The sequence below is a fragment of the Micrasema longulum genome, unplaced genomic scaffold (assembly GCF_059751315.1).
Source record: "Micrasema longulum isolate JH-2025_06_02 unplaced genomic scaffold, ASM5975131v1 h1tg000964l, whole genome shotgun sequence".
Classification (NCBI taxonomy): Eukaryota; Metazoa; Arthropoda; class Insecta; order Trichoptera; family Brachycentridae; genus Micrasema; species Micrasema longulum.
The window spans coordinates 69,168-213,346 of NW_028278155.1; the positions used below are offsets into that span (position 1 = coordinate 69,168).

Consider the following 144,179-nt stretch of genomic DNA (forward strand, 5'->3'; position numbering starts at 1 on the left):
AATAGAAAGTTTACCAATGTGTTGCATGTTGCGATTGTAGTAAAAGAGTTTTTTTTTTTTTTTTAAAAAAAGAAATATTTGCGTTCTTATGATTTACCCAAATATTTAATTTTGAGGGCCATTTTCAACGAGTTGTAAATAACTCACTATTAGAAAATGGGAATCAAGTTGGGGTAAAGTGGGATTCGAACCACAGACCTTTGGTCCATGAGTCCGAGACACTAGCCACAGGACCACAACCCGATTCAAAGTAATCCTAATATATTAATGTCTCACACACTCTTTACATCTTACTTTCGATAATACGGGTATATTAGGGAGTGAGAGAGACAATTTTTATGCGCCTGTCAGCCGCATTAGTAGCTACCCGACTTTCGTTGGGGGCGGTTCTTTTGCGCGAGAGCATAAGATTTTACTGAGAGCATGAATTAATGTTTTTTTCTTTCATGTTTTTAGCAATTAGATTAAAAATATCATCACTTTTGACTTCAACTATAAATAATTGAAGCAATTGCCGAAGAATATTACACTTTTACGATTTAAAATCTCTCATTTTTTGCATGTGTAGTGACTACACAGCACCGATCGAAAGGTTAACTTATTTTTATAAAACTAAGACGTACTGCAGCAGAAAACAGACAACTTAGCATTATGAGTAGGTATAATTGGAAGATGTGGGGTCATTGAAAGTAGAAAACTATCATTTAGGGAAGACTTAGATGATTCAAATCATGCTACAGAGTGCATTTTAAGGTTAAGTACAAATTTTAATTAATTTTTATAAAATCAATCAAAATTTCGTGATTTTTAATAGTCCAGATCACATTTACACTCATTTTTAGACACAAAAATACTCGCCTCTACATGAGAAAAACATTCCACAGCTGTTTGTACCAGGAGTGTGCGGTGAGGTCTTTAAATAGGGATGCAGTCACTTGGTACTAAATTCATACATAGGTAAAATTTGTGCCTACTACTAACACTGAAATATTTATGAAGTGCTTTGAAATCAACTAAAAAGCTATTTTCTGGGATAATTTCAGCATAAGAGATATATTTTAGAGTTTAATATTATAATGCCATTGTGTCAATCGATTTAAGTGCTAAATTTGTTATATGACTGTCACAATACGTGGAAAATTAACCTGAATGTGTTTGTTAGATTTGGTTCCACAGACACTAAAGATCTCTATTTGCGCATGTGCGGACTCGTGAAATTCTGTACTGAAAGACCGCCTTTAAGGAACGAAAACACTTAAGCAGTTCCATATTCCGGAATCAGATAGAACGCAGTGTATTTTATATCTTATGCCAGTCCTCGCATAACTGCGCAGTCGGAAGGTTGTGTGTAGGGTTGTCGAAACTTTTTTGAAGTTATTAATGAATGAACATCGAATCCATCTCGGATCACTACGATTAAAACAACAAACCAATAATGAAACATTTCTTGTAGTTATTAAAAGATTAGTTAACTTATAGCTGATTTTATTGAATAAAAAAAAAAAGATACTGATTGTTTAAAGGTCAAATTTTTAGGGAAGCATTGTTCTATCCATCAGTTGGTACTCTCCCCAGCCATCCCATTGATAAAGCGTATCCACCCTTCACGGCTCTGTGCCCTCTCCACAGCTCCATATGGGATCACCCGTGACATCGTTTTCACCTGGTCGATTCATCGAGCTGCAGCTCTGCCTCTGCTTCTTCGTCCTGGCACACCGCCTGTGATTATTATTTTCTCCAGATTTTCTGGGTCACGTCTAGCTATGTGTCTAAAGAACTGCAGAATAGGCTGGCAGCATATGGTTGATAGGCGAACTTTCACATTGAGTTCCTCTAGTATGGAGACATTTTGCTGCCAATAGACCATTTAAATTTTTTTTTATTGCGAATGCCAATATGTTTATTATCTTATTACACATTCATGTAGCTAAAGAAATATTATTTTTTCCATTATTAAATAGTATTTTCAGCATTTTTTGAGTGCCAATCTCCACTCACTGATTTGACTTTAAAAACAATGTCTTTTGTACAATTTCCCAAATGGTCTATTGAACATACAAGAACTAGGGCAGCGATTTGTCCTTTTGGCTGTCCATTGGACTCTCAGCATTCGACGCCAACACGTCTCAAAGTCATATATTCTCTCCTGTTCACGTGCTTTAACTGTCCACGTTTCTGCGCCCTATAAGACTATTGTGAACACAATCGTACGCTATGTACATTTTAGTTTCCTTAAAGATGCTCGATCTTGTCAAATTTCGGTGACTTGAGTCATGGCATTTTTTGCAATTACGATGTGTCTTTTAACTTTTAATGCAGGTCCCATAGTGATCACAATAAGCTAATTCCACTGTATTTGAATAATAAATGGACACTCAATATGTCAATCTTGATAAGTCTCTGGAAGGTAAATTACTCCTTGTCTCCAATCATTTGGGTTTACTTAAATTTATATTTGGTCCAGGGAATATAAAACTCAATATTAAGACTTTGGCATTGGCCCAGCGATGTATTCTACTGACACAATAAAATATTTAAATACATTTTTTGAGTGAAGACAGCAAATAGAATCTTAAATCAATCTTATCTCATGTATCTTATTTAGAATAACAGGTTGGTGAACATTTTTGCATAAATTAATATAAAAAATATCACAGCTTCTCGCATACTGAAAAAATGCACAAAGGAATGATTTTAGTAATCATTTTTTAGAAATTGGATACAAAAAATGTTTTCTTACGCGGGGTAAAAATTAGAGCATTAAATTGTAGCAAAGTTTCTTGAAAATGTACAGAAAAAATAATAATAAATATTTTGATAAAAACGCACTACTTTAAATGACGTCACTGGTTCATGTGAATCAACCTATAATCTAAGAGCTATGGAAGATTTCCGGTCTGCTTGACGCTTCTGGACCAATGGGAAGAACTGAATGAGAATAAGCGGAAATGAACCTCTGACGTTACACGCGGAGTTATTTCAGAAATACAAAACTTTGAAAAATCGTAGCGCCGATAATACGATACATAAAAATTTAAAAAAAAAAAATTTGACTTAGTTTAACAGTCTATTAACAAATAATTTTTTTTTAAAAACCACTGTACTTCCTCATTATAAATTACTTGCTGTTACATAATGTCCTTGGATTGAAAGTAAAACTCATCATGTGGCATTTTGTTAGTTTTGAAAGGTTTGAACATATTTTTTGCAATTAAAATTTTGATTTTCTAATCTTTGCTTTTGCCATTTTTTGCATTAAATGTATAAAAGTTAAGAGAAAGCAACAAAAGAAATCGTTTTTTTTTTAATATAAAAACATTTTTTTATTTTAATATTTTGTTACCTTAAGAGTTATACCTGGCACATGTTGGTTAGTAAAATAATGGTGTTTTTTTTTAAGTATCCTAATAGTTTGGTAATTATACGGCAGTTTTTAAACATTACAATAACATATATTAATATTTAAAGCATTAACTTTGTGGTCAAACATTACACTAAATGTTATTAAATATTTGTATAAACCCATTACCGACTTTTCTATGTCTACTGGTTTCGAGACGTACCCGCCGCTTCGTCATGACACCAATTAAACCAACATGCAAAATCCACTATACACCTTCACCATAGTTATTGCACAAAAATTTAAAACCAACACGACATGAATTTTAATAAGCACATGCACTGATTAAATTATGAAAATATTCTATGTTGTTTGAGAAATAGTTGAAAAAAGGTAGAGGGGATGGAGGGAGGGGGTGAGCTTAAAATTTTATATAATATTTTGAATATTGAAATTTTCATAGTCAATATTGCTTAACTTACTATCACACCACGAGACGGTTAAAAAAACGAAACACGGCAATGAAAAACATGAATAATAATACTAATTTATTTTAAATACATAATAACATCATCATCATAAGCTCGACAGCCCTGGGTGGGCCTCGGCTGAATCCGGAGTCTCCCCCACCCTTGCCGGTCTGCTGCCCTTCCTCTCCAGTTCCTCGCTTCCAACATTGTCAAATCTGCACTGATGCAGTCCATCCATTGCATTTTAGGTCTTCCTGGTCTTCGTTGTCCTAGTGACACAGAGTTAGGCGTTTTATGGAGTTTTCGTCGTCCATTCCATGGCCAGCCCACCACAAGCGGCCTACCTAAATACATATATGTATTTAATTTGCACTGTCACTCGACAAAACCGTCTTCACAAGAGCTCTTTAAAAGTAAGTATGATATTAATATCTCATCCACCGCATAATGCTTACAATAGTTTAAACTGATTAATTATTAAATATCACAAACATTATACTATTATTGAATTGAATTGATTGAATTATGTTTTATTTACAGAACAAAAAGGCTGTTGATAATATATCGATATAATAAACCAATACTTTAACCCCAGAGGCTCTTATACTTCACAAAAGTTAACAGACGGAAGAGTTGAGGAAATGAAGATGTTTAAACATAGGCAGAACGCCTTATGTTACACTGTTGTAAAGTGGCCACTTCAACTAGCCAATGACAGTACATAAGCCCAGTAAATACCTAGACCTCCATATTTCCTTCCCAAAATGTTTTCCCTCTGTTGCAACAAATTTTGATTTGAATATCGGATGCTTTTTACCAAAAGAAATCCCGCTAGTCGAAAAGCTAGTAAGTCATAAAACAGTTTTATTTATTTGTTTCAGAGTTGAGAGACAAAAGAATGCACCGGACTCTGATCTCCAGTCAATTGACATGAATTATTTGACATCACATCATCTGACTTTCTTGGCAAAAATAGCCCGTAATTTTTATTATTTTTCAAAATAAATATACTGAGTAATAAGAACAAGATATTTTATTTAATATTAATATTTTTAAGAAGCTTCGTGTTTTTTGTTTTTTTTGGTTTGTGTTTTTTTTTTGTTTTGTTTTTATTTGTTTTTTTCCTGTTTTTTTTTGTATTTTTGATTTGTTTTTTTTTGCTAAATAAATCCAAACTTGCATGTTTGTTTTTTTTGTAAAAAACAAACATCATGCAAGTTTGTTCGATGGTATCTAGGAAGTTTGCTTTAAACTTGCCTCAAGTTTACAGAGTTGCAATCTCAAACTTGGGTCAAGCTTGAACTCTTGATACTTCAAACTTGATACAAGCTTGAGGCAAGTTCAAATTGCTATCTGGGTAATAACAGTCAACTATAATAGAATATGCTTAATTCGGTATATACAAAATTAAGGTAAATTAATTATGTACTTAAAATATAATGCAAAATGAATTGAACTTATCGATAATTAACATATTACAACAGAGATGAAGAACATTTTGGAAAAGGTAATATAGTAGTCTAGGCATCTACAGGGCTTTTGACCTGTCATTATATATACAGGGTGTTCTTTAAACCCTGTCACATCCGAAACCACGATGATCAGTATGAACAAAAATACATAATTAGCATATTTCAAAAAATGTTTAGATCAAAGAAAATTTTAAAAAATTAAATATTAAAAAAAACAAATGGTTGCTTACTTCTGCAGGGGAGAAGTGAGGGGAGCTCGGTTGTCGGGTATCAGGCTCCCCCTCCCCCTCTCGTTTCTCCTCTGCAGAAGTAAGCAACCATTTACTTTTTTGAATTATTTAAAAAAAAAATTGATTCGTTCCAAAAAACTGAGATAATAGCATTTTTGAGAAGAGTGAATTATGAAATCTACACAACAGTTGGAATGTTTTTGACTTTAACAAACGATAAACAATGAATACAAAGGTTTTTTTATATTACAAACAAGAATCTTACGAGTATTATGTATTTGACCAGTTTTAATGATTTTTTTTAAGTACCATACGATTTTTCAAGTACTGTGGGTGTTTTCTGCAAATTGAGAAATGCCGTTTTTGTGATCGATACCCTTTTCAGAAGGTGATTAATATAGTTTTTTGTATGAAAGCGGTCTGGCTGTTTTTAGCAGACCATAGAATTGACCTTACTGCACTCGATAACATCAAAATCTTATTTTTCCAAAATTGTGGACTGGCTGCTTTCTGCATAACTACGTTCAATGAGGAAGTTCAGTGTTTTTTTTTGAATTTTTTATTTGTTAGTAGACTGTAAAACTAAGTCAAAAATTTTTTTTTTAAATTTTTATATATCGTATTATCGGTGCTACGATTTTTCAAAGTTTTGTATTTCTGAAATAACTCCGCGTGTAACGTCAGAGGTTCATTTCCGCTTATTCTCATTCAGTTCTTCCTATTGGTCCAGAAGCGACAAGCAGACCGGAAATCTTCCATAGCTCTCAGATCATAGGTTGATTCACATGAACCAGTGACGTCATTTAAAGTAGTGCGTTTTTATCAAAGTATTTTATATTATTTTTTCTGTACATTTTCAAGAAACTTTGTAGTACAATTTAATGCTCTAATTTTTACCCCGCGTAAGAAAACATTTTTTGTATCCAATTTCCCGTAGGGCTGAAGTTCCTCATTGTCTAAATATTAATTTAAGACTTCATCTGATGCCGGTGCAACAATCTCCCAATTTTCTCCTTCTTTTTGTAACGGTAAATCATTTGAAGAACTTTGTCCTAGACCAATCACGCATTTGCCGACCGCCAGACCGGAATTTTTGGATAAATATTTTTCGCAAACATCGACGAGATCTTTTTCTGCGACATTGAGAACATCGCTCCTGTGTTTTTGCACCAACTCTCTACTGATTCCGTACAGGAAATCGTCAATTCCTTTGTAAAACTCGGCCACTGGCGCATCCAACTGCTGCAGAACTCCTAACTTCGCTTCGAACAACGACTGTTTGTTTAAGATAGATTTGTAGGAGTTCGTGAACCATTCTGCTGTGTTATCAAATGCGTCCAAAGTAACACGGCTGTTAGGATCTCTGTACGAATAAAAACCAAATATTCCGTCGTGCCCCAGCTTAGCCCCCCCGCCGTAGGCGCCATTTTGCTCTCTGACAACAGGATGCAAGTATTTCGAGCTTAAAAACTTAGCGAGTACACGCAGCTTTGCGAAATCCGGATTTGTGAATGGAACTGTTAAGATGGATTTAGCGCAAAAGTTGACGGGGATATTGAGAACGTGATGCAAGCTTTTGACGCCAGCGTAGCGATGAGGCAAGTGTGTATACAATACATTGTTCGAAGAATTTGTTTCATTTTTAGGTAATCTACCGCACATCTCTTCCATTTTTGATACGATTTTGGCTTTGTTTGTTGTGCTTAAATTAAGCGCGGCTCGCAACCTATTTCCATCGAGGAGAGACTTGGCTATCGAAGAAATTTTCTTCATTATATCTTCTGGTGTTTCACTGTTGATCAGGTTCTTCATGTGTTCTATGTGTCTCAATCCTCCGAGGTTTTCTTTGAGCGAAGCGCTGTGCGTTAGTAGGCTGTTGGCACATTGCATGGCGTAAAAATGGCCATTGTCCGCTATGCCAGTTGTCAGATTCGATAGATAATTCTCAAGTAGCATTTTAAAACGATCGACATCTTTGTAAACGGGTTTGTCGAATAACTCCGACCATAAATCGAACATTCCGTCAGAGTTTTGATCGAGACAGTGGCTGGATATAACAACGCCTTCTTCAAATTTAGACGGTTCGTCAATTTTTTCGGATACGTGGAGTCCTAAATGGAAGCCGCCTGTTTTTAAATGCATCTTCTGGTCAAACTCTCTGTACGAATGGTTTTTTGTGTCCATTCTTGTGGCAGTTGCGTTGAACAGTGGGATCAGCATCTTCAGGTCGTTTGAAAGGTCCGCAAAGTTTAAAACACCCTTGAAATAAGTGACGTCATTTGTGTTCGCTTCACAGAGTTGCAAAGGGATTTTGCCGCAGGATATTTTATCGAAATAAACAGGGTCCAATTTCTTTGGGATATCTTCAAGAGCGAGACACGGAAGCGAGTCCAAATTCTCTTGGGCCTTTTGGGATTCAGCGAGTTTTAATCCTTCCTCGTACACATTTCTCTTTTCTGTATCACTTAACTGAGAAATCTTTTTATTGAGTAAATCCGTCTCCATTTTCTGAACGTTCTCTTCGTACTTTTCATCTGGTACCATTGTGAGAGTAAGTTTGTGATTGTTTCTTTTGAAGTAATGCTCCACTCTTTCGGATAAGTATCGAGGATTTTGAAGGTTTTGTTTGAACTTTTCCAGGAACGTACTGACTTGTAGGGCTTCTAAGACGGGACCCTCGTGATTCCACAACGGGACGAGATTGAAAAGAGTATTAAGACCGAATCGGGTGTGTTGGTGCTTGAGAGACAATTCAATACCGTGCAAAACAGAAGCGATATGATTCTTATCGAAACCTTCTTCAATAATCTTATCTAAGGTTTCGTCTATTATCTTTTTGACTTTATCGAACTTATCGACTTCTAAATCTTGCAGACCGATTAAAAACATCGTGTCTTTCATATGAGGATCGAAGCCAGTAACAGAACTATAACCGCCGGATATATTTGGCTCAATTAGACTTTTGTAGAAAGGAGAATTCGGTCCCATAACCATTAATTCACTCAAGAACTGTCCGACGAATGTTTCGTATACATCTGTAATGTCATTCATCAAATATCCGATGGCGATTTGATTTTGTTTTTCAAACGGAGCGCCCATTTTGTCGAAACGACTTGTTATTTGCTGTTCGACAGGTTTGTCCCAGCGGGGTTGAGGAGGTACGCGACTGTACGATGAATCAATACCGATGTAATTCCCTAAATACAATTCATTGCAAATTTCCAAGTTGCGCTCGAGGGGAAAGTTTCCATATGAATATATCCGCGCGTTGCTTGGCGAATAATACTTCTGGTGGAATCCTTTCAATTCTTCGATTGTCAAATTCGGTATAAGGAGCGGATTTCCACCAGATTCATATCCGTACGTGTGATCAGGTAGAATTGTGTTTAAAAATTTCTGTCCAAAAATGGACGCATTTTCCGAAAATACGCCCTTCATTTCGTTGAAAACGACGCCTTTAAAAGTCAAAGGGGAAGAAGCATCGTTTAGATTAGAATGCTCGAGCCTCCAACCCTCTTGTAGGAAATCTTGCCGATTTAAATGTGGTTGAAAAACGGCGTCCAGATAAATATTTTGAAGGTTCCTGTAATCGACTTCGTTTTGGGAAGAAAACGGGTAGAATGTATAATCAGGACCCGTCATCGCGTTCATAAATGTCGCCAGGGATCGGTTTAACATCTTGAAGAAAGGATCTCGTACTGGGTATTTTTTTGAACCGCATAAAACTGTGTGTTCCAAAATATGCGGCAACCCCGTTGAATTAAAAGGAGTCGTTCGGAAATTGATCGAAAACACATTATTCGGATCGTCTCTTTGCAAATGTAGATATTCCGTTTTGGATTTTTCATGTTTTAACATAATGGCTGTCATGTTGAAATCTTTAACAAATTGTATGTCTGTGCACAAAAAGCCATTGTAAATATTTCCTACGCTGAATTGTCCAACATTGTTGTTATTTTTCTCTTTGACTGCGGCTTGCAAACTGAGATGTCTGGAAGATTCCAAATTTAATTTTGTGCAGGCAAGTCTTCCCGCCAAAGTGCGGTGTCCAAAACAACGTAACATTTTGTCTTATCGTATAACTGTGCAACCTGAAAAAAAAAACTTTTTTTAATAGCTGTTTATAGCTGCATAGTACTTCATAACGCATAACGCTTCCACTCCCACCAAGTCTACTGAATACCATTGTGTCTTTGTATTTTCCTTTATAATAATTTTCTATGCATAAATAAACAAACTACCACTCCGTTTCCCTGTAGGGGTAGGCAGAGAGGATAGAACACCATATCACTCAATCTTTGCTTAGACTTCGGTTCCTCTACATTCATACATCTTGTCATGCACGCACGCCGATTATTCCTACTCTTGACATGTCTATCTTCAAGATTAATTAGTAATTTGATGGACTTGATCGTACCATGTCTTTTTCCAAAAATTAGAGGATACTCATATTTTGTAGAGAAAAAAGTTTCTATTTCAACGTTAACAATCAACATTAGTTTTTGGTGGATCACAATCAGGTTCTTTCCTTAACCTTTCTATGACTGTCCTAAAAACACCCACGCGTTACGGTGCTGTGTAGTCACTGCACATTTAAAAAATTAGAAATTTAAATAAGGGAAAAATGGAATATTTATAAAGAATGGCTTTAATTAACCATAATTCAATTCAAAGATGATAATATTTCAAATCTAACTGCTGAAAACATGAAAAAATAATTGGTTATTGCTAACGACTCGGGCGAAACGTGCACCCGCGCCAACTTCCCGAGAGCTACTGAGTAGCTATATAGTACTGGACTACGTGACTGACTGAGAGTATACTTTTGATGATATTTGTAATTTATCCCTGATTTCCGATGTCGAAATGCCTAGACTTCCATATTCCCTTATTTAAGGTATTCTCCATCCCTGTTGTGATTTGTTAATCTTAATGACCCCCGAGGGAGTGAAATCCAGTCTTTTGTCTATGAACATTTGGACAAACTCAAATATTGTAATGAAACCAACTGGTCCAAGAAGAAGTTTAAAGATTGAAAAATTGTTTTCAGGCGTATGTGAAAGCCTAGTATGTGAAATAATTCAGTCAGATGAATCTCTTCACAATAATAAAGGTTTCAGCTCTTTGACTTCACTAAAATCAACAGATGGAAGAATTTAAGAAATATGGATGTTCAAACATAGGCAAAATGGTGAATGTTACACAGTGTGTAAAGTGGCCACTTAAACCAGCCAATGACAGGTCATAAGCCCTGTAAATTCCTTGACTTCCATATTCCCTTAATTAAGGTATTCTCCATCCCTGTTGTAATTTGTTAATTCTTTACTTATTTACTCTGTTGTGTCAATCAATATTTCCGCGAGCACAATAAAATTTTAGAAAAATTAACAGATTGCCCTTTTTTTACCTTACATTTGTGTAATGATTATATTTTTTCCCACCGTACACCATTACACGGCGACATCACGAATGCGCGCGGCGTAAGTGGGGAAATTTTTGGACACAATCCGATGTATTTAAATATGATTCTACGCTCCTTCTGGACTATTCTTAATTCTATGCGCTTGGCTAACAAAGTCAAAAGAATCCAGAGTCAAAAGAAAAACGCTAACAGGACAAAATAGAAACTTTTTTTGTTTACCTTGTGTTTTTAATTTTGCTATTTTTTCATAAATGTGTCAATACTACAAATACCGTAATGAGTATATTACAATTTCAATCATAACATTCTTTGAAATCAGATTAAAGCGCACATAATTCATTGCACAGTTCAAAGACGAAGGAGAATTTTTTACCTTTAGTAAGTTTGATCTTTTACTTTTCACTGAATTTTCAACTATTTTCATAAAATTGTATTTTTGACTATTGCACAATCATATTTAACTTCCCTATAGATTGTTGTAGTTGGTTATATATTTATAGTATTCACGCAATTATGGATTATTACGCTTGACAACTTATTAACCTCAAAATGAAAACGTCAAATTAAAATATTCAATGTCGGCTGTGTTGTCATAGGAAAATAATTGGATCCATGTTTGAACGATGTTTTGAATAAGTACCTGCTTGTAAATTTCTCTTCGACTCTTGTGTGGCTACGAACTATAATGTCACACAAGTCTACATTTAATGCTAGACTTTATATTTATATAATCTCTTTTTAAAAATAATTAACTATAGTCCTTAAAATATAGCTTGATTTGAATGACATTTTTCAGAAAAAGTGACGACATGACTTTGTAGTAACGTCTAAAAAGATATTTATATTGACACACGAAAAATAATTTGTATCTGGCGTGTTAAATAATGTTTTCAATACAATTTTTGACTCATAAATTAACATAAGTATATCAAATCAGCTTTAAAACTAAAAATAAAAACTAAAAGAAACCTAATTATTAACGACGTTCTTAAAAGGTTACATCATTTTGCAAAAACGTAAGAAATGGACAAATTGATAAATGTAAATTAATCGAATAAAAAAATAGTTCATTTGATGTTGTTCATGAAAAAAGTATAAATGTCTTCTTTTTTGGTGAATAATTGTGTTAAACACACTATAATAGGCTTGTTTTTGCGTTTTTATATCAATTTTCGGAAACAGAATCTCATGATTTTGTGAAAAAACTGATAAAACCGATTTGATCAGTGATCAGTATTTTCCATCACTAATGAAATTAGTTTGACAGATGTCATTCTAATCAAGCTATATTTAAAGGACTACTATAATGAAGTCGTTTGCTTGTCGTCTATTTGTTGTATGCTGATGATTCAGTTCTGTTAGCAAGCAGTAATGATGATTTGCAACAAATAGTCTCTAGAATGCATGAAGTATGCCTGGAGAGCGAATTGGTGATGAACGAAAGTAAGTCAAAAGCGATGGTATTTAAAAGTGGAAGTGAGATTATTGACAGCATAATAAATGTTAACAACAAATGTCTTGAACAAGTAGAAGAATTTGTTATTTGTGAACCATGTTTTCAAGAGATGGAGGAGTAGAAAAATATGTTGAAAGCGGGGTGAATGCGGGCAACAAATGAACGGCGCACTAAGCACAGTAATTTTTTTAATATTTTTTTTAAGGAATAATCCGCTAAGCCTCTATTTTGAGGCTTGTCAGCAGGTGGGATAGAGGGGCTATGGAAGAAGGTAATGAAAAATACACCACAACACCCAGACCAATTGAGAAAAAAATCTTTCTTGGATTTTTTTCTTGCAACTGGCGGGAATCTAACCGGTGACGCCAGTTTCACAGATAGCCGTCTAACCAACTGCGCCACGGCGCCTGTCAATTGCTAATAAAAATATGTCAATCGAAGCTAAACTGGCTGTGCAAAACGGAGTTTTAGTCTCAACACTTATGCATAGAAGTGAAACATGAAACTGGCAAACGAAGGATGAAAGCCAAGTGAACGAGGTCGAAATGCGATCTTTTAGACAAATGTGTGGGAAATCAATGTATAACACGGTTACGAATGATGAAATCAGGCGAGAGTGTTAATCTGAGACAAGTATAATTGATAAGATTAAGAAAGGGTCTCTGAGATGGTTGATGGCAGACCAAAATCTTAAGTCTGGTCGTCTCAAAAGCAGGCAGAACAGAAGGGCATGTATGAAATGATGTATGAATGTGAAAGAAGCTAGAAATGTATGCCAGGATAGACGTGTGTGGCGGTCCATTCTCTCTGCCTACATCTACGGGGAAATGGCGTGATGGTAGCAGTAGTAGTAATGAAGTCGTATTTAGTTATAACAGGCCTAAATTATGAGGATTTTTTAAAAGACCGAAATAGATTATAAAACAGTAAATTAATATTGATTAAACTGATTTTTTTGCAACAGAGACGGAAAACACCTTTGAGAAGGTAATATGAAAATCAAGGCAAGGGCTAATAATCTGTCATTGGCTGGTTTAAGTGGCCACTTTACTCACTGTGTAACATTCACCATTCTGCCTATGTTCCAACATCCATATTTCAACCAATCCATTTTCAACCCTTCCATCTGTTGACTTCCGGGAAGTAAAAGAGCTGAAACCTTTATCATGTGGGTGGGATTCCATCTCTGTTTCAACAAATTTAGATCTTAATAACTCCCTAGGGAGGAAATCCAGCCAGTCTGCGAAAATTTGGACATACTCAAAACGTTGTTGAATTAACTAATTATAGACTATCAAGCTAAACTAAAAATACATATTTTAATTTTTATGTATCGTATTATCAGCAATGTTCAATTATTTTTTGACAGCTGCTTTGCTTGCATGTGCTTTGGCTCGTCTTCGATTTTTGCCTATTCATTATCTTAATACATTGGTTCTTTCATTATAAGACTTATATATTTCAAAATCAATAGACATGATAATAAACTGGATACGAAAATTTAAATGTCATTTCATCAAATTCTGGATTCGCATCCGTCTGCCTCTGGGGTACAGAAATAAATGCTCTAATTTTTAGCGCGCGTATGAAAACATTTTGTATCTCCTATTTCCCATAGCACTGATCTTCCTCATTTGTTTTGTATCACCCGAAGCGTAAAACTGACCTCCCCCTTTCCACGTAGAAAATGACTGAGATAAATGCTTCATTGGTGTTCGAATTTCGTAAGAAATAAATAAAATTGGTGCAGTGCCTAAGCGATGTAAACTTGAAACGCCATCTTGCGAAAATGTATTTTCTCAATGATGCGTTATAAAAGTTTTATGGATTTCCCGGCATAGTCCTCTAAATAAAAGTAGGTACTGGGTATACCGAAACTATAGTCGACAAAACATTTTTAATATTTAGAGCATTAAATTTGCTGCCAAACATTTTCCTAAATGTTAGTAAATAACATGGAAATATCACATATTACGTTAGAGTAATAATGCGCCAAGCTATAGAGGAGTCTAAAAGTAGGAAAACTATTCTATGACTATTGGGTATTAAGTTAGCTACAGCTCGCAGCAAAACAACGGGCCGTACTCAGGTCGAGAATTTCTAAATATAAAAAAATATTTTTAAATATGTACCTGTGTATTTATTATTGCAGGGTTATTCCGATTTATTTTTTCTATAATTCGCCTATATTTATTTTATAAAACTGAAAAAATGTGTGTGTTTATTTTTTTATATATTTGTTCATTTTATTCACAATATACTAATGTTACATTTAATGAGACATAAATCCTAACTCCATGGAACCAAAGTCCTGTGTTGAGTTTGATTGTTTGTCCGTCACATCTTCGAAATGGCGAGTCGCAGCGGCCTGAAATTTGGACACGTCATTTTGGATGAAATTTCAAGGTTAAAATTGCTATTTTTTAGTAAAATTTGAATCGAATTCTACTCGATAAAAACTCAAACTTTATATAGATGCGGCCACGACATATTGCCCGTAATCAACTGTCGTTATCAACAGTAAACATACTTTAATTCACAAATTTATCTCCTAAATTGAGAAAAAATAGTATCTGAAGTAAATTTGTTGATATAAGAAAAGTTTTTAAGCAACATAATACACGTGCCTGTACAATAAATGCCAAAAATCGATGCAAATCATGGGAAAATATTCGAAATCAATTAAGCTAGGGTTTCCTAGGACAGCGGTGCTCGTATTTTAACGGCCGTAGTGAACAGTGATACGGTTGACAGCCGTCGTAACGGTGACTAGAAAGTGGTTTCCTATAAAAATAGTGTTGATAACACCGTTAAAAAATAAAACCACTCTCTAGTCCCCGCTACGACGGCTGCCTACCGCATCACCGTTCACAACGGCCGTTAAGATATGGGCACTAGATATGGGCCTAGCTTTACCTGTAAAAACTGACTCCTGACGCTCCTACTGCTGCAACCAAACATACTGCAATTCACAATAGTGGATTTTTATTTATTATAACGTAAATATCCAAGTTATTTACAAACAAAGCCAAGCACAGCGACAAAAGCAACCGATCGAACCGTTATGTTTATGTTGTCAAACAAAACAAAATGACCACCAATTGGTTGCTAACCAACAAACCAACATCGCTTGCGTTCTATGAAATATAGTGATAGGGCTTCTCTATAGGTTCACGTATTATTACTCTGAGGAAATATCACATATTACGAATACCGATAAAAAAATACGAAATGGATTTATAAAAGTTAGTTGTCTTTTCAAAATCAATACGGATATTGTGAATAAGTTATCAAATAATATGTCCCTACAAAATTTATTAATTTATTTTTTTACTTATAATTTTTTGTTTTTTTACAATATACATAAGAGGCAAAACAGAGTATTAAAAAAAGAATCATTACATAGCAATGAAATACATATTAACAGTAAGAATGGTAAACGAAAAATCCCAATAGGCCATGGCCTGTTCGTGGGTATTTATTTATTTATTTATAAATCAACGGTTCAAAGAACCTCTTACAATTGAAAGTTTAACAGAAATAATCACATCAGTGAACAATTTGTTATGTTATATATAATATGAAATATAACTATTTAATTCAACTAAATAATTAAAACTAAACAAATTAGTTTTTTTTTTTTTTTTTTTAAATTGCAAAAAGGTAAAAAAGAAACATACAAATTGTAATTTTTCACTCCTTTAATAAATAGACGGGTATAATATTTTTAAATAATATAAGAAAGAGAAAATCAATGTATTTTGTAAAAAATTAGGACGTACCTACTTTTGTATTTTTTAATGATTAAAAAAAAAATAAAAAAATATTCCTTATTATTAAAGGAAAACAAAATATATGATAGGAAAATAATTAATATCTTTATTTTTAATCCAGGATAGTGCGTGTTTTTTAAAAGAAGGAAAGTTTGGGATTAACGAAATGTTACCGTAAATAATTTTTTTAAAGAAAAAAAACGCGACATGTTTGGCCTTTATAATTGTGACGTCAAGATACATGACGATGTTCTCTTTAATTTTATACGGTCACAAAAAAGTTGAAAAAGACCATTTTCACGGGAATTTAAAATTGTAAATACTTATAAAAATAATCATTAATATTAATAACTTATAATCTTCTCTTCAAAAATAAATTCGACCTTCTAGTCCTATTTAAAATTCTCAACTCACTATTTGATGCGCCTGAACTACTGAGCTCAATAATATTAAATATCCCAACTAGAAACCTCAGACAAAACTTACTCTTTCATACCGATAACCATAGAACTAACTATGATTTTCATCCCCCTATGCCCAGAATTCTTAGGTCTGCCAACAAACATACAAGTCTTGATTTTTTTGATAACAAGTTGTCTTCTTTCAAATGATCACTGAATCAAATTCAATTATAAACATCTCTCTCCCGCTTCCACTCCCACAAAGTCTACTATATACCATTGTGTCTTTTTACTTTTTTTAAATAATAATTTTCTATGCATAAATATGTCCTTAAAATGCCCATTGGGCGTAATTATATTTAAATAAAAATATTTTTTACTCTACTATTAATTAGTTAAATAATTTATTTTTTTACTCTGCTGTATTTCATATCTTTCAGTTATGAACCTAATAATTTGAAACATAACGCTCTTTTTTAAATCTGGTAGCACTTTCGACCATTTCAATTTCAGACTCTCTGTTTTACTCGCATTTAGTAAAATATACGAAAAAAATATTTAAATCAACTTCAAAAACATCTTTTGCTTAATGATATACGTATACGCATACATAAAAAATAATTTGGCTTTACAGAGTCTATCGACAACTGATGCTGATGTTGCATTAATTAAACATATCTTTGATGCGTGGGGGGAGTCACACGATGCCAATGGCATATTTTGTGAATTGTCCAAGGCATTTGACTGTGTTCGGCATGATACGTTGGTCAGGAAACTATAGTACTATGGAACTAGAGGTTCTGCTTTAATTTGATTTCTTCTTACTTAAATGATAGGATTTAAAGGGTGGATGTACACGATCTCAAGGATCAACTTTTACAATAGGTGTACCACAAGGTTCTATATTAGGACCTTTCCTATTCCTCGTCGACATTAATAGAGATAAGGACTTGGATCTTCTTGATACTGCTTTATTCTTAGGCATAACATTTCAATCCACCTGGTTTATCAAACGGACTTCGAGAATTCGACATCTTACTAATGTAGAAACAGCTAGGTTGGTCTATTTCAATTACTTCCGCAGCGTCATGTCTTACGGTATACTGCTGTGGGGAAATGCTGCAGATATGATTGTGCTGCAAAAGAGAGCTGTTCGAGCAATTTACAATATGAATCCTAGAGATTCACTTAGAGATAAGTTTAAAGAAATCAATATATTGACAGTCACAAGGAATAGAGATTCCCCCATGGGAACCCATGTTCACAACACAAGAAAAAAAAACAAGCTGTGCCCACTACTAGATTGCAAATCATAAGTAATTCATTTGCCTCAAATTGCATGCAATTGTATAATAAATTACCCTTTGTTACCAAATAAAAAAATACATAAAAAGCACTGTACTTCCTCATAGGCTCTTTTGTAAAATTGCTACGTATAGCTTGGTAACTTTGTAATAAATGTAATAAATAATTAAAAAAACGTATTATGTTAAATGGAATACTTTTGTGCCATCGTGTTTCATAGTTGGTACTTAAGTGGTAATAATTTAACGTGAGCCACGATCCACAGAACACCTGACATCTGGCTGACGTCAAGGAAGTTGTTAAGGCTTAATACTCCTCAATGCACTCAAATTATATTTTTACTAGCGTTGTAGCGACATTCAATCCGAACGTAGGTACTATGGAAGAGATCGGCTAATTCGTTTTCAAATCGCCAAACATCAGCAGTACAACCTTAGAGTATATACATCTGTAGAGGGATAACAAAAAAAAATACCAATCCAATGCATGTTGCCTGTTATAGCGGATTCATATTTTACAATATGTTCCTCATGAGAGAAAGAGAGCCAAAAAAAAATTCGTGGGTACGGTTCTCATTTTTTGTTTTGTAGTCGATTTTAGAATTTTACGATGCTCATTTTTTACGTTCGCGGCCAGTATTGTTTCGAACTGTCAAACGCTCTGTCGGTATTTTGATGATTGTTTAACGTATTTAGTGCTTATTATATCCAAATTTATTATACCGACTTGTGCCATGAAAAGATGTTCAAATAGAACTGGAAAAGGGAGAAAATGCTTCAGTTATCACAGGTATTTATCAAATATTATAAATTTTCACATTAATACGTTTTTTGGTAGTTTTCAACATAAATGCACCACTATTTTTTTACTATTATTTGCGCAATTATTAAAGCATTTGTTTCTGTGATTCAAATAGCTTATACATTTGATTTATGTCATTTAAAACATATTTTTCAATCGTTTATATCCAAATATTTCTTTAAATGTTCAAGACATGCAAACTCGACAACCTTTTACCGAGTCAACCGACATCTGGAAATAATTATTTCTCTTTTTATCTCATTAAAAGCATGTGAAATTGTCGTTTATTGAATGTAACTAAAAGAGATGAAAATATATCTGCGCCAATTTTGAATAGTATTTTTTATGACCACGTTTTGGGGCGGCTCTTAAAATTAAGACTGCCAGGGCTGTGCATTACCTTAAAATATTACGTATTCACTTAAATGTTATTTATTAGTGTAATCATCTTATCATTCAATTTATAAGCATAATATTAATTTAAGTTTTTAAAATTAATTTAAGTTTTTAAAATGAATTTTTTAAGTAATTTAAGTTTTTTTTCATTTTAATTAGTTAATTTAGGTTGTAATAAATGGTGCCGTGCTGTGTTTTCAAAAACCTAACTCTCTATCGGTAAATATACAGTTATTTCATATTTATATACCATAAAGTCGGAAAAGTCCGTGTACGTGCATGAGAAGATGTATGAATATAGAGGAAGCAAAATCTACATCCAAAGACAGAGTGATATGGCGTTCAATCCTCTCTGCGTACCTCTTCGGTGAAACGGTGTGATTTCTCCAAATCACTAAATTTGATGGGTGATCTCTATCAAAAGATACAAGTTTAAATATAAAATTTAATAGAGGTTACTGTTTTCAGTTTTCAAATCAAACATCGAATTCGGAAAATATTTTGGAATTGGAGACCCCGTTCAACCAGTTTTTAAAGATGTGAGTTACAACCTGCCGTCAGAGTATGACAACATTTTGACAAATTGGTTAATTTTCAAACTCTATAAATTGACTTTATTGCAGTTTTACTTTTTTATTATATGTAATTGCATATTTGTTTATTAAATTAATTTATGTACCCAACAATGTTATTTGTAATGTTTATTATTGCTTGCTTTTATTTATTAAAAATGTTTTTAGTAAACTTGTTACTAAATTAAAATAAACGTTTTTATTGTACTCCCTACCGATCTCTGTAAAAAATTACCTAAAGTCGCGCATTTGTGACAACCCTGTTTTATAAACATCTGGAAACGAAAAACGTCTTCGCTAAACAAACGACCACGCCCCCTTTTCAAAAATTCTTACAAACTTTGGAATAGTACGGACTCTAAGATGTATATACTCCAAGAGTACAACGGTTTAGATTTCGCGTTGAGGGAAAGATTCTTTCATCTATATTATTATTTCTCTATTTAATGGAGGGCCTCGATTACAAACGCTATCTTCTATGATACCTCTTGTAAAGAGTGACTTTAGTAGACAGAACGATGCCCACTTGAGTAAAAAATTACGTCACTATTATATTCTTCTTCTTTTGAGGGTCGTGATCATTGGTATTCTCACTGACAAAGCGTCTCCACTCTCCACAGTTCTATATAGGGTCGTCCGTGAGGTTGTTTTCACCTGGTCGACCCATCGAGCTGCAGCTCTGCCTCTGCTTCTTCGTCCTGGCACACTGCCCGTGATTATTATTTTTTCCAGATTTTCTGGGTCACGTGACTATATGACCGAAGAACTGCAGCATACGTTGGCAGCATATGGCCGATAGGCGAACTATTAGTTTTTTTTTAAACATCCAATTTTCAAACGTTTTATTACGTTTCAGTCAAATGTGTAAGGAATCACTTAGTTAAAACACAAGGGGGTACAAATCGTGTGAGTTACTTAGGTTATTTTAATTTATGTTGATCCAATGTCTCCAGACATCACATTAATTTTCGATTGAAATCCACAGAGTCCCTATTTACCTATTATATTAACTATTTATTTGGTGACAATTCTGTCTTAAATGGCCAGTGCCATGTTGTATATTCAAATTGATTAAATATTATTGAATCAGTGGTCAAGATGATGATGTAATCCGTAAATTAATCATTGAATTTCTTTTCTTTGCAGTCTCAATCCTGGGGATTGGTTTGCAGCAAAGTCCTGCATCTCGTCCTCCATTGGTCTCTATTTTCTGTAGCCCTCTTCAGCTCGACATATGAGGCGCAGTTAAAATCTTCGCACACTTGCTCCAAATATTCCCGTCGGGGGCGCCCTCTATAATTTGTCCCCTCAGCCATTCCCTCTATGATGTCATGCAGGAGACTCTTATAGCGCATAATGTGGCTGATCCATCGGGTTCGCCTCTCTGAGATGGTTTTGATTAGGTGCCTACCTTTTTCGATTCTGTTGAGAACCTCGTCATTAGTGATGTGGTCTCTCCAGCAAATTCCTAATATTTTTCTGTGGCACCACATCTCGAAGGCCTATAGTCTTTTTTTATCTCTTTCGCTAAGGCACCATGTCTCACAACCGTACATCAATATGTTCCATACATATGTCTTAGCAAGTTGCTTGCGGAGTTTTAGATTGATATTATTTGACTCAAAAATCTTTTGTTAAACGCAAGCCTCGCTCGGTGTATGCGGCAGTCGACTCGATCCTGTTTCCAAGGTACACAAACTCTTTCGCGTTTTTCAGAGTTGCTCCTGACATTACTATATTCATTCGTTGCTCATTACCGGCCACATCATTGAATTATATATTAAAAAATAACAAAAATCGATTTTGTGCAACTTGGAAAATAACGAATCAAGAAACTGTCATCATCGGCACATAATGCTGTGTTATTTCAAAGACCTAGCTTTCCTAGCTAGGTTTTCTAGCTAGGCTTTCCTAGACCTAGCTAGAAGCTAAAAACTTTCGCAGATGATACGGTGCTTTTATTCCATGCTAACGGTTTGGGTAGGTAGGGAGAAATTGCCTTAAGGCAATATGCCCACCCTTATACATATGTATATATATTGTTTATGTATATAAAGTGTCAAATAAATAATATTAAAAGCTGGAAGGAAGTGTACAATAAAAGTGAGAAAGCCTTGGAAAAGACGAAAACATGGCTAGATTATAACTTACTTACACTTAACGCGCACAAAACAAAATATCTGACTTTTAGTATAGACAAACAGAATCAGCAAATCTAAAGAACCCTTAAAATTCACGAATGTACAAATGCAAGAAACAGCGATTGTTACTGCCAAACTATGGAAAAGGTCGATAATACAAAATATCTAGGTATGCACATTGACAGTTACTTAAAATGGAACATACACGTAGATAAGACAGCAACCAAACTAAGAAAAATGATATATTTATTTTAAAAAGTTAGAAACATCCTAATCAAAACAACTTTAATTAATCTATACTATGCTCTGGCACAATAAATTATTGGTTATGGAATAATAGGATGGGGAGGAACAAGTAAAACCACATTAGAGCCATTAATGAAAGCACAAAAAGCCTTACTAAGAGTACCCAACAAAAAGCCTTACCAATACTCTACAGACTGACTTTTTACAGAATTTCCAGTACTAGACATAAAACAAATATACATAGAGACAATTTTAAGACATTTTCTTCAAAATCCTGAGAGACATAATGACGGACAACAAATTTACGACACTAGGCAAAGACAGAAAATGATACTTCTGCTCCCAAAGAAAAAAATAAATTACGGACAAAGGCATTATACTTTTCTGGCCCCTAAGCTTTACAACTTTTTAAACAAGGACATATTGGTGAACAAAATTAAAAACAGTATTTTCAAAGCTCGAGTCCATGAATGGATTGCTCAAAAGACTAGACAGAAAGCTTAAGGAATATGTTTCATATATATGAATATAATTTTAGTTTCTTGAAAATCCTTTATCATTTTATTGATATATGTATGTTTTTTTTTTTTTAATTTTACACAACAATTGATGTGAAAGTATGTACAATTATGTATAAAATAAATAATACACTGACACTCCGGAACGTGCCTGTGGGCCAATGGAGTGGCTACATCCATAAATAAAAATAAAATTATATTGAATGTACCAACATTTTCATTTTTAAACTATGTATATGTATTATATATTTGATTAAGTAAATAAATAAAATAAATAAGTTATTTTATTATAATGAATAACCCCAAAGTTAGTGCTTTTAATTTTATATTATTTAGTTATTTTGGAGTTCATTAAAAAGTAATATATTTTCCCACACAAAATGGCGGACGGCTTAGCTTGTAATAGAGGATAACGAAAAACTCGGGAAATAAAGATTAATGGACATTCTGATGCTATATTTGCTATTAGTGAGGTTAGTTTCAAATCCTGTGTTAATAAATAATTTCAAAATGGTGGATTTATGCCAGTCAAAATGTCGGCGGTCAGTTAATATTATTACTCCAGAGATGCCACAAAAATTCGGCTACTATTCGGTATCCGAACTATTCTGCTTTTTAAAAAAAAAAAAAAAAAAAATTTTTTAATTTTTTGGATTCATTTTTATTTAAGAAGGCCAACATAAACAGAAAAAAACCCACTAAACCGCGAAACCGGCTTGTCAGCAGGTTTCTTATTTTTTCTTTACAAAGAAAAAGGTTAGAGAAATTATATAATATTAAAAAGTAATACAAACATTATTAAGAACTAAAAGCATACGTATTATTACACAAAAATTTATGTACAAAAAAATAAATATATGATTGTTCCCATAAAATAATAATCAATATTAAGCCTTGTTACATATGAGCAATTTAATTATTTTTTCCTTAAAAGTTTTATCAACATTTTCTTTTAAGAATTTTCATTTCATTTTTTTTATTAATTCAACTTTTTGTACATAATGTTATTTGTACATTAGCGGGCTTATTGCCAAATGGCAATTTCTTCCAACCAACCAATACAATAAAAGTTCAATTTTTATAATTCAAGTTATATATAAACGTAGAAATAAACGTATTTGTTTATAAATTACCTTAAATCAAAACTATAACTCAACGGGAAAAAGGGAAAAAGAGGATACAGGAAAGGAGGAGAGATTAAGGAAGAGAAAGGAGATGTTTCTTCAGACGTGATTTAAACAGAGATAATGTAGTAACATCTCTGATGGTGGATGGGAGACGATTTCACAGTGGAGCCGCATGGACACTATACGAGTTAGAGAAGAAAGAGGAATTGTGGACGGGTATTAAGGAGTGCCTTGAGAATTAGAACGAAGAGGTAAACCATGAACTGATAAGCGTTGAAATTTTTCGCGCAGGTATATAGGAGCATTTTCGTAATTGTATAATGAAGTGTTTCAATGACAAGCTTTCACGTTGTGCTAGCTTTGTATTGTGTGTATGTATATACCTTTACTGTTAGGTTTGGTGAGCTGTGATGAATGAAAATATTTTTCTCAGCATTTGTTGGTAGCAAACGATTGCCCTTTTCCCCATAAATAATACCACGCGAGATCATATTGTTAAACAGAAAACACATAATCATTCCATCCATTCCGAATTAAACAATCTCCCTAATCCCCACCCCTATAAACATATCGCTGAAAATGATTGACTTAATTTTAGTGCATGTTCAGACATGGTGGTGTTTGCATCCCCTTTCACTTTGCATGTAATTTATGTATTTTTTCGTAAATACTTTGTAAACTCATCATTCCATGTCCGCTCCCTAGTTGGAGTATATGGTATCCACAAAGAGCCTCCATCTATCTCTATCAGTTGCCAACTCCTTTGTGTCTTCCCAAGTCGTGTTTTCGTCGTGCACGAACGACGGCTGTCCACCGCATCACCGTTCACTACGGCCGTTAAGATACGGGCACCGCTGTCCTAGGAAACCCTAGCTTTAGTCTACACTAACAAATAAAACAAAACATTTGACTTGCGCACTACGTATATTTAGTAGTTTTTTCAGGCCTGTACAGTTAGTATTAAAGAGCAAATTTCCAAATTAAGACGCGATAACTGCGTTTCAATGAAAATGCATTCATGAAATGCACCGGCTTCGTAAAATGAATCAAATGCACATGTTTATAAAATAATATTTATTCAGAAGTGTTCGGTTTGTCGAATAGAAATTTTGCCGCCGTGTTTCAATGCAATTCATTTCACAAAAGACTCCGAAGTCGTATAAAAGTAAAAACGCGTCGTTCTACATTTTTAGGAGAAAATAAATTTTGCATCAAGTTGAAAATACAAACGATTTTCATTGTATTTGAGATCTTCGTCATGTTTTACATAACACCCACTTAAAATACTATACACATAAAAGGAAATGTAATATTTTCCTTTCATATTTAATTTCAGTTCCTAGTAGTCGAAATAATGATAAAACACTCCAATATCTATTCTTCTTCCAAGTTGGTCCCTCAATGCTGAGGATCGTGATCACCATGAACACTTCTGATTAGTCTGTTCCACTCCAGTCTGTCCTCAGCCCGACGAACTGACTCATCAAATTTTAGCACCGTAGCCACCTTTATTTGGTCAGTCCATCTATATGGGATTCTACCCCGGCTCCTCCTACCTTCAACTCAACATTATTGCCTTTTCTGGATTGTCTGGCTCACGTCTAGCAATATGTCCAAAGAAAAACAGTATCCTTCTCAAACACACCACTGATAGACGAGTTGTAGTATGGAGCCTTCCAGTATAGATGCATTCGTCCTTCTGGCTGTCCGAGCCACACGCAGCAGCCTTCTCCGACACCACATCTCGAATGCATCGATCCTCTTCCTCGCGTAGGCACGCATTGTCCACGTTTCAGATCCATATAGGAAAACGGAGAATACCAGGGCTTCCATCTACCGCTTTTTTGTGTTTATTGATATACCTCGATCTCGCCAAATCTTCTCGGAACGGTTCATTGCTTCTTTGGCCATTTGGATCCTGCGACCAATCTCAGGTCTGCAACTGCCGTTGTTGGAGATAAGCGAGCCGAGGTACACAAAGTCACCTTTCAGTTCAAGGTCTTGCATCTGTCTTGTCCTAAGTGATAGTGATGATAGTTTATATGACTCTTATGAAGAGCTCAAAATCGAAGAAGCATTTCTGAAATATTTTTGGATCAAGATCGAGCTGATATACTTTATTTACCACAATTACGTTTTGTTTGTAGAATAGTTTCTAGAATAGAGTTTGTATAGTAATAATTACGTTTTGTTTGTAGAGTAATAATTACTACCTAATGAACAGCTAAAATATTTTTATTTCACATTACTGTAGGTATCCATTATAATAAATTAACAAATGATTTTTTAATATTCAAACGTCCTAATTGACAATCATTTAGGTTCCATGGTGAATTATTTTTATATTTTATGGCTCTTTACTTATTTGATTATATTCTTAATTACGGGGTTTTCAGGTGATATAGGGACCTTACTAGATAAGAGTTATTATATTAAAGGTAAAGTATTCAATTAGTTATTCATTCCGGAAATACATCAATATTTTTGTAATCACTGGATCGGGTATAATATCAGGGAAGATAGAAAATATAATTAGTTTTCTCAAATATCATAAAAGTCATTTAAAATTCTAAATATTAAAATGATTTATTTTTTATTTCACTCTTTTTGCAATGTAAAAAAATCCCTGTTTCCGGTCCCGGCTAGCTAGATGTTTCCTGTGTTTGGTCGTTTCTCTTTTTTTGGAAGCACTGCAAATTTAAACATCATAAGAAAATGTATAACGAGGAAATTTAGTTGTTTCAAATATATATATATATATATTTGTTAATAAACTACTAAACAAAGCTTTTTTTCAATTTTTATGTATCGTATTATCGGCGCTACGATTTTTTAAAGTTTTGTATTTCCGAAATTAATCCACGTGGGACGTCACAAGTTCTCTTCCGCTTCTTCTTGATTTGTTCTGTTGATTGCTAGATTGACGATTAGCAAACCGGAAATCTTCCACAACCCTCTTATCATTGGTTGATTCATATGAACAAGTGACGTCGTTCAAAGTAGTTCGTTTTTATAAAATATTTTATATTATTTTTTATTAATTTTCAAGAAACTTTGCTGTACAATTTAATGCTCGAATTTTTGTGTAAGAAAACATTTTTTGTATTAAATTTTCCGGAGGGCTGAAATAGGTACGAAACTGAATAATAACCCGTCGAATAAGTAATTTTTAGATTTTGAAAATGTTTTATATCACTGACGGTTAAGTGCAACAAGCAGTTCCCGAATTCATTTACCCTTTTGGGGATTATGATGTCAGCATCAGTCTAGTTAGAACTTTATGATAGGGATTATCAACAACGATATATCGTTGTTTAGCAGTATAAGGGTTAAATTAACTAAATTGCAAGAACGAAGAACATCAACCGATCTTACGACCTTATATAAAATAATAAAACCAATGTTTGATACCCCTGATCTACTGAAATTGATTTCATTCTATGTACCACCTAGATTAAGCAGAACATCTACAATATTTTATTGTCAAAATTGTCGAACGGTAGCTCAATATAACTCACCTATTGTTAGATTACAGAATACCGGGAAATGAATATGCATCACATTTTGATATATTTAGTTTATCTCTGCCTAACTTAAAAAATAAAGTGACCAACATATTTTTATCAAAAAGAGCAAATCATCTTCAGATAATTGGGTTGGAATAGTTATAATTTTGATTGATTAATGTATTTTGTTATTGTATAATTTCTTTAAAATATATATGTATTTCAAGTAATTAATAATGTGTACAGTACGAGTATATTAATATTTCATGTTCGAATTTTTTTTAAATATTTTTATTTTTAAGCACTCTTTATACCACATATATGTAAATGGCCGAAATGCCGTATATAAATAAATAAATAAATATTGAGAACAGTGACCGTGAAAACCTACGCATCTATTTTCCTCATTTTCCCTCTCTATTGAGACGTCTTTGAAAAATCATATTTTGACGTGATATTTTTCAAAATGGCGGATCGAAGCAATTTTGTTTCCCGCGGTTATAAGTGTTGATGCTCATAGTTCATTTTTCTTCCGCTCTATCAGGGGTTTTCAAGTATGTTTAAAAAAATACCATTATAAATATTTAAAGCGACTTAGCTGTCGATTTTTTTATTTAATGATGCTAAATAACTGCACTTACCGGTTTCATCAGGACACTTATAAATTATACTAACATGCAAATCCTTCATCACTGTAGTTGCACAACAATATAAAACCAACGTGCTGATGCACATGCGTCTAAACAAGCTGTTTTAACTCTCCTAGCCCAAAAAATCAGGCTTTGTCAGAATCATCATCATCATTCCCTTTCCGCGCCTAATGGTGCATAGGGCACTGCAATGCTACACCAATCGCAGCGTATCTTGATATTTTTTGTTACATGAAGGTAAGGTGATCAGTCTTACGCATCAAGTACCAGTCTAGGGACTATGAAATATTCTAGTATAAAAGCCTTGTAAATAATATTTTTTATCAACCATGTCTGGAATCGAACTCAAGACCTCTGGCATGGTAGAAAAATGCGCTGACCATTACGACACGAGGCTGACAAAGTTCAGAATAATGGCTTTTAACCTCTAAACTAGAGACGAACTATAAAAAACAATATCACGCTTTGAAACTTGAATAGTCAGTGTATATTAGATACAATATCACATCAGCGTTCATAATATACGTATAGAATAACAGGCTATCAAAACACTGGCCAAAAACTTACTTTTGGTATTTTTTCCGTCCAGATGTCGTATACACACAACCACTCCCTGTAGACTGCTGTTTCCGACTCCATCAAGTGGTACGTTAAAAAAACATCAATCAAACAGACTGTTTCAACCTGAAACATTAAATACCTCTTCAAAAGTTCCTCAAGGTTCTAATTTGGGACATAAAATTTTAAAATTTTCTCTTATTTGCTGACGAACTAAAAATGTTTTGTGAAATACATACGTCTTCAAATTGTATTAAACTTCAGTGTGACGTTCAAAATATTATTCAATGGAGCAAACAAAACAAATTCCTTTTCACTGTCTTCAAATGTTTTGTAATTTATTTATTTATTATATATACGGCCTAAGCCAATTACAACAGTTACACGAAGAAACATAAATGCAAGAAACTGAACAAAAATAACATAAACTATTTAGCAAAGACAAACAAGGGCAAAACAATAATAGTATCCAATATATTTAAAAAGACGAAAGATCAAAAACTTTGAGTTAAACCATGCCAATCCAACTTCATCCCACACTGTTTAGTCGCGAAGAGATCTACGAAAAGCCGGAAGATCTATCCCGAAAAATTCCAAGTCGTGTGATGAATTGACTAATCTACACATTCTGGACATTGGGGCATAAAAACCAAAGTTGCTTTTAGAAGATTTTATAAATAGCAGATTTTGACTTCTGGTGACACGGTTGGGAACATGAAAAGAAATTGATTGCAACAGAGATGGGACATCACTTAAAGCATTAAGTATTTTGAAAAGCATATAAGTTCCATCTAATTTCTACGTCTCTCCAATGAAGACAGATTAAGAGATTGCTGTATTTCAAAATAAGAATAATTACCCCTTTGTAATCCGAGCAACCATGCCACTTTTCTTAGAAAACGGTGTTGGACAGACTCGATATGGTCAATATGAGTCCTGTAGAATGGAGACCAAATCGGATATGCGTATTTTAGATGGGGTCGAACTAGTGAGCAATAAAGAGTTTTGATGGTATTAATATTTTTGAAGTCCGCCGTCACTCCATTGATAAAACCGAGAAGTTTGAGAGATTTGTTTACAATATTATCAATGTGTTCACGATAGGAAAGTTTACTATCTAAAGTAATGCCAAGATCCTTTATTGACGAAACCATTGAAAGGGAAGTATTTTTTAGTTTGTAGTTGAATTGTATAGGTTTTTTTCGTCGCGAGAAAGATATTATTTTACATTTGCCAATGTTAAGTTGAAGACAATTGATGTCGCACCATTCATTAAAACAATTAATACCATGTTGAAAAAGAAGACAATCACTGGGAGATTCAATCAGTTTAAGTACCTTGTTGTCATCAGCAAAAAGCCAGAATTTTGTATTTCGAAAAACAATAATTGTAATGGCATACACAAAAATATTCAAAATAATGTATTATAGTTATCTCATGGACGGAGTGAGGCTTGAAAAGGCTTCAACATCGAGAGATCTCGGGGTGTTGTTTGACGCTCCGTTATCTTCTAATCTTCATATAGTTAATCTACGTAATGACTCCCTTAAAATGGTTGGTTTTGTTCTTAAAAATACCAAGATCTTTTCTAATACTAGGTTATGAGGACATTTTATAATTCTTTAGTAAGAAGTCGTTTGGAGTTTAGTTCTGTTATTTGGTCGCCACATGAGGTTCGATACTCTTTGGTGGTGGAGAGAGTGCAGAAAAAAATTCTGCGTTATCTGTACCTAAAAGAATGTGACTTGACTCTTTCCAACCGACTTTTACTGGGGATGCTAGGCTATCAGTCATTATGGAGGAGGAGGGACTTTCGTTTGGGTGTCACTTCTTCCAGGTGGTTGTTGGTCGCATACATAACTCAGTAATTCTGATGGATGTAGATCTGTTCGTACCTGATAACTATCTTCGACAAAGACAGCATCGATTGTTTTATCTACCACGATGCAGAACCAACATGCCAATGGTTATGCCGGTCGGTAGAGCAATCTTGCTACTCAATCGAATCACCTCGGGTGTCGACATATTTCACGACAGTGGGCCTTCCCTTAGGAAAGCACTTTCTAACTTATAATTTTTATTTTTACACTTTGTTATATTATTACAATAACATAACTATATATTATCATTTGTGAATTATAATTGTATTTATAATGAATTGGGTTTATTTTTCTGTAATGTTCTAAATATCTGAATAAATAAAATAAATACATGAATACATAAATGAAAACAATAAATGCGTGATGTAACCAGTTCGCTATAAAAATCGCATCGAATCAGTTCACCATAAATTTATAAGAAAAATTGCGTGCAAACAAGGAATCACTTTTGATCTCTTGAGATCACTATAATCTATAACTATACCAACAAGGAACTTTTCCTGGATATATCCAGTCTCTCACAACGTCAATTTAATGCAGATATAATTAGCGTGTTTAAGATACTTAATAGTTTATTTGATGTCCCGACTATTCTCCAACAAATATCTTTTAATGTTTCTTCACGTAGACTCAGAAATAATGAAATTCTGTTCCTCGGTCATCAAAGACTAATTATGGTTTCCATGCGATTTGTTAGTGAAAATCAAGATCTAAATTCAAAGGTGTAAAAAATATAATAATCCTTCTAATGAACTAAAAACTATTAAAATAATATATCAATAAATATATTTAAAGTTAATCTAAAGAAATTTTTTGAACTCGTGTAAAAACAACATTAAATTTTAATCAGTATAAATGTATTATTGATTTATGTTTATTCTTTATAAATTCTTTGTTTTTATTTTTCTTTTCATGCACTTGTATTAAAATTATATAAACTCTTATAAATAAATAACTAAAATAGTGTAAGTCACTCTCCAAGCACAAGAGTTAAGTCTCTTTTTTTGGAGAGTTAAAGTGATTTACTAGATGTGTAAAAGTAGATTTGTTTAGAATTTTACAAAAACTTTCACTTTTTATGAAATTTGTTAATAAAAAAAAAAAAAAAAATTTAAATTGTTAATTTTTGGAGAGTTACAGTGATAAAATTTACTAGATGTGTAAAAGTAGTTATGTTTAGAATTTTACAAAAACTTTCACTTTTTATGAAATTTGTGAATAAAAAAAAAAATATTTTGATTGTAAATTGAGTTTTTTTACAAAAAGGCTGAAGAAATATTCCCAATAAATTGCCTGTATATTAGTAGAATGAACCTAGATTCCATAACGCCTGTCTAATGTATTAACTTGTCTTTGCCTTTTTTGTTGTATTCCTTCTATTGTTTGTTACGGTATTATTATTGTTTTTTGTTATATAATTTGTTTAAATGGGACATTGTCCTTAAATTTGTTATTAAATAAAATTAAAATAAAAATTGATCATAGATTTCTCGAAATCGCCATTATTTCAACTCTCCTCTGTTACAACTCTACTCGGTCTCCCCTACGCAAAGTTAACTAGATCAATAAAATAAAACTGTTTTATTGGTTCGCGGGCCCAGGTTTTTAAGCCCTGTTGTAGAAAGGAAATCTAGGTAATTCGTTTTCCCTTCCTCTTCCTCTTCCTTTGTTGTTCCTTGGGAAAGTTTACGTTACTTTTCTGGTTTAATGGATTTTACAATTCTGGTCGAACCAATATTCTCCCTAAGAACAAGCAGGATCAGAGCGAGTATTTGAGATCAGGATATCTCAAAAGAGATGGCGAAAAAATTGTCAAAGAGGTATGGGGGCGTTTGAATTCGGAAGATACATTTTTTTTGTTGACCTCGTGGTGTAATGTCCAGCGCTTTTGCCTATCATGCAAGAGGTCTAGCTTTCACTTCCTAACATGGTTGATATGAAATATTTATTTAAAAGGGTGTTTTTGGTATGTTAAAAATGATTTTTTAAAGGAATTTTTCAGTGTATAATACAAAATTTAAAGACATAGATTACACAAACATCTCTTTGTCAGATTTAAAATTTACACTAAAAATTAATTATGTAACTCGGAAGACATTATAATAATAAACATGTACATCTCCCTTCCCCTCCTTATCCTCTCTTCATACATCCTTGTCCTTATCCTGCTCAATTTCTAATAACGTACTGTTCTTAAAAAAAATTAACAAATCTTTGATTATTGAAAAATATTTACGAGTACATGAAAGTGCCATTTTTAGATGTATTTATTTAATATGTAATATATTTTCTTTACTAACTTTGTATACTATGTGGAAATCTGTTATTAGTTTTGAGTTTATACACTATATCTGTTTGTTTACGATAAATACGTATGTAGGAGTGTTGGTTTCTCAAATAAAAGAAAATAAATAGATAAATGTTACGACTACTCACTGAACGAGGAAATATTATCATCTGTGTCTAGTATACGAGGTTTAGGTATTATACTTGACACTAAACTTTCTTCTACAATTCATATTGAACATGTTATCAATAAATCCTTAAAACTCCTTGGATTTATTAACAGAAGCACAGCTGACTTCAAAAATATCAATACCCTTAAAGCTCTCTTCTGTTCCCTAGTTCGCCCGCACCTCGAGTATTCCTCTGTTATCTGGTCTCCATATTATGATGTTCACATCGAGAATATTGAATCAGTTCAACATCGATTTTTGAGAAAGACAGGCTGCAGGTTGGGCTTATCTAGAGACCAATATACGTATGATGAGTTAGAAACTAGCTTAATTATATCTTTTCTTCAAGATCGTCGAAATAAATCCGACCTTCTAGTCCTATTTAAAATTCCCAACTCACTCTTTGATGCGCCTGAACTACTGAGCTCGATAAAATTAAATATCCCAACTAGAAACTTTAGAGGAAACTTACTCTTTCATACCGATAACCATAGAACTAACTATGGTTTTCATTCCCCTATGCCTAGAATTCTTAGGTCTGCCAACAAACATACCAGTCTTGATTTTTTTGATAACAAGTTTTCTTCTTTCAAACAATCACTAAATCAAATTTAATTATGAACACCTCTCTCCCCCTTCCACTCCCACTAAGTCTACTATATACCATTGTGTCTTTCTACTTTTATTTATAATAATTTCTTATGTATAAATATGTCCTCTGTTGCTCGAGTGCATGTTGTATAGGACAAATTATTCTAAAGTTTCCTATATGTATTTGGGTTTTGTGTCGTTGTTTGATTTGTTTGTATTACTACGGTCTTCTTCCTTTCCGAGGCGGGATCTGGAGCGTGCGGCCGCGGTCTCAATTTGGAACTAACACTGTATTCCTTCACTGTCATACTAGGAAATTAGAAAAAGGTGATTGTGCTGAGCATGTGTATTTGATTGATCACAAATTGACAATACTGCAGTGAGGGGTACAATGAAAGCTTTCTAAGTTTCTTTATTTTGTTATTTTCGCGGTTTGATTGTAAAGACATATTAATTTTTCGCTTAATTAGTTTTGAAAAAATTGATTTTGATATGCGAAACTGAAGAAAGACTCAAGTCTTTATGCACAGTTTCGGGAAAGGGGTGGATGCTTTCATTGTAATCAGTTCATGGAGTTCACCTTGAGAGTCCATGTTTCAACCCCGTAGAGCAGTTTTGACCACACATAACACTTGACCATCCTCTGTCTCAGTTTTAAATTAAGACTATCACTGCAGAAGAATGATTTCATGCCAGTGAATGCTGATCGTGGTATTTCTATTCTGCATCTAATTTTTCTATCCGGATCCAGATCAGAAGTGATTTGACGGTCGAGTTATTTAAAGCTAGTCACTCTCTCGATTGTTTGACCATTTATTCGCAATACAGCATTATTGTGAGGGTTTCGGCTAAACGCCAAATCTTTGTTTTGGCCACATTGATGTTCAAGCCCATTACTCTTCCAGCTTCGTCAATTTTACTAAGAAGTTCCTGAAGGACACATGCGTTGTCAGCCAGGATAACGGTTTAAAGGATAACGGATAACATGTTTGTTTACGTAATTTTTTTATTTGATATTGTACATAATTAAAAGCTCTTGCAATTGACAAATAAATTAACGATGTTCGTAATAATTTCCAGCCAAAAATATTACAAACATCATTTTTTAAAAGCGGCATTTTCAACAAAATTAAAATTAAACATTATAATCTATGACTAGCTAATAATCCATATAATTATTCACAAATATTAATTATTTTATTCTTAATTTTAACAAAATAAGATGTCTCCAATGAGCACCAAATCGTTTCAAAATATTTAAGTGCCAAATATTTTTATGACGTTTTTTTAATTATTATATTTTATTTTCAATGTCAAACATTCTATTAGAAACAGCTTAAAAAACATTTTTATTTATGTTTAAATTAGTTGAAGTTAAATCTAATCAAATACAATAAAAATATAAATATTATAATTAATCAAATTATTTTTAATTTCAGAAATAAATATTTAGTGAGTTGAATCATTTTTAATCTTTTTTTCTGCTTTCTAATTGCTAACTTGAAGAGTTTTAAACTGATAAATATTGTTTTATAAGTTAAAAAACTAATTTGAGAATAATTTCATACTATAATCTAGATTTAGTATATCCGAGCACAGGTCATAGCTATTTGGAATTAGTTTGTTTTAATAAACACAGTAATATTTGCAATAAGAAATGTACTAAAGTGTAAAGGGAAAAATTGTAAATGAATAAAAAATTAAAATAAACAATACTTTTGTTTGAGAATAGTTAAAAAACTAATTTGAAACAACATCTTTGTTTACAAAAGTTAAATGATTTTTTTAACCATATTTGCGTTTGTCAAAAGTTAAAAAACGTATTCAAAACAATATTTTTTTCGTGATAATTTATGAAACTATTAAGAAAGAGCATTTTCGTTGGTCAAAAGTTAAAATGTTTATTTTAAACCATATTTTGGTTTGTTAAAAGTTAAAAAACTAACTTGAAAAAACATTTTTGTATGTCATAATATAAAAAAAACTGAATTGAAACAAAAGTTTTCTAGTCGAAAGTTAAAATGCTTATTTTAAACCGTATTTTGGTAGGTCGAAAGTTAAAAAACTAATTTGAAACGACATTTTTTTGTAATAATTTATAAAACTAATTTGAAACAGCATTTTCGTTAGTCAAATGTTAAAATGCTTATATTCAACCGTATTTAATTGGTCAAAAGTAAAAAACTAATTTCAAACAATATTTTTGTTTGTCATATTTTTAAAAACTAATTTGAAAGAATATTTTTGTTGGTCATAATTTTAAAAACTAATTTGAAAGAACATTTTTGTTTGCTATAATAAAACAAACTCATTTGTAACAATATTTTTGATCGTTTAAAGTAGACAAGATTTTAAAACAATTGTTTTGTTAAATTAATTGAAGGTTTAAACGGTATGCACAGATAAAATGTATTTTTGACATTGAACAACCTATTTTAACAAACATAATTTTACTACAAACTTGTAAACGGAAATAGCTTTTTTGGAAATAATTTGGTGTCTCAGGTGGCATTTGACAAATTATTTTTACATATTTACGTAATGTTTTTTTTCTTAATATTAACAAACAGTTTTGGCAACAAATTTATTTTAATGATATATTTATTTAATGGACATTATTAATTTATGCTCGCGGTTAAGTGGTGGTTAATCAGAATCTTGTCATGGGCCTAGCGTGCCGGCAGTGTGCTCATATCCCTGGAACAATAAACACAAAATAAATCAAAAACATGTTAATGAGAATATTAGGATAATTAAACACACCAGTTTGACATAAACTACTTGACTAAAATTGAGACCTTAAAAATTGTGCACAAAATAACACTGGGAAAGATACAAGACGACGACATAATATTAGTCAAAAATGCTGACATACACAAATATAACACCAGACAACAACAACACTATCATGTTGAAAAAGCAAAGACAAACACAGGACAGTAAAAAATACTACATAATGGACTGTGGACTGTAATGGAAGTGGAAGTGTACCAAGTATTTTTAAAAGTAATAACGTATATGGAAATATAAGTTATTACATCATTACAACGGAATTCTATCAAGAATTGTCAATAAATAAATTAAATGAAATATTATAATATTATTGATATTTTTTCGACAACAATTATCTAAATTTACAAAACTATAAAGCTTCATTAATTATCTCACAATACATACTTGTATGTCAATAAATACTTACTTTGTTATATTTTCCCCGAAATTCAAATATAAATACCTAAATTCCCCATTACCTATTAAACACTTAGCCTCACCCTTAACCATTGGTTTTTCCCTCAATTATGATTAATGTACATACTGTGGTTCATAGGATTGTTTTTATTTTCTACTTAAGTAACTTGAATTATATAACTATATAAGGACATTCAATCCAAATAATCTTCACATTCGTTTGAAAATGTCCTAATAAGGCGAAACAATAGTCACGAAGTTTTTATTTTTATATGTTTATATTTGTAAAAATAAAATAAAGTGTTCAGTAGACTCAAATCAGTGTTTGATTTCTAATTATAACATTTTCTGGTAGTTACTATCAAATCGATATCTAGTAACAAATTTGAGCCATGGAATAGCATTTACGGACAGGCACCCTTGCTTTTAAAAAAAATTCTGGTACCTCTTCCATGACCCGATTAATGAAAATAGAAAAAAATGCTTACTTTAATAGTCTATTAACAAAAACCACTGAATTGTCTCATTGTATTCTCTTCTATAAAGTGTTTATCATCTCTTTTGTAATATATTTATTTAAAAAAATATAAATAAAATAAAACAGTGTGGGAGAGAAAAAAGGTAGAGAATTACTAGTCTAAATAATACGAATTCAAGAGGTCGTTTATTTGATCCTTCCCTGTCGAGTGAATTTATGTTTATCTTGTTTACTGATTTAAATTGGAATAAAAGTGATCCTTCGCTGAAAGGAGCATCCTTTATTTTCAGAAATAATAGTAAGACATTTGAATTCATACATATTTTAAAGCTTTATCTAAAATTTAATTTTGCTTGATCATGATGAAACTTTAAAATTTATATCTAAAGCACTAACTTTGTGACTATCTTTATTTATATATAATTTTTTTTTTTTTACTATGTAAGTTTCACTTTTTATTTTGCATGGCAGTATGCTTTTTATTGTTTCTACATGTATACAAAAAAGCGTCGTTTATCTTTGATTTATTTATTTATTATATACATACGGCCTATGCCAATTACACCAGTTACATGAAGAAACATAAATGCAAGAAACTGAACAAAAAGAACATAAAACTATTTAGCAAAGACAAACAAGGACAAAACAATAATAGTATACAATATATTCAAAAAAAGGAAAGACCAAAAACTTTGAGCTAAACCATGCCAATCCAACTTCATCCCACATTGTTTAGTAGCGAAGAGATCTACGAAAATCCGGAAGATCTATCCCAAAAAATTCCAAGTCGTGTGATGAATTGACTAATCTACACATTCTGGACATTGGGGCATAAAAACCATAGTTGCTCTTAGAAGATTTTATAAATAGCAGACTTTGACTTCTGGTGACACGGTTGGGAACATGAAAAGAAATTGATCGCAACAGAAATGGGACATCACTAAAAGCATTAAGTATTTTGAAAATGCATATAAGGTCCATCTCAGTTCTACGTCTCTCCAATGAAGACAGATTAAGAGATTGCTCTATTTCAAAATAAGAATAATTACCCCTTTGTAATCCGAGCAACCATGCCACTTTTTTTAGAAAAGGTGTTGGACAGACTCGATATGGTCAATATGAGTCCTGTAGAATGGAGACTAAATAGGAGAAGTAACACTTTTAAATTATTACTCACTATGTTTGTACTTACCTGCATATTTTTTGTAAATGCCACTTGGGGCGTTTTGTAAAATTAAATAAAAAAATAAAAATATGTGATAAAGAATATAGTAATTATGTACAACTCCCTTCCCCTCCTTATCTTCTCTTCAAGCATTCTTGTCCTAATCCCACCCAATTTACAATAACTTACTGTTTTAAAAAAAATATAAAAATTTCTTTGATTATTAAAAAATATTTACGAGTACATGAAAATGACATTTTGATATGCATAAACTTAAATGTATTTATTTTATATGTAATATATTTTCTTTACTAACTTTGTATACTTAGTGAAAATCTGTTATTAGTTCTAAGTTTATACACTTTATCTGTTTGTTTACTACAAATTTGTATGTAGAACTGTTGATTTCCCAAATAAAAGAAAATAAATAAAATATGCAATTTTGCTTAATCATGATTAAACTTTAAAATTTATATTTGTAGCACTAACTTTGTGGCTATCTTTATATATATATGTATATATATCCTGTACATGTGATGTCACTGAACTCCTCCTAAACGGCTTAACCGATTTACGTGCGGTTTTCAGCGAAATTTAGATCTTTGCGCTGCGCGTGTTCGTAAATATTAAAATTTTCAATCGAATCCGTAAAAAAAAGTTAGAAGCATAAATATTTTTTTCATCGACCTATCAGAGTTGCATTTGACGAGAATGCACATACAAAAAATTGAAAGATGTTGTTTTTTTGTGTTTGAAAAAAAAAATTGTATATTTACAAACAACATTCGTTTTTTATGGATCCCAATCAGATTATTTCCTTAAATTCTTTATAATTTCGTCCCATTTTTTTACTGGATTTTTGGTATTAATATTTTCTGACATTTAATACATTTTTAAAAATCGCATTCATTAATAAAGTGCACCACTGCTGGTGAGAAAAGCCGCGTTTGAGATTTCCAAAAATAATTTCATATTAAAAAATGAATTATTTTATGTTTTGGAATTCAACCATAAAGAAGTACCTAGGTATTTACTTTTCAATTAAAAGTTTTTTTCCAAGCTAATAGCAGGCAAGCCAAATTTCGGGCAGGACAACGTCTGTCGGGTCCCGTAATTAAGATATAAATTTGTCGCAACAGAGAGGGAAAACATTTTTGAGAAGGGAATATGGAAGTCTAGACATTTACCTGACCTGTCATTGGATGGTTTAAGTGGCCACTTTACACACTGGGTAACATTCACCATTTTGCCAATGTGTAAACATTCGAGTATCCTCAATTTTTTAAGAATTTTAAAATTATTTCGCTCGTGACTTCACGAATTGCCATTAGTGAGTTGCGCTGACATTCAAAAGTAGAACCCTGAACCGTCTAAATACGCTTAACGTTGAAAACAATGGCTGCACGGAAACCAGAAATATATACAAACACATAACGCCGTACTTGATCGGTTGATTCGGAAGAACTTGTGACGTAATTTAAAGTAGTAGCGTTTTCCACGATGTTGATGACATCAACTCTGACGATGGACGCTGTAAAGGGTACAAACGCCACCCGGCATAATAACCCAGGAAAACTTATTGTGCACCTAAACGCTGTGAAAATCTAAGAAGTTAAGCAAATTACAAAAATGATGGAAAACATTTAAGAAAAGTAAAAATGGAAGTCTAGGCATTTACAGGGCTTATGACCTGTCATTGGCTGGTTTAAGTAGCCATTTTACATACTGTGTAACATTCATCATTTTTCTATGTTTAAACATCCATATTTCTTCAATTCTTCTTAAAAAAACTAGACTTTCATATTCACTTCTTTAAAGTAAAAGTCTTAAAGACTCCGTACAGGGTGACATTCAGTTTTTTGTCTACAAACATTTGGACAAACTCAAAATATTGTAATAAAACCAACTGGTCCAAGAAGAAGTTTAAAAATTAGAAAATTGTTTTCAGGCGTTGCCTAGTATGTGAAATAAATCAATCAGATGAATCTCTTCACAACAATAAAGATTACAGCTCTTTAATTTCAAGAAAATCAACATATGGAAGAATTGAAGAATTATGGAAGTTCAAACACAGACAAAAAAGAGAACGTTACACAGTGTAAAGTGGCCACATACACCAGCCAATGACAGGTCATAATAATAATTATTATTATAATCTTTATTAGGCATTTTTAAGAAAAATATTAAAATTTTCAATCTAAAATAATTCACATTTTTTATGTTTGAAGCACTTACTTTGTGGAACATTATTATTTAATATATTAAAATAAAATCACTTTGTTTTTATGTATCACTTATATTTTCTCCACACATAAACCCCCCTCCTCTTTAATTCCTTAGCCACGCCCACTCTACCCTCACTGTGAAAATGTTTCATATGTTATGTTAATTAATGCCGAAACTAGTTGGTTGTCAAATTATAAATATATGAGTGGTACATAAATTCAAATAGATTATATTTTGATATATTTAAATAATTCAATCACACGAATCTCACCCGCATAAATAAAGCATTCAGCTCTTTAACTTTCCAAACATCAATAGATGTAAGAATCGAAGGAATATAGATGCTCAAAAATAGGCAAAATGTTGAACGTTACGCAGTGTGTAAAGTGGCCACTAAACCAGCCAATGACAGGTCATAAGCACCGTAAACGCCTAAACTTCCACATTCCCTTCTCTAATATGATCTATCCGTGATGCTATTTGTTAATCAAAGACTCCCTGGGGGGTGGAATCCAGTTTTTTTTCTACAAACATTTGGAAAAACTCAAAATATTGTATAAAATTTAGATCGTTTTTATCAAAACCATTTTAAATATTTTTTTAAATCATTTTAGAAAAACTTCGCTGTAAATGCTCTAATTTTTACCGCGCTTAAGAAGACATTGTATCGAATTTCCCGTAGGGCTGAACTTTTTCATTTTGCTACAAGTTAATTAATTATTAAAAACCTTTTAAATTTAATGATAACTTACGGTACAACAATGTTCGTGCAATATATTAACGCCTTAATTATCCCTTTAATTGTGTAATGTTTTCATCCCTTTCAAATTTGATAATATTTTTAATAATACGCGCTGTTATATTTCAGTCGGTAAGCAATTTTGCTAAGAGCTTTGCACAAGAAAGTACTGAATTGTTAAAATTAAAAATAAAATGATTGGTAATTGAATGATTATGATAAAATTATAAATAAAGTTATCAATGAAACTTCTTGGTTTAGTTTTACTTTTAATTATTTTGACCAACGAGCGCTTTCGCCTAAGTAAGCGTCTTCAAGACTGGTGAATTGTTTACAACATTTACAGCTTTTATTCAGTTTCTATTAGTTTCTATAAGTTTCTATCAGTTTTATCAGTTTTCTATCAGTTTTTATTAGTTTCATTGATAAGTTTTATTATAATTTTATCATAATCATTAATTATGGAGTTTTATCAAGAAATATCAACAAAAAACATCGATTGGTTATTTTATCGAAATGAATGTTTCTTTAAGGTTTAAGTGATGACATAACTTTGTAGTAACGTCTAAGGAGTGATTAATATTGACACACGAAAAATAATCCGTATTTGGTATGTTAATTAATTTTTTTAATACAATGCTTGACATATAAATTTAAAAAAATATATAAAATCAGCATTAAACTAAGAAAAAACTAAAATAAACCTAATTATTAATGACGTTCTTACAAGGTTATATCATTTGACTCAATTGCCTTTCACAATATAAACTTTATTTAATTTATTAAAAAAATAAATAAATTAGGAAACGCAAAGTACAATTGAATAATTTAAATATTCAACAATTTTTTTGAGTATGTCCAAATGTTTGCAGACAGGCTGAATTTCCTCCCAAGTTATTGAGATACAAATTTGTTGCGAAATAGAGGGAAAACATTTTTAAGAAGGGAATATGAACGTAGTTATGCAGAAAGCAGCCAGCCCACAATTTCGAAAAAATTAGAATTTTTTATTTTGTATATCGGCTAAAAATGTGCAGTAGCTCAATCACAAATAACTATCGACGTGCTAATTGAGTGACGTGATAACAATTTCTCACCACGGTTGTTTATTGTATTCGCGATCACAATGGAACATTCGTAAACACCAAATATTAAATGTAAAAATATTTACGGTTCGCGACGCATAATCCTGCTGCGCAATCACATATTTAAATTTCACCGGTGTAAATATGGAAAATATTTCAAAACTGCTATTTTTATTTATTTATTTATTATTTATCCCGCTGTTTATTGCATTTAGCCGGCGGCGGCGGTTGGCAAGCCAAATGTTAAGAAAAGCAATCGCCATAGTGATTGTAATTCGATTTTCACTTTTTTGTATTAGATTACTACTACTACTACTACCATCACGCCATCTCCCCGTAGGGGTAGGCAGAGAGAATGGACCGCCACACACGTCTATCCTGGCATACAATCCTAGCCTCTTCCACATTCGTACATCTTGTCATACATGCCCTTCGGTTCTGTCTGGTTTTGACATGACCAGACTTAAGATTTTGGTTTATCTGATCATGCCACGTCTTCCTCGGTCGTCCTCGTCTAACGTTGCCGTTCATTTTTGCCATATATACTTGTTTTATCATTCTCTCGTCGTCCATTCGTTCTACGTGACCAAACCATCTCAGCGACCCTTTCTTAATCTTATCAATTATACTTGACTCAGATTTACACTCTCGCCTGATTTCATCATTCGTAACCCTGTCATACATTGATTTCCCACACATTCGTCTAAGAGATCGCATTTCAACCGCGTTCACTCGGCTTTCATCCTTCCTCTGCCAGTTCCATGTTTCTCTTCCATACATAAGTGTTGGGACTAAAACTCCGTTGTGCACTGCCAGTTTAGCTTCGATTGACATATTTTTATTAGAAATTACTGTGCTTAGTGCTCCGTTAATTTTGTTGCCCGCATTCACTCTTCTTTCAACATCTTTTTCTACTCTTCCATCTCTTGAAAACATGCTTCCCAGATACACAAATTCTTCTACTTGCTCGACACTTGTACTAGATACTCCTTACACTTGTATTAGATACTCCTTACTATTTTGCAAATGGAATATATTGTATTAATTTTTATAGTAAACGCCGATTTTTCGCCAGTGAACTTTATTTATTTACTAAAAAAAAAAAAACAAGCCGACACGAGCGTTGACTTAGAGATTACACTCGCAGATTAGACAACTGTTATTTTATTCAAGCTATATTTTAAGGACTATTTATTTATTAATTTATTCATATTTTTCTCTTACAAACTATAATTAATAATAAAAATAATATGAGCTCACTGGAGTAACCCGTGTCGGGGGCACTTAACAATATACTTTTATGAAATGTTTTTACATTTGAGAAAAAACAAAAAAGACTAACTTTATAAACAGAGATAATTATTAAAATATTCAGACAGTTTTAAAAACTACGTATATATGTACATCTATATTATGTATATCACAAAACGCACAATGAAAATAACAAAAATCTAATATAAGTTATACACTTGTGGAGCAGTTGATTCAATATTGGTTTGGGCGAATGAGACAATCTATTTTACTTCTACTTAGCCCCACTTTCCATGTTTTTATAGCCCTTTTAAACATTTAACAACAACAACAACAACAAACCATCACGCCGTTTCTCCGTAAGGGTAGGCAGAGAGGATAGAACGCCATAACACTCTATCTTGGCATACAGACCTCGCTTCCTCTACATTCATACATCTTCTTATGCACGCACGCCGATTATTCCTACTTTTGACATGTCCATCTTCAAGTATTTGATGGACTTGATCGTGCCATGTCTTTCTCGGTCTTCCTCGTTTTCTGCATCCATCAACATTTGCATCGTAGATCCTTTTAGTCGTTTTAAACATTTTCTCGTTACTAATTGTTTTAATAGATAGTGGAAGTAGGTTATAGATTTTAATTGAATAATACTCAAAATCCCTTTGTCCGAAAGTTGTATTAGTTTGTATTTGTTTAAGTTGTGTTTGTGTTGAGGATCTAGTGATTATATTATTTTTATGTGATGTATTGTGGGGGTTATGTCTTTCATTTTGAGTAAGAGTAGTTTTTGAATCTGCCAGTGAGTATTGCGTATAATCGTTTTGGTGTCATAAGTTGTAATTTGTGGAATATTTCTTCAGTAGATGTCTGTATCGGGACTGTAAATATTATTTTAATTGTGGATTTTGTGTTTAATATTTATTTAATTTTTGCTTACCTATGAAAACACCTGTATATATTCCCGATGCCCAGGTAGGCGCACCTGAGCGAGCCCTTGGTAGTTCTGGTCTGCGTTTTTCCTTCCGGTTCTGTGGCAACGAGCCTGGCACCCTCGGACCTCGGAGTCTGGTCTTCCAAGGGCACATCGTTCGGATTCACTTCTTCGCTGTCAGAACCGAAGTCGGCCCGCTTACCGTATCGGCTCGCCATGAAAAACCTGGGAGAAAAAATGTTTCAAGTTTATTTAAAAAAATATTTAATACAACTGGTAAAAAAAAAATTTTTGAATAAGAAAGACCGAATAGTGAATCCGACAGTGTTTAAAGTGACCATTAAAACCATTCAACGACAGGCCATATGCGTGCTTAAAAATATGCCAAGTATTTGAGCGATCACAATGAACAATAATGAACATATTTAAATTTATTTCAAGAGAGAGGGAATTTTTTTTTGAGAAGGGAATATGGAAGTCTAGGCATTTACAGGGCTTATGACCTGTCATTGGCTGGTTTAAGTGGCCACTTTACACACTGTGTAACATTCACCATTCTGCCCATGTTTGAACATCCACATTTCCTCAACTCTTCCATCTGTTGACTTTTGTGAAGTAAAAGAGCTGAAACCTTTATCACGTGGGTGAGATTCATCCGGCTGAACCAAATCACCTACTAGGCAACGCCTGAAAACAATTTTCCAATTTTTATACTTCTCCTTTTACCAGGTAGAATTTCAACAATGTTTGATTATGTCCAAATGCTTGCAGACTGGCTGGATTTCCTCCCTAGGGAGTTGTTCATATTTAAATTTATTTCAACAGAGAGGGAAAAAAATTTTGAGAAGGGAATATGGAAGTCTAGGCATTTACAGAGCTTATGACCTGTCATTGGCTGGTTTAAGTGGCAACTTTACACACTGTGTAACATTCACCATTCTGCCCATGTTCAAACATCCACATTTCCTCAACTCTTCCATCTGTTGACTTTTGTGAAGTAAAAGAGCTGAAACCTTTATCACGTGGGTGAGATTCATCCGGCTGAACCAAATCACCTACTACCTTCTCAAAAAAAAAAAACCCTCTTTGTTGAAATAAATTTAAAATGAACAACTCCCTAGGGAGGAAATCCAGCCAGTCTGCAAGCATTTTGAAATAATCAAACATTGTTGAAATAATGAACATGCTTTAACTAGAAAGAGATAAGTCAACGCGTGTGTAATCTCTCGTGAAGGTTTGTTTTTTTTTCCTCGTAAATAAATACAGTTCATTGGTGAAAAATCGGCGTTTACTATAAAAAATAATACAATATATTGCATTTGCAAAATAATAAGGAGTATCTAATACAAACAAGTGAAAAATCAATTACAATTACTATTGCGGCTGCTTTTTTTGACATTTGGCTTGCCAACCGCCGGCTAAATGCAATGAGTAGCACGATGAATAATAAACAAATAAATAAAAATTGCAGTTTTGGAATTTTCCCGTATTTACAGCGGTGAAATTCAAATATGTGATTGCGCACAGCAGGATTATACGTCGCGAAATGGAAATATTTTGACATTTAATATTAGGTGTCCACGGATTTTGCATTGTGATCGCGAATATGATAAACAACCATGCTGAGAAATTGTTATCACGTCACTTATTAGCACGTCGATAGTTTTTTGTGATTGAGCTACGGGTCAATTTATATTTTTTTCTACAAAACAAATCTTGCGACGGTGTATACGTCGGCGTCGGAACGAATCCAAGATGAAAAACGACACATTGTCCAACGGATTAAATATTTTATAACTTAATACATATTAATATTAAAATACATAATTTTACCTCTCTGTTCTTGGTGACACCAAAACATTAGTTTGCGGCCCGGATCTCCCATACCTTGACCCCATGTAAAATGGACGATTGTTTGCTGTAAAACATTAAAAACCAATCAATAAACAACATCTTATTATATATATTTCTGTTCCTCCTAAACGGATGCCGATTTACGTGCGGTTTTCAGCGAAATGTAGATCTTTGCGCTGCGCGTGTTTTTCAATTAAATCTATATAAAAAAAGTTAAAAGCATAAATCCATAGAATAGTCTGATTCTATGCATAAATTTTTTTTTCATCGACCTACCAGGGTTGCGTTCGACGATAATGCATATACAAAAAAATGGAAGGATGTTTTTTTTTAATGTTAACAAACGAAATTCGCTTTTTATGGATCCCAATTAGATTCTTTCCCTACATTCCTTATAATTTATTCCCATTTATTTATTATTACTGGATTTTTGGTAACACTACAGTAAAATTAACTAAAATTCAATACATTCTTTAAAATCGCATTCATGAATAAAGTGCACCCCTGTTGGTGACAAGAGCTGAGTTTGGTATTTGCAAAAAGAATTCTATATTTGAAAATGAATTATTTAATGTTTTAGAATTCAACCATAAACAAGTACCTAGGTGCCTACTTAAATTCAATATTTGAATATTAATAATTTTTACTTTTGGAATTCAATCATAAACAAGTACCTAGTTAACTACTTATCAATGAAAAGTCTTTTTCCAAGCTAATAGCAGGCAAGCCAAAGTTCGGGCAGGACAACGCCTGTCGGGTCCGCTAGTTCCTAATAAATTTGTTTAAATCACTTGAATTTTTAATTATACGTCGACCGGTTTCGACTTTTATTTAAATTTTTTTTTTTAATTCAACAAAAACTAGTAAGGTAAAAGTATTTTAGATTTTTATTCTAGATCTTGCTAAGTTATGGAAATAAATAAAAAAAATTAAAAATATTTAAAAAAATATGTTACTGACTGCATAATAAATAAAACAACGAATATTTTGGACAAGTAGAGAAATTGTGTATCTGGGAAGCATGTTTTTAAAAGATGGAAGAGTAGAAAAAGATGTTGAAAGGAGAGGCTAATAAAAATATCTTAATCGAAGCTAAACTGGCAGTGCACGAGGGAGTTTTAGTCCCAACACTGATGTATAGAAGTAAAACATGGAACTGGTAGAGGAAGGATGAAAGCCGAGTGAAAGCGGTTGAAATGCGATCTCTTAGACAAATGTGTGGGAAATCAATGTATGACAGGGTTACGACTAGTGAAATCAGGCGAGAGTGTAAATCTGAGTCAAGTATAATTGATAAGATTAAGAAAGGGTCTCTGAGATGGTTTGGTCACGTAGAACGAATGGACGACGAAAGAATGGTATGTATGGTATGAAAGGTATGAAAGAAAGTATGCATGGCGAAAATGAACGGTACGTGAGACGAGGACCAAATCTTAAGTCCGGTCATATCAAAAGCCGACAGAACCAAAGGGCATGTATGACAAGATGTATGAATGTGGAAGAAGCAAAGAATGTATGCCAGAATAGACGCGTTTGGCGGTCCATTCTCTCTGCCTAAATGGCATGATGGTAGTAGTAGTAAAAGGAATATATTATATATTATTACGATCGTTCTTTTTGTCCTCGTAGAAGGTCTGAGCTGATGCGAGCGCTATGAGAAGAGAGGAGACGACCAGGTACAAAACGAGGGTTCTCATGATGGAACGGCAGCCGTCTCCGGAGACGATGGTGGACTTCTGGAGCTGACCCGATGATGAAGAGGCTTTCATGGTCCTGAAACAGAAACATAATTCAAATAATAAATATTAAGTTGTCGCCTAGCCGGCCTAATGGCTTCCATATGTGGAGAGGCTGGAAACTCTCGGTTTCACAACGCTACAGGAACGGCGAGAATGAGCTCTTATTTACTGCGTCTATTAAAACATCCTCCTTGACGGTCATTAAGTTCACCAAATAGAATAACATAAATATACCGAGTATCTCACGCAACTACACTGGCTCAGTATCAGGCATAGAAGAAACATTCACATTCTATCACTTCTTCACAATATCCCACTTCGCCTGTTTATCGGAGAGAGCTATCCCAACCTCTTTCACAACACGGACTATCTCTTCGTTCTAGTGACGAGAGAACCCTTTTAATACGCTGTCATCGCTCTAATTTTCTTGCCTCCTCTTTCACAGTAGCAGCCGCTTGATTGTGAAATAATCTACCTACTACTGTTAGAGACGCCCCCTCTTTATTTACATTAAAGTCAAGATTGAAATGTCACTATCTAAATATTTAAATTGTTCCTTTATCCTTCTTCTTTCCTTCCCATCCCCTCTTCTCTCTTCCATAGTATTGTGTTATTTTTTTAATATTCTTAGGATAGTCATATTTTTTTATATATATGTTTTGTTAATCGTTGTTTTTAATTTATGTCTAAAATTGTAAGATTCAATATGTCCATGTATTTGTATTTTTCTCAAAGAAGAAATTGCCTTAAGGCAATATGCCCGCCCTTATATGTACATATATTGTATATGTATATAAAGTGTTGATAAATAATTAAAATAATCCAGAACTTGATAAAAGAAGAGCTACAACCGCTTATTAATAGGAACCCATTAACCCATTACATTAGAATTATATATATATAAGAATCTTTATATATATATAATTCTTCTGTACGTGTGATGTCTCTCAACTCCTAAACGACTTAACCGATTTACGTGCGGTTTTCAGCGAAATGTAGATCTTTGCGCTGCTCATGTTCGTAGATATTACAATTTTCAATCTAATCTGTAAAAAATGTCAGAAGCATAAATCATTTTTTATCGACCTATCAGGGTTGCGTTCGACGAGAATGCATTCACAAAAAAAAACGGAAGGATTTTTTTATTTTGTGATTGTAAAAAGTTTGTTTTTGAATGTTTACAAACAACGTTCGCTTTTTATGGATCCCAATTTCTCCCAAATCCCAAATTCTTCCCATTTACTTATTTTCCTGGATTTTTCGTAACACTCAAACTACATTAACTGACATTCAAATAAAGAAAATCGCATTCATTAATAAAGTGCGGCCCTGTTGACGAGAAGAGCCGAGTTTGATATTTGCAAAAAGAATTTTATATTTGAAAATAAATTATTTTATGTTTTGGAATTCAACCATAAACAAGTACCCAGGTTACTAATTATCAATGAAAAGTATTTTTACAAGGTAATAGCAGGCAAGCCAACGTTCGGGCAGGACAACGTATGTCGGGTCCGCGAGTATTATATAAACTCTCGTATTTTTAAATATTTTTTGTTAATTAATACACAGTTTTTTACGTCAGACTCTGAAGAGAGGACACATTCCACATGGTAAACTTTAAAAAAAATCCTGAAAACTTTCCAATAAGTTATTTAAAAAAAAAAAAAAAGAAATTGTTATTTCAAAATTTAGTAAATCCCTAATTTCTCGGACAAGCAGTCCCTCTACAAACTCCTACCCCTCTCCTACCCAGCCGCTTCCCTTGTCCGCGTCTGGTGCTTATCGCTTCGTTGGTCAAATATGATTTTATAGCAATTTTTTTTTGTCGGAGAGGGGTAGCGGTTTACGGAAGAAATGCTTATATTATTAATATTGAAAGTATTAACTTTGTGATGACGTAATAACTTTTATTTTTTAAATATAAATTTGGACCCCTGTATTTAGTGACCTTACGTGTCATGTACAAGGCTAAGGTACTCGGAAAAAATCGTTTAAATATTGGAAATGGGATGTTCGATCACTGATTTTGGTTTATTACCTTTATGAGTCCAATCACCATTGTTGCAAAGTCCAAGAACAATGGCGCGTGATAACTACTTTTAACTACAATGTGGATATCTGTTGAGGATATTCCATCTTTCCTGCATTCTGCTTCAAGATTATGGCGTTGCAAACTGAAAAATGGGCACTGAAATAACAGATGTTCGATACTCTGTGAAGAAATATCATCGCATGGACAATAGTCATCATTCCTTTATTTAAACCTATATAGGTAATTTTTCATGGCTCCGTGTCTGGTAAAAATTTGGGTCGTTTTGAAAGTACTTTGGTGATGACGACGGAAGTTTGCTGCATCAGCTAGCGTTTATATTTACTAATATTTCCATGGAAAAACTTTTTGAAACACTGTAAAATGAAACATTTGTCAGTGTGTAATAAGTTTATGTTCCTTTAATTATGTTTATTTTATTATGGTATCAAAATGTTGAATTGGTCAACTATATTATGAAAATCCCTCTCCTCCCCTCCTCCACTCTATTTCCTCATCCCTTAACCTTCTTACAAGCTCTTTTTTTTTCTCATGTCTTATATAATATATTATTTTTCTCTTTACTGTGTAACATGTTCTCTAATTATATTTGTGAAAAACTTTAACTGGGTGTATGTACTATTTTTTATATTTTGTATTCTTATATAACAACTGTTGTTTTTCCTTAATAAATAAATAAAAAAAATAATTATACAAAAAAGTTACTAATTTAAAATGCTTGGTACGCTTCCACTTATTTGTTCGACCAATTAGCGCTTTCACCCTCTAATGGGCATCTTCAGACTGGTAAATTTTATACGTATAGTATAGATAATTTATATAAAACTAAATATTATCTTAAGTGTAGGTACATTTAAAAATAAGTTGAAAGAGATATATATGTATATTTATACTATATATACTGGGATAATGTTTATAGCGTCATTTTTGCGAAAATCACCTCAAGGGCGCTGTTAAATAAATAAAAATCCCAGCACGTCTTGCAGCTGCAGAGCGCATGGATGGTTGAGATTCTAGTTCCTCGTCTCCAATTATGATATATTATAAATATGAAATATACGAACTAGATTACAGCACGTCTTGCAGCTGCAGAGCGCATGTACAGTAAGAAATCTAGCCCCTATTAACTTGAAAAAAAATTCACAATGAAGTTTGTAGTGAAAGTGGTATTTAAAAAAACGAAATAAAAAATAAATTTATAAAAATAGAAGTTAGATTACAACAAGTTTTGCAGCTACTGAGCGCATGGACGGTTGGAATTCTAGACCACATTTACTAAATTCAGATATTTGATAGTTGATAACATTTACCTATTTAAGATAGATTATTAATCGTCTTGCAGCTACAAAGTCCATGGACGAATGAAATTCTAGCAAATTAAAATTATCAATATATGTATTTACAAAAATAAACATTGAGCATAATAGTAAATTTGTAAAGTGATTATGATATTTAGGAGCTAGATTACAGCACGTCTTGCAGCTACAGAGCGCTTGGACAGTAAGAAATCTAGCCCCTATTTACATTTTTATTTATTTATTTATCCTATGTTAAAATGTTTGTAGGCAAGGCTGGATTTCACTCCCGTATGCGATAGAAGGATTAAAAATTTTGCAATATAGAGGGAAAATATTTTTGAGAAAGGGTTGTCGAAGTCTAGGCATTTAAAGGGCTTACGATTAGGGCTTCGTCACTGTATATTTAGCGTATCTAGATTACTTTTAAATAAATGTTAAGTAATCAGAAGTAGACAACGCTCTGTTAACGGAAAATTTCCAAACCCAGCGGAACGGTCCTCTGTCTTTTGACACAGTGTGTATTTTGCCAGAATTTTTTATTACAGAGAGTAGCGGGTGTTCAAAAATAATTAACACCCCCGATATACGCCTTTGTCGAGGTCCAAAGGTTTCCGCTCTCAAAGAAATGGAAGCATAAGTCGTGTTCGTTTTTTTCCTAATTTGAAAATGAGTACTAAAAATAAAACAAAATGGTTACGGTTATACGTCATTCGCATGAGTTGTTTTTGCTCTATGAGATATTGTTTTTGCTTTTACCTTACATTACTTTCAACCATAGAATTAAGAATAGTAATAGCGTAGAATCATATTTGAATACATCGGACTGTGTCCGAAAATCCCCCCAATATGCCCCACTTTTACCGCGCGCATTCGTAATGTCGCACGATGGGAAAAAATATAATCATAACACAAATGTAAGGGGAAAAAAAGGAATCTGTTAATGTCTCTAAAATTTATTGTGCGTGCGGAAATATTGATTGACACAATAGATTAGATAGGTGAAGGGTCTTTTAATAAGAGTAATTGAATTAATAAACTAAAACCAAAAATTTTATTTGACATAAAACGGATATTTTCATATCATGTTAAATACTATTTGATGTTTTAAAGATAATGTCGTTCAAATGTCCACCACGGCGTTGTTTAATCCGAGGTCTAATTTTCATTAGTTCTTTTATGAGATGAGCAAATAAAGAGGTGAAAAAATCTACTCCCCTAGCAACACTAACAATATATATAAAAAAAAATTTTTTTTTTTCTTTTTTACTATGTAAAGTTTCACTTTTTATTTTGCATGGCAGTATGCTTCTTATTGTTTCTAAATGTATAAAAAAAAGCATTGTTTATCTTTTAAATTTTTACGCACTATGTTTGTACTTACCTGTATATTTTTTGTAAATGCCCCTTGGGCGTATTGTAAAATTATATAAATAAAAAATAAAAATATCCATTTTGTTTTTTTCGACAATTTGACGAATGGAAAAATAATTCAATTTTAATGTTGCCACTTACACATGCATTTGCTAATTACACATGAAATGTGATCCCATTTCCCGTTTCTTAAAGATCCCAGCAGTATTTCTACACTTTAAAACGACCCAACACGGTTAAATGCAAATTGGGATTTGCGTACTGAGCGACGTCTACAAAGAAACTAATGGGTCAAAACATAAAACTACTCATTAATGAGTAGTTTAGTCGTATTCTATTTGATGCGCGTATGCGGTTTCTGCTCCACCAATGCTCATCATAATCTCAGAATTATCGATCATACCGCGCAACAATCAATAAAAATGTCTAGTCAAATACACATTCTTTCTAGACTCTAAACTGTTGTAGCCATGCATACCCTGAAGAAACTCGGTCGGGTAAAGCCAAGGATAATACCTGCTCTCTCTCATGTAGAGATATCTCAGAAACTTCTTTTGGATTTTCTCTATCATAAGAGAGTACTTCAGTTCATGTGGCCCCCAAATCATCGAGCCACTCTCGAGTCTACTTTGCGCCAAGGAGTTGTAAAGAGTTCTCAGTACGCGGGTATTTTCGAAAAGCCTGGCAGTACGCAGAACAAATCCTAACATTTTCAATGCATTACCACTGATTGTCTCTATTTGTTCATAAAATGTCAGAGTGCTTACAAATTTAACGCCCAGATCCTTAACTTTGGTCGAATAACGATTCTGGTCATTCATTTTGTAGGGATAAAAAAGAGTTTTTTGGGCCCTAGTGAAGGACGTGACCGAACACTTGGAAACATTAAACCTAAGTTTGTTTCGCCTTCCCCATTCAAATATATTAGAAGACGAAAATCGTCAGAAGTTGTCACATTTAAGAATAGTTTTAAGTCATCCGCAAACAACGGAAAACGCGAGTTCAAAATTACATTTTTAATATTGTTAATGAGAATTGAGAACAACAATGAACCCAGGTTAGAGCCTTGCAGGACACCCGAGAAAGTATGGAAACACTCTGACGCGAATAGACCGTAGGAGACGTATTGGCTTCTGTTTTGGAGGTAGCTCGCCATTAATTTTAACATACCATCCGATAAACCGATCTCATACAGCTTATTTAATAAGACATCATGGTCGACAGTATCAAAGGCCTTGGCGAAGTCATTATATGAACAGTCTACCTGATGTCCTGCATCCAGAGCTTCCGTGACGTAGTTTGTAAAAACCATTAGATTGGTTCCAACCGAGCGGCCTTTCCTGAACCCATGTTGTTCATCAATAATAAATGGCTCCACTCGCGAAGTGACGATTCTACATATGATAATTTCAAATACCTTTACTGGTTCATATGAACCCTCCAGTGATATGAGAGCATTGAAAGATATCCAGTGATATGAGAGCATTGAAAGATATCAATAGAACAATTACCTTGATTTAGTGTGTGCATGTAAACAAACCTGTCACAGTAAATTTCAGTTTCTTTGCGTTTTACCGAAATATTCTAACTATAAACTCTCAAAACATAAAACTAAGTTAAAATAAACAATTAAAAGTAAAAATCTAAGGTATTAAAGTGCAAAATCAGATATAAACTTGAGTTTAAAAAAGTGCTAAGAGCAAAAAATATTATTGTGACCAAAACTACTAGTGAAAAGTAGTATTACTGTGATTGGTTTAAATTAAACTATACAACCAATCCCTAGTCAGAACCTCTGAGTTGGACTTTGAACTCAAAACTCGTACTCTGAATACCTACTTATTTATTTCACATATTCTTACAATGACTAGCAACGCTCGCAGCACACGGCGGCAAGAGAGCTCAGAGGCAAACCCATCTAACTTTAATGAGACTTTAATTATTTTCAAAAGAGAAATTTTAGGAGAAATTAAAAAAGTGTTTAATGAAATCAAAGAGATTAAATGCAGCATCGAATATTGCCACAGTAAAATGGAAGAATTAACCAACAAAGTATCTACTCTAGATGATAAATGTAGAGATGTAGACATGGTTAAGGATAGAGTTACATTGTTGGAGAGCACCATATTAAATATGCAATTAAAACTGAATAAAAGCGAACAAAGAAGTTTAAGTGAAAACGTCGAGATAATTGGTATTCCAGAGAAAAAAAGTGAACAACTCCCAAATCTAATCCAGACACTAGGAGATCATTATGGAATTAAACTGGCCCCATCAGATATTAACTTCGTCACCAGAATTCGTGTTAAAGAACTTCCTAAAAACAAACCTCATTTTACAAGACCCATTATTGTTAAATTTGCATCGCAGAAAACCAGAGACCAAATATTAGCAGCGGCTAAAATGAAGAAAGATTTGACCTCTGGCGATTTGAATCTACCAGGGAACATCAAAATTTTCACCAACGAACACCTAACTTCAGTAACCCGTGCCCTCTTCAACCAAGTCCGTAGTTTGTCTAAAGAAAAGAATTTTAAGTTCGTCTGGGTTAAAAATGGACAAGTATTCATTCGTAGAAGTGAAAATAGCCCAATTGTTCCAGTGATGGGTCATTCCGAGCTGCAAAAGATTTTTTTATAATGATCTCATATCACTTTCTTATTAAATTGATTTTCCTTTTGTTATTTTATAGATATTGCATACATTGTAGTCTTAAGTTAGATAAAATTACAGGGCCAAAGCTCAAATAAGTATATATTATCAAAATGTTACTGGTCTGCGCTCAAAAACTCATAATTTTTATCTTAGTATAACCTCCAATGATTATGACTTTATATTTATAACTGAAACATGGCTACTTCCAAGTATACATAGTTCCGAACTATTTGATGACCGCTACCATGTTTATCGTTACGATAGAAATAGTTCTAGACGTGGGGGTGGGGTGATGATTGGAGCAAAGAAGGAATTTAAAGTTTACCACCAACAAAACTGGGAATCCTCAACCGAAAACATTTGGCTGACGTTAACAGGTAACAACAACGTTAAAATTAATTTATGTTGTATTTATATACCACCAGGAAACAATCATACACCCCATATTCACAATTTTCTCGATAAACTAAGCGAGCTCAGAACTATGAAACCCAACGAAGAATTTCTCGTATTAGGTGATTTTAACCTACCCCAAGCTTCGTGGCATAAGAATACAGATGGAACAATGTTTTTGTCTAACAGTGTTCAATCGACCAATGTTTTGAAACTCTCTGATACATTATCATTTACCGGACTCTCCCAATATTGCTCGATACCGAATAGTAACAACAAATATCTTGATCTCGCCATAAGCTCTGTTAGGCTAGTAATGACGAAACCTACTCAGCCCTTAATCCCGGAATGTCGTCATCACGACGCATTACATATTAATTTAGAACAGTTACCTTATATCCCAATGCAAAGGCAATCCCGTTCCATTCTATTGTTCAGAAAAGCCGATTATAGTAAAATAAATTATTGCCTGAGTAACATTAACTGGGAAAGGGAACTATCTAACTTTCCAACAAATACAGCAGTACATATATTTTATGAGAAAGTGAAAAACGTTATCTCCACCAATGTCCCCACAAGAGAGTGTAGTCAAAATAATTCTTACCCAATTTGGTACAGCCCTGCTTTAATTAAACTAACCAAAGAGAAAATCAAAATGTTTAAAAAATGGAAAAAATTCAACAATCCTCTCGATAAAATTGATTTTGGTATATTACGCGCAAGACAAAAACGAATGACTAAATTTTGTTTCAAAAGTTTTGTTAATAATTCTGAACAAAAAATTAAACAAAACCCAAAGTTATTTTGGAATTTCGTCAAAAGTAAGCGTAAAAATCAAGGTTTACCACAATCAATGATATTCGGGGACACAAAAGCAGATAATCCTAAAGAAGTCTGTGAGATGCTTTCGCAATACTTTGCATCCTCATTCAACTATCATACTCATCCACAAACACCTAATATGAGTGTGCAAAAAGATGATCGTGTTAATATTTCTAGTGTTCCTATGTCTCTAAATATGATTGTTAATATTATTAAGAATCTCTCTAATAGCTCAAGTGGAGGAAGTGACAATATTCCATCATATTTTATCAAAATGTGTTGTCATGAAATTGCCAAACCCCTGTTACTAATATTTAAAACATCACTAAGTGAGGGAGTATTTCCTGACATATGGAAACGTGCCCTCATTACCCCGATATACAAATCTGGCTCCAAAAATGATGTGAAAAACTACCGCCCGATATCTAAACTGTGTGTCATGAGTAAGATTTTTGAAAAAATTATTTACAATCAACTATACAATGCTGTCCAGAGCATAATTATTGAAAATCAACACGGTTTTGTCAAATTTAAATCTGTCACATCCAACCTAACATTATTTTTAGAATACGTTTCAAAGGTTATGGACGAAAGGGTTCAAATAGATGTAGTCTACACTGATTATTCCAAAGCCTTTGACACCGTTGTACACAACATACTCCTTACTAAACTATGGAGTTTGGGTATTCATGGTGATCTGTACAGGTGGCTCGTTTCCTACTTAAGTAATAGACTTCAATCAGTGGCCATTAACGGGTTTATCTCAAAGGACGTAAGCGTGCCCTCAGGTGTTCCCCAAGGATCGCACTTGGGGCCGCTACTTTTTATCATCTTCATCAATGACATCAGTAAATGTTTTAAATTTGCCAAATTCTTACTTTTTGCAGATGACATGAAAATTTATTCTGAAATCAATTCACATCAAGATTGCTCTAATTTTCAAGAAGATCTTATTAGGCTAAATGAATACTGCAAACTAAATCACCTTAAACTAAATACTAATAAATGTTATGTAATGACCTTCACTAGAAATAAAACAAAAACTAATTTTAACTACACAATTGATAACAATATCCTCTCTAGAGTAAACGAAATTCGCGATCTTGGAATTATACTTGATTCTAAATTAACTTTTGAAGCTCACATTAATGCAATCGTTAAAAAAGCTTATCAAATGTTGGGTTTCCTAATTCGCATAGGCAATGACTTTAGTAATATACAAACCATTAGACTATTGTACTGTACATATGTAAGAAGTCAGTTAGAATTTGCGTCACCTGCCTGGAACCCTCATTATAAAAAATACATTCATCGAATTGAATCTATTCAATCAAAATTTATATCATACTGCAGATTTAAATTAAGGGTTTCAGAAAATGAAACCAATGAATTTCTCACTCATCTTAACCTAAAACCACTGAAAACCCGTAGAAACGTAGCTGACCTTGTATATCTGTACAAAATTATGAATAATCAGGTTGACTGTCCACAGCTCCTATCCCTAATTGGTTTTAGGATCCCTGTAGCGCAGACCAGAAACAAAAACCAATTTCATATTTTTAAATATAAAACTAATGCTTGCCAAAATTCTTATATATGTAGAACTTGCAATCTGTATAACAATAAATTTAACCATATTGATATTAATAATATAACATGCAACAATTTTAGAAAAGTAATTGAAAATCAATTTATGTTTCACTAATTTTTTTTTTATTTTTTATTTTTTAAAAAATATGTTTTTTAATATTCTCTTATATAATATCTTATTTAACCGAAATACCTACCTGTGCAGTTAGATTGTGTATGAATATGTACATGTACATGTGTATGTGAGTTTGATATTTGGTTAATTATTATAAACACTTTATTTTATTTTAGTTTTTGAGTTTTTTATTTTATTTTTATAATTATTATTTTCTTCAATTAAGTTGTTCTTCTTATAAGGCTCAATAATTATCGCAAATGTTATACTCGCTGCATATGTATGTATACTTATTATTATGTTATCCGCACTGTAAAATGTACATACATATCTAAATTTAATATCTATTCTTAACTTCTTATTAGTAATATTTATCTTTTAGCTTACGAGAAGGCCTGTAATTGGATCTTAATATATAATTTAACCTACACTGTAATTAATAAATATTGTAATCTGTTGGCTTTCCAAAATAAAATAAAATAAAAATAAAAAAAAATATCCGGTTTGGTCACCGTAAACCAACCAATCGGAAGAACTGTCATAGAACAACCTCAGACGTCGCCCGCGGAGATATTTCAGAAATAAATAGCGCTGATAATATGTTGTATAAAAAAAATATATTAAAAATTTGGCTTAGTTTAATATACTGTTAACAAATAAAAAAATATATAAAAAGACACCGAACTTCCTTATTGTCAAATTTTTTTTTATGGGAGCTAAGTAAACTATAAATCCCATAAAAGCATTCAATTTTATCTGCCATCTTCGGGCGTGCGGTATCCAAATATTATAAATGTTTTTTTAAAAACGCAAAAAGTATCGAGACTAAAAATTCAATTAAGATACTCCGTAAAAAAATATAAATTAGGGTGCGGAAATCGGGAATACGATTTTTTTTACTTTTCGGGTCGATTTTAGTTAGGTATTAGCAGTCCGACGTGCAGTTGTCATTTCGCGCACCTGCGAGAAAGCGCCAGAAAAACTATGTTCAAATACCTGTTCGTAAAACCGCACCTCCACCGCATACTTTTTTAAGCTTTTTGAATTTGTGTCGTTACCCCCCTCGATTTTCTATTTTTATGGGTCGCTTACAAATTATTAAATAAATAAAATTACAATTCGTTAATTAAAGCGTATAATTAATTCAGTTGTATTTTTTATACAGAGTGTTATATTTTTAAACAAAGTTGCTATTTTAATTTCTAAGGGTATTTTCATAATAAATGTTGACAGTCAACAAGTGCTTCGAATTGATAAAGACTATAATTTAAATTAGTTTATTTTAAGATGAGACGCCAAATACCTTTGACCGTTGTTTTTGGAAACAGTGGCGATTATTCACGAATTAAACAGACGAAGTGTTTGCTTCATATTTATTTTTTTATTTAAATTGAAAACAGACTATACATAATTTTATATAATGTTCCTAATGAGTTTTTGTAAAAAACTTTGAAAGAGTGTTATTTGAGAAAATCAGTGGTAAATTAAAATATTTGTGGTTCGTTAATAATTTCATTCTAGAACAAAATATTAATAAAAATGTGTATTTTTTAAGAAGTAAGAATTGACTAAATATCTACAATATACTATGAAAAGTTGAGGGGGTAAAGAGGGACGGAAAAAGGGAGGAAAAAGGAACAATTTAAATATTCAGGATGTGACATTTCATACGTGATTCATTTAAATTTATTTATTTAATTTACATTTGTAAATAAAGAAGGAGAATGAGTGGGTAGATTATTCCATGATCGAGCAGCTACGAAAGAGGCATACTACGCTCCCATATATAAAGGTCGGGACCAGGGGTGCTATTTTGAACCACTCTCGCGGCACGAGAAAACAGTTTTTCTCGCGTATTTTGCATGTAAATACACGCGATAATACGGCCGCGAGAGCGTTTGAAATACCACCCCTGGACTCGATCTTAAATTACTAATTTTGAATCAAGCGAAAAATCTTAAGTAACCATTTATCTTTTCGAATTTTCAATTGTATAAATTGTTATTTTTAAATAACGGAATGCAAAATTATTTTTTATGATAAATAAAATAAAATGTAATATGTAATGTGTTGTTAATGGAAAAAATTGAGAATATTACGTTTTACTTTTGGCATTTTTACGACACGTTTTTTTGTGAATTGTTTTTCAAAACCTACGCTGACCCTTGTTTACGGTAAGAATCAAAGGATTTTGTATCTTCGCGTCATGTTTTTTTCTTTTAAACTGTTAATAAACGTGCGGGGTGACTTGAAATACATCATGAAAGACACGAGTTTACTTTTCTTTTGTTATTCTCAAGTCAAGGGGACTGGTAATTGAATTATCAATTCTATTATTAAAATGCAAACAATTCATGTAAAATACGAAAATAAAATATGAGGGTAAGTACGCGGAATACGAACCCATTATTTGAAACTGGTAAATTTGGACTTTCGGTTTTCGGTATACGAGCGCGTACCCAAAAGAAAACCCGAATTAAAAAAAATAAAAATACAAAAATACAAAAAATCTTTAATTTCCTTTAAAATACTGTCCATTAGAGTTAATGTATTTGGCGTTAGCATAAGTTGTGTCCGTTTTTTTAAATTAAAAAGTGATCATCAAAGTTAGAGTGAATGTAATGACGTGGAGTTTAAAGCCTTTACCATTTTTTCTAAACTTTTAATGGTTATTTTTAAATTTCGAAAATATCGAACCAAACTTATGTCTTTAAGGTGATTCGAAACAAAAATATGAAACTAATTATTCCAAACCATCTCAGAGACCCTTTCTTAATCTTATCAATTATACTTGACTCAGATTTACACTCTCGCCTGATTTCATCATTCGTAACCCTGTCATACATTGATTTCCCACACACTCGTCTAAGAGATTGCATTTCAACCGCGTTCACTCGGCTTTCATACTTCCTCTGCCAGATCCATGTTTCACTTCTATCCATAAGTGTTGGGACTAAAACTCCGTTGTGCACTGCCAGTTTAGCTTCGATTGACATATTTTTAAAAGCAATTACTGTGCTTAGTGCGCCGTTCATTTGTTGCCCGCATTCACTCCCCTTTCAACATATTTTTCTACTCTTCCATCTCTTGAAAACATGGTTCACAAATAACAAATTCTTCTACTTGTTCAAGACATTTGTTGTTAACAGTTATTATGCTGTCAATAACCTCACTTCCACTTTTAAATACTATCGCTTTTGACTTACTTTCGCGTTTAGTGCTCCCTTCATTTTGTTGCCTGCATTCACTCTCCTTTCAACATCCTTTTCTATTCGTCCATCTCTTGAAAACATGCTTCCCAGATAACAATTTCTTCTACTTGTTCAAGACATTTGTTGTTTACAGTTATTATGCAGTCAGTAACCTCACATCCCCTTTTAAATACCATCACTTTTGACTTACTTTCGTTCATCGCCAATTCGCTCTCCAGGCATACATCATACATTTTAGAGACTATTTGTTGCAAATCATCCTTGCTGCTTGCTTACAGAACTGCATCATCAGCATACAACAAATAGACGACAAGCAAACGACTTCATTATAGTCCTTAAAATATAGCTTGATTAGAATGACATCTGTTAAACTAATTTCAGTAGTGATGGAAAATACTGATCACTGATCAAATCGATTTTATCAGTTTTTTCACAAAATCATGAGATTCTGTTTCGGAAAATTGATATAAAAACGCAAAAACAATGCTATTATAGTGTGTTTAACACAATTATTCACCAAAAAAGAAGACATTTATACTTTTTTCATGAACAACATCAAATGAACTATTTTTTTATTCAATTAATTTACATTTATCAATTTGTCCATCTCTAACGTTTTTGCAAAATGATGTAACCTTTTAAGAACGTCGTTTATAATTAGGTTTCTTTTAGTTTTTTTTTAAGTTTTAAAGCTGATTTGATATACTTACGTTGATTTATGTGTCAAAAATTGTATTAAAAAAATTATTTAACTCGCCAGATACAAATGATTTTTCGTGTGTCAATATAAATAATATGCATCATCGCATACAACAAACTGCTTACTGAAAAAATATCCATTTTTGCTCCAATACCCATACATTCTATCTCCTCCATACAGTTGTCCATGTATAGATTAAACAACCATGGTGACATTACACATCCCTGTTTCAAGCCTCAAATCAAAATTAAAGCAAGGAAAAAATAATAATAATAATTACTCCCTCAAGACAAGATCTTGTCTATCTTTGTAACTAAAACTAACTAACCATCACGCCATTTCCCCGGAGGGGTAGGCAGAGAGGATAGAACGCCACACCACTCTGTCCTGGCACACTTCCTTTGCTTCCTTCACATTCATACATCTTCTCATGCACGCACGTCGATTATTCCGACTTTTCACATGACCACTTTCAAGAATTTGTTGTACTTGATCATGCCATGTCTTTCTCGGCCTTCCTCGACTTCTACAACCAGACACGTTCGCATCATAAATCTTTTTAGCCGTTCTTTCATCATTCATTCGCTCCACATGACCGAACCATCGCAAAAGACCTTTCTTAATTTTGTCGATAATGCTTAACTCAGCCTTGCATTCTGCTCTAATTTCGACATTAGGGCACCTATCATACATTGTTTTTCCGCACATTCGTCCGAGGGATCGCTTTTTAACAGCATTCAGTATACTTTCGTCCCTTTTTTTCCAACTCCATGCTTCGCTTCCATACATTAGTTGTACCAGAACTCCATTATGAACTGCTAATTTAGCCTCTTGCGATGGACACTTATTTGCTACGACAGACTTTAAGGCACCATTAACTCTGTTACCGGCACTAACCCTCCTTTCAATATCCTTGTCCATATTTCCATCTCTAGTAAACATACTACCCAGATATACAAATTCTTCGACCTGTTTCAAACTATCTCCATTTACTACAATCTTACATTCAGTCATAGTTACATTTCTTTCAAAGACCATGACGTTCTTTGTGATTGTTTAAATATAGAAAGACTTGCACAAAAAAGTCCAGTTATGATTGATAATTGTATTTTTGTTCCTAATCAACTGCGTAGCCGCACTGCGCTTGTTACATTGATGCCGAATCAATATCCAACACTATGTATTCCTTGAAAACTAATCACTCGGATATCAGTTAGGTTTTCCAAAATTACTCGGATCAATGGTTTTTGTGTTGCTACTGCCGGAGCCAGGGTGGTTTCAGTACAGCTTTCCCATCCAATTAGCTCTTTTCAACACAGAGTTAACTAACGCGTAATTGAGGTGATTTTTTATGTTCCATTCTGAGAATATTACCCATTCGATGACTCGGTTTGACTGAGTCAGTTGATTTGGGCATCATGGCACGAAGTGTAACACAGTACATGGGCTGAGTCGAACGCTATGAACTCCAATTCAAAATGACAACACTCACCTTATACTGGGGTCCAACCACTTATTGTTTGAATTTGCCATATTATAAAATGTATTTTATTAGTGGCAAGAAGAGATTTATTGTTTGGATTTTTTTAGTAGAAATAGTTTCAGAACTCCCTCGCATAGTAAAGAGACTCCCGGACGAAATTAAAAATAGTGATATGAATAAAAACAAAGTAAAATTGGTTTTAAAAATATTTTTCTTAAATTCTAAGTTTAGACTGTAAAAAAAAAAAAAATTTTTTAAAAATGGGGAAACCAAACAATTTAAAACAGTGTCAAAAAAAGTGTTTGTTTATTATTTTTCATATATTTCGTTTTCAAAAAAGACTTGATTTACTTGTATTTAATTTTTTTTAAACTTTTATTTTATTGATATTTTTAAGATTTTTTAAAAAAATATTTTATGTTACAACATTATTATATTGTGTTACGAAAATGTTTAAAGAGAGAAATCCCTGCAAAAAAACTGCTTTTGCAGTTTGGCGGGAATTAAAAAAAAAAATTGTTTAGAATTTAAAAAAGAAAAAATAAATAAAAAAAAAGAAAATAAAAAGAAGGTTAGTTCATATAAATATTCAAATTTCAGGTATCTTTTTAAATTTTAAATAAAATTAATAGGAAAATATCAGGTATTTTTGAAACATTTTTAAAGTAATTAAGGTCTATGAAATACTGTCCAGAAATATTTTTTTTTGCTAATTATTGTTAGCATAAAAAATATTTTTGAATTGGTAATTTTTAATTCCCGCATAAACGGTAATTCCATTGGCCACGCCCCTAATACGTCACGACTAATGTTTATTTGTTCCTGCCTATTAAAATTTATTTAGAACACTGTCACGAATCATGTTGTGGCATATGTCAAGGCCATACATGTTGCGTTTTTCTAGCGACGTATTTTTTTTAAGTTCTTTTTTCAATTTATGTATGAAAACGATATGAAGATAAATTCCCTCTAGCGATTATAAAGATATAATACCGACCCCCACCTTTACGTTTTGGGTAGGTACATCGATATGAATCAAGGGGAAGCGTACGTCACGGTACACATATTTACGCTCTAAAATGACATAGCTTCAGCATGACGTCATAGTTGAAGATAAAAGTCTCCTGTCCCACTACAAAGGTATAGTATCGATGCCCCCCCACCATCAAGTTATGATGTAAGAACATAATTTTATACCGACGGGTCTAGGACCCCTCGATACGTTTATCTACGCATTAAAAATGTCAAAAATATTGTTTCACCGAGCAATTTTTCATTAAATTATGATTTATTAAAAAATTCATCGTTTTGAGGTTGGCACTTTTTTTTCTTAAAAGCCTATTAAAAATATGAGAGAGAAATACGTAAGTTTTGAAGTCGAATTAAATTCCGACATAACTGTTACTTAAATAAAACAAACGCCTAGATGTGAAAGTAATGTCGCTAGGTTCTCTCCTATAACAAATAAGAATATCTAGGCGTCAGATACAGATTATATGCGTCAGAAAGTTACCACTCTAAAAACATAATTTAGTTATTATATTTTTCCATCTGTTTTACTATCTTTCCGAGTGTATGTATCGAAGCGTTATAGGAGCCGGCTTTGTAGTCGATCGGTACAGATCGGTAGATATATGCAGACGACCGTTAAGCGTACCGTCTAGGCGATTTCCTAAAGTCATGCAAAATTCATGTTCAAGCGAGCATTTTTTGCTTGAATTAGGATTTATTGGAGTTTATAATCGCTTTGAAGTAAGCACTTTTTACTAAAGAAGCCTATTTAAAATATAAATGAGAACTATTTTAAATGTCAATGACGTTAGATTTTAAATGTCAATGACGATTTGAGCTCTTTTACTTCACAAAAGTCAACAGATGGAAGAGTTGAGGAAATGTGGATGTTCAAACATAGGTAAAATGGTGGATGTTACACAGTGTGTAAAGTGGCCACTTAAACCAGCCAATGACAGGTCATAAGCCCTGTAAATGTCTAGACTCCCATATTTTTTAAAAATAAATATTTGCGTTCTTATGATTTACCCAAATATTTAATTTTGAGGGCCATTTTCAACGAGTTGTAAATAACTCACTATTAGAAAATGGGAATCAAGTTGGGGTAGAGTGGGATTCGAACCACGGACCTTTGGTCCGTGAGTCCGAGACTCTAGCTACAGGTCCACAACCCAATTATTCCCTTCTCAAAAATGTTTAATGGAGTCTAGGCATTCACAGGGCTTATGACATGTCATTGGCTGGTTTAAGTGGCCACTTTACACACTGTGTAACATTCACCATTCTGCCCATGTTTGAACATCCACATTTTCTCAAATCTTCCTTTTGATTATTTAAAAAAAATATATTTATTCATATTTTTCGCTTACAAACTATAATTAATAATAAAAATAATGTGACCTCACTGGGTTTCCCGTGCCGAGGACACTAAACAATTTAGTTTTTTTAAATTACATTTGAGAATAAACAAAGAAGACTAACTTAAAAAAACAAACATAATAAACAAATATTCAGACAGTTTTAAAAACAAGGTATTTATGTACATCTATATTATTTATATTACAAAACACACAATGAAAACAACAAAAACCTAACATAAGCTATACAGTTGTGGAGCAGTTGATTCAGCATTGGTATGGGCGAATGAGACAATCCATTTTACTTCTACCTAGCTCCACTATCCATTTTTTATAGCGTTTTTAAACATTTTCTCATTACTAATTGCTTTAATAGATAGTGGAAGTAGGTTATAGATTTTAATAGAATAATACTGTTATTATTTGTATATGCTTGATTTAGTCACTTGGTCAATTTCTTTTGTATGCCCACGATACATACCAATATATCCATATTTTAATGAAAAATATGAGAAAGTAAATCAAGTGAAATGAAACCTGCCTCGTGCAAATAGGCAAACGATTATAATTTTCAAATACATTATTACTATAATTTGACAACATTAGAAAAATATGGGTTTCTGCTTTCACAAAAGATTTATTAGACTCTGTGAGATATTCAGCAACCGTATTAAGAAAGAAATTAAACATCATGCCAACTGTTTTATAATGCGATCCTCACAGGAAGGTAATAGGACGCCATTACTGATTTTCTATGTCCGCGCAAGGCGCAATCTACAAATTTTGCAAAGCCATTCAAAATCCTTTACCGTATATTATTTTTGCGAAGCAATCTAGAATATGCATCCTAAATATGAAATCTTATAAACAATGTGCAGATTTCATGCATTGCAAATATACGTAGAAATTAGTCCGGTATAAGTTTTCCAGGGGCGAACCGTGTGTAGAAGCGATTATGCTCGGCTTACCATTATATTTGACTAACCATTATAATGTTTTGATGTAACTTTATTTACAGAAAAACAAATAAATAATTACCATTTATTTTAAATCATTTCCACCGTTTGTATTTTTGTCCTAATATAAATATAAAATTTAATAAATCGCGCCCAGCGCCTGCGGTTTGCCAAGATATTAGCCGATTATTCCAGATTATTTTTTCAAACAAATAAGTATAATATATTTTAAATGTATTAACCATAGTGCGCGTTTTTTCTTCTAGATTAAACATGCAGATTACACAAATTATGTGAAGATTCTTGATTTGTTAGTTAAATTTTAAAATTTAAAATTAGTTAAAATTTAATTTAACATTCATCTTCATTGTATTATTTTTTATTTAAAAAATAATTTTTATCATTTCTGTGTAAACTATTAATAAAATTTAGCATTTTTGCTTTATTTATATTTATTTTTATAATTCAACAATGTGACAATACGAAACTAGGGGAAAAATATATACCAACAAGAAGCATAGCAGACTCTCTTTAGCAGAAAACTATTTTTATGTGCAAGGGTTTAAAACTGTATAGTATATTTCTAGTCTACAAAAACGTAGAACTAATATTGACTCCATATATACGGCGGCCTCCGTGGTGTAGTGGTCAAGACGCTTGATTCACGCACGGAAGGTTCCGGGTTCGATTCCCGGTGAGAACACAAAAATTAAAATGTGATTTTTCTCAAGCCTGGGTGCTCTGTGATGTAATTCACCACTGTAATTAGGCCTCCTGGCCTGTTGTGGTGCAAAAAAATATATATATATATATATGTTCGGCATACTAAATGGTATAATCGATATTCCATCATTACTGGGACAAGTAAAATTCAATATTCTGACTCGTAGATTGAGAAACAATGAAGTACTGATCATCGATCAGCATAGAACAAACTATAGCCTAAATTCTCCAATGACCCGCCTTTGTCGTATTGTTAACTCAAGACAAGATCTGGACTTTTTTGGTTTAAGTTTACAACGATTTAAACGAGCACTAAATAAATAGTCCTGATCTTGTCTCGGTGTCCCTTATGTTTGTCAATGCTTCTTTTTTTTTTTTTTATGTTTTAAACTATTCTTTTATTGTAATATTTAAACCTTATAAATTGTATACATGGACATCCGTTAATAAATAAATAAATAGTGATATACCTTGAGACAAACGAAATGTAAAGCCTGGAAATATTTTTTTTTAAAGTTCTTGATAAATTATTGTCTAAAAAATAAAATTGATAAATTTTGCGATAATTTTGACACAAAAGTTAACATTAGTTATAATAATAGTATGTACGAACTTGATACAGCATAAATAACCTTTATGTATTCTTCTGAATTTATTTAATCGCCTTCAAAGTATTCCCTTCCCGATACAATACACATATGCCGACGTTTATTTCAACCCTCGAAATAATTGTTAAAAATGGTTTTCGGAATGGCCTTTAAAACGCGCAGCAATTTAACATTTATTTATTTATTTATTTTTGCACCACAACAGGCCAGGAGGCCCAATTACAGTGGTGAATTACATCACAGAACACCCAGGCTTGAGAAAAATCACATTTTTATTTTCCGTGTTCTCACCGGGAATCGAACCCGGAACCTTCCGTGCATGAGTCAAGCGTCTTGACCACTACACTACGGAGGCCGCCACTACACTATGGAGGCCGCCACTACACTACGGAGGCCGTTAAGTCAATTTAGGCATATTAAATGTTTTGGTAATGTATATACATTTATATAAACAATTAAAAAAACGAATACTCTTGAATTTTTTTGATGGCACCTCCAATCTTTTTACATACTTGACAATGTATGAGCGCAGCCCTCGATTGAAATGCAACAGACTGCGAAAACGGAACAAACATCCATTATTTCAAATCAAGAACAACCTTGTTTTGACATTTACTCTTTACAAAATGGCGGCCGATTTTCCAGCGGATGCTCTCTGTGCTTCGAAGCGATTTATCCTTTTTTTAATTAACGGGAATTTTAAATGGGTTTTTTTCTTTTCATATTATTTCTGTACGCTGGTTTTGATTCGCATACGCGGTTTTGTTCTGTTGTGAAAGTCATCCATATCAATTTTCCTAGAAAAACTTTGAAATTTTCCAAACGTAGAAATAGTTTCAGTTAACAGAAAAATATTGCTTGGAAACTTTGCGGAACAATTCCCTCGATTCATTTTATTGATTAAATCTCCATTTTTGCTTTGCAACATTCATGTTCTGTGTCCAGGTGCATGAAGAATACAGTTCTGACTGTTAAATAGAACCAGAACACTGGACGAGTGTTTTCGACTCGATGGCTGTTCTCAGATAAAAATCTTGAATAATAAAATTGAGTGAAGATAAGTCTGCCATGTTTAAAGTGGTTAACGCATTCGCCTACCATCCTAGAGGTCCTGGGTTAGACTCCAGGGAAAGCGGACATGAAATATTGATTTAAACGAAACAAGAGTAAAAACAGCATTTTTATTTTCACTAAATCTAACACGATTTTCAGACGACGTTTGTCAGTTCCTGAGACCGTATGGTTAATTTCCCGAATATCTCTATCTACCTAGGTACGTATTACAAAGCCGGTTCTCTTGAAATCTCGATGCGCACACTCAGTAAATAGTTAAACGGATGGAAAAAACAAAATTCTACATTTATTTTTTATAGTGGCAACATTTTTACGGCTAGATGCTCTGTTATATTTAATGGGCAGAATCCAGCTCCACTATCTCTGCATTTTTAAAAACTGACATTTATGTCAGAATATAATTTGACTTTAAAATTGACTTTCTTTCTCTCATATTTTAAATAGGCTTTTAAGGAAAAAACAGTCCATCTCAGAACGATAAAAATTAAAGCCAAAACCGTTCGGAGAAATACATTTTTTGTCACTTTTATTGAGTAGATATGAGTGCCGTGAGGTACAAGACCCGTCGGTACGTACCAATGTACCCATCAACAACTTGAAGGTAGGGGGTCGGTAGTGTATCTTCGTAATCGTTTGGGAAAAAATATTTTCAACGATACCATCATGGTGAAGGTATGACGTAATTCGTCCTTAACTTCTCATTGTAATCGCAACCCTGATTCTACTACTACGGTTGTATCGTCTGCGCAGCATGTGATGTTAACGACCTTATCTCTCTTGGTCCTAGATTTACCACTTCCTAATTTTTTGTTTATATATTTACACAACTTTTTTTTTCTTACGATACGTTTTTAGGTTGACATATTGTTGTGATGTATCTTTATATATATATATAATTCCTCTGTACGTGTGATGTAACTTATAATAAACATAAGTGATAAAACAGAGTTTTAAAAAAAACAAAGCATAATGACCTATCAATGAAATACATATTCATAGAAAAATAGTAAACAAAAAATCCCACAAAGGCATGGCCTGTTCGTGGGTATACAAGAAAATGTTAATGAATTTTCGCTCCCATAATAAATAATGGACAGTTATATTTTCCTATAACACGGGAAAGAATAAATAAAATGCTCTGTAAAAGATAATATTTTAGTAACCCCTGGAAATTTAAATAATTTGTATTATACTTTGAAAAATACGCTATATATATAAAAAAATTACAAACAAACGCCGTAAATAAAAAAATAAAAACCCAAGAACATGCAATAATCCTTAGTGATTACGGACAAAACAACAAATTAGAATATGTTTGCATTGTAAATACGACTTATTTTCAAGTTTTCAAACATTAAGCTCTTCTAATACACAGGATTATGGAAATGTACAATTGAGACAAACTCTGACATACTTTCCGTACTATAAGTAGTTTCCTAACCAGTATTGTAATATTCGGAAAAATATCTATTTATTTATTCATGTTTTTTCTCTAACAAACTATAATTAGTAATAAAAATAATGTGACCTCACTGGGGGGGTTATCCGTGCTAAGGATACTTAACAAAATACTTTTTTAGAAATGTTTTTACATTTGAGAATAAACAAAGAAGACTAACTTAGTAAACAGAGATAATTAAAAAAATATTCAGTCAGTTTTAAACACTACGTATTAATTTAGGTACATCTATATTATTTATATTACAAAACGCACAACGAAAGAACTAAAACCTAACATAAGCTATACATTTGCGGAGCAGTTGATTCAATATTGGTTTGGACAAATGAGACAATCCGTTTTACTTGTACCCAGCTCCACTATCCATTTTTTATAGCCTTTTTGACCATTTTCTACGAACTAATTGTTTTAATAGATAGTGGAAGTAGATTAAAGATTTTAATTGAATAATACTCAAAACCCCTTTGTCCGAAGGAAGTATTAGTTTGTATTTGTTTAAGTTATCTTTGTGTTGAGGATATAGTGATTATATTATTTGTATTTGATGTATTGTAGGGGTTATGTCCATATTTTGTTTTATTGTGAAAATATTATAATATACCGAATACCTGTAGACAGCTTGCCCATCACGTACCGCACACCACACCCGAGGGCATAAGTCTCCTTGGCGATGCCAACACACACAAGTGGCGAATGGTGATTTTATTTACAGGTAAGCTATAAAAAATATCATATATTTGTACCTACATAGAAGGTACATAATATAATGTAAGTAATATTGACTATAAATTGATATTTTCTGTGGTTCTGTGTGATACAACTCTCATCCATGAAATCAACTCAAACTATGTAACTTCGTGATATTTTATATTACATGGATATATTATCCACTACTATATTTAATTCATTCAAAAATAAATAAAAAATACCACTATGAATTTAGTCGATATTAGGTATTCAATTAAAATGTCAACTGGCCGCATTGTTCTAGTAATTAATAGTGCTAAAAACGGTCGCGTGGAGCGCTTTATGTCCTGCAATATGAAGCATGAAAGTAATTATGGTCTTATGTCAAAAGTACCATCTCAAAGAAAAATAGTCTTTAAGAAACAATGTTTAAAATACTGTTTTCCAAATCAAGAATCTTCAAACAATTTGTGTAATCTGCAAGTTTAATCTAGGAGAAAAAACCCGCACTGGGGTTAATACTGATTTTTTTTAAAAGTGGATTTACATTTGCTTTCTTTATGGTTCTCGGAACAATGTTGCGCTCCATGGATGTATTAAATAAATCTATTAAAAATGGAGCTAATACGTTAATGCATTTTTTCAAAAGCCATGTTGGCATCGGATCTAATATACATTGTTTGTTGGGTAATGCCGCAACAATCCTTTTAACCTCATTTATAGATGTTGGTTCAAATTTACTGAATTTTTGATGGGCATTAGCTAAAATTACAGGTTTTTTCGCTGAACTACACGCCAGTCTGAATTTTTCGACTTTATTTGTAAAAAAGTCGGCAAAATCAGCGGGAGTAGCGCCTGTGTTAGATGTCTCTGCTATACAGTCACCACGAACAGATTGAAGGCTTCGCCAGAGTTGTTTTGGAGACTTTTTCTGTTCAGTGATTTTTGTACACCAGAAACTAGATTTTATTTCTTTTATAAATGTCCTATAAGGACCTATAACTGGGCCACGGATAGTAGCGAGAAACTCCATTCGGTAATCATAGAGAGGGGGAAAGGGACAATACCACAGGATGTGTTCAGAAGACTGATTAAGGACTGAAGAGGAATCAACAATATAATACCTAATACCTGCAGTAAGAGTACGTTCCTCCGCCCCCTTTTTGTACATAGTGTTAATTGTAAAAATTGGCGGGCTTATTGACAAATGGAAATTTCTTCCAACCATCCTCTAAAACAAAAATTTCATTAGTAATTCAAGTCGCAAAACATATTGAACAGAAAATAAAAATAAAATAGCTAAAGTGATACAAAAATTGAAATATTTGTATTTGTATAAAAATTACTTAAAATAAAATCACGAAAATGAACGTCACCGTATACATTCAGAGTTTGTATGAGATATTAGATCTGGCAGTTTTCTGCAAAATGCATATTTTAGGTTGTGTGGTCAGCCAGCCCTAAAAAATCATCGAAATTCCTTTAAAATTTACTTCAACTATTTTCACAAAATACACACCAAGTTAATAAATATTAATTCTGTACAATTTGTACCATATACAGGTGGCTGGAACTGAACCCGCCATAGCTAATTCGCATATAGAGGAGGTCATTTGCAATTATTGGACCTTACTTTCCTTAACTAAAGTTTTATAATATTTTGAGTTGCTCCAAATTTTTGTAGACAAGGACTGGATTCAACTCCCTGGGGAGCTGTTTATATTAACATATTGCAACAGATATGAAGAACATTTAAGAGAGGGTAATATAGTAGTCTAGGCATCTACAGGGCTTATGACCTATCATTAGCTGGTTTAAGGGGCCACTTTACACACGGTGTAACATTTACCATTCTGCCCATGTTTGAACATCCACATTTCCTCAACTCTTCCATCTGTTGACTTCTGTGAAGCAAAGAAGCTGAAACCTTTATTATGCGGGTGAAATTCATCCTGCTGAACCAAATCACCTACTAGGCAACGTCTGAAAACAATTTTCCAATTTTTATACTTCTTCTTTTACCAGGCAGTTAATTCAACAATGTTTGAGTATGTCCAAATGCTTGCAGACTGGCTGGATTTTCTCTCTAGGGAGTTATTCATTTTTTAATTTATTGCAACAGAGAGAGAAAATATACCCTAGTAGCTGATTTGGTTGGCGCAGCGAAATTCGGACGAACGCAGAAGCATCCTGTGTTTTTTTTTTACCATATAATTAGCAACTAACAAAGCAAATATGTCCATGTCACGCTCATAAGCGCGTCTGAGCGCGAGAGAGACAGGGATTATTTTCATAATGCGTATGCCGTGCGATGTCATACCATGAGCTTATTCACAGATACTACACAATGCGTTTGTGGAAGTATTGCGAATGCGCCAGCTTAAAAAATCCCTCAGTACGCTACGCTAATCTCGTTATTGGGAGATATTTTTTTGTTTGTCGGAAAGAAAGTAAATTACGCTATACGTAACATTTATTCATTGAAATCATTAGTTCGAATGGCTAACCTATGAAGAATTTATTTTATTTTATTTATTTACTTAAGTTAGTTAATATTACATTGTATATTAACTAATATATTTACAATTATAACAAATACTTATTAAATATTTCTTACATAACTACATTATTACAATAAACATAACATTTTTTTTTAAATCCGTAAGTTTTCTTTCATTCTTCATACTTTCAGGCATCTCATCATACAGTTTTAACCCTTTATACATTAAGCTATTTTGTGATTTTGTTTTTTTCTTAAGTGGTAGTCTTATCCTATTTCTATTTCTTGTCCTATATTTATGTACATTTCTATTTAATATAATTTCACTTATAAAATACTTTGGCATGAGATTATTAAACACTTTATATATAAATACAAATACATTATACAATAGTCTTTTCTTTATTCCTATCCAGTTCAATTGTTTTCTCATTTTTTCAACACTATTATATTTGCTTTTTTTCAGTATAATTCGCATTGCTCTATTTTGTAGTATTTCAAACTTGTTTATGTCTCCCTCGTTAGCTAAATATAATATAGTAGAGCAATAGTCCCAATGAGGGGCAATTATTGTTTTGTATATAAGTTCTGCACTCTTTTTATTTATTTTTTTTCGAATTCTTCCTAGGAAGAAAATCTTTTTTGAAATTTTCTTATGTATATATTCAAAGTGTGATGTTAAATTTAATCTGGAGTCAAGAATAATTCCTAAGTATTTCATTTCATCAACCCTTTCAATAATTTTACCCTCAATATTTACATTCATTGTTATGCCATGTGCTTTATTACCTATTTCCATATATTTTGTTCAATTGAACGTTGTTCCGAGGAGAAATAGTAAGAGGTAATAGCAGTTTTCAAATCTTCACAACAGTTAGAATGTTTTTTACTTGGACAAATGATAAATAATGCATGTATTCGTTTTTTTTAGAATACAAAAATAATTATAGTTTCAGTGCAGCAGGGCAGCGTTTATTTAATAATTTATTGAAATACATACAAGAATTTGTTACCCACTAAGTCTAAAGACTTTTCGGTGGGACACATTTTTTTTATGACAAGTTTATGTTACATTTATTTAATTTATATTTTACAAATTAATACAGTGTTATTAAAATGCACAATACAAATTATATTGGAGAAAATATGTATACCGCATTGATAAACAATAAAGATAGTACATTTGGTTAAAATTTAATAAAACCTTTTTATGAATCAACATCCTGTATATTTTAAATACGGTTGTGTGAGTTTTGCGAACGCGCCAGCTTTAGTTAAACAACCAGTTCATAATTTTGCATTTACGAAATAGAGATCCGACGGGGAGTTTCAAGAATACTCCCTATATTTATTTTACTCGTAAAGGGGTCGCGTATTCTAAAAGGTAAAAAAAAAACTCTGATTCAAAGATAATAAATTTAACAGAAAAAAGCTAGATTCTGGTTTCAAAATGAAATGATAACCTTTCTTTCATTTATTACATTAGGTAACAGGACTTGGGGTCGTAAATTTGATGTCTTTTTACCAATACATTAGTCGAAAACAGTAATTTTATTTTATTCACATTTTAACGATGTGGGTTATGCCTTATTACGCGTGTTTTTAATTAATACAAATCATAAAATTCAAATGTTATTTTATTGCTCTGTGTCCATACGAATGAAAAATAATTATAAAGTTTCGCGTGTAGAACCAGAAGCCTGGGCACGTATTACAATGGGGAGTTAACATTGATTTTCGGAATAAAATTAAGTTAACTGTATGAAAAACACGATCACAATACTAGAGAAAAGAACAAAATTAGACTTCCATTTAGGAAAAAGGCAAAGTCACAAAATTCAATTTTATTTAAAGCAATTAAAAAGTATTACGAAATGGAAAAAAATATTTATGAAGAAAAAAACATATCAAAATTTAAAATAATGGTCAAGACATATGTGATAAACAATGTATAAATTAAATATATTTGCAATGTTATTATTAGAACACACATAACAATATGTATGATATGTGTGCCCTACTTTAAGATTTAAATAAAATAAAAAAAATATAAAGTGTAACCATTTTTTTTTCACAGGTTCAATTACAGGCAGGGCCGGTTTTAGCACTACCAACGCCCTGGGCGGGATTTCTACGGCGCCCCCTATCTTCCACCCCTTCAGACCAATACGAAAAAAGGCAAGGTTTACAATGAAATAACCATTTATTAAAAAAATACTAATAAACATTTACTTTTCTAGTCTTTCTATCAATGAACTCTTTTATACGTACCTACTTAAGTTTTTTTTTCCACAATTTCATTTTAGATTGACAAAGCTGCCAGGTTTGTGAATCGAAATTGAGATATTGTCGATCGTAGATAAGTTTTTTTCAGTTTAAGCTAAAAAAACTCCTTTCCCCACTAGAAATTGTTACAGGTAGGTAAAGTGATCAATATTAGTAACGCTATCCACAAATTTGGGTACAGTTCTTGTAAGTTACGATCTTTGATAAAATACAAAACAATGACAGGATAAACCACGTTCTGATAAGGTAAAAATAATTCCAGACTTATGAGTTCATCACACAACATACGAGTACAACCATCTATATCTAAAATTATCCTTCATTAGTCACATTAACAACATAACTAGTAAATCTCTGAAAATGTTGGGATTCGTGTTACGTGTGACTAATGAATTCAAAAACATAGGCACTTTGAAGTTGATGTATACTTCTTTAGTGAGAAGTCAGTTAGAGTACAACTCGACAATTTGGACTCCTTACTACAATTGTCATCAAAATTCTCTGGAAAGGGTCCAAAAAAAATTCTTAAGATACATAAATTTTAAACTTGGAATTAGTCATGAATTTTTAAATTACGATTTTTTATTAAAAACATTAAATTTGCTTAAACTTAACGATAGAAGAAAAATTATAGACCTTTTAAATTTGTATAAAATTGTGCATTCTATATGGGATTGCCCAAAACTTTTGTCACTCGTCAACTTCAGGGTGCCTGGAAGGATAACTAGGCGGGTGCCACCGTTTTGCAGTAACAACTCACGCACAGTGTATAATTGTAATGCCGTAATAAGCCGACTTCATGAACTCGGCAATAGTTGTTCCCACATATCGGATATATTTAATGTGGGGTATTGTTCTTACAGAACAAACCTTATCAACTTTTTCAAAGATGAGCAGTAATCATATTTAATGTAGTTACTTCATATATGATTTTCTGTTTTTTTTTTCTTTTATATATATTTTTATTATAAACCTTATTATGTTTAAAATTTGATTTACTTTTTATATTAATTTTTAAAGTTCTCGTATACTTTTTATTTCAAACTTTTGTTTTATTTAAACTTTTTTTTTTTTTTTTAATATTATGTTATATAATTTGTAGGCTTGATTATTGTTCCTTAGTTTTGAGTGCAAATATGTAGTTTAAAAAATATCAAACCTTATATGTTTATATTATAAATTTGTAAAAGGCAATTATGCCGTGTATGTTAATAAAAATAAAATAAATAAAATAAAATATCGGATTTAGAATCTACTGTTAATTTCAATTGGAAATCACCATAGAATTTGAGAAGGTCTGGTTTTTCCGGAATCTTTTTTATATTGAACTAAGATTTTGAGTATTCATTTAACTTTTCGAATCTTTCATTGAGTGAAATGAAGGTAGTGTCCAAAAGGCTGTAGAAAAATTCAACTTCAAATGAATTTTTTGGAGTAGTTATAGTCTCGTCGTGGGCCACTACAACGAGTTTGTCGCTAGATTTAGGAAATTTACGAGTAAGTTGGACTCGCTCGATGAGCGAGTGGATAAAATGGGGCGCCTGCAGCGCCCCTTTATATCTGGCGCCCTGGGCGGTCGCCCAACCGCGCCCTACCCTAACGCCGCTACTGATTACAGGTTACCGATAAAGATATTTTAAATTTTTATACGAATATTACACTATTGTCCATAATATCGATTTACCTTGACGGATGGTATGAGAAGTTAACCGAGATATATTTTATTGTCTATGAAGTAAACTCGACTTTTTTAAACTTATAAGTTTTAATATTTGTATAAAAATTTGAACTGCCTTGGTTGACAACATATAATTGAATATGTTTTAAATAAAAAATCATAAAAATAAACATATTTTCGTACATAAATTTCGATTTTACTATACAGACAATCGAACATAACTCTGTTAAATCCCTATTGTAATCGGGGCCCTGGGTTGCAATAATGAATCTTACAGCAAGGGTTGAGAAGAAAAAAATTAAGTATTAATTTGGGACCACTTAAACAATGGCAGGTAAAACGCTCTGTAAATTCCTAGACTTTCATATTACCCTCTAAAAAAAGTTTTCTCACTCCGTTGCAATAAATACAGATCTTAATAACTCCCCAGGGAGTTGAATCCAGCCTGTCTGCACTCATTTGGTCATACTAAAAGTATAAGAAATAAGAATAATGATTTTGATTTTATAATACTTAATGTAAGCGTCTTTATGCCATGTATACAGATTTCTGTACAGCTTTCGATAAGGTGGATCGTAATCTTTTACTATTAAAACTTCAGAGATTCGGGGTGGATGACTCACTATAAATTTGGCTTAAAATATACCTACGCACAGATCTCAGATTGTTGTTATTAGTGGGTTTTCAAGCTCTCTGGTATTCAACAAGGATCCAACCTCGGACCTCTACTTTTTCTGATATTTATAAATGATATTGCTTTCACAATTAAATTTTAAAAATTTATTTTATTTGCAGATGACCTTAAAATATATTCAAAATTATAAAATCAATTGATGACTGTCATAAACTACAAAATGATATACATTCTTGATTATCTTGGTGTCATGAAAACGACTCATTTTTTTATATAAATAAATTAATGTCTATAAAATTTACAAGAAAAATAAATAAAATCGTTTTCAATTATTCAATCGACTACACAATTTTAATGAACGTCGAGATAATTCGAGATCTTGGAATACTTTTTGATAACAAACTTAAATTCAACCATCACATTGATCATATTACCAAGAAAGCTTTTTAAAAAATGCATTAACGTATTAGCTCCATTTTTAACAGATTTATTTAATACATCCATGGAGCGCAGCATTGTTCCGAGAGCCATAAAAAAAGCAAATGTAACTCCACTTTTAAAAAATTCCCAACTAGATGTGGAAGATCTTTCCAGTTTTCGCCCTATTTCAAATCTTCCCATCGTATCAAAAATACTAGAAAAAATAGTTTCTCACAGGCTCGTTAACTATATCGAGCGGAATTCTTTATTTTCGGTAAGGCAATCGGCATACCGACGTTTTCATTCCACGGAGACGGGAGTGATAAGAGTACTGTCTGACATTATAACGTCGGTGGACTCTGGTAATCTGGTGTTGATGGCTCTTCTGGACATGAGTGCTGCATTTGATACTGTAGACCATAATATTTTGCTTGAACGTCTGGAGAAAACTTATGGTATCGGTGATCAGGCACATATGTGGTTCAGTTCATATCTTAATAAAAGAGAATATGCAGTCGTGTTCCAGGGTAAAAGCTCAACCAACTTTCGGGTGTCTACAGGAGTGCCTCAAGGGTCAGTACTCGGACCACTTCTCTATCTCCTTTACACTAAAAATATAGAGAACATTATCAAAGAATGTGGATTGTGGTCGCACTGCTATGCAGATGATACGCAGATTTATTTTTATTGCAAACCAGGCGAGAGAAGTGTGCTTGTCAATTTAATTGATGGATGCATCAAGAAAATAGGAAACTGGATGGCTGAAAACAGACTAACATTAAACCCATCAAAAACTGAACAACTGTGGGTGGCTTCAGCCAGACGACAGAATTTGATCCAGGATACGGCTCTACCCAATGTAGGGAGTGCCGTTCTACCCACCGTTAAACTACTGGGAGTTTTACTCAATTCTGACCTATCTCTTGACGCTCAAATTAGTAGAACGATAAGTTCATGCTTCTACCAGCTGAGACAAATTAAATGCATACGCAAAAATTTGCCGGTTGATGCCGCCCGTCAATTAATAAATGCGTTTGTAGTGTCTAGAGTCGATTATTGTAATGGTATCTATGCAGGTCTACCAATGAACAAAATGACTCGCCTACAATCTGTATTGAATGCCGCAGCGAGACTTATTTTCGGAATCTCTAAGTTCAGTCATATCACTCCACTACTTCGGGAACTACACTGGCTACGTTTTCCACAGAGGGTCGAATACAAACTCTGTTGGCTTATGTATAAGTCACTGCACAACTCGGCTCCGGAATATCTAAGGGAACTATGCATTCCAGATGAACTAGCTGACTGGCGTCTCACGCTTAGATCAGCTACGTCTACGGCGAGAGGAAAAGTTATTATACCTCTACGCAAACAGCGCACTAAATTTGGTGAGCGCGCATTTGCGGTCGCAGGCCCTATGGCATGGAATGCTCTCCCAGCAGAGGTGCGAGGCTGTGAAAGTGAAGTGATGTTTCGGAAAAAACTTAAAACCCACTTGTTCTCTAAATCATTTGAATAAATCCGTAGCACGTGACAACAAAATAAATTATTTTAATCAAATTACAAATTTAAAGCTTCAATTAAATTAACTTAACAGTAGAATCACCATGTAAAGCGCCCTTGAGGTATTTTATTACGAAAATGGCGCTATATAAGTTATCCACAATAAATAAATCAATAAATAAAAGCGTCCAAAATCTATGGATTTATTTTTCGAATATCTCAGCAATTCAAAAGACCGAAAATAGGGTATTTCCACAAGTCAGGAATAACGTTGAAAATATAATATATATTTAGAGCGGATTGTTACGATTTTAACGATATAACTATCAATGTATTCAAAACAGGTTTTCATTCATAATTTTCGGGTTTAAAAATGAGCACATACAAAACGGCCCGCAGTTGGCACACGTCATTTTGACGTCACGCGTTATATATGACTGCCGACTGCGCTTCTAGTGAACATTGCGTACAAGTTTGGCGCCAAAACGTCATACGTGCCGTTTGCCCTACAGGGCGTGAAACGCCTCGTTTTTGGGTAATTTAAAATATGCATATTTTAAACCTTTCTAAAAAAAATATTCGACGTCACACGAAAAAAATATGAATACTGTTATAATCGCAATTTTTACCTTATTAAAATACCAAAATAATAAAAACACGTGAAAAGACCCAATTGCAATTATAATGTATAAATCGTTTGGTCGTAGTTTGCTTGAATTTGATTATATAATATGGTCTCCTAATTAAAATATTTATATAACGCGGATTGAATCGGTGCAACGTAAATTTTTCAAATAGGAAATATTTAGAATCGGATCAAATACTTTCATAATTAACTATTTTGATCATCTAGTGTACTTTTATTTCTTCAGTTTAGAATTCTGAAGGATTTTGTCTGGTTTGATATTCTTGCACAATTTAATATCTAACTGTATAGATGCCCATGATATCCTTGCTCAGATAAACCTTAATGCACCTCGCCGTAACTTGCGTACCAATGCTGTCTTTGCTGTGGGAAATTATAAAACCAGCATCGGATTCCTTCCCCTCTGCCGAGGACCCTCGGAACAGTGAACAAAATCTCATTAGACGGTATTGTCAATGTGTTCTTACAGCGAAGGCAAGCATTCAAGAAGCAAGCGTTGTTATCACTCCTGACTCGCGATGACACACTTGCCATGTCCGCCTAGATTATGCCATAATTATACCTTTTTAAATTTAAATTGATTTTAGGATTTTTTAGATCAAGTATTACTAAATAATATATACTGATTAATGCCAATCTGTTAGGGCTTCCGTAAGCCTGTTGATTGGCTTAAAAAAATATATTTAAAAAAAGCTTCACTTTATTATAGACAAATTAAAAAAATATTTTTCATCGTATTTTAACGACACAGCAACAACAACAAACCATCGCGCCGTTTCCCCGTAAGGGTAGGCAAAGAGGATAGAACCCCACATCACTCTATCTTTGCATACAGATCTCGCTTCCTCTACATTCATACATCTTCTCATGCACGCGCGCCGATTATTCCGACTTTTGAAATGTCCATCTTTAAGTATTCGTTGTATTTGGTCATGCCATGTCTTTCTCGGTCTTCCTCTATTTCTGCTTCCATCAACATTCGCATTGTGAATATTCTTAGCCGTTCTTTCGCTGTCCATTCACTCTACATGTCCAAACCAGCGCATAGCTTCTTTCTTGATTTTGTCGATAATGCTTGTCTCAGCCTCACATAATGTACGGATCTCAAGATTTGTGCTTCTATCGTACATAGTTTTACCACACATTCGCCTGAGAGATCGCATTTCGACAGCATTCAGTCTACTTTCATCGCTGTTTTTCCAAGTCCGACTTCGCTCCCATACACCAGGGTCGGGACTAGGACTCCGTTGTGAAGTGCTAATTTTGCCTCTTGCGGTAAACATTTAAATAAATGGCAAATGCCAAGGTTGATTTAAGTGCACCGTTCACGCTGTTCCCAGCACTCACCCTCCTTTCAATATCTTTCTCAGTCATTCCATCCCTAGTAAAAATACAACCCAGATACACAAATTCCTCTACTTGTTTTAATATAACTCCATTCACAGTGATTTCACATTTGGTTAGACTTTCGTTTCTTTCAAAAACCATCTCATTCGATTTCATCGTATTTCAAGTTCAATAAATTGTAAGGGTATTGTCAATATTAAAGATCATTATTAGCTGTATAGCTTAAGGCTGATTGACGGGTTTAGATTGATAAATATCATTAAAGATAGGGTAATCTTCATCTTAACAATGTCATTTTAATAATGACGATCCGTTTTTAGACAGATGGCATACTTTAACTTGTAAATATATAAATTCATAATCGCAATCAGATTAAAGTCCCTTATACCACTTATATAACAAATTTCCTAGAATAATTACATACAGAAACAGTAATTTAATCAATACTCTGAGTTTACTTCTATAATTCTTTATTTTTTTATTTATTTATTTAACCTTTTGTACATAATTTAATTTGTACATTGGCGGGCTTATTGCCAAATGGCAATTTCTTCCAACCAACCAATAAAATAAATGTTTTATTTTTATAATTCAAGTAACATAACATATTCAATAGAAAAAAAAATATTAAAAAGCTAAAGATAAATAAAAATATAAAAAAACGTATTTGTTTATAAATTACCTTAAATCGAATCTATAACTCAATGGGAAAAAGGAAAAAAAGAGGAAAAAGGAGAGGAAGAGAGATTAACGAAGAGAAAGGAGATGTTCCTTCAGACGTGATTTAAACAGAGATAATGTAGTAACATCTTTGATTGTGGATGGGATATGATTCTACAGTCGAGCCGCATGGACACTATATAAGTTATAGAAGAAAGAGGAATTGTGGATGGATATTAAGAGAGTGCCTTGAGAATTAGAACGAAGAGGTAAACCATGAACTGATAAGCGTTGAAAATTTTCACGCAGGTATATAGGAGCGTTAGGACTATGAAGTGCATTGAACAGAAGTGAGAGGGAGTGATAGTCTCTCCGCTGTCTAATTTTGAGCCATTTCAGTTGCCTACGATAATCAGAAATGTGGTCATATTTCCTGAGACCAAAAATATACCTTATGCATGTATTCTGAAGTCGTTTAAGTTTATCGAGTTGCTCACAGCTTAAATCAGTCATGGAAACATCAGCGTAATCTAGAATGGGCAGTTGTAATGCTTGTACAAGGGTGCATTTAGTATTAATGGGTAAGAATTTTTGCAACCTTCTAAGTGAGTGTAGACTGAAAAATATTTTGCGGCTTAATTCATTAGTATGATCTCGCCAGCAGAGATGTTCATCCATTTGTACTCCTAGATTGTTTACGGATTTCCAGTTTTGAATATTGGTACCATTGACTGTAAGAGGATTAAGTGAAGATACGTCTAGCTTACTAAGCAATCTTTGACTACCCGCAAACATAATTTGTGTTTTAGATGGGTTTATTTGTAAACCATACTCTTTTGTCCATGTTGACGGTTGGGATTCTAGTTCCTCGTTTTCAATTAAGATCAATCAAAAATTATAACAGATAGGAGCTAGATTACGGGACGTCTTGCAGCTACAAAGCGCATAGACAGTTAGAAATTTAGCCCCCATTTACACATTAAAAAAATTGACAAAGAAATTTAGTGTAATAATGATATTTAAAAATAATACAAAATGTTAATAATAAAAATGAGTAAGATTACAACACATCTTGCAGCTACTAAGCGCATAGACGATTGGAATTCTAGACCCCATTTACTAAATTTAGGTATTTTGAAGTTGATATATGAAAGCTAGATAACCAATCATCGTGCAGCTACAAAGCGCGTGTACGAGTGGAATTCCAGCAAAGTTAAAATAATATCAATAAATTTATTTATAAAAAATAGAGCATAGTAGTAAATTGGTCAAGTGTTCATGCCAAGAAGTAGTAATAAAAAACTAAATAAATCAAACACTGTTTCAAATCCATGGTTAAGAAAGGAAGATAGATGTCCGAAGAGAAGCTTTTGCAGATAGTAGGTAGATAACGTCACCATGTGGCCCACTGGCTGCTTGATAATTTCTGGAAACGCACGTGTGTAGTTACTGGGGGATTATGCGTATTGTTCCAACGACTTGGTGTCCATTTTGCTCAGTATTATTTCGTTTTATGAGACGCAATATTCCTGCTCAATTCACTTTTTTACATAAATATTACACAAACGCGTGCATGAGCGGGTTGATTATATCATTTTGTATGTTATTAGAAGGCAGAAATATTATGTATTTATTAGTTATTTATTGGTTAATAGTACATATACATTATTATTATTGTTGAATAATTTATAAAGTGCCATTTTTGTGAAAATCACATGATATTTAAAAATTATAAAAGGAAAAATTTTGTTACTCTAAATATAATCACTTACTTATAAATAAAATCAGGAAAAGAAAAGAAAAAAATCACTGATATACAAATTTAAACAATATTGAACAATACAATTTTTTATTTTATTTAAAGAAATATTTGCTTTCTTATGATTTACCCAAATACTTAATTTTGTGGGCCATTTTCAACGAGTTGTAAATAACTCACTATTAGAAATTGGAATCAAGTTGAGGTAGAGTGGGATTTGAACCACGGACCTTTGGTCCGTGAGTCCGAGACACTAGCCACGGGACCACAACCCGATTTAAAATCGTCGCTATAGTTCGTGCTTGTCCAACATACCATTTTTAACGCAATTGAGTTAAGAGAGTTCTGAGAAAGGCTTTATCTATTAAATTCAAAAGACAAATAAAAAAAAAGTCCAAGGGGTTTTTTAACGATTTTGTCTTAAGTCGTAGATAACTGTGTTTTGCTCTGTTGGACAAAAACAAACTGAAGCGACGAATGTTAAAATAATTATTAATTATAAAATTAGGTATTATCTTATGTGATCATATATCATAATGCACTCCAGTATCTCAATCACAAATAACTATCGACGTGCTCTTATTAGCTCTCTGTTGTTTATCTTATTTGCGATCACAATACATCATCCGTGAATACCTAATATTAAATGTCAAAATATTTATGTTTCGCGACGTATAATCCTGCTGCACAATCGCAATTTTTAAATTTCACCGGTCTAAATATGGAAATTATTCCAAAGCTGCTTTTTTTATTTATTTATTATTAATCATGCTATTTATTGCATTTAGCCGGCGGTTGGCGAGCCAAATGTCAAAAAAGCAGACGCCATAGTAATTGTTATTGAGTTATCACTTTTTGGTATTAGATACTCCTGATTTTTTTGCAAATGAAATAAATTGTATAATTTTTAATAGTAAACGCTGATTTTTCGTCAGTGAACTGTATTTATTTACGAGGAAAACAAAAAACAAGCCGACACGAGCGTTCTCTTAGAGATTACACATGTTCATTATTGTTCATTGTGATCGCTCAAATGCTTAGCGTGTGCTTATCATGTTTTTAAGCACGTCGATAGTTATTTGTGATTGAGCCACAGGTCTTATAAAGTCCTCAAAGCTAACGATTATTCATTACGAATAAATAATCCTTTAATATCGTCTGAAAACAGGCATTTACGTAGTTTAATATTCGTAGAGCAGTTACAAACTACAGTTGCGTGTTCGGCCGAGTTATACTCATGATCTGCATACATTGTACATTCCTATAATATGTTAAATTCTAAGTTTTCTCGCGTCTTTAAGTATGCTAAAATCCTTTTCAAAGCTTTGTTTAAGAATAAAGATTCTCATTGTTATTCCGCATTTAAAATTATCAAGAACACAAACGAAACCATTACGCCGTTTCTTTATCGCAGTAATCCGAAAGGATATAACGTCACATTACTGTATTTTTAAAAATTATTTTTTATCTGAAATGAAATATTTTAAATACAGAATTAATTTAAGAGTCATCCCCACCACGGAAACCAGTTCTAAGGAGGACTGTACAGAGTAAAATTGTTTTTAAATACATATGAGGATATTAGAAGCAAAAATTAATCTCAATTAATTAAAATAATACCTTTTCAATATAGCCCAATTTTTTATTTAAAAATTAACCAATCGTTTAACGTTCAACCCCTTAGCTCCGCGCCTCCCCCATTAACATATCGCTGAATATTTTTAACTTAATTTTAGTGCACGTTCGGACATGGTGGTGTTTGCATTCCCTTTCACTATGCATGTAATTTATGTCTTTGTGTACTACGGTGATGGTAACGGTGAAACTGTATTTTAGTATTCATATGTTGGCGTAGTGAGTGTCCTGACGAAGAGACGGGTAGGTCCCGAAACCGGTAGACATAAAAAGTCGATAAGTGGTTAAATACAAATATTTACTTACATAAATCGTTTCAATGGTGTAATAACTTATATTCACAATGGAATTCCATCAAGAATTGTCAACAAATAATTTGAATGAAATAAATCGTTTCGCTTAAAAATGATTTATAAACTAGGTAATCTATCCAACATTGATCTACGTTGAACGTATCCCGAGCTATATATCGACGTGCTGAAAAACATGCTTAGCATTTGAGCGATCACAATGAACAATAATGAACATGCTTAAGCTATCGCAGTCATAAGTCAACGCGTGTGTAATCTCTAAGTCAACGCTCGTGTCGGTTTGATTTTTGTTTTACTCTTAAATAAATACAGTTCATTGGCGAAAAATCGGCGTTTACTATAAAAAATAAAACAATATATTGCATTTGCAAAATAGTAAGGAGTATCTAGTACAAAAAAGTAAAAATTAAATAACAATTTCTATTGCGACTGTTTTTCTAGACATTTGGCTTGCCGACCGCCGGCTAAATGCAATAAATAGCATGATACATGAATAAGTAAAAATAGCAGTTTTGGAATATTTTTCATATTTACACCGGTGAAGTTCAAATATGTGATTGCGCAGCAGGATTATACGTCGCGAAACGTAAATATTTTGACAATTAATATTAGGTGTTCACGGATGTTCCATTGTGACTGCGAATACGATAAACAACCATGGTGATAAATTGTTATCACGTCGCTTAATAGCACGTCGATAGTTATTAGTGATTGAACTACTAGTGGTATTTACATTCAATGGAGTTCACACTGCCATGTCGCGAACGACTATCTTTATATATATAATTCTTCTGTACGTGTGATGTCACTGAACTTCTCCTAAACGGCTTAACCAATTTACATGCGGTTTTCAGCGAAATGTAGATCTTTGCGCTGCGCATGTTCGTAGATATTAAAATTTTCAATCGAATCTGTAAAAAAGAACATTTTTTTCATCGATCTACCAGGGTGGCATTCGAGGAGAATGCAAATACAAAAAAAATGGAAGGATGTTGTTTTTTTTTTAAAAAAGTTCGTTTTTGAATGTTTACAAACAACATTTGCTTTATATGTACCCCAACCAGCATCTTTGCTTGTAAAATGTAAAACTAAAATAATATTAACTCAACATTAAATACATTTTTGAAAATCGCATTCATGAATGAAGTGCATCCCTGTTGGTGAGAAGAGCCGAGTTTGACATTTGCAAGAAGAATTCTGTATTTGAAAATGATTTTATTTTATGTTTTGGAATTTAACCATAAACAAGTACTTCGGTACTAACTTAAATTCAATATTTGAATATTAATAATTTTTGGTTTTGGAATTTAATCATAAACAAGAACCTACGTACCTTCTTATCGATGAAAAATCTTTTTTCAAGGTAATAGCAGGCAAGCCAACTTTCGGGCAGGACAACGTCTGTCGGGTCCGCCAGTGTTTTATATGTATAATAGTGTATTGAATTTTATTTTTGAATTTTTATAAGAAGGAAGCACCCGTTCACACACACTGGCCAATTGAATAACGTATACGAATATATGACACGTTCGATATATGTTGTATGCGCTTTGAATAAAATGTATATTCAATTTAGAGGGTGAATATATTTATTATATTTAATATTTTATTTTATTTTATTCAGAAATCATAGTCGTACATAATAAGTATTAAACACAACTATTTTTTAACATTAAAAGACCAATTAAGTTTTCACAAATTATGCAAAAGATATAAACATTAAATGTGACCAAAAAAATTAAATAAATAAGAAGTTCAAGTCAGAAAAGAATAATTGTTAACATTTGCGTTTTCATGGAGGTAATAAATTAAAATAAATAAAAATACAGAATGCACACTCCGAGCTATCCACGCACACACATGAACGCACATATAAAACATACACAAACATATACATTACATGCGGCACATATACATAGCATAAACCACTCAAGATGCACATTCAGCAACTATCCCAAATAATCGACCCCATGAAGAAATTTTCTGTAAAAATGCAACGTGCAGTTAAACATGTCTACATCAATACTGAGTCCATTATAATTTCTACAGGTACGTCTAATTAATGAATTCGAGGTATAATTGTTTTTACAAGTTGGTACATAAAAAAGCGAATTTAATCTGGTATAGCGAAGAGGACAACGGAAACCAATATTTTGTAAAAGATACGGCGAATCAACTATATTATTTAGAATTTTGAAAAGAAAGATTGAATCACACGTAAGGCGCCTTTTTTGTACTGATTCTATATTAAAATTAATCAAGGATGCGCAAAATACTATAATTTTTCACCCAGTGGTGCATAGGGCTCTGCATTAATAGATCAAATGCAGAGTATTCCAGAAATCATTAGAAATGTAGAAATTAACAATGATTAAAAACCAGATTTGAGTGTGTTGTAATCCAGCATCCCTGTAGCTCTGTCACAAATAACTATCGACGTGCTAATAAGCGACGTGAACAATTTCTCACCATGGTTGTTTATCGTATTCGCAATCACAATGGAACATCTGTGAACACCTTTTTTTCATTGATAAACCCTTACGGGTTACATACATTTAACAAAATATTTTTACTTTTAAAATTCACATTCTACTGTTAATAATAATATTTTTAACATCTTTTGTAAAGGTTGTCTGAGTCTTTTGTTTAGTTTTGTCTGGTAGTTTATTGTATAATTTCAGTCCATGATTTATTAGTCTCGATTGTCCTTTCCTCGTTTTAGAAGGTTGTATGTGATATTTTTCTGATATTCTCGTATTGTGTTCATGTTTACTACAGTTTTTTTCAAATTTTAATTCTTCGTCTACAATTACATCAGAGGCTCGTTTATGAACTCAAGTCTATACTCGCTCAAAACGAAATGCCGATTATTCAACTCTTGTAGAATGCCAGTACTCCTATATGGGTGCGAATCTTGGCACCTTACCAAAGCTCAAAACACCAAACTTCTGAGTTTTGAGAGAAAGTGCTTGAGAAGAATATTAGGTAAAAGGTGGTTCGATTTTATAACCAACATTGAAGTCCGAGAACGGACGCAGCAGACTCCTATAACGAGCGTCTTGAGGATGTCTTAAACACGTGCTGCGCATGCCTCAGGAGAACCTAAACTAAATTTGTCTTTTCTCTAAACCTGCGGGCTCACGCCATCCTGGAAGGCCGTAAATGGCGATCTTTAGACTTTATTCGGCGGAATAAAGGGGCGCTGGATTGACGTGGGAAGAGGCGAAAATGCTGGATGGCGATAGGGTCTCCTGGAGACAACTGGTGATGTCCACATGCTCCACTTAGGAGCAGATGTGGGAAAGAAGCAGAAGATGAAGAATTTATGAATTAATTTTAAGGATTCTAGTTAAAAGAGTTCAGTTACATTTAATTGTTTAGCTTGTTTAAGAAGTTCTTTAGTTGCTGTTAAATAGGGTAGGTCATATACTAACTTTAATATTTTATTTTGCTGTTTGTAGTCTGTTTATGTCATGTTGATTTCCTGTTCCCCATAGTAGTTGCATATAACATATTTTAGTTTTTACATAGGCTTCGTACATTAGAATTTTTTCACTTTAAAAATTATATTTTTTTTACAATTAACCTAATAATAAAACATTAAATAGTATTAAAAAAAAATTGCATAATTACTATCAATGAAATACATATTGATAAAAACATAGTAAACAAAAAAATACCACAAAGGCATGGCCTGAACGTGGGTATACAAGAAAATGTTAATGAATTTTTGCTCCTATAGTAAATAATGGACAGTGAAAATATTTTTGTATAACATAAGAAAGAAAAAATAAAATATTCTGTAAAAGATAATATGATATATTTTTTTTATGGTTATTAAAAAAAGGAAATAAAAAAAACACAAAAATATTCTTTATTATTAAAGGGGAACAAAATAAACATAGAAAATTTAAAAATGAGTTTTCACACTAGAATGTTTCATGGCCCCTGGACTGGTACCTGAGGCGAAAGACTGATCATTCGACAAGACAAGACCTTCATGTTACAAAAATGATCAAGATATGTTGCGATCGGTGTACCAATGTAGTACCCTTTGCACCATTAGGTGCGGAAAGGGAATGATGATGATGAAAAATTAAATTATTTTATTTATTAAACACTTTCTAACACACGATTCCTTCGTTGACTTGATCTATTTGAATTATTTGTAAATAAATTTTGGTTCTTAAATATATATTCATTGAAAACAATATATTTGTCTTAGATCTAAAAGTTTAGCTACTTGGAACAATTGGAAAGAGGGAAAAGTGCGATTTTTGTGAAGCATTATTTTTAATATAAATTTTTGAATAGTTTCTAATGGTTTAATATGATTGTTGTAAGTTCCCCCCCATCCAATTATTCCATAGGAAAGCGATGACTGTACAAGTGCATAATATACCATTTTAATCGTATTAAGCTGGGCGTAAATACTTAGTCGTTTGAACACATAGGTTAAATATCTTAGTTTATTAACAATTACTTCAAGATGATTACTAATTTAATTAATTAATACTTTGCTAATTGAATTGCTGATATGAATTGTCCACGTCCATTGTCTGTCTATTGTTAGTCCTAAGTGTTTTACACGTTCAATTTCAGTTGGTTGGTTGATCGAGTCACCAATATCATTTAAAAGAAGTTATCCATGGTAAATGAAAAGCACCCATTCAAATTATGAAGTTTTGATGCATTTCATTTTTTTGTGGTTTCGTTCGTTTAAAAACGTTAATTGGAGATGTGGAAATGCTAAATAAAATTCCTAGTATTGAATTGTGAACCCAATTATAAATTCATGTCGAAGTTTGAATTTAAAAGTTAATTATATCGCGTAGAATTCTTGGCTGGGAGTAAATTAACTGCTAGTAAAGTTACTTCAGTAAGAAAGCAAAAGTTATGAAGTTTTCAACTAGAAAAAATAATTTTTAAAGTACACTTGTTTATATTATAAAACAGTGTTTTGAGTTTGTCCAAATTTTTGTATGCAAGGACTGTATTCAACCCCCTAGGAAACTGTTAATATTGATATATTACAACAGAGATAAAGGACATTTGAGAGAAGGGGTATAGAAGTCAAGGCATCTACTAGGCCTGATTTTGTCTGGTTGTGTGGCCACTTTACACATTAAAAAAATCAAACTCGGTTGATGATAATATTTTTAACATCTCAAATTTAAATTTTAGATGTTAAAAATATTATCATTTCCTCAACTCTTCCATCTGTTGACTTTTGTGAAGTAAAAGAGCTGAAACCTTTATCACGTGGGTGAGATTCATCCGGCTGAACTAAATCACCCACTAGGCAACGCCTGAAAACAATTTTCCAATTTTTATGCTTCTTCTTTTACCGGGTAGTTAATTCAACAATGTTTCAGTATGTCCAAATGCTTGCAGACTGGCTGGATTTCCTCCCTAGGGAGTTGTTCATATTAAAATTTATTTCAACAGAGAGGGAAAACATTTTTGAGAAGGGAATATGGAAGTCTAGGCATTTACAGGGCTTATGACCTGTCACTGGCTGGTTTAAGTGGCCACTTTACACACTGTGTAACATTCTCCATTTTGCTTATGTTTGAACATCCATATTTCCTCAACTCTTTCATCTGTTGGCTTTTGTGAAGTATAAATACTTGAAACAACAGATAAAATTAAATATCTTGGTGTATACATAGACCAAAACTTAAAATGGAAAGACCATATTAGTGAACTAGTCAAACGAATTAGAAAATGAATATACATATTTATTACATTAAGGAATATTTTAAAAATCAATAATTATTTCACCTGCATACTAGGCAACGCCTGTTCAGAGACCCTTTATCACTCACTCTCACTTCTGTTCAATGTACTTCATAGTCCTAACGCTCCTATATACCTGCGTGAAAAATTTCAACGCTTATCAGTTCATGGTTTACCTCTTCGTTCTCATTCTCAAGGCACTCTCTTAATACCCATACACAATTCCTCTTTCTTCTCTAACTCATATAGTGTCCATGCGGCTCGACTGTGGAATCATCTCCCATCCACCATCAAAAATGTTAGTACATTATCTCTGTTTAAAACACGTCTGAAAAAACATCTCCTTTCTCTTCCTTAATCTCTCCTCCTTTCCTTTTTCCTCTTTCCTCTTTTTTCCTTTTTCCCATTGAGTAATAGTTTTGATTTAAGGTAATTTATAAACAAATACGTTTATTTCTATTTTTAACTTTTTAATCTTTTTTTTTCTCTATTGAATATGTTCTGTAACTTGAATTATAAAAATAAAACTTTTATTTTATAGGTTGGTTGGAAGAAATTGCCATTTGGCATGTTATTTGTACATTGGCGGGCTGCCAATGTACAAATAACATTTTGTACAAAAAGTTAAATAAATAAATAAATAAAAAAATATTTACCACAGTCTTTTAAGAGTTAAAGCAGAAAATTTTCTTTTAAAAGTTCATTTTAAAATTTGGAAAAAAAAGAGACAACCCATGTAAACACTAAACATATTAATTACATTTTCACTGGTAAAACAATAGAAAAAAAATGTATTGAAAATATTTCGTTAGTGAGAACAGATTATTATTTTTTTTCAATTTATTTTTGAAAATACCAACAAAGTTATTTCCTTTTGCGGTTTACTTTGTTTTAATATCGAATTACTTGTTTTCGCGTCCATTTTGTGAAAATACGCTACCACAAAAAATGTGTTGTTTTTCAAAAAAGTAATTTCAATAGACTTGCGAAATGTGAATCGGGAAGAATTATTATGAAATTGTTTTTGGTATCGTGTTTTTTTTAATTGAAAAAAATATTATTAATATTTTTCGTGGTCAAACATTTAACTAAACGTTATTAAATATTTTCATATCACAATGTTGACATTCGTATATTATGCAAGGCTGCGATAAGCATTATCGACAAAATCAAGAAAGGAGCTCTGCGCTGGTTTGGACATGTAGAGCGAATGGACAGCGAAAGAACGGCTAAGAATATTTACAATGCGATTGTTGATGGATGCAGAAATAAAGGAAGATTGAGAAAGACATGGCATGACCAAATCCAACAAATACTTGAAGATGGACATGTCAAAATTCGGAATAATCGGCGCGCGTGCATGATAAGATGTATAAATGTAGAGGAAGCGAGATCGGTATGCAAAGATGTGGCGTTCTATCCTCTCTGCCTATCCTTACGGAGAAACGACGTGATGGTTTGTTGTTGTTGTTCCATATCACCATTTACCGACTGGATGTTCACCAGTTTCGAAAAGTACCCATCTCTTCGTTAGGACATCATTTAAACTAACATGCATATTATGTAATAACTTATATTTACATATAAGTTATTAATTTAAAAAAGACTTTTTTGACCAATTAGCGCTTTCACCAGTCTGAAGATGCCCATTAGAGGGTGAAAGCGCTAATTGGTCAAAATAAATAAGTGGAAGTGTATCAAGTATTTTTTAAATCAATAACTTATCTGTAAATATAAGTTATTACAACATTACAATGGAATTCCATCAAGAATTGTCAATAAATAATTTAAATGAAATAACATGCATATGTTTCGCGTGTTAATTTAATTGGTGTCCTGACGAAGACGTTTTGAAACCGGTGGGCATATAAAAGTCGGTAAGCGATTATATAAAAATATTTAATAACATTTAAAAATAAATTTTCGCTTTCGTATAATTTCATCATTCCCTTTCCGCACCTAATGGTGTATAGGGCACTGCATCGGTACACCAATTGCAGCGTATCTTGATAAAAAAAATTGTCACATGAAAGAAAGATGACCAGTCTCACGCTTCAGGTACCAGTCCATGGACTATGAAAACACCCTTTTACATAAATATTTCTAAACTCTCCAAAATCGAAGAATAATGTTAGACCAGATATTTTTATTTAAATTAATAAATAATAAAATTAATTCCCCTTATCTCTGGAAAGACTTCCATTCCGTGTGCCATCTAGACCGACAAGACAAAATCTTCTGTTTTACACAGAAAACGCGTCAACAAACTATTTAAAACAATTTACAATACCTAGAACATGCGACCAATTTAACAATATATTTACCGAGGCTGATATTTTTTATGACAATGTATGTAAATTTAAGTAAAAAATCAAAGAAATATTGAGAGAAGCAGACATTTAATTAATTTCATTATAATATAAGTATTTTTGATCTCTTATCTTTTACATTTGTTATATTTAACATAATTTAGATTACTGTCTCAAGATTACACTAAAGTGCACAACTGTTTTGGTGTATGCAGTATGCATGAGTAACCTACACTAATATACAAAAAAGTTGGCAATATTTCTGTACATACTGTTTGTTTATAAATTAATAAATTGAATCGCTCTGCCACCGCATATTTTTATTAGTCTTATTTTTAGTAAGACATTCGTTTATTTTGTTTGCTCATTAAGCGTGTGGTTCGCATCCTGGCTACGTGTGAAAATAGAGGCATCTGAAGAAGAAAAACAAAACCTCTGACATTTCTGACTAAAGCATTTCAATGTATTTTTCCGATAATATAAAAATATAGATACGAGTAGAAATTTTGCGTAAATACGTATTTGCACATACATATTTTTTAAATTTTTTTATTTATTTCTTAAGTTAGCTTATATCAAAACTAATATAAACTATTATGTACATTTACATCATCTATATATATTTACATTTCCTTACAGTAACTTATACATTTATTTTTTTATTTTTTCAGACACTTTTCATTCTTCATACATTCAGGCATCTCATCATACATTTTTAAACCCTTATACATCAAACAATTTTGCGACTCAGCTCTTTTCAATAATGGTAGTCTTATTTTATCCTTTTGTCTAGTAGCATATTCATGACAATTTTTGTTTAAGACAACTTTATCCTTAAAATATTTTGGTAATTTATCGTGAAAAAATTTATGTATAAATATCAACATATTAAATTTAAGTCTCCTTCTTACAGATAACCATTTTAGTTCATCTCTCATTTTTTTTACATTGCTATATTTATTTTTCTTAAGAACTATTCTCATCGCTTTATTTTGTAAAATTTCTAGTTTATTTAAATTTCCTTCGTTTGCTAAAAATAATATTGTTGAGCAGTAATCTATATGTGGATGAATGATTGTATTGTAAATTAGTTCTGCAGTATCTTTATTTAATTTATTTCTCAATCTACTACGGAAAAATATTTTTTTTGATATTTTTTTATTAACGTGTTCAAAATTTGCATTTAATGTCAATTTTGAATCAAGTATTATCCCCAAATATTTCATTTCATTAACCTTTTCTATGGTTTCATTATCAATAAGTACATTCATCCTTGGGTTTGGCTTTTTCCTTCCTAACTCCATGTATTTTGTTTTTCCAACATTAAGCTGAAGTTTATTAATTTTGAGCCACTCAGATATTCTGTTTAAGTCCTCGTTTAATTTTTGTAAAGTCTCTGTATAATTTTCTCCCGCTATATAGATTAATGTATCATCGGCAAATAATTGCAGTTTGCAGTGTTTTATTATATTTGTGATGTCGTTTATATATATTATAAAATGCCATGTTTGCCAAATGCGTGTAATTCACTCATTTTCTTCAATGGTGACATTTAAAAAAGTCATCTATTGTACAGATCTTTAAAAAAAAATTATCCATAAACACGATTAACTTTTAAGAATTCGAGCTTACCCTTGCCAATCTAACTTCATCTTACACTGTGTTAGTGGTGAAGAGATCTACAAAAAGCCAAAAGATCTATCCCAAAAATTCCAAATTGTGTGACAAATTAACTAATCTGCACATTCTAGACATTCTGTCATAAAAATATTATAAACTTATTTTAGTGCATGATTGGACATGGTGGTGTTTGCATTCCCTTTAACTCTACATGTAATTAATGTATTTTTTCGTAAATATTATGAAACTACGGTAAAGGTGAAAGTGTATTTTAATATATGCATGTTGTTGTAGGGAGTGTCCTGACAAAGAGACGGGTACGTCTCGAAATTGATAGGCATAAAAAGCCGGTGTGAGGTTAAATACAAATATTTAATAACATTAATTGTTTATTTACCTGTTATTTGATTAAAAATAAACACGCCCATCATTATTGTAATCGTTGGTTTAATTTACTTATAAAAAGGAAATATCACTTTTTTAAAAACATTTTAAAAGTAATAAAGGTGTATTGGTTGCAAATTATGTGGGTATGCATTGTTCAAATATTGTCACAACTTCTACATCCTTTGTAACCACAACCGCTGTTCACTTCCCACCAGTTTCCTTCGATCATCCGCAGTTAAGTTTTTTGTTTAATAGTTCTTTATTTAAATTCTTACTGATTTTGGTGCGTGCCACACCAGAGTATTGTTACTCCGGTGGGTACTGATAGCATAGTATATAAAGACAGCACAAGGGCTATAATTTCTCTCTATTTCGTTTTTTCTCGAAGTCTTCGGTCGTCACGGAGTGCACTGAGCTTTAAAATAAATTGTATACAGTCCACTAATATCAAGATCTTTTATTTAGTAAAGATCGCCGCCATATTTGTTGAATTGGCAACCACCAGCACACACACATATTTTTCCATCCGCCTTATTAAGACCTTGTGTCGAACGTCACGCGTTTATTTTGTTGAACGTGTGCTGCCTCATTGACTTTGTTTCAGTGGGTATGTTCTAGTATTGGTGCCCCTCGCAAGAGACCAGTCTGACCTCAGCACGCCCATCGAGAGCGAAGACAAGGTTAGTGGCGTCCATTCCTACTCCATCTCATTTGACACTGCATACCGCATATCGAGGATACTTATTTATTTTTAAAAAAAAAATACAGTCCACTTCACGAAATAATATCTAAGAAGCCCTAGGGCTTCACCCTCCGCTATTTCTCGCCCCGCATTTGTATGGTAATTCGTTTTTCAACCATCTATGAAATTAGCAAAAACGGCCATTCAATTGGCCACGACCCTAATACGTCACGATTCACGTTTATTTGTTCTCGACCATTAACATTTGTTTAGAAAATTATCACGAATCTTGAAGTCACAACCATCAAGGGCAAACATGTCGCGTTTTTATTGCGACGCATTTTTTGAAATTTCTATTTTTAATTTAAATATGAGAACATTTCTCCACAATATCCATATTGATTTTGAAAATACAATTAACTATTCTCAATCCATTTCATATATATATATTATTTTTTTAAAGGAAAACAAATATTCGCGTTCTTATGATTTACCCAAATATTTCATTTTGAGGGTCATTTTCAACGAGTTGTAAATAACTCACTATTAGAAAATGGGAATCAAGTTGGGGTAGAGTGGGATTCGAACCACGGACCTTTGGTCCGTGAGTCCGAGACACTAGCCATAGGACCACAACCCGGTTTTTATAGGTATTCGTAGTATGTGATATTTCCCTATTGAGAATTATGACGAGAGGATAAGTGTGGTGATTTAAGGAGAAAGTTAGGGGAGACACGCGTGGTAAAAGTTCTTTGCTCAATGTATTATTATTGCGTTTTTTAAAATTATTATTATGTTGTTGAAATTACATTTGTCGATGCGTTTTGTAGCTGCAAGACTTTTTGTGATGTTAACTATCATATTATTTTTATCATATTATGTAAATGTTATCAACTATCAAATATCTAAATTTACTAAATGGGATATTTTTAATTGAATCGGCATTCACTTCGTAACACTTCATTATAAATTATTATGAAAATAAAACTTTGTTATCAGTGTTACACAAATTGTGTAACACTGATAACAAAGTTTTATTTTCATAATAATTTATAATGAAGTGAGGTCTAGATTTTCAACCGTCCATGCGCTCAGTAGCTGCAAGACTTGTTGTTATCTAACTTCCAATTTTATGAATTTGCTTTTTATTTCATTTTTAAAATATCACTTTATCTCTAAACTTCATTGTGAAATAAAAATTTTAAAAATAAAAATGTAAAAAGGGGCTAGATTTCTTATTGTCCATGCGCTCTGTAGCTGCAAGACGTGCTGTTATCTAGCTCACATATATCATAATTGTAATATATCATAATTGGAGACGAGGAACTAGAATCCCAACCGTCCATGCGCTCTGTAGCTGGAAGACGTTTTGGGATATTTATTTATTTTACAGCGCCTTTGAGGTGATTTTCACAAAAAGGCGCTGTATAAATTATCAAACATTATTAAAAGGTTGGGAAACGCTGACTGAAAATGCATATGAGGTCCATCTACGTTTAACGTTTCTCAAATGAAGACAGATTGAGATATTGCTCTATTTCAAACTGTTGTTATTTTAAAGCCTTGTAAAATGAGCCTCCATTTATACCGCATTGTCAAACACAGAACGAGCGCTGTATTTTCTCATTATTTTTTTACCGGGTGAATTGTACAAATTTTGTTTATTAAAACTGTCGTTAGTATATTTTTGTAGCCTTAATATGTATTTATATGATCATTAATTACTGAGAACGGCGTAACCTTAAAATTAATATTAAAACATTATGTGGATAATTATGGACACGAAACAAACATTAAAAGTATAGGGATTTAACCTTACATTGTAGAATCTAAATGGACACGGATCAAAGTACATGTATCATGATTTTTTAATTACATAAATCAGGAGGTTCAGTGGTTTAAAAAAAAAAAAATATTTGTTAAAAGACTAATCAAACTAAGCCAAAAATAAAAAATATAAAAAAAATATCGTAAATAAGCGTCACGATTTTTGTTGCGCGGGAGGAGGGTCGAGGTGGGGTTACCTGATTGGTTAATTTTCAAATAAAAAAGAGGGCTGTACTAAAACCTTATTTGATTATTTATTATTTTAAAATTTCTAAATGTAAAACTAAATCTTTTCAAAATTCATTTGTAAATAGAACCTGCCATGTGTTATCAGAAATTAAATTGTATTGATATTAATAACATATCTTTAACTTCCTTTAAAAGTGAAATTTCCAAAAATAATTCAAGTTATGATGTTGCGCCTTGAATCCGCAGCCTACATTATGCAGGTGATGTGCAGTTCTGTATGTAGGCACATAATAAATGAACACTGTATGGTCAACTATAGTTGTATTATTTATTGTAATGTGCAACTGTGTGACCAATATTCATTGACATTTCTAGTAATATTATAAGTTTTGTATGATTAGTTATTTTATGTTATGTATAATTTTTATGTGACAACATTTACAATAACAATATTATGTGGAAGCCTCTAATTGGACTTTATGATATGAATTTATGGTATAATTGATTCTTATAAATGTATAAATGTCTGTTGGCTTTCGAATGAAATAAAATAAAATAAAATTAAGAGAATATTATTTTGGAAAAGGACATGAAATGTATAAATAATAATAATTTTTCCGAGTTTGCTAATCATCTTATAACTTCAAATCACGATTGTGATAAGGATAAAAGCGGAAAAAATTACATTAAAATAGTGAAACATGGAACTGCCAGAGAAAGGATGAAAGCCGAGAGAACGCGGTTGAAATGATCTCTTAGACAAATGTGTGGGAAATCAATGTATTACAGGGTTACGAATGATGAAATCAGGCGAGAGTGTAAATCTGAGTCAAGTATAATTGATAAGATTAAGAAAGGGTCTCTGAGATGGTTTGGTCACATAGAACGAATGGACGACGAAAGAATGGTGAAACAAGTATATATGGCGAAAATGAACGGCAGCGAGAGACGAGGACGACCGAGGAAGACGTGGCATGATCAGATAAACCAAAATCTTAAGTCTGGTCATGTCAAAAGCAGATAGAACCGAAAGGCATGTATGACAAGACGTATGAATGTGGAAGAAGCTAGGAATGTATGCCAGGATAGACGTGTGTGGCGGTCTATTCTCTCTGTCTATCCCTACGGGGAAATGGCGTGATGGTAGTAGTAGTAGTAATAGTAGTTAAAATATTAAGAAAAGACTAAATAATATTGAGATTTTTCACATTAGAAAAGCCTTAAAAAACTATCTGAATATTTGAGTTGTTTTTTTCTCCTCCTTCTTACCTTCCCATCCCCTCTTCTCACTTCATAGATTAGTGTAGATTTTTAGATATTTTTTGTTTTAAATTATAAGATTCTGTATTATAGGATTAATTATAAGATTTGGTATTACCCAGAATATGTCCATACTCTTGTAATTTTCTCGAACTGAACGGGTTTGGGTAGGTAGGAAAAAAAATCTTTAGGGCAATATGCCCGCCCTTATATGTATACTGGGCGTTCTGTAAACCCTTTCACATCCGAAATCACGATGATCAGTATGAACAAGAAAATATATTGGCACATTAAAATAAATTTAAACAAATAAAATTGACAAAAACAAAATATTCAAAAAAACAAATGGTAGCTTACTTCTGCAGGGGAGAAACTAGGAGGGAAAGGGGGGAGTCTGATACACCGTCAACAGCGCGGTCGCGCCCCCCTCGCTTCTCCCCTACAGAAGTAAGCAACCATTTGTTTTTTCGAATATTTAATTTTAAAAAAATTTCTTCGTTCTAAATAAAAAAAAATATGTGCTAATATGTCCTCTTGCCCATACTGATCGTTATGGTTTCTGATGTGACGGGGTTTATACAACACCTGTATAAAGTGTTTAATAAATAAAATAATTAAATTTTTTATAATCATAATTCCCTTTCCGCACCTAATGGTGTATAGGGTACTGCATTGGTACACCGATCGCAACATATCTTCATAATTTTTGTAACATAAAGGTGAGATGATCAGTATTACGCCTCAGGTACCAGTCTAGGGGCCATGAAAAATTCTAGTGTGAAAATTATTTTTTTAATTTTCTATGATTATTTTGTTGCCCTTTAATAATAAGGAATATTTTTATGTTTTTTTTTTATAATTTTTTTTTTCCTTTTTTAATTACTATAAAAAAACAAAACCACATTTATAACTGTCCATTATTTATTATAGGAGCAAAAATTCATTGACATTTTCTTGTATATCCACGAACAGGCCATGCCTTTATGGGATTTTGTTTACTATTTTTTCTATTAATGTGTATTTTATTGCTATATAATTATGCATCATTTTTTTAATACTCCTTTTTATCACTTATGTTTATTGTAAAATAATAAAAAAAATATATTTTCATGTCAACCATGGCGGGAATCGAACCCAAGACCTCTTGTATGGTAGGTAAACGCGCTGCCACTATACCACGAGGCCAACTATTTCAAAATGCATTATTAATTTAAAAAAAATATAATAAAACATGATATTTCTCCATTTCAACCTGTACATTTGTTTTTATTCGTAATGAAATAAAATAAATTAGAAAAAAAATCCGTCTCTGTTGAAATATCAGTCTCTAGATAGAAATCTTTAAGTAATCGACATTCAAATATGCCTTCTACCAATGTTTATAGATTTGATCACATTCAAAATATTAACGAAAGAAATCTATTAGGGGAACAGGAAAACAAGAAGGGTGTTTTGGGGCACTTTACTCAATTGAGTAAAATGATACACTTTTAATTGCTAACAGCTCAACCTTTATCAAGAAAACGAGAAAATGAATCTGACTTTTCTCGAATGAGATATGTATTATGTTTGATAAGTAGCATCTGAAATAATTGAACACGCACAGCTTGTTCAAACTCATTATATTGCTCCCGTTATTTATTTAATATGTTTTCTAGGGACGGAAAGACTGAGAAACACGTTGAAAGGAGGGTAAGTGCCGGGGACGGGGTCTTTATGCAGATGATTTTTTTATTTGACTTTCTTTTTTATTATTATTATTTTTTTGTTTTTTTACAATAAACATAATAATAAAACAGAGAATTAAAAAAATAAAGCATAATTACATATCATTGAAATACATATTAATAGAAAAACAGTAAACAAAAAATCCCACAAGGGCATGGCCTGTTCGTGGGTATACAAAAAAATGTTAATGAGTTTTTGCTCCTATAGTAAATAATGGACAATTATAATATTTTTGTAAAACATAAGAAAGAAAAAATATTTTTAAAAAAACGCAAAAATATTCCTTATTATTAAAGGGCAGCAAAATAAATCATAGAAAAAAAGAGTTCATGTCTTTAGTTTGATTCCAGGATAGTGCATGTTTTTTAAAACAAGGCAAATGTTGAATGTTTGGAATCAATAAAATATTATCAGCAAAAAATAATTTAAAAAATTTGAGCCTATAAAATATGCATGTCTCTATGCGAGCCTCGTTTTACAATGTGGTATTTCTAGCACACGATTCCTTCTTTGACTTGATCTATTTGAATTATATCTAATTTACAACTATATCTTCATTGCAGACCTGAAAACACCAGCGAAGCAATAGAATCGATGTCTAATACACTAAATTGCGTGTCAACATGGACAAAAGAGTATGGTTCACTAAAAAACCCATCTGAAACACAAATTATGTTTGCGGGTAGTCAAAGATTGCTTAGTAAGCTAGACATACCTTCACTTAATCCTCTTACTGTCAATGGTACCAATATTCAATACAGGAAATCCGTAAAAAATCTAGGAGTACAAATGGATGAACATCTCTGCTGGCGAGCTCATACTAATGAATTAAGCCGCAAAATATTTTTCAGTCTACACTCACTTAGAAGGTTGCAAAAATTCTTACCCATTAATACTAAATGCACCCTTGTACAAGCATTACTACTACCCATTCTAGATTACGCTGATGTTTCCATGACTGATTTAAGCTGTGAGCAACTCGATAAACTTAAACGACTTCAGAATACATGCATAAGATACATTTTTGTTACATTTCTGATTATTGTAGGCAACTGAAATGGCTCAACATTAGACAGCGAAGAGACTATCAATCCCTCTCACTTCTGTTCAATGTACTTCATAGTCCTAACGCTCCTATATACCTGCGTGAAAAATTTCAACGCTTATCAGTTCATGGTTTACCTCTTCGTTCTAATTCTCAAGGCAGTCTCTTAATATCCATCCACAATTCCTCTTTCTTCTCTAATTCATATAGTGTCCATGCGGCTCGACTGTGGAATCATCTCCCATCCACCATCAAAGATGTTACTACATTATCTCTGTTAAATCTTTGTTTAAATCACGTCTGAAGAAACATCTCCTTTCTCTTCCTTAATCTCTCCTCCTTTCCTCTTTCCTCTTTTTTCCTTTTCCAATTGAGTAATAGTTTTGATTAAAGGTAATTTATTACGTTTATTTCTATTTTTATGTATCTTTAGCTTTTTAATCTTTTTTTCTATTGAATATGCTCTGTAACTTGAATTATAAAAATAAAACTTTTATTTTATTGGTTGTTTGGAAGAAATTGCCATTTGGCAATAAGCCCGCCAATGTACAAATAAAATTATGTACAAAAAGTAAAATATATATAAAAGCAGATGCCTCCCCTATACTGTGCGAAAAAGACAATTGCACGTCAGGCTGATTATGCCTTTTAAAATCGACAAAATTGAAGTCTCATATTTCCGATTTCCGCTCCCCAAAACTGAAAAGATTTTTTAAATTAAAAAAAATATATCATCAGAATGATATTTTTGCGTTTTTCAAAAATAGTTATTTATTTATTTTCCATTACAAACAAAGATTAATAATAAAAATTATGTGACCTTACTGGGGTTACTCGTGCCAATAACACCATATTGTCACCATGTCTACTTTATTTATTAAACTTTTTTTGTGTATTGATTAGGGACTGTTATTTTTTGTGGATATTTTTTGTCTGTTTTACAACGAGGTAAATAACCCTAGTTAGATTAGTCAGTCAGTCAAAGCAAATTTGTATAAATGTGTATTTTTTTGTATATAATATAACACTAAATAAAATTTAAATAAATACAACCAATTAAGCTGCCTCAGGCCATTATTTGTATCGTTCGAGAGGACGAGAGCGAAATACTATTTTTATTGCGTTAGAGCGAGATGGATATATGACGAACGAACGAACTTACGAAACGAAATTGTGACAGAATTAAGCTAGGGTTTCCTAGGACAGCGGTGACCGTATCTTAACGGCCGTAGTGAACGGCGATGCGGTGGACAGCCTTAGGAAAACGGTGTTGTTAAATGTTATCAACGCCGTTTTCCTGGGAAACCACTCTCTAGTCACCGTAACGACGGCTGTCCACTGCATCACCGTTCACTACGGCCGCTAAGATACGGTCACCGCTGTCCTAGGAAACCCTAGCTTAAGCCTTCCGTTACTTTTGCATGAATGATAGTTATACAGGTTTATCAAATATGTGTTTTCTTTTATTTCATTGTATAAAAAAATCCCCTGTAAACGATATATTTTTTTAAACATTATTATGATTAAATAGTTCTAAATAAAGCGATGTTTTCATATTTTTGTTTCGTTCACGCAAAAGTGTTAATTGAATACATAAATACATCTATCTCTATTGTTGTGTGTTTTCTTGGAATTGGTGACCGTAATTATCTATATATACCTGTGTAAGTATATCGTAAAATAATTCATGTAAATTTTATTTTATTTTTTTATTTTATTTTTATTTTTGCACCACAACAGGCCCGAAGGCCCAATTACAGCGGTGAATTACATCACAGAACACCCAGGCTTGAGAAAAATCACATTTAATTTTTGTGTTCTCACCGGGAATCGAACCCGGAACCTTCCGTCTGTGAGTCAAGCGTCTTGACCACTACACCACGGAGGCCGCCAATTAATTACGCATTAAAATGAAAAATGCTCTGTTGCTTAAAAATGTCTGTGTTCTTAAATATAAATAGGATGTAATAATAGGAAAATTGAAAACGAGTCCATTTTTAACTGAATCTTTGTATGATTTTATTTTGAAAAATATGTACGTTTTTTTGTAATTAAATGTGAAAACTCGATAAAGAACGAGCATATAATTTAAGTCTCTAAGGTATAAGTATTTAAATGATCAGGGTAATCCAATTTCATTCTGAGTTGGAAATAATCAATTCGCCAAGTAAGAATTTATGTGACCCTTGGTGCAAAGTAAAACAGTGGGTGTTTAAAAATTGCTATTGTATGCGTTAGTAGTCTGGAACCATTTTGACGAAATTTTTTTTCCCACGAGCGGGTGATGTGCCCTTAACAATATACAGGTAAACGTCGTTTTACGCTGGGGTTCCATTCCGAGAGACACCGGCGTAAAAAATCGGTGTAAAATGTCTAAGAAACATCTATCATATTTATTTAATACATATCCTTCTTTCTTCTCTGGTCTCAATCCTGGGATTGGCTGGCAGCAATTACATTCATTCTTCTCCTTCATTCCTCCCTGTCTTGTGCGGCTCTTTTAAAGTCAGCTTATGATGAGCAGCGCACGTCCTCTAATAGGTCCTCCAGGTACCCTCGGTGTGGGCGTCCCCTAGAATTTGTCCCCTCGGTCATCCCCTCCAATATGACGTGCAGGAGGCCTTCTTGACGTATTACATGGCCGATCCATCTCGCTCGCCTTTCGGACAAGGTCCTGAGCAGGTGTCTTCCACCTTCGATTCTTTTGAGAACCTCCTCATTTGTAATGTGGTCTCTCCAGGAGATTCCTAGTAGTCTTCTATAGGACCACATCTCAAAAGCCTCTAGTCTCCGTTATATATCCTATATATGATATATTCAAAATAAATTATAACTGTATTTAATAAATACAAATTAAATTCGTTTATAAAATAAATAATAATCCCTTGTTTTTTTTTTATCATCATTTTTATCATTCCCTTTCCGCACTTAACGGTGCATCGGTACACCAATCGCAGCGAATCTTGATCATTTTTAACAAGGTAAAATGATCAGTCGTACGCTTCAGGTACCAGTTCTGGGACTATGAAATATTCTTGTGTGAAAACACCCTTTTTAAATAAATATTTCATATCAACCATGTCCACGCATGGTAGGCAAATGCGCTGACCATTACACCACGAGGCCGACAAACTAAATACTAACTCACCACAGGCGCCGTTGGTTAGACGGCCAACTGTGAAACTGGCGTTGCGGGTTCGATTCACGCCAGTTGCAAGAAAAAAATCCAAAAAAGGTTTTTTTCCAAATCCTCTCTATCCCATCTGCTGACAAGCCTCTATTTTGAGGCTTCGTCGGTACTAAATTAAATTCTCACACATTTTGAAAAAAGCAACCAATTTCATTTGCTTTGATTGTTTTTTGCTTTCTGGCAGAATCATAGCATAAACTACAAATATTTGAATATTCTTTTAGTTTTAATAATAATAAAATAAAAAATATAATCATACATTTTTGATTTTCTTTAAAACAAAACGAAAACAAACTCTGGAACAATTACACACACAATAGGCTGCTCGCGTACACGGTGATAGAATAAAACAACGTGTAAAAGTGTGTCTGCTATTAGAATCGCGGCGTCTACTGTTGTCTGGTGTCGGCTGAATCGGGAAACCCCACGCCAGCTCCAACCGGCGTAATCGATTGTAAATCGGCGTAAATCAACGTTTACCTGTACTTTTAAAAAATATTTTTAAAAATTACAGCATTCAATCGAACGGTAAAATTTTTTGGAAATGTACGAAAAAAATAATATAAACGCAATACTTTGAACGATGGCACTGGTTTATTTGAATCAACCAATGATAAACTGTGAAGGATATCCGGTTTGCTTACCGTAAACGATAAAAAATAAAAAAGAGTTTCCTCATTTCTTGTCCTATGAAGTTGGGAATTTTTTTTCAGAAAATATGCAATAAACTACTTTAACTCTTAAAAGACTGTGATAAATAATCCCTTTGCGCGCGGTGATGTAACATCGTGTTACCACTCGTAAAAGACGGAATAATTTAAAGTTCAAAAATTGAAAAAAAAAAAACATGGAGACATACTGTTTAATAATCCCTTTTCCATCTTTTGTGCAAATAAACATAAAATTTAGCCCTGTTATAGTAAAATAAATTAAAAATCAAAAATACGCCGCTCAGATTACGTGCGTGCGTTTCCCATCACTGTTATCAACCGGCTGAAATCTGAATCTATTTTACACTTTGCTTACTTTTGTTTTTGTCTCTTTCACACTAACACCTGCCATAGAACAGCGTTTCTGTCTTCCTTGTGATGAGTTCTATTTTCGTGCTCTTTCTTATACATATGGGTTTGTGAATTAGCGGACATTTTTTTTTCGCGTAGCGAGGATAAATATTTTTTTGTATTAACATCCAGCATAGTTGTACAAAATTCACTTTCCAAATCCGGTGTGAAAATGTCCATTTGAAGATTACAAAAAATACGAATTCATCATTTTTAAAAATAAGAGAGATATATCAAGTCTTGTGTCCTATGTCGACTAGTGTGACATCACAGCCACACAAGAGTTAAAAAAATATAATAATATAGTGCCATAATCCAGGGAGAAAATACGAGAATACGTCTGTATGAAGAGAAACGACACTGCGTTTACATTTAATCTAAAAAAATAAAATTGTACCGTCATTTTTGAAACATTGTAAAAAGAGTCAGCGGTTTATATTACAATAATTCTAAATTTATTTATTTATGAAACAAAACAAAAAAAAATTCAATAAAGGAAAAAAATATTATTTTAGGAAAAAACGCATTTAAAAAGTGATGATTTGAACCAAACAATGACAGTGCTTAAGCTCTGTAAATGCGTAGGCTCTGAAAAAAGTATTTCCCTGATATTTATATAAATTTTAAAAGTTCATTTTCAATACCTAAATTTTGTATTTTAACGGAAGGTTAAGAAAGAAAAGCAGACTTTAGTAAACGTTGCTATTAATTATTTTTTTTAAATGGCGATCATAATCATATAATAAATTTATTATTCGAAATATTTGTAACATGAATGAAATCATCGATTAAATCAAACAAACAAACGAAAACGATCAAGACACGCTGCGATTGGTGTACCAATGCAGTGCCCTATGCACCATTGGGTGTGGAAAAGGAATGATGATGATGAAAAGCAAGAAATTCTTGTATAGTAGAAAAATTTAGTTCAAATGACGTGTAACCGTTACCTTTTTTTTTTACTTTCGGCGATCATTTTTAAATTTAAAAAACAGACTCAACTTATGTTGACACTATATTATATCAAACTTATAACAAACCACATAATGAAAAAAAATATATCAACTGAGTAAATTTTCAAAATAACCTGAATGAGGACCATATTTCTTGTCGCCCATGCGCTCTGGAGCTTCAAGACGTGCTGTAATTTAGCTACCATCTGTTATTGAAATTGATCGCATTTGGAAACATACAAATATCTCAACTGTCCATGCGCTCTGTAGCTGCAAGACGTATTGGGGTATTTATTTATTTACTGTACTTCGCCATTGAGATGGTTTTCACAAAAGTAGCGATACGTTATCTCTTATGTAAATTTGTAGCAACAGAGAAGGAAAACGTATTTGAGAAGAGAATATGGAAGTATAGGCATTTACAAGGTTTATGACCTGTCATTGGCTGGTTTAGGCGGCAACTTCGCACACCGTGTAACATTTACCATTCTGCCTATGTTTTAACATCAACATTTCCTCAACTCCTCCATTTGTTGACTTTTGCGAAGTATAATATAGATGTACATAAATACCTTGTTTTAAAAATTGTCTGAATATTTGTTAATTATGTTTGTTTTTTAGGTTAGTCTTCTTTGTTTATTCTCAAATGTAATTTCAAAAAATTAAATTGTTAAGTGTCCTCGGCACGGGAAACCCCAGTGAGGTCACATTATTTTTGTTATTAATTATTGTTTGTAAGCGAAAATATGAATAAATAAATAAAAGAGCCGAAAGCTTTTTCACGTGGGTGAGATTAATCCGGCTGAACCAATTCACCTACTAGGCAACGCCTGAAAACCATTTTCCAATTTTTATACTTCTGCTTTTGCCAGGTAGTTGATTCAACGTTATCTCGATTAACTTCATTACATTTATTGCTGATGTAATAATATATCAAAGCTGTTTATAATTGAGTAGGTGTCTTTGTTTTCAAGATACATCTCCGCGTTTCTGCTTGTTTAACTCTCAAAAGGCTGTGCTACAAAACTCCTTTGCACGCGGTCATGTAATATTGTGTTACCTCAAGCAACAGACAGAATATTCTGACGTTCAGAGATTTGAAGAAAAAAAACTTAGATACGTGTCGTTGAATAATTCCTTTTCCATAATTTATGAAAATCATGCCATAATTTAGGCTTGTCATAGCAAAATAAATTAAAATTCATTAATATGTCGGTCATGTAACTAGCGTGAACTCCCGCTTTCTACTATAAACCTTAAAATATAGCTTGATTAGAATGACAATTGTCAGTAAAAGTGACGACATAACTTTGTAGTATCTAAGGAGTGATTTATATTGACACACGAAAAATCATTTGTATCTGGCGTGTTCATTTTTTTTTTAATACGATCAACATAATTATATGAAATCAGTTTTAAAACAACAACAAAAAACTCAAATAAACCTAATTATTACCAAGTATACGCCATTTTGCAAAAATGTTAGAGATGGGACAAATTGATCAATGTAAATCGATCTCATAAAAAATAATTAATTTGTTGTTGTTCATGAAAAAAAGTAAATAATGTCTTATTTTTTAGTTAATAATTGTCTTCAACCCACTATAATAGGCTTCTTTTTGCGTTTTTATATCAGTTTTCGGAAACAGAGTTTCATGTTTGCATGAAAAAACTGATAAAATCGATTTGGTCGGTACACGATCAGTGATCAGTCATTTCCCATCATTAGTGACATTAATTTGGCAGCTATCATTTGAATCAAGATGTATTTTAAGTACTACAATAACCGACTGATTGAACGAATTTATTCTTTTGTTTTTGTCACTTTTGCACAAACACCGGCCACAGAACAGCGTCGGTGTTTTCTTTGTTGAAAGTTCTATTTTCGTGCTCTTTCTTATACCGTAAAACAGATTTATTGTGGTATTGACATCACTTTTATTTTTACAATTAGTTTTCGCGAAGTAAGTATAAATATTTTTTTGTATCCAGCGTAATTAATTCGACTTTTATAACCCAAGTTCGATGTAAAAATGTCCATTTGAAGTTTACAAAAAATATGTTTCATCATTTAAATAAATAAGAGAGATATCGTCGCTTTAGTTCGTTTTTCTCCAACAGACCAAAACACAAATCTGCAGAAATAGAGCTTTAAAGTTTTTTAAGGGCATAAATAATGACCACAACTTAAAGCAAAATTCGTTAAAACACCTTTAACAATTAAAAAAAAAAAAAAATCCATTTTAATTTTATAAATAAAGGCTTTTTCAGAACTTCTGTACACTTTACTCAACTTCGTTAAAAATGGTCTGTTGGACAAAATCGAACTAAAGCGACGATAGTATAAAGTCTTGTATTGTATGTAGATTTGTGTTACACCACGGCCACACAAGAGTTAACTTTACCGAGTTACACCGGGCACCATAAAGTCGCGTTTGTTGCGTGTTGTGAACCGGGATGAGGGTAACCCTGGAGCAGGTAAATAATAATCAGCAACAATGTTTTAAGTATGTCCAAATGCTTGCAGACTGGCTGGATATCCTCTCTAGGGGGTTATTCATTTTAAAATTTGTTGCAACAGAGAGGGAAAACACTTTTGAGAAGGGAATATGGAAGTCTGGGCATTAACAGGGCTAATGACCTGTTATTGGCTGGTTTTGGTGGCAACTTCAGACACACCGTGTAACATTCACCATTCTGCCTATGTTTGAACATCCACATTTCCTAAACTCTTCCATCTGTTGATTTTTGTGAATTAAAAGAGCTGAAACTTTTATAATGAGGGTGGGATTCATCCGGTTACGCCTGAAAAAAAAATTCCAAACAAATACTACCTAGAGAGGAAATCCAGCCAGTCTGCAAGCATTTGGACATACTCAAAACGTTGTAGAATTAACAACCCGGTAAAAGAAGAAGTACAAAAATTGGAAAATTGTTTTCAGGCGTTGCCTAGTAGATGATTTGGTTCAGCCACGGTTTGTACGGCAAAGTTTCTTGAAAATGTGTGAAAAACAATATTTAAATAAAATCGAACTTTTAACCAATGATAAGAGTTTTGTGGAAGATTTCCGATTTACTGTAAGTCAACGTGCCGATCAGCAGAACTGACCGAAAATAAGCGGAAGAGAACTTGAGAAGTCACACCCGGAGTAATTGGAGAAATACAAAATGAATTATAATCGGCTTGTGGTCCAATGGCTTATATCTCGGACTCACGGCTCAAAGGGCCGTGGCTCGAATCCCACTCTACCCCAACTTGATTCGTATTTTCTTATAGTGAGTTACTTAAAACCCGTTAAAAATGGCCCTCAAAATGAAATATTTAGGTAAATCATAAAAATGCAAATATTACTATTTTCAAAAAATAAATCAATTATAAATCATTGCGCTACAGAAAAAAGTGTTTTTTTGCTTCGTTTAATATCAAATTAAAAAATTATAAAAAACCGTACTGAAAAAAAAAATATTTCTTGTAATTTTTTTCTTGTAACTGGCGGGAAACGAACCCGCGACGCCTGTTTCACAGTTGGCCGTCTAAAGCTAGGGTTTCTAGGACAGCGGTGTCCGTATCTTAACGGCCGTTGTGAACGGTGATGCGGTGGACAGCCGTCGTAACGGTGACTAGAGAGTGGTTTTCTAGGAAAACAGTGTTAATAAACGTTGTCAATACCGTTTTCCTAGGAAACCACTCTCTAGTCACCGTTACGACGGCTATCCACCGCATCACCGTTCACTACGGCCGTTAAGATACGGGCACCGCTGTCTTAGGAAACCCTAACTTAACCAACTGCGCCACGGCGCCTGTCGGTCCTAACTAACAAATGGGAGGCCGCGAAACCCGTATTTCTCTTAAATATTTAAACCAACATACTGCGGCCTGACATACTGATTTATATTGGGTTTAGGCGGCATTGGTCATAGGTGCTTTAAAGATTCCCTGACGATGTTCCAATACAGAACTCGAAAGGACATCGAGTTCTGTTTTATTATTTGTAATTTTCCTAGTTTATTCAATATTACATATGAGGGTTTTAGGAGCAGACTTAGAAATCTCCATTGAAGGATTACTGAGATATTTGCCAAAAAAGATTAACTTAGTTAATGATTGTAATAAAAATGGACTAGAGTCTTGAAGATGCCTACTTAGACGAAAGCGCTCGTTGGTCAAAATAATGAAAAGTAAAACTAAAAGTCGGTACTAAATTAAATTCTCACACATTTTGAAAAAAGCATCCAATTTCATTTGCTTTGATTGTTTTTTGCTTTCTGGCAGAATCATAGCATAAACTACAAATATTTGAATATTCTTTTAGTTTTAATAATAATAAAATAAAAAATATAATCATACATTTTTATTTTTCTTAAAAACAAAACGGAAACTAACTCTGGAACAATTACACACACAATAGGCTGCTCGCGTACACGGTGATAGAATAAAACAACGTGTAAAAGTGTGTCTACTATCAGAATCGCGGCGTCTACTGTTGTCTGGTGTCGGCTGAATCGGGGAAATCGGGCGTAAATCAACGTTTACCTGTACTTTTTAAAAATATTTTTTAAAATTAGAGCATTCAATCAAAGTAAAGAAATGTAAAACTTAACCAAGAATTTTCATTGATAAGTTTATTTATAATTTTACCATAATCTTTGACTATGGAGTTTTATCAAGAAATATCAACAAAAAACATCAATATTTGAAACAGTTGTTTTTTTTTTTAAATATTAAAACAAAAAAAGACGTAAATAATACAAGGGTCAATTTCATTTTATGTACATAAGCATTCGGCAAACTAACAAAAATGAATAAAATACACGTAATATTTTTAATTGAATCGGCATTCACTTCGTAACACTTAATTAAAAATTATTATGAAAATAACACTTCGTTATAAGTGTTACACATTTTTTATTATTTTACAAGAACACACTACTACAGTTTCGGGAGAGCACTCCTCCCATCGACGGGTGATATAAAACTAATATAGTAAAACTATAGTAAAACTATATTATATTATTGTTATCAAAAACATTTTTCACTTTGTGGTATGACATTTTACACTTATTTGTTTATAAATTTGTATAAACCACTTTAATTTTTTTAAATTACACTTCGACCGGTTTCGAGGTACTACCTCATCGTCAGGAATTTAACTAACTTATAATTACCGTTATGTTTTATTTTATCTTCTTTCTCTCTCTTTCTTTCAATTTTCTGTCTCTTTCATACAATATTTTATTATATGAATAGCAACGCGTGTAATTATAAGTTAGTTAAATTTCTGACGATGAGGTAGTAACCTCGAAACCGGTCGAAGTGTAATTTAAAAAAATTAAAGTGGTTCATACAAATTTATAAGCAAATAAGTGTAAAACTATATTAGTTTTATATCACCCGTCGATGGGAGAAGTGCTCTCCCGAAACTGTAGTAGTGTTCTTGTAAAAGAATTAAAATTGTCTAACACTAATAACACAGTTTTATTTTTGAAATAATTTAAAATACACGTATATTATACATATATATATAGTTTTAAGTGGTTTCCTCTCCACTTGAGCAAATGCTGAGAAGTTCCTGATTAGCCCAAATTAATATATTCCTCCTGATCCCAATAGTTTAGATAAATTTTAAGATATTTAATTTAATTACAGAAAAATCCTCTTTTTGAAATATCAACCTAAAGCAAGGTAAATAATAAAGCAACTCCCATGTAAAAAAAAATATTAAAAAATACACGAATGAGTAAAATATGTGTGCGCGAAAACATTAATAAATTATTGTACGATCATAAACACTTCCAACATTTTATTCCCCTGACGCTATTATACAAGTAGGCACTGGGGTCGTTTGGTCCCCCCGTTCGGATCATGTGTAATTTTTGGATGCTTAGTGAGGGAAAGATAAATTTAAAAAATATAATATTATTGATATGGATGCAGAAGGTCGTAAGTTCAGATCTGAATATACTAGTGGTATATTTATTATTTGTTTTTAAATATCGAAGTAGGGCCCACATAAACATATTCGTATGTGTGCTCTAGTAATAATACTGTAAATACGTGTATCTCATTTATTAATAATTTTATATGTACTGTCTTAACTTTATGTTTGAAATGGGTAAAAACGTGTAATTTGAGTAAATGACATTCATGACAAAAATTAGGATAAAAAATATATTATTTACTGCCTTAGAACGGGGAAGAAATCCCTAGTTAGGCAGTTTAGATGACTCACTAGCAAAAACAAATAATATGTATATATACTTTCACTAATCAAATAAGGTCTAAATAATTTAACGTATATTTATAAAGAAGAAAAAATAAAAGAATTGGAGATAAATAAGTCACTCAGATACCAACATAATATTAAAATTCCTAAATTCCACACAAGTCATGGTCAAAATAACTTTATCTTCAAAGGTGTAAAAAATTATAATAATCTTCCTAATGAACTAAAAACTATTAAAAATAATATATCAATAAATAAATTTAAAGTATTAACTTTAGATTACTAAAGACATTTTTTGAACACGTGTAAAAACAACATTAAATTTGAATTAGTATGAATGTATTATTGTTTTATGTTTTTTCTTTATATTTTCAATGTTTTTATTTTTCTTTTTCACGCACTCTTAACACTAATAATTATATAAACTAATATAAATAAACAACTAAAACAGTGTAAGTTACTCTCCAAGCACAAGAGTTAGTCTCTTTTTTTGGAGAGTTACAGTGATAACATTTACTAGATGTGTAAAAGTAGATATGTTTAGAATTTTACAAAAACCTATTTATTTATTAACCTATTCCTATTTTATTTGACTACTCAATTGGTAACACTGCACTGGATTCAGTTACTGAGATGCGGGATTTGGGTGTGATTTTTGATCAGAAATTGTCTTTTATCAGTCACATTAATGATATTAGTAGTAGATCTTTGAAGACGCTTGGGTTTATTTTGCGCATCACTAAGGACATTAAAAATATAAACACTTTAAAAATTTTATACACCTCCTTGGTGAGAAGCATCTTGGAGTATAATTCTACAATATGGAGACCTTATTATGCCTCTCACCAAATTACCATAGAAAGAGTTCAGAATAAGTTTTTGAGATACGTTAATTTTAAATTAGGAATACGTAATGAATTTCGTAACTATGATTATTTATTAAATATATTAAATTTGATTAAATTAATGGACAGGAGAACTATTAATGATTTATTAGCTCTATTTAATCGTTAATTCAGTTTTGAACAGCCTTGAAATTTTGGCCCTCATTGGTTTTAAAGTACCAGTTTAAGTTACCAGTAACTTTATCACTGCAACAATCATATCTCAATATATTCTAGCAATTCAGTACTGAATCATCTACATGCGCCGGGTAATAATCATTCGGATTTAGGTGACATATTTTTATTGAAATTTCCAGCTTATAAACAATTACTTGTAAAACATTTTAGTGTGGAATCAATATTTTAATTATGTTCTTTCTAAGTAAGCATTGAAAAAGTTGTTACTGTATATACTCCACTGTAAATACTTATGTATGTATGTAATGTAAAAGGTACTTGTACCGTTAATTCTTGAAAATAAATAAATTCAGAAAACATGTACTTTTTATAAAATTTATTAATAAAAAAAATTAAATTGCTCTAATATGTAACAATGAAATAAATTAAGTAAAATCTTCATCCGCTTACAAAATTAGTTTTCTATTTTTTTTTGCATTTTCAAACGAATGCTCAAATAAATATTTGTTTTTTAAACGCCGAAACAAGGCGAAATACGTACCCGATATTTCGTTTTTATTATTTTTTTAAATTAAAACAAAATTAGAGACTCAAATCAGTGTTTGATTTGATTGTTAAAATTACTAATCGCATTACCTTCATAAAACAGACGATCGATATACGCTTCTTCCAGTGTACCAATGCGGTGCCCTATGCATCATCGGGTGCGGACATATGTATAATGATGATGATTTGCTAACATTACGTAGGTACAGGGTTATATTTAAGATGTATTTTCATTGAAATTTTCATAATTTTTGGTATAAAAAAATTAAAAAAGGACTCACGGTTAGATGCCCCCTGGAAATGTCTTCGGTTCGCCGATCTCCTGTTCCACTCCACACGAGCGATGAAGTTCTACTGAAGTTCGAAGCCTTTGGCGGATCCTTTTATACCCTCCGAACTCCTACGAGCTCTGGCGACGTAGAACGACAATTTACGATTTTTAAATTCGAATTCATTTTTCTGGCCGCAAGGTAAACCGGGCAAGTTCGGTGGGAAAAACTGCAATTTTCACCATTGTTTTCTAAAATACTTCTTATCGTAACTCCAAAATTACACGGCTTTTAGCTGACTTATCGCTAAAAGAAATATATTCCACCCATCAACTTTATTTATTTACCATTTTTTTTTGCACCACAACAGGCCAGGAGGCCCAATTACAGTGATGAGAACAGAACACCCAGGGACCCAGGCTTGAGAAAACACATGAATTTTTTTATTTTCTCATCGTTAATCGAACCTAGAACCGTCCGTTTGTGCGTCTTGACCACTACACCACGGAGGCCGCCAAATGATTTATTTCGTATTTTGTACATTCTACGTGGTATCAACATTATACCATAATCAACCAAAGAACTAATTTTCAAACCAAAAAATATTTATATGTAAAAATAAAAGAAACTTTTTTTTAAAACACTAAAAAGTAATAAAATTAGTAATAATCATAATTTTTCTCTCTGTACTAAGTGGTGCATATGGCACTGCATCGGTGCACCAAATGCAGCGTATTTTGATAATTGATCATTGTAGGTGATCAGTCTTACGATGCCGGTCCAGGGACAGTGAAATATTAAAATCAATAGTTCAGGTTGATCCTGTCAGGAATCTAACATGGGGTCTCAAGCATGGCTGGTGAACATACTTACCATTGAATTGCGAGGTGGAAATATCTCCACTAGATTTTTTTTTCAGAATTTTTACCTGGGATTAAACATCAAGTCGAAAACACTCGCCCAACATTTTGGTTCTATTTCGCACCAAGATTTGTATTATTTATCCATCCGACACAGAATTTTTATATGAAATGTGAAGGTAATTCAATTTTACATCATGTATTTTAGTCACGGTAAGTTACGGACTTTTCTCCACTCAATTTTATTTTTCAGTATTTTTATCTGAGAGAAGCTACCAATACGAAAGCACTCGTCCAGGCTCCAGCGTTATGGTGATATGCTGTATCTAAAAAAAGTTTTGAGATGAGTGGCTTTAAAGTTTTTTAGACATTTTGTTATATTCTGATACTAGCGGACCCAGCAGACATTGTACTGATCGAACGTTGGCTTGCCTGATATTACTTTGGAAAAATATTTTTCGTTGATAAGAATTCCAAAACTAAAAATTATAAACATTTAAATATTGAATTTAAGTAGGTACCTAGGTACTTGTTTATGTTTGAATTACAAAATATAAAATAATCAATTTTCAAATAAATATTTTTTTGCAAATGTCAAACTCGGCTCTTCTCACCAACAGGGGTGCACTTTATTCATAAATGCGATTTTCAAAAATGTGTTTAGTGTCAGTTATCCAGTAAAATGAAATAAATGAGAAGAAATTATAAGGAATGTAAGGAAAGAATCTTATTGGGATCCATAAAAAGCGAATGTTGTAAATAAACATTACAATAAAACTTATTTTAAACACAAAAAAACCAAATCCTTATTTTTTTTGGCAAATGCATTCTCTTTGAATACAACCCTGGTAGGTTGGTTAAAAAAACATTGATGCTTCCAACTTTTTTTACAGATTTGATTGAAAATTTTAATATCTACGAACACGCGCAGCGCAAATATCTACATTTTGCTGAAAACCACAAGCAAATCGGTTAAGCCGTTTAAGAGAAGTTCTGTGACATCACACGCACATAGGTTTATTTATATATATATAAAGATAATATTTGTGGCAATATAGTCGTATGTCTGTGTTAACTTATTACTCGTCCCAACTCAACACAAGACTTTTTTTTCTACGAAGTTGGGACTTATGTTTCAAAAAATGTGTAATAGACTACTTATACGTAAATAAATGAGTTTAAAAATAAATATAAGCAGAATTGGCTTTGCCACAAATCGCAACCCTGGGTCGAAATCGCATGCGCGCTGTTGCGGTAAATTTCGTCAAAGAACAATAACTGCACTGGCGGATACTTTGAAGTTGCCACTGAGTAGCGCCTACTAACGCCACTCAACAAAAACATCATATCAGCAGTATCTTTACAATAATACTTAGGTCATGTATGTTACTTAGAGGTGAAAAATACGAGCTATTTAATTTGATCATAAATGGTAAAATAGAGAGTAGACGCGGTCAGCCACGTGGTATAATGGTTAGCGCATTTATGCAAGAGGTCTCGGGTTCGATTTCCGACATGGTTGATATGAAATATTATTTAAAGGGGTGATTTTAGACTAGAATATTTCGTAGTCCCTGGACTGGTACCTGAATCGTAAGACTGATCACCTTGCCTTCATGTCTAATAAATTATCAAGGTACGCTGCAATTGGTGTACCAATGCAGTGCCCTTTGCACCATCAGGTGCGGAAAGGAAATCTTGATGATGAGACGCGGTATGGGCCGAAGGCAGGTATTCTAGCTTTACTTATTCGCGAATGGACGGGAAAAGGAAGCGTGGACGAACTATTCCGTGAGTGATAGTCAATGTTTAGGTGACCTAGCAAGACACAGGAAGAATAAGATAATTACTATGACGCCCTCTTTTTTTAGTAGAGACGCGATAATTGCCTGAAAACTTATGTTTAAGGAGAATACAGTATTGACTTATTTATTTTATTAAAATTATTTATTGACAATTCTAGATGAAATATTGTGTATTTTATATTTTTCAACTTCTTCTTCTCTGTCGTTCCTCAGTTCTAAGGTTCGTGATCATTGGTACTCTCACCAGCTATTCCATTGACAAAGCGTCTCTACTCTTCACGGCTCTGCGCCCTCTCCTCAGCTCCATATAAGGTCACACGTGAGGTTGTTTTCACCTGGTCGATCCATCGAGCTGCAGCTCTGCTTCTGCTTCTTCATCCTGGCACACAGCCCGTGATTATTATTTTCTCCAGATTTTCTGAGTCACGTCTAGCTATGTGTACGAAGAACTGCAGCGTACGTTGGCAGCATATGGCCGATAGGCTATGTTGAGTTTTTTTATTTATTTATTTTATTTATAAAACATACAGTCATACAAAATAAGTACTAAAAACAATAATTTTTTAACACAAAAAGACCAATTAAGTTTTCATAAATTAAAAAGATATAAACATTAAATGTGACAAAAAAAAAAAAAAGAATTTTATGTGAGAAAAGGATAATTGTTGACATTTGCGTTTTCCATGGAGGTAATAAATTAAAATAAATAAAAATACCGAATGTACACTCCGAGCCATCCACGCACACACATGAACGCACATATAAAACATACACAAACATTTACATTACATGCGGCACATATACATAGCATAAACCACTCAAGATGTACATTCAGCAACTATCAGCAACTATCCCAAATAATCGACCCCAAGAAGAAATTTTCTGTACAAATGCAACGTGCAGTTAAAAATATCTACATCAATACTGAGTCCGTTGTAATTTCTACAGGTACGTCTAATGAATGAATTCGAGGTATAATTGTTTTTACAAGTTGGTACATAAAAAAAGGGAATTTAATCTAGTATAGCGAAGAGGACAACGGAAACCAATATTTTGTAAAAGATACGGCGAATCAACTATGTTATTGAGAATTATGAAAAGAAAAATTAAATCATATCTAAGGCGCCTTTTTTGTAGTGATTCTTTATTAAAATTGATCAAAGATGCGCTGTAATCATTTTCAATGTTACCAAAACGATATTCCAGGCTCCTTATAAATTTCTTTTGAATGTTTTCAATTTGATTAATATATACATTATATTGCTCCTGCATAGCGACATTTGTTATTATGGCTGTCCATGGTATTCTCAGCATTCGACGCCAACACCACATCTCGAAGGCATCTATTCTCTCCTGTTCACTTGTTTTAATTGTCCACATTTCTGCGCCATATATGAATATTGGGAACACAAGCGTACGCACCATGAACATTTTAGTTTTTTTCGAGATGCCCCGATCTTGCCAAATTTTAGTCAGTCGAGTCATGGCTTTTTTGCGATAAGGATGCGTCTTTATATTTCTGAATTGCATGCACCGCCCGCAGAGATGGATGAGCCTAAATAAACAAAATCTTGCACTTTTTCAAGGTCTTGGAGTCTAGCTGATGGTTGTAGCTCTCAACCTACACTTAGCATAATACTTAATTTTATATAAATTATCCTTACACTGTATAATATTCACCAGTTTGAAGATGCCCATTAGAGGGCGAAAGCGCTGATTGGCCAAACAAATAAGTGGAAGTGTACCAAGTATTTTTAAATTTATAACTTAAATGTAAACATAAGTTATTACATCATTGACTTTGTTGTAAAAAAATGAAGGAAACACTGTTTTATATGATGATATACTGTTTTATTTTGATCTGCGATTTTCGACTTGACCCGGTTACCCTTAGCGACAATTTTTAAACGTATGTATGTAGGAGTAAGGACGCGTGTAAGAAAGAGAGAAAAGCCTTGTGAAAAAGGATGGGGTTACATTTTAATTTATTTTTTGTTGTCAGTAAATTAAAATTGTGTTATGGCAGAAATATTAATGTAGCGATAATTTTTTATTCATCTTCACAAATTGAAAACACAAACGTTCGGAATTCTCGCTTTTCAAAGGGTCTTATTAATTTTACCAGGAAATATTTTTTTCTTTTACTCTCAACTACGCTCTATGTCGTAAAGGGCACTACACCGGCACTCCAAACTGATCTTATTATCCATAATCGATTCTTGCATGTTAAAAAAACATTATTTTGATAGTAAAATTATTGATAATAATAACAATAATCATGATTTATTAACAAAAATAACAATTATTTTATCAACAATATTTTGAGTTTGTCCAAATTTTTGTAGACAAGGACTGGATTCAACTCCCTGGGGAGCTGTTTATATTAACATATTACAACAGGGATGAAGAACATTTAAGAGAAGGTAATATAGAAGTCCAGGCATCTACAGGGCTTATGACCTGTCAATGGCTGGTTTAAGTGTCCAATTTACATACTGTGTAACATTCACCATTCTGCCTATATTTGAACATCTATATTCCTTCAATTCTTTCATCTGTTGATGTTTGTGAAGTTAAAGAGCTGAAACTGCATAAATAAAGGTTTATTTATTTCAATTTATCTATTTCATAAACGTTTATGTACATTACAAAATATTTCAATGCATACATAACACGAAAAACTAAAATTTGAATATACAAAGATGGTAAAATAAAAACTCCCAGCAATTATAGAGAAAAAATGCTTTCCTCTCCGAACTTTTTTTCACTAATATGAAAGATGTCAATATCCGAAGAGATACGGTTGAGTGAAGACATTGCTCTTCCTACTGGCATTACCATCGGCAGGTTGGTTCTGCAAGCAGGAAGATAAAACAGCTTAAGCTGTCTATGTCTAAGGTAGTCATTAGGAACATAAAGAAACACCTATGTTGATCGATACCACGGATCAATCGGAAAAAATACATAAGCAAGTATGCATTTGTTCCTTTCTCCAAACTATTGTAGCCAAGCATTCCCAGTATAAAGTCAGACGGGTAAACCTCGGATAGTATCTGAGTTATGCTATTTACGTAAATTATTAAATAATAAAGTAGACTCTTTTAACCTACTCTCCAAAATTAATTTTAATGTTAATAATATTAATGTTAATAAGTACTTATTTTCGCGTGACAAGAAATAAGTATTTATTCCATTTGCCAGTCTGTAGAACGAACTATGCACAACACTCTTTCCTCTATCGTTCTTGCTCTAACTATAATGTTTTTTTTTCATCTATTGATTTATTTATTAACGGACATTGTCCATGTATACAATTTATAAGGTTTAAATATTACAATAAAAGAATAGTTTAAAACATTTAAAAAAAAAAAGAAAGAAGCATTGACAAACATAAGGGACATCGAGACAAGATCTGGACTATTTATTTAGTGCTCGTTTAAATCCTTGTAAACTTAAACCAAAAAGTCCAGATCCTGTCTTGAGTTAACAATACGACAAAGGCGGGTCATTGGAGAATTTAGGCCATAGTTTGTTCTATGCTGATCGATGAACAGTACTTCATTGTTTCTCAATCTACGAGTCGGAATATTGAATTTTACTTGTCCCAGTAATGATGGAACATCGATTATACCATTTAGTATGCCGAACATATATATGGAGTCAATATTAGTTCTACGTTTTTGTAGACTAGAAATATTTAACATCGACTCTTTTTCAGCATAAGAATAATTATCTCTCTCTAGTCCGAGCATCCACGCTATTTTTCGAAGCAAGCGATGTTGGACTGATTCAATGTGATTTATGCGATTGACATAGAATGGAGACCAGACCAGATATATTTTACATGCCCCTTAATTTATTTAAAAATAAATTAAAACTTATTATTTCTGGATACGATCCCACTTACTATTTAATGATGCACCCTCCTGAACACTTACTTCCACACTAATACACATAAACACACATCTACACTTACAAATACACATAAAAACATCCTTTTGCTGTAACACAATTTAATAATATGTATGATTTTTATTTAGAAACTTTGCAGGTCTGTCTTAACACTGTATTTTTAAAAAAATGTTATTATATCATTGTCGACTGTTTGTTTCTTTAAAATAAATAAATAAATAGTATCCGCACTCCCGTAAGTAAACATATCTCAGAAATATCTTCTTCATCTCCAGCATAAGAGAGTACTTCAATTCGTGGGGTGCCCAGATCAGAGATCCACACTCAAGTCTGCTTCGCACCAATGAGTTATAAAGAAGCCTTAGAACACGAGTAATCAAGAACACCTTAGCTGTTCGGAGAACAAATCCCAACATTTTGCCCGCACTGTCAGACAGCGCCTATGTGAGTATAAAATTCAGTCTAGCATCAAACATAACTCCCAGATCTTTGACAGTGGCAGTTCGCTTAAGTAAACACACTCCCATACAGTACTGTATAAGAATAGTTTTTAATGCCCTCGTATATGACAAAACATAACATTTCGAAGCACTTCTTCATCTCTGTCGAGATATCAATTATCAATCTACGCTAATTATAGTGTGATGTAAAAAGAGCGAACCTCTGTTTTAATTGCTGGATTCCCGCGGGTCCAATTATCAGGATTTGTGCGTATTCGCGTACAAAGGAGAAATTTGATTAATTATTTTTTTAATCACCCCTCGGACTGTAAAATAGAATTAAATAATCATCCCAAAGGGTAACGTTTTAGGAGTAATACACTCCTAACGCGACTTAAAAATACATATTGTGAAATTAGATTTCATTTTCATTTAAAATATCTGTGCCGGGCGCGGTGAATAAAGAACACAGTTCGACCTGACCGCTGCGTCAGAATTGTACGAAAAAACACGCCAAAACCTTTACGAAAATTGAACATTGTACACAAAACTGCATAGAAAAATATACACAACAGTGTGGAGGTCCATTGATTGGTCGTGCAATTTCACCTAAAATACAGCCTTGTAAAGTAGGCAAGCGTTGTTAAGGCTCTCAGTGCCTCGATTATAAACGCTATCTTCATCTGTATATATCGAGACGGTATATTTAACTTCTGTACTATCTGTATCTTACCTCGGTATGTTCTACCTACTTGCCATATCGACAACATATGATCGAAATAAGCCAATGAATGACCGCTTAAAATTAGTCCGCGTTCCTTACGCCATTAACATTTGAAATAGTTCTCATTTATATTTGAAATAGGCTTCTGTGATAGAAAGTGCTCACTTCAAAGCGATTATAAACTCCGATAAATCCCAATTCAAGCAAAAATTGCCAAAACTTGCTTAACGATCGTCTGCATTTATCTACTGAGGTAGTGCGTAGCGATTACAAAGCCGGCTCTCGATACGTTCTCTCAGAAAGATTGTAAAACAGATAAAAAATATAAAATGACTAAATTTATTTTTTACAGTGGGAACTTTTTAACAATAGGACAGAACCTATCGAGATTATTTTTGCATCTAGCCGCTCGTTTCTCATAATCTGACAATTATGTCGGAATGCAATTCGACTTTAAAATTGACTTATTTCTCTCTCATATTTTTAATAGGCTTTTAAGAAAAAAGCGCCAACCTCAAAACGAATAAAACTTTAATAAATCATAAATTAAGGAAAAATTCCCCGGTGTAAAAAAATTGTTGACACTTTGAATGCGTAGAAAAACGTATCGAGGGGTTCTAGATCCGTCGGTATAAACCGATGTACTTACATCAAAACTTGATGGTAGGGGTATCGGTAGTATACCTTTGTAGTCGGTTGGGAGACTTTTATCTACAACTATGTCGTGGCATTTTTTCATATCGATGTACCTACCCAAAACTTGAAGGTGGGGGGTCGATACTATATCTTTGTAATCGTGAGAAGGAATTTATCTTTAACTATACCGTCAAGGTATGACATTTTTATCTTCCTATCATAATCGAGGCCCAGGAGGTATCCGCAGCACATGGCCAAGCCAACCGTTTTGCCTCCGCTTGATGTATGGCTGCGAGATATGGTGCCTATCCGAAAGAGATAAAAGGAGACTAGAGGCTTTTGAGATGTGGTCTTATAGAAGACTACTAGGAATTTCCTGGAGAGACCACATTACAAATGAGGAGGTTCTCCAAAGAATCGAAGATGGAAGGCACCTGCTCTGGACCTTGTCCGAAAGGCGAGCGAGATGGATCGGCCATGTAATACGTCAAGAAGGCCTCCTGCATGTCATATTGGAGGGGATGACCGAGGGGACACATTCTAGGGGACGCCCACGCCGAGAGTACCTGGAGGACCTATTAGAGGACGTGCGCTGCTCATCATATGCTGACTTTAAAAGAGCCGCACAAGATAGAGAGGAATGGAGGAGAAGAATTAATGTAATTGCTGCCAGCCAATCCCAGGATTGAGACCAAAGAAGAAGATGACAATTGTCACCGGAGTTTAGTGAGTTCGTTCTCTAAGTATTATTCTTTACAAATTGAAACCACCGTTCACCCAAGATTCTTCGGACCCAGCAAAACTCAGTATTTTGCTGTTTTAAGCCCTAGTGAGGTGTCACGATTCGCATTTTCACTCAAACATATACACGTCGAATCGACTTGTGGTTATCTTCGTAGAATTTTGCTTGTAGCTGGGTGTGGAGCTCCTACTCCAGTTGGAGATTGACAGACGAGATGATGTTGACTTTTGATGCGGGTATGTCGCGCGAGTGTTACGGCGATGAGGAGTTGAGCTGACTGCATTTAGACTACATGCTGGAACTGAGTGACTGCGTTGAGCTGACCTTTTAGGCTGACTGTTTGGGCTGACTCTTCAGGCTGACCTGCGCATGCATAAATTACATGCCCTTTAACTCTGCATGTAATTTATGTATTTTTTCGTAAATACTTTGTAAACTACGGTGATGGCAAAGGTGAAAGTTTATTTTAGTATTTGCATGTTGGTGTAGTGAGTGTCCTGACGAAGAGACGGGTACGTCTCGAAACCAGTAGACATTAAAAATCGGTAAGTGGTTAAATACAAATATTTACTAACATTAATTCAATCTTTTCTCCCAGATACCACGTAAGCGAATCCGCAGGTAAAAGCAAAAGGTTTAGTGATATTACCAGTTGACGAAGCGCGGTAATGATCCTCCCAACGCTGCTGCGTATTTTGTTTTATACAGCGTTTAGCAAAGCTAAGGGGAAATTCTGAGAAGAAACGTGCCGTTCTTTTCCAAGTTGCGGCTCTTGCTCGTTCATCCGATCTCTCATTCCCTACGATACCAGCATGTTCTCTTATCCAGCATATTTAAATGATCATCCTTCTGATTTTTAGATGCTTAATTTTACTCTGAATATCTACAGTTAAAAACATTTAAGTTTGTGAGTGAAAATTCTTGATGGAAGTTCATTGTAATTTATTATATAAATAAAACACGAGTGATACTTTAATCCACAAATTTGGAATATTTGTTTTGGAATTTGGAATATTTGTTTTTCAAAAATCATTATTTACAAAACCATACTCACGAAGGATGGGACACCAACAATAAAATAAAATACTTAAACTCATTAAAATAACATTATATCCATTCATTAGTTAACCTATAGAAAATTTGTTGATAATGATCCTTAAGATAAAAATAACTTTATTTAATTTACTTACATATAACTTTGAATTATGTATCCTTACCTCTGTTCTGTATAAATACATTTAACTTTTTAATAAAGATACCAGTCTCGAAGATGTCGCGAAAGCGATGAAACCGGTCACTGGATATTCCAAATTTGTGGATTAAAGTATCACTCGTGTTTTATTTATATAATAAATCTACAGTTAATGTATTTAGCGACCGAGTATCAGTTATAGCTTGAATGCCCGAACGACAGATAATATTTTTGCTATAACCCACCTCACTTGAGGTTTTTTTAATAACCATTTAACACTTTGAGTACCGGCCGAATACACATGGAATTTACCCAGTGCCCGGCCCATTTTTGTGAAATTTTATGCTTTGTGAAGGGTTTTTTAAACGTGTCATAATTATGAAAAATACTAAGTTAAATCAATACTTACTTCTCATATTTATTTAAACAATTCGATAAATCATTTTTGTATGATATTTTTGCCAACATTGGCCTTTATCGAGAGCCACATTTCAATGTTCGCACATATACCTACAGCGTCTCACTCCTTTTTTTGTACTTTGGATCCCGGAGCCGTGTAAACAAGTGATTATAATAACCACGCGTTGTGTCCCGGTCCCGTGTTTTCACGTAGTTTACCAGCAGCGAAAAAGTACTAATAAAAGTCACCAGATGTTGTCATTATTTCGTATTTACTGCATTTTGTGGTTACCTACCGTACTCGTATTGTATAGGACTCGTCGTACATTATTCATTCGATGTGTATCAGTTAAATTTAAAAAATAAAATGCTATTTTTTTTTTCAGAATACGGTTTTGAAATTTAACATACTTAAAAAAAAAAAAACAATTTATATCATTTCGTCATTTGAATTTTAACAAAAAGGTTTCTAACTTTTTACTAAGCTCTTTATTGTACCATTTTAATACAATTTACAAGTTTTAAGCAAATATATTATTTTCATACTTCGGCACCCATGCACACGCACCCTCTCCCTCATTCGTTCCCACACGCACATGTATCCTCTCCCTCATTCATTCACGCATACACACATTCACACACACATGAATACAAACATCACACAAATACAATTACTAAACTTCTTTTCTTATATATTATGTGTCATTATATTTACAGTGGATTTTTTTAATTGGCTTTAGTATTGTTAAGATTTTTCTAATTATTTTGTTTATGTAATAGCTGTAAAAATCCCAAATGAAATAAAATAAAATAAAATAAAATAAAATGTCAATAAAATGCACTTTTTTGAACAGCTGGTAAACCACGTGAAAACGCGGGACCGGGATACAACGCGTGGTTATATAATCACGTGTTTACACGGCTCCGGGATACAAAGTGTTAAGAGCTTCTCGTATTATTATTATTTTTTATATTTTTTATTTAAATCTTAAAGTAGGGCACACATATCATACATATTGTTATGTGTGTTCTAATAATAACATTGCAAATATATTTAATTTATAAATTGTTTATTACATATGTCTTGACCATTATTTTAAATTTTGATATGTTTTTTTCTTCATAAATATTTTTTTCCATTTCGTAATACTTTTTAATTGCTTTAAATAAAATGGAATTTTGTGACTTTGCCTTTTTCCTAAATGGAAGTCTAATTTTGTTCTTTTCTCTAGTATTGTGATCGTGTTCATGCTGGTTCCGATCATTTTTTTTCCAAAATTATGTTTTTTTATTAGAGTTTATAATTTTATGAACAAATATCATTGTATTGTAAAATATTCTTTGTTTATATGTTAATAATTTCATTTCATTTACCATCGACTTTACCCTCGTATATCTGTTTTTTTTCAAAATGATTCTGAAGGCTTTATTTTGTAATATTAGTTCATCCTTATCGTTTCATTGTAATGAAGGTCCTGCCACCTGATTAATTTAAAAGGTAAAGAAATTTCAAATGAATTATCTTACAAAAAAAGGGCTTGCTTTTCCCACAGGTCGTTGATGGAATAAGTTTATCGTATTTTGTCTTTATAGCTTTTTTACGCATATCGAAATACGTGGTGGAAATTTTTTGCAACATTTGTACAAAAATACTCATTTCAATGTCTTAATTTAGTTCCCTGGAGTTAGCTATAGCAACAAGGGAGGATTAGTCTTACTGTAATTAAGTTATTTAAAAAAAATATCCGTTTGTGATTTCTAGTTTAATAATTACGTAATTAATTAACATATTACAACAGAGATGAAGAACATTTAATAGAAGGTAATATAGAAGTCCAGGCATCTACAGGGCTTATGACCTGTCAATGGCTGGTTTAAGTGGCCACTTTACACTTTACTGAAACCTTTATTTATGCGGGTGAGATTCATCTAATTGAATTATTTTACCTACATACTAGGCAACGCCTGAAAATATTATTTTTTCAATTTCTATACTTCTTCATGGACCAGGTAATTTATCAACAATATTTTGAGTTTGTCCAAATTTTTGTAGACAAGGACTGGATTCAACTCCCTGGGGAGCTGTTTATATTAACATATTACAACAGAGATGAAGAACATTTAATAGCTCTTTAACTTCACAAACATCAACAGATGAAAGAATTGAAGGAATATAGATGTTCAAATATAGGCATAATGGTGAATGTTACGCAGTGTGTAAAGTGGCCATTTAAACCAGCCATTGACAGGTCATAAGCCCTGTAGATGCCTGGAATTCTATATTACCTTCTATTAAATGTTCTTCATCTCTGTTGTAATATGTTAATATAAGCAGCTCCCCAGGGAGTTGAATCCAGTCCTTGTCTACAAAAATTTGGACCAACTCAAAATATTGACGTAATTAATTTGTGTGAAATAACTGAAATAAAATGAATTAACTTTTCGGTTGCAAAATGCGACTGTCTCTTAGAGGATACGTCTAAGTTCAATCATATCACTCCACTACTTCGGGAATTACACTAGCTACGTTTTCCACAAAGGGTGGAATACAAACTCTGGTGACTTATGAATCAGTCACCGCACAACTAAGCTCCGGAATATCTAAGGGAACTCTGCATTCTAGATCAACTAGCTGACAGACGTCTTACGCTTAGATCAGCTTCATCTACGTCGAGAGGAAAAGTTATTATACCTCTACGCAAACAGCGCATTAAATTCGGCAAACGCGCATTTGCGGTCGCAGGCCCTACGGCATAGAATGCTCTCCCAGCAAAGATGCGAAACTGTAAGAGTGAAGTAGTGTTTCGGAAAAAATTTAAAACCCACTTGTTCTCTAAATCCTTTAAATAAATCCTTAGCATGTAATAACAAAGTACATTGTTTTTTTTTAAATTACAAATTAAAAAAGTTGAAATTAAAATGATTTCTTTATATATTCGCTATGTAAAGCGCCCTTGAGGTATTATTTTACGAAAATTGCGCCGTATACGTTATCCATAATAATAATAATAATACGCGTTACTAAATAATTTCAATGAACAGATAGTTGAACATGGGTTTTCTGTCACTCTCTCGCCAATGTAGGACTGATTGCGCCAAACTAAAATTGCCAAAAAATCGAGGAAGAGTGTCGAGAGAGTTTTGTGCCGGTAGCCGTTTTTCAAAATTATGGATTTATTAATTTATTTATTTTTGCACCAAAACAGGCCAGGAGGCACAATTACAGTGGTGAATTACATCACAAAACACCCAGGCTTGAGAAAAACCATATTTTATTTTTTGTATTCTCACCGGGAATCGAACCGGAAACTTTCGTGTGTGAGTCAAGCGTCTTGACCACTACACCACGGAGGCCGCCTCATATATGTATACCTTACATCCGAGGACGGCAAATAAAATTTGGCATTTTTATGGGTTTTTGGATGAGCCTAGCTCCCATGTATAATATTAATACTATTTAATTTATTGATTGCGTCTGTCCCTCGCACAGGAATTTGATGTTATTATAGTGGTATCAACGATAATAATGCTCAAATTCGTGGGTCATTTTTGTAGGTTAAAATTTAATATTTTTTTTTATTTTTTTTTTTTATTTATTGATAAAACATATAAGACATGAATATCATGATATTATATTCCCAGGAGTTGTACGAGAAAACTCATTTGGGACGGTACATAAAAAAAATAGTACATTTCTTGTAACAATACATAGTATACATTTAAACAATAAAAATTTTAACAATCTATGAACTTAATATTAAAAAAGGAAAGAAAACATTTAAACAATCTGTGAACTTAATATTAAAGAAGAAAATAAAAACATTTAAACATTCTGTGAACTTAATATTAAAAAAAGAAAAGAAAAACATTTAAACCTAAAACACAATATAAAGACTATTCACAGAAACTGAGCTAAAAACTATCACTTTCAAAAAGATTCAAGAAATAGGTCTTCATTTCTGGTCTTTGTCGAAGGGAATAATCATTCTAAATTTGTTGCAACAGAAAGAAAACATGTTTGAGAAGAGAAAATGAAAGCGTAGGCACTTACAGGGCTTATGACCATTAAGGAATCTTGTAATATATCATTATTCTAAAAATGAACTAATCCCAATGAACTAAAAACTATTAAAAATAATAAATCAATAAATAAACTTAAAGTAAATCAAAAGAAATTTTTTAAAAACGTGTTAAAACTACATTAAATTTTAATTAGTATGAATGTATAAATGTTTTATGTTTTTTCTTTATATATCCTGTTAGTAAATAACAACATTTATCGATACTACATATTTCTGGCCGACTACCTTTCGTTTCCATCTTTCCTTTGACCCATCCTTATGGTACCTACCTAACATTAAAATTAGAAGATTTGGATTTAGAACAAAAACCAAACAACATTTTTGACTTCACATAAAATCGGATAAAAACTGGTTGGAATCGTCGCGCGCCGTGGAAAACATTGCTTTATTTTATAGTTCATTTTGTCATCCAGTGCCAGAAATTGAAAAACATTTAGATCATATTTAAAGGTAGGTATCCATTCCGTGTTCCTATCCTTTCTCAAATATTTCCCTATCACAAAATTGAATGATATTAGTTTTTCATTTACAGTCCGCCTTTTCGTTAACAATCCTGTTTTATTTTTTTCTCATGTACTCGTATTTAAAATTATACCAACTCTTATATTATTATTTATACAATAAACAACTACAACAGTGTAAGTCACTCTCCAAGCACAAGAGTTGGTCTCTTTTTTGGAGAGTTACAGTAATAACATTTACTAGATGTGTAAAAGTAGATTTGTATAGAATTTTTAAAAAACATGTACCTTTTATGAAATTTATTAATATATATATATTTTTTTTAAAGATTGAGTGTGTCGGTCATGTACGAGCCCAATTCACACGTATCGTGCCAATCCACTTTGTCCGGTAATATTAGGGTGGGTGGATACTTATTTATTATTTACTTATTTGGTTTTATTGATTTGAAAATTTTGCTAAAAGAAATCGAGTAAAGATTAGTCGGCGTACTATTTAGTGTGTTTACCAACCTATTGATAAATATAATAATTAAAAGATAATTATTAATTGATCCACCTTATTTTTTTTCTTGGTGCCGTGCTATGTTGAACGTTCGACTAAATTGGCTGATAGAAATTAGACTTCTATCCTTTACATAAATCAGACTCATTTTCGTAGGATAAAATTTGTCGTTTAAAGCTCATTCGGTATTGCGCCGTCTAAACATTGTGTATGACGGAGAAAGCAGTTCAAATTTCTCACTCATAACTTAAATGAAATTAATTTTGAAACGTCAAAAAATCACAAAATTTTAATAAAATACTTTATTGTTCTCTAATTTGTAAAATTGAGGGGAGACCCTTAAGCCCACCATCCACCCGCAGCTGTTTTAGAGTCTTGAGGGACTCTCTGTCAGCTGCGCGTAGAGGAAAGTTATTATAAATATTCCTAAGGAATACAAACTCTATGCAGATTATGGAGGGGGGAGGAGAACGTATGGACAGAGGCCAACACGTCGTCCCCACCCCTCAGGATCCCCTCAATGCCTCTGTTTTTTTTTTATTAAAAAAATATGTTAACAAACAATTTACATAAATAAATGTATCCAAATATTCAAAAACATTTTCTTAAAACCATAGTAACATAACAAACATAACTTACGCAAAACATAAGTACAAACACGGATATTTACATTACGAGAGCGAATTTGGATAAAGAAGGACTCCCTGGGTGGTCAGAGGCAGAGGATCCGAATGCCACCCCCGTAAGAGGAGGACAAAACAAAAGAACGTGTGCGTTCCGCTCGGAAGGAAGCACAGACCCAACTGAATGAGCCAGTTGCCTGTCCCACCATATTTTACCCACCTAGGCGTCCGCGCATCTGAAGAGCTCCCAACGCAATACCCAAGTCCGGATAAACTGACGGAAGAGTGCAAAATTCGTACTGTTGGCCATCAGATCCACATTCCACGCTGGTCGCATGACCCCTGTCAGACCATTCAGCATCTCATCTCTGGCGTCATCTTATAACACACAGTGCCACAGGATGTGTTCGGCCGATTGATAGTTATCTCCGCAAGCACAGCTCGAGACAGGGTCTAATTTGTAACAATACACCGATTAAATGCCACGTTGTAAAATTGAAACCTTTCAATTCAATAACATCAAATAATGTTTTAATGAATTACGCCATATACGAAAAGTAATGTGTGTCAATTTGAGGTTATAAACATCTATACCAGATCTATCCAGCTTTCAATGCTGCGCTTTCGAATATTTAGCCATATACATATTTTAAGGGGTAAATAGTTCCTTTTTTCTGTTTGTATATTTTCATTTATGAATTCTATTGAATGTAATATTTACATTATATATTTTTAATCAGTTTTAATTTTTTTATATTAACAAATATTTATATTCTGGGGGACCCCTCATACCTGTGATCTCTGAGTCCGTGACACGAGCTGCGGGACCACAACCCTATTTACCGTTATGCATTTAAAAAAAAATATATATCCTCAATAATATGCCTTCTTACTATTTTTTTGGGCAACTCGCCAAAAGCACCATTTTTGGCATATATTTTTACTATCTACACTTTCAATTGGTTATTTGTTCGTATACTAACATAATTATGTTTTTTATTATATTCCGAACAGAAAAAAGTATCCTAATTAATTTTACTGGCCTTACTTATTTGATTTTTTTATACCAAACTCATAATTTATTTATTTTATATTTATTTTACTTTTTGTACATGATGTTATTTGGACATTGGGGGGCTTATTGCTAAATGGCATTTTTTTCCAACCAACCAATAAAATAAAAGCTTAATTTTTATAATTCAAGTTACAGAACATATTCAATAGAAAAAAAAGATTAAAAAGCTAAAGATATATAAAAATAGAAAACCACGTAATAAATTACCTTAAATCAAAACTATTACTCAATGGGAAAAAGGGAAAAAAGAGGAAAGAGGAAAGGAGGATAGATTAAGAAAGAGAAAGGAGATGTTTCTTCAGACGTGTTTTATTTTTTCCAAATTTAAGGCTATGTTTATTTTTAGAATATGTATTTTTTCTCTTTTTCTCTTCTAATGTTTAATAAATATAATGTATAAAATATGTAATTTAATTCATGCATAATATGTAACAGTATGGAAAAATAAACAAAAGAAAAAAAAAAACAGAGAAAATGTAGTAACATCTTTGATGGTGGATAAGAGATGATTCCACAGTCGAGCCGCATGGACACTATATGAGTTAGAGAAGAAAGAGGAATTGTGGATGGGTATTAAGAGAGTGCCTTGAGAATTAGAACGAAGAGGTATACCATGAACTGACAAGCGTTGAAATTTTTCAAGCAGGTATATAGGATCGTTAGGACTATGAAGTACATTGAATAGAAGTGAGAGGGAGTGATAGTCTCTCCGCTGTCTAATTTTGAGCCATTTCAGTTGCCTACGATAATCAAAAATGTGGTCATATTTCCTAAGACCAAAAATGTACCTTATGCATGTATTCTGAAGTCGTTCAAGTTTATCGAGTTGCTCACAGCTTAAATCAGCGATGGAAACATCAGCGTAATCTAGAATGGGTAGTAGTAATGCTTGTACTAGGTTGCATAAATAAGGAATAATTATACTCGGTTTAACTTATTTACACCCAGTATAAAAAACGTTCCTTAAAACGTTACAAAAACATTTACTACCTAGAATAACTATACCTACGAAGTAATTCCATCATTTATTTTTTGAACATGCATCATTTTAGCATACATCTATGGACAAGCTGCGTGCGTATGTGCAGTTACAAATATTAACATGTTATTCGTATTGGTAACGAAACAACAAAAAACTGTACAAATGTCAGCGTCTGACGAAATCAAAGTCTATGAAAATCTAGAGTCGGGTTGTGGTCCCGTGGCTAGAGTTGCGGGCTCACGGATCAGAGGTCCGAGGTTCGAACCCCACTCTACCCCAACTTGATTTCCATTTTCTCATAGTGAGTTATTTACGACTCGTTGAAAATCGCCACCAAAATTGAAATATCTGGGTAAATTATAAGAACGCTAATATTTATTTAAAAAAAATTACAAAATATTTAATTTAAAATTCATTAACATTTTCTTGTATACCCACGAACAGGCCATGCCTTTGTGGAATTTTTTGTTTATTATTAATATGTATATCATTGCTATGTAATTATGCTTTATTTTTTGAATACTCGTTTTAATCACTTATGTTTTTTGTAAAAAAAAAAAATATATTTAAAAAAAGCGACATAAACGAGCCAATGACAGGTCATAAGCCTAAACTTTCATGCATGTTCTCGTCCCCTGTTGTAATTTGACTATGATGTTTATATATAAATATTTTTTTAGTTATACTTTTTGCAATCGTTAATTAATCGCTCGCCTTTCTAATCTCTATAATCATCGTACTGATTTCCAAACCCTTGATAAGCGACAAATAATTTGCTAATTTACGAGGGTCTGTGAAAAAGACCCATAAAATTATTGATTTATTTAACGAACTTATACTTTATGATATTTATTTATTATATACTAGAACATAATATAAAAATGATGTAAATGATGTAGAAAAGGAAAAATAAAAAGTTTTGGGTGAAATAAATAAATAAAATAAATACCCGTGGGTTCGTTCGCGTGGTATTAGGGAGAGGGAAAACATTTCTGAGAAGGGAATATGGAAGTCTAGGCATTTACAGGGCTTATGACCTGTCATTGACTGGTTTAAGTGGCCACTTTACACACTGTGTAATATTCACCATTCTGCCCATGTGTTTAAACATCCGCAGGCATCAGGAGCGGATGTGGAAAAATAAGAATGCACAAATATTTTATGTTCCTTTATTTTTTACATTGTTGTTTTTGGATGGCACCCCGCAATAAATATCCCAATGACAAGTCCTGATTGAAATATAAATATACGCGTTGTTATTTTCAAGTGCCAATAACCACCGCGTATCTTCATACGCTTGCCGATACTCTGACGATATCGTATAGGGTCGAGTGCAACATGCTTCCTGCCCATTACCGAAAAAACAACACTCAGTGACGTCACTTAGGGAAATTATTTAATTATTTTGAAAACACTCGAGACCTGATAGAATTATTTATATTTATGAATCACTAGACCATAACAGGGAAATGTCACATGCCACGAATACCGATAAAAATATAAGAAATGGATTTAGAAAAATTAATTGTAAACAATATTTTCAGTTCTTCCAAGTTTTTGTAGACATGAACTGAATTCAACTCTCTGGGGAGCTGTTCATATTAACATATTACAACAGAGATGAAGAACGTTTATGAGAAGGTAATATAGAAGTCTAGGCATCTACAGGGCCTATGATCTGTCATTGGCTGGTTTATTTTTATATATTTATTTTATTTATTTTATTTATTTTATTTATTTTATTTATTTTATTTATTTTATTTATTTTATTTATTTTATTTATTTTATTTATTTTATTTATTTTATTTATTTTATTTATTTTATTTATTTTATTTATTTTATTTATTTTATTTATTTTATTTATTTTATTTATTTTATTTATTTTATTTATTTTATTTATTTTATTTATTTTATTTATTTTATTTATTTTATTTATTTTATTTATTTTATTTATTTTATTTATTTTATTTATTTTATTTATTTTATTTATTTTATTTATTTTATTTATTTTATTTATTTTATTTATTTTATTTATTTTATTTATTTTATTTATTTTATTTATTTTATTTATTTCATTTATTTTATTTATTTTATTTATTTTATTTATTTTATTTATTTTATTTATTTTTTGTGTTTTTACAATAAACAATAATAAAACAGAGTATTAAAAAAATAAAGCATAATTACATATCAATGAAATACATATTAATAGAAAAATAGTAAACAAAAAAATCCCACAAAGGCATGGCCTGTTCGTGGGTATACAAGAAAATGTTTATGAATTTTTGCTCATATAGTAAATAATGCACAGTTATAATATTTTTGTATGACATAAGAAAGAAAAAATAAAATACTCTGTAAAAGAAAATATGGTATTTTTTTTTATAGTAATTAATAAAGGAAATAAAAAATATTTAAAAAAAAAACACAAAAATATTCCTTATTATTAAAGGGCAACAAAATAAATCATAGAAAAGAAGAGTTCATATCTTTAATTTGAATCCAGGATAGTGCATGTTTTTTAAAAGAAGGAAAATTTTGAAAGTTTGGAATCTTAAGTTTAAGTGGCCACTTTACACACTGTCTAACATTCACCATTTTGCCTACATTTGAACATCTGAATTCCTTCAATTCTTTCATCTGTTGATGTTTGTGAAGTTAAAGAGCTGAAACCTTTATTTATGCGGGTGAGATTCATTTAATTGAATTATTTCACCTACATACTAGGCAACGCCTGAACATTTTATTTTTTTCAATTTCTATACTTCTTCGTGGACCTTGATAGTCCGGCGCTTATGTCAGAGTTATCATTAAATGTCCCCGGCTACCGCACCCGTCACACGTCGAGCTCTCTATTTCATGTGCCAGCAGTTCGTCCTAACTATGCCCAGAACTCTCCACTTATACGTTTTGCTCGTGAATATGATTTGAACTTTCCCTTTATTGATCCATTTGATTGTAAAAAAAATACATTTAAAATGCGGGTCTTAAAACATACTTTTTTGTCTTGTATTTGGTTTCAATAATAAAGTCTTATTTTATTTTATTATATCTCTAATTCTTAATATTTTATAAATATTTCTATTTTCGACACTTGTGCAATAATATTTACACACATGTCCACCCTCATTCCAATATAACACCCACTCACCCACCCTCTCACTCACTTACACTCACACAAACACACTAGTATGTATTGTACGTGTATTTAATGTATTTCTGTGGATATCTGTCATTGGTTTTATTCTCTGTATATTTTATTTGTTATATTTTTGTTACATGTATTACTGTTGATATCCCGAATATTTTTTTTTTTAAAAACCAGGTGAATTTATCAACAATATTTCGAGTTTGTCCAAATTTTTGTAGACATGGACTGGATTCAACTCCCTGGGGAGCTGTTAACATTAACATATCACAACAGAGATGAAGAACATTTGTGAAAAGGTAATATAGAAGTAGACTACAGGGCTTATGACCTGTTATTGGATGGTTTAAGTGGCCACTTTACACACTGTAACATTCACTATTCTGCCCATATTTGATGTTTTATATTCCTTCAATACCTATAAATTTATTTTTGTTTTATTTTTATTTGTTTTATTTTTATTTATCAAGAAAAAACAACAGTTGTTATATAAGAATACAAAATATAAAAAAATAGTACATACATCCAGTTAAAGTTTTTCACAAATATAATGAGAGAACATGTTACACAGTAAAGAGAAAAATAATATATTATATAAGACATGAGAAAAAAAAAGAGCTCTTAAGAAGGTTAAGGGATGAGGAAATAGAGTGGAGGAGTGGAGGAGAGGGATTTTTATAATATAGTTGACCAATTCAACATTTTGATATTATAATAAAATAAACATAATTAAAGGAACATAAACTGACCAATGTTTTATTTTACAGTGTTTCAAAAAGTTTTTTTTTGAAGTCTCAAAATTTTGTATTAAAAATATTTAAATGGGGACAAAGTAAATTAAATTTGGAGCAGCTACGATAAATAAACGAGTTTTGAACATAACTTTTTTTGGGCAATAAATTATAAAAAAATGAACTTGTCGTGTTGACTTTACGGGACAGTTGATTGAAATAAATAAATAAATTTAGTTTGATTAATATATTTTCGCTTTGTGTACAAACAAATCAATCCATTTATTTGAAAATCTTATCTCGATTTCCCCTCCGATTGTAAAGAAGTTTAATTCTCTTTCAAATAGTCGTTTGATTGCCAAAAGCAATTATTATGATACTTACCTCAGAAGGATTACAAATTTATTCATCATAAAATATCGTTTAAGGAGTTTTCCTAATTACAGATATACAAAATGTTGAAATGGAATTTATTCAAGGGCCCTTTTCTTATTAATTACGGAGGTCAGTAATGCAGGGTTTGCTGATGACGAGTCGGTCGTTATCTCACATTAATAACGCTATTATACAGTCACCTGTTCCTCCTAGCCGTGTCTCATTTATTCAATTCATTTATTTAAATATAACATATATTCAATACGTACGTATTATAAAAAAGAAAAAAATACATGAAAGAGACTCGTGTCAAAGTAGTAGGAGAATCCTGCTCCGGAAAACCCCTTCGGATACATGGAACAGATCAATATCCAGAGCGATGTTCTTCAGCATAGCGGTAGCCCTTCCAACAGGCAGGGTGGTCCTGTGTATCGGAATATGAAACAATCTATGCTGAACATTATTTTTGGTACGTGTACTTGTACAAATCTGGATTTTCTCCCAAGGTGGAGTAGGTATATATTTTTATTTATATCCCTACAGAGATGAGGTAGAATTTTTTTTTTCAAATTCAGGATTATGGATATTCGAGCGTTTACAGGGCTTATGACCTGTCATTGGCTGGGTTAAGTGGCCACTTTAAGTACTACAACATTCCCCATTCCGCTTATTAGTGAATATCCACACCAGGTAACATTTTTGATTTTTGTATTTATGTTATGAATTTGAGAAACCATCCACAAGCGAGTTGGAGCGTCATCTATGTATTGATATTGAAGTTTAGTATTTTAATTAAGCAGATTACTTTATTTTATGTAGTTAAGACTCTTCCGAGTTAAATTGAGTACTAGTAATCAGATAAACAGGCGAAGTGGGATTATTTAAAATATTGTGAAGAAGTGATAGAATGTGAATATTTCTTCTATGCCTGATACTGAGCCAGTGTAGTTGTCGTAGTAGATCTTCAGTCTTCACGTCGGACTAGGAAATTTGTTGTTTGGTTTCTGTTTTATGCCGTTGACTATTGTTCGTCCGCTGCCGTCCTCGACACAACGTCCTGTCCGACGCCGCTGTCTCCCAACAGCCCACATCCCAAAGTACGTCCGGGTGGCCTGAGAGAAGATGTGTGTCCCTTCCACCTGTTTCGCCGTGCTGGTGCGCGTCATCTCCGCCATCACAGCTGTTGAGGTCTTCACCCGTAGTCCTGGGCAAGGGATCGCATTATACCCTGCAATACTCAGTCTTCATCTAAACTTACTCACTTAAACATTTCGGTCAACTAAAGTGAAAGGTGTCCACCTCCGCTACGTGGATGCGCTGAATAAGAATTACTCCGGTGAGAACGAGCCGCCTATACGGACAAAAATCATTCTAGGATTATCACGAAAACAGCTACAGTTTCTTTCTTCTTTTCCACATCCGCTCTTAAGTGGAGCATGTTTACGTCATTAGACGCCCCCAGGAAACCCTATCTCCAGCCAGCACTTTGGCATCCTCCCGCGTCCATCCCGCTTCCCGTAGTTCCGCCGAATAAGGCCGAAAGATTGTCATCGATAGCCTTCCAGGACGGCGCCGGCAGGAGCCGACAGATGTTTAAAAAAAGGCAAATGGTTTTAAATTCTTCTAAGGCATATTCAGCACGTGTCCAACCCTGGTTCATGGTGGGTTCATGACCTACCTGCACGCTTCAAGCTCTCCGAGATCGACAGCTGCCCATGCGACGATGAGACTCCTCAAGATGTCCCTAACCTGTTGATGCATTGCCCCCTTTTCAGCTTTCAGAGACAACAGCTGGATGCGCGATGCAGAACCCTGGGTGTAGAACCATGTAACATCCTATCGGTGATAGGTAATAAAGAACTCACACGAGAGGTAGTATCGTACATGCTCAAAATAGTGCAGGCAATCGGTAAAATTAGGAAAGTAGGAAAATAAATGCCAAACACTCGTCTAGTTGAACGGAAGGCTTTTATGAAGAATTTTAAGTGGTTTCCTCTCCACATAAGCAAATGCTGAGAAGTTCCTGATTGGCTCACTTTAGTATATCTTTCCTGATCCCCAACAGCAGAAAAATCCACTTATTTGAAATATTAACCTTGTATATCATAAGCAACGTAAATAATAAAACAACTCCCATATAAAAATAAAATAAAAAAACCCTGGTTCATCACTGCATCCCCAAAATGCTCGTTATAGGAGACTGCTGCATCCGTTCTTGGACTTGAGTGTGAGTTGTGAAATCGAACAAGCTAATGGCTAATATTCTCCTCAAGCTTTTACTCTCAAAACTCAGAAGTTTAGTGTTTTGAGCTCTGGTAAGATGCCAAGATTCGCACCCATACAGAAGTACTGGTATTAAACATTGTTTTAAAAGTTTCTCCACCAATTTATTGGCGGGTTGCGAGCTCTTTGTGCATGCTTCCATTCAAAGTTATGTGGAATCCCGAGTATTTTAAGCTGTCAACTTTCTCGGTCGTTTGCCCATTATTTGAGAGAGGCTGATCAGGTTATAAGCAATAGTTTACAAGGAAACTATGTACACTAGGTGCACAAATGTCGAGATCCGTGCATTTTGTAAGGCATTATCGGCACTATCGACAAAATCAAGAAAGGAGTTCTGCTTTGGTTGGGACATGTAGAGCGAATAAACGGCCATAAAAGGTTAACAGTTGGAGTGTTGATGGATGCAGAAAAAGAAGATGACCGAGTAAGACTTGGGATGACTAAATTCAACAAATACTTGAGATGGACATCAAATGTCGGAATAATCGGCGCGCGTGCGCGAGAAGATATATGAATGAAAAGGAAGCGAGGTCTACATGCAATGCTAATGGTTGGGCTTCTTATGGGGAAACGGCTCGAAGGTTTTTGTATTTTGTTTTATTTCAAATGTGTGGTTACAAAGTAAGTTATTTGAATATAAAGATAACTTATCAATCTATATAATGTTGCCACGTCGTAAACAGATTATTATTTTGTTAAATTTAACTAAAAGTCTTCTATTCCGAAATCTGGAATGCCAAAATCGTCCGTTGGGAGGATCTGAGCAGCTTGGACCGGTGTATTTGTTGGCGAATACAAAATGGAACTCTGAAGAGGTTGAGAATTTAGTTGGACTGGAGGTTGGCTATTCGGATATATGTTCACGAAATTGTTTCCAGGGATATATGGTGTTTGATTTGGCGCATTATGTACTTGGTCATTTGTTTCAAGGCCTCGGTTCCCATTCTGACCATTCGGTACAAAGCCATTGTTCCCTGGATAATATGGCGATTGGAATCCATATCCTGTCTGCTGATGTCCCGGATTTATATACACGGGGTTTCCAAAACTCGGCTGCTGGATCCCCGGATTGATATAAATTGGGTTCGTGGCTCCTGAGTTTGGGTACATGGCTCCTTGGTTTGGGTACATGACGCCATGATTTGGGTACATGGCTCCTTGATTTGGGTACGTGGGTCCTTGATTTGGGTACATGGCTCCTTGATTTGGGTACATGACTCCTTGATTCGGGTACATGGCTCCTGGATTCGGATTTATGGCGCCTTGATTTGGATTTCGATTGACAGACGTTCCCCACCCATTCGGATTCGGAAATCCAGTTGGAGGACAGGCGCCTGTGTTGCAGGGCATCACTCCACTCACCACATATGACTTGTCGGTTTCCTCGAAGTTGGAAGAAGTTTTGACTATTCTTTTATTGCCAGTTTTTTGAAAATTTTGTTGAGCTAGAAAAAAAAAAGGATTAAAAATTGTTGCCATTTTACTAAAGAAAAGTTGAATGTTAAGTATAAGCAGTAGCTTAGTATTCCAATCTCCTACAAACTATTGAGAAAAGTGTTAAATGCCTACAGAGGCAGAGAAGAGGGTTGAACGCCACTTTAGTTTGTCTTTGCAAACATACCTCGCTTCCTCTGGATTCATACACCTTTTAATGCAAGCTGACGATTATTCCGACTTTTTTCATTTTTTTATTCTTTATTTGGATAACCAACAGCTATATTTATCTATCTATGTATATAAAAATGAATCGCCGTGTTGTGTCTCGCAAAAACTCGAAAATGGCTCGACAGATTTGCGTGCGGTTTTATAAAAAAAATTCTAATTCACGTACTCAAGGTTTACAAATAATAACGTCTTCAATATATTGGAGTAGAACAAAAGTTAGAAGCATATATATGTTTTCATCGATATTCAAGGTAGCATTCGTCTGAAATGCATACATTGTAAAATTTGGAGGTTGTTGCTTTTTTGCATACTAAATTGAATGTTTTTTAACGTTTACAATCAAAAAATGTTTTAATGGATAGTAAATTTAATAGTTTCGTTACAATTTTTAATTTAATTAAATTATTTTTAACTCTTGTGTGGCTGTGATGTCACATTAGTCGACATTGGACACAAAACTTGATATATCTCTCTTATTTTTTAAAATGACGAATTCGTATTTTTTGTAATCTTCAAATGGACATTTTCACACCGGATTTGGAAAGTGAATTTTGTACAACTATGCTGGATGTT

The 144,179-nt window shown here is 32.8% G+C and overlaps 2 protein-coding genes and 1 long non-coding RNA gene across 4 annotated transcripts in view; all 3 read right to left on the reverse strand.

Annotated features, from left to right (window-relative positions):
* Positions 1-6,359: 6,359 nt before the first annotated feature.
* Positions 6,360-11,520, reverse strand: LOC148277871 (presequence protease, mitochondrial). Of its 2 annotated transcripts, none has more exons than XM_088232264.1 (2): positions 11,397-11,520; positions 6,360-9,603 (listed from the first exon to the last, which is right to left on the reverse strand). In XM_088232264.1, exon 2 carries the CDS (start codon positions 9,575-9,577, stop codon positions 6,476-6,478), a length of 3,102 nt encoding a protein of 1,033 aa, XP_088088390.1. In that variant the 5' UTR covers positions 9,578-9,603; positions 11,397-11,520; the 3' UTR covers positions 6,360-6,475. The 2 variants fall into 2 exon arrangements, with proteins under 2 accessions (XP_088088390.1, XP_088088389.1); XM_088232263.1 differs by having other exon boundaries at positions 11,308-11,520.
* Positions 11,521-34,342: 22,822 nt separating this feature from the next.
* RYa (RYamide) lies at positions 34,343-117,041 on the reverse strand. The gene is made up of 5 exons (XM_088232266.1): positions 116,979-117,041; positions 47,839-48,005; positions 46,212-46,296; positions 44,385-44,603; positions 34,343-36,008 (listed from the first exon to the last, which is right to left on the reverse strand). Exons 2-5 carry the CDS (start codon positions 47,999-48,001, stop codon positions 35,981-35,983), a joined length of 495 nt encoding a protein of 164 aa, XP_088088392.1. The 5' UTR covers positions 48,002-48,005; positions 116,979-117,041; the 3' UTR covers positions 34,343-35,980.
* Positions 117,042-142,521: 25,480 nt separating this feature from the next.
* LOC148277873 (uncharacterized) overlaps positions 142,522-144,179 on the reverse strand; it is a 4,367-nt gene continuing 2,709 nt past the window's right edge. Inside the window, exon 2 of the long non-coding RNA XR_015823348.1 lies at positions 142,522-143,386. This is a non-coding gene — a long non-coding RNA (uncharacterized LOC148277873). The remainder of the gene's footprint in view (positions 143,387-144,179) is intronic.

Coding starts and splice junctions, on each gene's coding strand:
- LOC148277871 (XM_088232264.1), bottom strand. CDS start 9,577: ATGTTACGTTGTTTTGGACACCGCACTTTGGCGGGAAGACTTGCCTGC.
- RYa (XM_088232266.1), bottom strand. CDS start 48,001: ATGAAAGCCTCTTCATCATCGGGTCAGCTCCAGAAGTCCACCATCGTC. Junction 44,604..46,211: donor GTGTCACCAAGAACAGAGAG/GTAAAATTATGT, acceptor TTTTTCTCCCAG/GTTTTTCATGGCGAGCCGAT. Junction 36,009..44,384: donor ATATACAGGTGTTTTCATAG/GTAAGCAAAAAT, acceptor TTATTGTTCCAG/GGATATGAGCACACTGCCGG.